The following is a 144,179-nucleotide window of genomic DNA, read 5'->3' on the forward strand; positions in this document are numbered from 1 at the left end:
AACAAATACACAAATAAATACACAAGTAAAGTTCTTGGTTTTAATGCATATTGTATACAGATGTGACCTACACAGATAATGTGATTACGATCACGCATTCCCAATAAAACTGAAAAACATTGACCTCTGCTGGAGACCAACAATAACTGCTGAAATAATAAATACTAATTAACAAACCATAGAGATTTGTCCTAACACACACACACACACACACACACACACACACACACACACACACACACACACACACACACACACACACACACACACACACACACACACACACACACACACACACACACACACACACACACACACACACACACACACACACACACACACACACACACACACACACACACACACACACACACACACACACACACACACACACACACACACACACACACACACACACACACACACACACACACACACACACACACACACAGCTTGTTCTCATATACCAAAAAGAAAAACAAATTATAAACAACCATGGTGGCATGGTTTCTGCACATTTTTTAAAGTTACAGTATGAAATAAAAAAGAATACTGTACATTAAGAGGTGTGCAATACTGACAAAAACATGTATCTCGATATTTTCAAAGATTTTGTTGATAACAAGATAAGATGATATTTTGCGGATTGTGTTTTTGTGCTGGTGGTACCATGGCTGGTTTAGACAGCTGACTTACAAAGGCATTCATATTATTCATATTCAGTGCTTGCAAAAATGTAAATGTTCATTTAACTGTTGTATAACAAATATCACATTTGCAATCATGCTGATATTTGGGGGAAATGGCACTCTTGCTTGTGTGATATTGTAATATATACCTACATCATATGATATACATAAAAGACAAAAACTCATCTGGGCAAAAACGCCTGTGTATCTTGAATTTTGGGGGCATATAACTGCATACATCACAAAGTGAAAGTACGAGTGAAATACTTGATGTCACCTCACATATTGTTAAAACAATAATTACGATATAATATGCGTTACATATCGCACACCCATAAAGAATAATCTTACATTTGGACTAACATTTACCAATTTTCTTCTCCTTCTATCTTCCTTTCACACGTGCAAGAGACAGTAGGCTATAATATAAATTATAAGGCTATAATTGTCAAGTGAACAAGTAAAAATCCAGAATAATAAAAATCACATAACGGTAATTTTTCATTTGGTAAAAGTATTTAGATACATCTAAGTCAAAGTGTCATCTAAAATGTAAGACCTATCAAAAGTAAAAATAAGACTTAAGACTTCTTATGGCCTTAAAAAAAAAAATAAATAATCTAATTAAAGACTTTTTAAGGATCTGCGGGAACCCCGGGTGGTCCTCGGAAATGCTCAGTAATTACAGGTCATCTACAAAGCAATAAATATATTTTTATATATTTCTCTTAATTTAGCTAACAACTAAATTGTCTTTGTGAAATATATCGTTGCAAATATTGTAAAACAAACATGTAACATATGTAAAGAGACCTTAAGTTGTCTTCAGTAAAGCTGAGGGCATGTACCTGTTCAAGTACCTAAACAGCAATAAATCATTCAAAGTCAGTAAGTTATATTTATATTTGCCAGAGCAGGGCCACTGCCTTGCAGAGGCCAACATCATGGTAATTGAAATAGCAGAGACCAAAGAATGTGGCTGTAGAGAGCATAAAAACACCAGCTTTAGCCAGCTTGACCTTAGCATCACCATGGACATAGTCGGTAAGAACTTGACCAATCCCCCTGCAGAAGGAGAAACGTATTGGAGAGTGTAACGTATGTTTACATCATTTAAATACATGACCTCACTGATGAATGAGGTGCCTCATTATAGTTCACTTTCAATAAAACACCTGATACAACAAGCATAATAGAGCAGGACTCTTCAGACACACGAGTGTGACACGCACTTACCAGTGTCCGTGCAGTGTGAGAGCTGCAGCAACAGAGTAATCCACTACCGGACCAGGACACAGGTATGCGGCTGGAACCATGCCTAGCAGAACTATACTCAAAACCCGCTCACCCGTCCAGTGCTTGGAGGCTGCCTTTGAACTTAAGACACCTAAAAAATTATTTGAAAATTTCATTTCATCTGTTAACGTCCAATTGTGTATGCAAAGTAAGAGAGTTCAAGAAACAGTGTCTTCATTTTTACACAAAAGGAAATTAACTTGTAATTTTTATAATACAACTAAGTTTGAAATGTTAATGTCCTTATTTCAAAAATATAACAGCAACAGTTTCAAATTCAAAGTTTCAAAACAGCCTATAAAAACTACACTATACATTAAAAATGTAAGTTATGTTGCTGCTTTAAATTAAGTACAATCAAATTGGCTGTACAAGTCATTTCAATTTTAAAACTGACTTAAAAATCCAGTTGAGTCTCGTATAACTTATTAAAGTTTAAATTGCATAAAGTAATGTAACATATTAATTATTGATCAATATTATTTTTACAGTGCATAAAAAATACAATAAATGGCTCTTCTATCAAGTATGTCATTACAAACATTAAATTAATTAATGTTTATATTTTCTTTTTAAACTATAAACAGTGAGAAAGTGTTTGTACTTACCTTTACACGTCTTCCAGCAGTATGGATGAACTCATCATAATCGAGTGTCTCTGTCAGTTCTTGCAGCAGTCAGTATGGATCGAGATATTGAATTTAGGCTTACTTTTAACTGATCGATATTTGCTTTGTCCTTTTCAAATTCAACTCCTCAAACGAGCAAATCACTATTACACGTTTTACAACCTTGCATCGTAAAGATAACATTGCGGACGCGACTAACAGAAACTGAGGAATCATTGTTAATGTTTAATTTTGTCAAGCGTTATATACACCTGTCCTGTATGGGGAGAGGGACTACGGAATCGCCTGTAATTGACCATGGAAACGTGCATTTAATCATTCTTAACTAAATATATAAAGTTATATAGTGTGATAAGACGTTTATTTGAATTATTATTGTTTAATAAATTATGTCGTAGGCTTTGGAAAATGTCCAACTTTTGACTGGGTGGGACACATTTCGAAGTGGGTGGCCCACCTGGACCCACTCGTAGCTTCGCCAATGGGTAAGAAAATGACTTAAATGAATGCATTTAATAATCAGTTATCATTGCTCACTTGAGTGTGATGAAGCTGCGTGTGCGTGGATCCTCCCAGCAGGCAATGGGAAAGGCTCTACATCTCGATTCTTCTGATTGGCAACCAGCCCACGAGACAGGTGTGTGTTGCAGAGAAGTACAGCTGCATGTATTTTACGTTTGAAAATTTATATATTACAGTAGACTAGACTAGAACAAATATCAACAACTTGAAAGACAAAAAATAATAATAATGCTCCGTGACTAATTTATGTGATGCTAAATCTGTCAACATGGCAACAAACAGCATTTATGTGCATTATATCGTATAACATTATATAACTCGCATATTAATTAATCCGGATAAAATGTTAAAATGGTGACTTACGTCTTATTCCTCTTTGGCAGACAGTGCTCAAACAAATCAAGCTCGCCATGATTGTTTAACTAAGGTCAGATCAGTGATTTTAAGGACGAGCGGTTTCTTTAACAGCTGGTAATTTTCTCATGAGTCCGTTGTTTCACTAAAACTACTCCCTTACGCCGTCTATCGCCCTGGGGGACAGTAGTCAAACAACACGCACACACACTTTGCGGGGACTCTCCATAGGCGTGATGATTTTTGTAAAAATGTTTTATTCCCTAACCCTATCACTATCACAAAAAGCTTTCTGGATTTTTACATTTAAAAAACAAACAAACAAAAAAACACCATCATTTAGTGCTATGTTTATTATTTCCCTCGTGAGGACCGCTGGCTGCCTGGTCCCCATGTAGGTGATGGTTTTACTATTCTAGTGGAGACATTTGGTCCCCACAATGTAATATAAACCTGTACACACACATAATATAAAAATGAAAATAGAGCTAATTAGAAATAGATGGAAAATTTTTCTTTAAAATAAAAAGGTACTGTATTTTCTTTTAAAAGTGTATATAGTGTAAAATTAAGAAATAGTGAGATATTAACTTACTATGAAAAGTGTCTCTTTTCAAAGAGTCACCATACACATTTAAATGAAATTGAGCAAAAATCTAAATTACATTTATAGTATTCTTTCATTTTATTTGAGGGGATATTAGAAAAAACAAATATAATGTTTCCTAAACACAAAGAAAAAGTGGGGTCAGTGTTATCAGTTCTAAATCGTCAAATCTTTCCAAAATGTCCTTACATGAGCACAATGACAAAATAACCGAAACAAGGTTTCAGCCAACGTATTGCAAAAAGAACAGGTCAAATCAATATCCTTTTTAAATTTAACAAGAAAATGATTTAGCCTACATCTGTGTAAGGTTTTGAAAGTTCTTTGCTGAACTTTATTTACTAATAAATATTAGTTTGGTATTAGTTTGGCCTTCCATAAAGTCTATTCCAATAAACAATATTGGCATGGTGACAATGGACCAAATTATTATTATTATTATTTTTTTTTAAGTAAGGAGCAGATTTTATTAACATTAACATTTTATTAACATAAAACTATGGGGGCAAAACAAAGTTTCCCAATTGCAGTATCAAATCAATCAAAAGCAGAAGGAGGCGCAAAATACTGTTTCAGGTATTAGCTCTGATTAGACCCTGTGGGAATCGCATCCATAACAATAGAAAACTCCCTTGGTGTCACTGGAAATAAAGATTTACTTAAAAATAATATAGGCTAATTGTTCCAAATTATCTATGGGCCGGGGTGAAAAGTTATGCTTAGATAACAAAGACCAAGGACCAAGCAACATTCGTTTTTGAAAGCAAGGTAAGTTCAGAGCGGGATTTTGAAAATGTTGTAATTGCGAAGAAGAAGCCAAAAATCTTTCAATTTCAACCTTGTCGTGACGTCATATTTCTGCGGCGGAAGTAGTTCCCTTTACGTCCATGCTTGTCAGCGAGCGCAGTATCTTTGCTTTGTCCTTCACACATGTCCCTGTGTATATTAATCTGTTAGTAAAGTTTTGCCATGGCTGATTTTAATTCTAGCTTTGACATGCCGTCGGCTAGTTTATCTGAAAACGCGGAATCTGCGGAGCTCCAGCGTCTGATTGCGGTGGAGCAGCAGAAGGCTCAGTTTCAAGCCCAGGTACCTTTTCAGTACCGCTTTTCTGTCATTCAGCACCAGTATTAGCAAGTCTGGTGTCTTTAACAGTGTTTAACGCTCTTTTCATAGGTTCACAACTTTACAGATGTTTGCTGGGATAAGTGCATGGAAAAACCGAGCTCTAAGTTGGATTCACGAACTGAGACTTGTCTCGTTAGCTGCGTGGAGCGTTTCATCGACACGACGCTCGCAATCACCAACCGCTTCACGCAGATGGTGCAGAAGGGCGCGCACTGAGTGAAGCACACCGTCCTCAAGGACAATTGGCACATATTCTTTATGTTTCTGGTGTGCGTCCTGGAGACTGTTTTACTGCGTTTTAAGGGTCTGATGAACCCTTTTTCTCTGTCGGAAAAAAATGTTCCAGAGCCCTTCCTCATAATGTTTATGATATGTGTATAGCGGGTCTATTAATACAGCCTGCAGTGAACGATTACTTTAGCTAGAAATGATCAATAGCCTACTACCCACTTCTGTAAATCTGACTGGTTTGATTGTGAATAAAAAAAATATATACTTTTCAAATTAATGAGGTGAATCATCTTTTTTGCAAATGGACAAAAATATTTGTGAGAAGGGCTTTGAAATTGGGAATCACTATTGGCACCTCATCAGTATCCAACATTGGGCATTTATCTTCTAATACTTACTGTTTAGTGATTTAGATCATGCAGTAACTTAAATGGATGGTGATAGATGGAATCAAAACTGACCATTCATATTTTGTTATAGAATATGCAGCATTTATTATAAATGATTTAACTGTGAATGTCATTTGCACTTATTTATAATCAAAATAACATCCCCTACTACTTGCAGCTATATTATCTGATGAAGTGTTTACTGGTGTTAGGGTGGGACAACCTGTCAATCACAGTGATAATAAATACAACAATCCAATCAATTCCCCATGGACAAAATCAAGTCATTCCCTACATCTTTTCTTGTTCAAGCAGCTGTTTTCTTGGAAATAAGTCACAATATGGAAGAAAAGACTTGTAACTTCATGGTGACTTTGGATACATTTAATTGTAGCATGAAAGTTATAGTGGTTAATCTTTCTTTATTTTTTTCTTACAAAATTAATAATACATTTATTGGTTATCGACCATAACATGAAGCATACTTAATTATCAGCTTATTGGTATTGGCCAGAGTTTTAAAGTTAGTGTATGCAATGAATGATTTTTTGCAAAACATCTATTGTCTATTGTTTATATTTTTGATGTTAAGCAAAACTGATGATAATGACAACCTGTTCAAGTATTATTTTTATTTTTTTCATCTGGCACAAGGTTGATTCCCATGGAATCTAGAATTGATGATTGATGTTATAGTTTCATAATACTAATGTGTGATAGAAAAGTTCAAGATCCTCATTGCAGCATGACTTTGTTGGTCAATACATTCCTACATAAATTGTCTCTTGGATTTTCAACAGCAGTCAATTAGACAGACAATGGCATGAGATAATAAAAAAGCTCATAATTACACACTAACTCTTCCAAATCTTAAATCAGTTTAATCAGATTCTGGTCTACTCTAAAACCCCAAATCTGGTTTTGCCTTCTAATCCAAAACAATACCATTTTGTAAGAGGACTCCATACAGCAGGATTAATCTTAGGGCAGCAGAGGTCTGCTTCTTGGCTTTGAGGCGATACCCTTCTTTGTTGTTTAGTGTGCTCAGTACAAAGTGGCCTTTGATAGAGCTGTGTGTGTAAATCTTGCAGGCAGGGCTGCTTTCAGCCGTTCTAATTAAAGTCAGGAAGCAGATAGGTTAGCTTAGTGCTCTAAATTGATTATCAGAGCATACAGGAAGCCTTCAGGATCCTCAAACAGAGCCTTTGATGCTTTGAAGGAAATGGACTGGACACTGTACCACAAACTCTTGGAACAAAAAAATCTTAATATTATAACGGCAAAAAAATATATTCTAAAATCGATAAATTATATGGGATCAGATTTATAATTTGGTTTTATCATTTTGATTATTTAGTTGGTAACATAGTGTAACACCATACACTGTAAAAATAAAATAAAATAAAAGTTGACTTAAATTTTTAAGTACAATCAACTTGGATGTTTAAGTTATTTCAACTTAAATTACATTAAACTGACTTTAAAAAAGGAGCTGAATCTTGTATGACTTTTTTTTTTTGCTTAACTTATTTTAATGAGTTAAAGCATTGTAAAAAAGTGTTGTCATAACTTATTGATCATGTTTTTTTACAGTGTAGTTTTTAATATTAGATGGACCATTGTTTAAATTATCTTTACTCAACCAGGAAAAATATAGGGCAACAGAAAATATTTTGCTGAGATTATTGTTCAGACTTCCTTTAAACGTACAGTATGGCATTTTTCGCCACTAGGGGTCGCTAACCTATTTACAATAACAAAGGCGTAGATTGATGACGCAACAGTTGCTAAGAATTATGGATCTTGTTGTCAACATCAAGCCGTACATCTAATAATGTTTATGGATGACTGAATACATCGATGCTTTTATCATGACTGTGATATGAAGCAGTTCGGGATTGCTAAGGGACAGCTATCAGCTCCAAACGCGACGCGAGTCCCGCGGATATAAAAGGAATATGGACATTTCATTCTACCGAACTACACGCAGAATTACAACTCACAGGTCAGTTTATTAGACAAATTAAACTTGTGAGGTAACGCAGCGCTGTTTCACTTGGTCTAACATTACACTAGCACACTAAACTGCATTTGAATGTGTTGAAATGTATCGTATGTGTTAGTCTGTCTGTATGAGACTAGCAGTAAGCTAGATCAACATTAGAATAACATTCAGATCATATTCTGACATTTTATCATTGTTGAACTATAAAACATTGATTAGTTTTATGTAAATGTGCTCACCTGTTTAATAAAGTACATGTAGGAGCGGTCGAAGTCTCAGACGTGGAGATCTCGTTTATATACTGTCTATGGGAGCTCTCGGCATCTCGAAAACACCGCGCTGATATTGATTCTCGTTTTAGTTATCCTTTTTTTATCCAAAGTCTGCTTGCCATGGTCCATAATGTTTGAACGAAATAACAACAGCGTGCAAATAGCTTTGGTTACTATCAGACGGCTCTGGTTCATAGCTCTGGTAACCATGGCAGCACGAGCGGAAACCAGGGACAACGCGGATATGACGGCATTGGCGGCGACAAATTACAAATTTCTCCTGGTTTGAAAGTTGTTGGAAACAGTCGGGATAATGTAAGTACACAACTAAAAAAAATATATAACATAGATATAGTGATTTTTGCTATTTTTAAAGCAAAAAAAGAACATATTGTGCCTTTAAAAAAACAAAACACTCAAAATCGCTGAATTCATAGGCATTTTTTTTATTATTTAGATTATTATTTATTGAACTACTTCATTATTATGTCTATTTTATTTGTATTATTGTTATTGTTAGCATTCAAACATAAGCTAATAAAGCAAATCAAATAAGAACAGAAATGTCAAATACAAAAACACTATACTTTTTAATGTCCTGATCATTAAGATGCATTGTGATGAGTGTAACAAGAGCGGGATCAGAAAATTCAAACTCGTGTTTCTGATATCATTATCATTTTAGTTAGTAGTAGTTTTTGTTATTATTAAAGGTGTCTTTCATTATTTAAAGTGTATACGACCAAATATTAACCATGTAAAAGATCAATATTCGTGTTTAATCATTCATTTGAACATACAAATAAAAGCCAGCACTTCTGTGTGAGTCAGTGTGAGACAGAAGCAAGATGAGTTTGTTAGCTTTGATGGCTCAATCTTCAGATACTCTAGTTATGTTCTGATGAAAGATTTGACTGTGCAGCGGGAACACAGTCTTGTGATGTAGGATTCAGTCTCAGTCTTATCAAGGATGCCCACTATGCCTCAGTTCTCTCTTCAAACACTTTCTTCAAAAGAGAACCCTTTGAAAGAAAAATACCAAAGACATTGTGGCAAGATATGCAGAAGAGTGATCAAAGAGTATTTTCAGAATGGTTGACATGTAAAATCCTTACCCCCTTTTCCATTTTTCTGCCTCTGCATATGGCCACTTAGTGTCCTTTTGTGATAATGAATCTACTTAAAAAAAAAAAAAAAAAACACCCGGATATAATAGGTTGATGTAGGAAACAGTATCTGATACTGCAACAATCCGCATATCTTTTTTAATTATATGGAGAAAATAAATCCCTGTCCCTAACCTTCACAAAGACCCACTGTAAAATTATGCCAGGCTGAAGCTTCAAGATCAACAACTTCTTAATTAAAACTTGTGTATAATAGGATCTAAATCTGGCATGATCTGCCATCGCTCTTCCTGTGTCAGTCTGACAGAGTCTGAAAGAGCCCTAGTGTCTGAAGCTTCACTGTACACGTTGAGCCTGACACCTCAGGGACAGTGGGACCTGTGTTTGCTTTGGACAGCAAAGGGGCCGCCTGGGATATCCATCCTGGTTTGGCCGTGCTCCATTCTCTGTCAGAGTGCTGCTGTCAGTGATACATTCATTATTTCCTCTGAAATCTGCGGTACTTAAAGGGATTAGGAACTCTGTGTCAATGAGGTCACATAGCCATCAGTGCTTCACACAGCTAACAAAATAACACAGCTAAAAATATCAAGTAAATGTTGTGATTATGTCACACAAAGTTTCCCAGTTGATTCAACCTTACACCTCAACCTCATATAAACAACCAATAATATTTGTGCAAAATATTTGAATGATTTTTTTTTTAAATACCACAATTCACAACAAAAAACTGAATATGTAGCTTATGCTGCCTTCATGTGCTATGGAAAAGATGATATTTTCCACTTGTGAACTGGTATTTACCAGTGTGTTGTGTTCAAGTGCTTTTGTTGTCGTAATGTAGTACCCGCAAGGTCTGTGTCAGTAGAGTATCTTTTTTATCTTTACAAAAAAAAAAAAAAAACGTAAATGTGGTGCTTTCTGATGATTAAAACATAATTAATAATTAAAAAAAATAAAACATGACATAAAATGATTACATGAACCAAGGAAATTGCGGCAAAGTTGAAAATTGAGTGTTAAGGCATTATATTACAATCGTTAATGACACAACATTGTATAGCCTACAAAAACTATCCGCTAACAGTGTTCACGACTCTTGCGTTGCTCTCCGCCATTTTGAAAAGGTCAAAGGTTATCTCATCTCGGCAACTCGTGCATCAAAATATTCTACGAGTTGCCCAGTGGAAAATACCACATGAGGGGGTGTTCATGTGCATTTTCCATGTCGGATTTTGGTATTTACCATAATTACCATAGCACGTGAAGGCACCATTATAGTGCCCTCCACTAATATTGGCACCCTTGGTAAATATGAGCAAAGGCAGCTGTGAAAATTAATCTGGTTTGTCCTTTTGATCTTTCATTAAAAAACTCACAAAATTCTAACCTTTCATTGAAGCAAAAACAATTGAAAGTGTGTGGAAAATTTACATTATGAAATTAATGTTTTTCTCCAATGCATGTTGACCACAATTATTGGCACCCCTAGAAATTCTTATGAGTAAAATATCTCTGAAGTATATTCCCATTCATATTTAGATTTTTTTTTTTAGCACACCAGGGTGAATAGGAGAATGAAATTGTCCAGCCATAAATTCCTGTTCTACAGGAGTATAAATATGAGGAAACACAAAAGGGACCTGCTTCTAGATGAAACAAACAAGCAAAAAAACAGCTTTTTGGTAACAAAGCCACCAGATGGGTTTGGTGCAGAGGGATAAAAAGTACCCCATGTGTCACGATACACACACACCAACGGGTAGATCCAAAAGCAGTATTTATTAGGGTAATCCGTCCTCACAATCCATTCCAGGCAAAGGGTCAAAATCCACACAAGTCAATCCGAAAACAAGAAACAAACAAGAAATAGGCAAAAACAGACTTCAAGAAGTGGTGTGACAAAACAAGGACTCCGTGACAAACACTGAAACAACCAGGGTATATACACACAGATACTAACAAGGTGACGGGAAACAGCTGTGTGTACTGATGATGGGAAATGTAGTTATGAGTGAATGACACTGTGGGGGAAGAGGACCTCTAGTGATACCCAGGGAACAAAAACCAGACACTGTGACAAACCCCCCCCCCTCTACGGAGCGGCTACCAGACGCTCCAAGACATAACTACAAAACAAAACAAGAGTCCAGGAGGGAGTTGGAACGGTGGAGGATCAGGGGGAGGGATGGAGGGCCAGGTCCATGAAAGGGAACAGGAACAGGGGGTGACGGCTTAGCCGGCGACCAGGGCGAAACAGACAGTCCATCGGGCGGCCAGGGCGAAGCAGACAGCCCATCGGGCGACCAGGGCGGAGACAACAGTCCATTGGGCGGCCAGGGCAGAGACTTCCCCTCGGGCGGCCAGGGCGGAGACTTCCCCTCGGGCGACCAGGACGGATCAGGTGGTCCATCGGGCGGCCAGGGCGGAGACGACCCCTCGGGCGGCCACGGCGGAGACGACCCCTCGGGCGGCCATGGCACAGGAACCGACACCGGCTCAGAAACAGGAACAGACACCGGAACAGGAACAGACACCGGCTCAGGAACAGACACCGGCTCAGGAACAGGCACCGGCTCAGGAACAGACACCGGCTCAGGAACAGACACCGGCTCAGGAACAGACACATGCTCGTCGGCGGCCATCTTGTCCGGAGACACAGGCTCGGCGGAAGATGGCCGCCGCCGGCCATCTTGTCCAGAGACACAGGCTCGGCGGCGGCCATCTTGTCTGGAGACATAGGCTTGGCGGCGGCCATCTTGTCCGAAAACATTGGCTCGGCGGCGGCCATCTTGTCCGAAAACATTGGCTCGGCGGCGGCCATCTTGTCCGGAGACACTGGCTCAGCAGACGTGACGTGAACAGTCTCTGGCTCGGCAGACGTGACGTGAACCGTCTCTGGATCGGCAGACGTGACGTGAACCGTCTCTGGATCGGCAGATGTGACGTGAACAGTCTCTGGATCGGCAGATGTGACGTGAACAGTCTCTGGATCGGCAGACGTGACGTGAACAGTCTCTGGATCGGCAGATGTGACGTGAACAGTCTCTGGACTGGCAGTGGGTCCTTGGCCTTCAGGGATGGAGGAACCCCTCCTCCTTCTCTTCCTCCGTTTGGAGGGGTGAGGCGGTGGAATGGCGGTAGGAAGCTCTGGTGTGGAAGCCATCTGGTCTGGTGAAGTCAGCCACTCTTTCTGGAAATCTAAGTCCAACTGATACATCCCTCCTGCTGCGGAAATGAAGGAATCTAACAAACCTGTCAAAGTCCAATATTTCCAGTCCCCTCATCTCCCAAGCTGGCAAGGGATCATCAAGGCAGCGATTAAAAAAGTCTTTCAAAGCTGCATCATTAAATCCCATGCCTCTTGAGAGAGTAAAAAAATGTCTGATATAGGCAACCCACCGTCCTGCTGACGTAAGGTTGCTATATTGCAGAGCCGTTCCTTCCTCTCCTTCTCGGTAGTTGATACGAAACCCCGTACCACTGGATCCATGCATCATGACGGAGTCCTTCTGTCACGATACACACACACCAACGGGTAGTTCCAAAAGCAGTATTATTAGGGTAATCCGTACTCACAATCCATTCCAGGCAAAGGGTCAAAATCCTTTTGAATGAAAATGAAAACATTTTTTGAATGAAAGATAAAAAGGATAAACAAAGCAGATTTATTTCCGATGTGTAGCTTATCTCTGATATCATGATTGTAGGCTATGTGTATGAATATTCACAAACACTGATGGGTAATTGTAGACTGGGTAAACCCAGCCTGATCTGCCAGTGATTTGATTTCGCCCTGCAGCTCAGCCTGGAAACTGGAATCTCTGCTGCTTCCTTTACAAATTTGCGGGAACCAATCACAAACTGGCTTATTTACCTGGCGCGCTATTGGCGGGTTTAATTCAATCCAATTCCAGGGCCGTTACGGCTCGGTCCAATTTCTTTTAACCTCTCGACGATGCTCAATGGCTTCTTTTTAGCAAACAAATCACTCGAGTGGGTGTAAATACCTCTAACTTTCATGTTTTTTTTTTTTTTTTGCTCAACCTGCAAAAATTGCTTGATTCCATTGCTGCTTCTGCAAACCGCTGATCAACACGTTTGGTTACACATTTCCTGCCTGGAGTTTTCACGTTACTCTGCAAAGTACGTCACCCGGATCGTTGGTCTGATTGGTTGAAGGACTATCCAATTGCGTACAGAGTCATTTGAACTATGCCCGTTGATCACGCCTCTTGTGCAGTATAAAATACATAGCAGATTCCCCAGACCAATGTTCAATCTTAAAGGGGTGGTTTAATGCCCTTTTCACAAGATGTAAAATAAATCTTTGATGTCCCTAGAGTGTGTATGTGAAGTTTTAGCTCAAAATACACCACAGATATTTTTATACAGCACAGATATTTTTATACAGCATATTAAAATTGTCACTTTTTGAGGGTGAGCAAAAACGCACCGTTTTTTGTCTGTTCCTTTAAATGCAAATGAGCTGCTGCTCGTGGCACAGAGGGCGGAGCTTCAAGAGCTTGCACTCACACACACATGCAATGAACATTTCAAAAACTTTTAGCCTTTTATGTTCAAACCGGATTCAGACAATGATGGAGAGACTCAAGAAGAGGTGACAACATGTAGAATGCAACAGGGCATTTCTGAATGGTTAGTTGATGAATTTATGTTGCTTATGTGTAGTTATCTTCTAGTCATTGATTAGCATATTCTGTCTTGATAATCTATAAATCGTTTTCAGGGGGCGGGATTTATGTAAATTCTAGGGTTGGTGATGTCACTGACCCTGGAGGAATGTGGTGTAGTCCCTACCAGCCATTTGTTGATAGCCAGACTAGGGTAATTGTTGAAATTTCACCAATACTAAAAATGGATGGAGAACACGTTTTTTTGGGTTAATTAAATTAAATTACCATAACTTTGAATGTCTAGTTCATTATATATTTTGTAAACTTATTTCATAAAAAGCAACAGAATTTATATTACAACCAGTTTATTAGCAACAAAGCACATGAGCGTGAATCACGATCTAAGGAGCCTGATGATGACAAGCACTTCTGTGAACTCAGTAACGACTCCTATCGATTCACTGAGTGTGTCTGATTCAAACCGCTAACCCAACAGCGGGCCATTTGACGTTTATTTTCTGACTCGTTAAAGCAACACTAAGGAACTTTTCCTCTTCGGTCGCCCTACAGGTTGGAAGCGGAATTGTCCATTCCCGCTGTCGTAAATCCTTTCGCCGCCCGCAGCCTACTGTCGCACGCACGCTCGCTGTTTATCCAGCACCGGCACTGGAATGAACGATGTCCACAGACAAGGTAGAGCAGGGATGGGCAACTTATTCGGTCCTGGAGGGCCAATGTCCTACAGAGTTTAGCTCCAACCCTAATCAAACACACCTGAACAAGCTAATCAAGGTCCTCAGGATTACTAGAAAGTTAGAGGCAGGTGATTTTTTTCAGGGTTGGAGCTAAACTCTGTAGGACAGTGGCCCTCCAGGACCGAAGTTGCCCATCCCTGAGGTAGAGTATGTTGCATGATTTCATGAAAGTATGATCTATTGCGACATCAGAAACGAAGAAAAACTAAATAATGACTATTGTAACGCTAGACGTAAAGCAAGTCAAATTTGTAGTTTTCTTATGTCTCATTCGAACTACAGAAACACGACCCGGTTTGGCAAACTTGCATAGTGTGGTTATATCAGATATAGGGCTGCAAAGCGAATCCAGAAGTGCCTTTCACCCTGTTACAACTTGATGAACCACTGATATGATTTTGGAGACATTATTTAAGGTAAAAAAATTTCCTTAGTGTTGCTTTAAGAAGAACCGGTTCATAACCGGTTTGTGCGCAAATTGGACATTGTGGCTCGCGCTGTGTTCCCTGTTGCGTGCTGGAAACACTAATATGACATGAGAAGATCCATTTATGGACGCACAACAAAACGTTAATGACTAAATTTCAAGTTATTGTCGCATTTGCGAGTGTTTTAGTCGCAGCTTGGAGTCCTGGTGAAAAAAAGAAAAAAAAAAACAGCAACTGCAGCGATTTCTTTTCTACACAGTCATTCTCCTAAAGAAGACAGGCTACAGGATTTATACTGCCGTCATTTCAACATTAATCTCCTCATGTAGGCCTACTTTCTGACAGCAAATGACAGACGGATTCCCATGATATATGGCAACATTTTCCTTACAGAAACAGACGCCGTGGACCCTGAGGGCATGCTTCAAACATGCTGGCAAGATCCTACAGTAGACAAAACCAAGCAATGACGCTAATGTTGTACTAGTCTAGAGGTCAGACTATACGGCTTGTGTTTACCTAAGGCTCATATCCTCGACTCATATCCTCGCCTCCTTTCATTGATATGTTTTTGCCGCAGGTGTCTATTGTGAATGACCTCACCTGAGTACATTAAGGGGATGAAGTCATTATTAAATTAGTTAGTTGCTGCAGGGCCTCTCCACCCAGCAGGTGAGCAGGTTTTGTTTGACTTTGTTTTGTGTATCTATGTGTTGTAATGCCTCTCAACAGTATGAATGTCTTGAAGGTACTGACTCAGGACTTCTGTTCTCCAGGGAATTGTTTATGTAATACCTCTGAATATGTGCAGTATGTGTAATTTTCTATGTTACCACTAGGAGACACTGTTCCTGCAACAATCTGTGTCCTGCTAGGTTGTAGAAAACCACCTCTGACAGTTGTGTTGACAATATAATCCACTTAAGTTATGGATATTTAGACTACAGACACTGTTCAGATGGGACAGCCATGTGGACTATATAAGGAGCAGCATGAATAACTTCATCATTAATCCCAACAGTGCAAAAAGTGTTTTTTCCTCACTTCTTTTCTCTGCATATGGCTCTGTTTTATTTCATTAGTTTATTTTCGTTCAAATAGTTTAGCATAACAGTATGGAAAGGATTGATGGCTCAGCCTTGGTGGCTTATATAATGTGTTTTTCTCGTTAAGAAACAAGCATTAAAAATTAATGACATGGTGCTTTATGATGCAGTTATCATGGTCAACCAAGTACTTACAGTTTAGAGTTTAACAACATTCCTTTCATTCCTCAGAATAGATATAAACGTGTATGACATGCGTAGAACACTTGATGGTTTTACCATCTTTACTTGCAAACATGTTGGAACCTCTAAATGGTCAATCTGAGAGTAGAGGATGCCTGAAAACAGATGTCTATGGTTATTTCAAGTCTTTATTTACCATAATATGAAAGAACATCAGCACACCCCTGGGAAAAAAGGAAGTGTGGGCAAAGAGGTGTGCCATACTGCAGTATATAGCAAAACAGAGTGAAGTGCTTTGCTCAGGGACACACGCTCAGAAGACATGGAGGAATGAGAACTTGCTGCCTTGTGCTACAAAGTCTCTTAAGCCTTTTTTAAGTCCACACGGTTTCTTTTAACCATCATATTTTATTGTCATAAGCAGTGTCACACACATGGTACTGTGATGAGAAACAAAGATCCATGGCAGTTTAAGTGCGTGTTTGTGTGAGAGAGAGGGATGGTTTTTGAGGATGTCTGAACTCACTGTTCTCTTGTTACAGTTCACTGCACTCTGCTGTGTTTTGCAGAGTGTGGGTGATTGAGGATTGGTGTCCAGATGTGAACTATTTAAGTAGAACATTGTCCAGCATGCATAAACGTGTCTGTGTGTGTTAGATCCAGTAGCACATTCCTCATCTCTTCGATTTTTATGCAACCTCAAAAAAATCTTACCCATAAGAATCTCTTTTTCCATCTGTTTATGTGTATGTTTATGTGTCTGTATTCAAGTATTTTGAAAGAACAGCTTGTGAATAGCCTATCTTTCCCTCCGTTTATAGCCTGGTAATACCAAACTCTGCTACTTCGCTTTGCTTCGTAGACAGAGTCTGCAATGGCATAATATAGAAGTGTTTTCTCTCTCGCGAGGGTCGCTTATCTGAAGTTTAAAATCATTGGTTAACCGTAAGCCAATCACATAACGTTTGGTTATGGCGTGTGTTATGCGCATGCCCAGCCGCATCTAACTTCCACTGTAAACACATGTATGATGCGAAAACAAAAACCATCAAGCGAAATACCGGAGTAAACATGGCTGTGAACGACTTTTGCAGATTATGTGAAGTAAATCTATGCATCCACGAAACAATCAGCGTCTACGTCAGTGCTCTCAGCCCGCCCTCTGTTCGTTGATTGGCCCGGCTGTTTTCAGGCCGGAGGAAAACGGAAAGCTATGACACTGTCTCAGACTGAGTACAGAAGCGAAATGAAATTGAGCGGAAGTACGAAGTCTGACGTAGTCAGGCTATCCTGTTTAATCCTTAAAGACCAAAGCATTGATATTGAAGATGTATTATTATTATTATTATTATTATTATTATCATTTTATCACTAAACATAGAGAATTGTGGGAATTGACAATCGTGTCCAAATTACTTAATTCAATCACGTGGAACCACTGTTCATGATTGAATAATGTTCAACCAAAGAGCCATTTTTTTGATAACAAGCAAGATGTGGGAATGCATTTAAAGTGAAAATGGGGGATGCTGAAGTTTGTAAATGATGGTAAATTGTCTCCGTTTATGTCATCTTGCACATATATTTGTATTTAACTTCTATTCTACTCCATTGTTCTGTATCCTGACACGTTTCCCCTTGTGCTTAAGAGAGTAAAAGTGAGGTTTCCTCCCACAGCTAAGCTTATATAAAGGTCAGACAGTCGGTGGGTGGACTAAGGCTGGGTTCTGCTGTCTGTGAAAGCAATCACAATGGCTTTAGGCAACTGGGAAGGAAGTGAACACATGCTAGTGTCATCAGTCGCTCCTCCTGATGGCTTTAGTTAGGCCTGTCCTTCTCCTCAAATGTTTTTCTTATTTATGATGGGAAGGACCACACTTGGCTGGACACTGTTTCTGTCTTTTTTTCACCTTTTTTTGAGGGGCAGGCTGATTCACTTCCTAGCGTGACGTCATTGGGTTTTGCTCCAGACACATGGGCCAGTGATGGTTATCACAGGGCAATAGTGGAAAGCTGAGCCCGTTTGCAAAGACAGAAGAGGTCTGATGGATTTTGTTACTGAGAGAATCATTTGTTAGCAATAAAGTCAGAGTTCTAAGTTTTACCACAAAACAATCAGAATTATGACACTACCTTCAAAATATCACCCATATGACTTAGTTTACTGAATGACATATTTCTGTCTGCTGGGACCCATTTCAGATGGGAGAGAAATGCCAGAGTTGTTGTTGTCTCCTCATCGTGAAATGAAGAATGCTCATCCAACTGTCTCAGAGCAGCATTTGGCTGCCGTGATAACAAACATATCTTTGGAAGGGAGGAGAGATTCCCGGTTTGCGTCAAACCTACTGGATCACATTGAACAGAAAAATATCTGCTCTTATTAAAGTGACTCAGCATATGTGCTGGAATTGTTAATGTGCAGTCTATTCTGCAAATTTACTTTATTACAACTACGGGAGCTTTAAAACTTTTTCTGGACATTGTGTAGAGAAACTGGTTTTTGAATTTCTTTGGAAAATTGGGGTTTGGGAAGTGACAGTGGAAACGCGACTGGTCCTGGAATGCACTAGCACGCTCACTTTTGGCCCGACAGTGGAAACACGGCTATTGTTTCATAAAACTCTTCTTGTAAAACTGTGACCTCATAAGAAATGATCATACAGCACGCAGTTTAGTGTGTCAGAAGTGTGCTTTTGACGTGTAATTTGTGGCACCATGGAATTGCAATCTGAGCAACATCATAATATTAGATCCACCAATGGTATGAGTTTGGGCCGGGGTTACTTCTTTATCCAAGACGTGGCGGCACATGTATAAAAAAGTGAAACACTTTATAACTTGCTGAACCAAAACTACTGTAAGCTCCCCAAGTGAGGAAATGTGCACTACTGTATATTGGTACAAAGTAAAAAGAAAACCAAAACAAATAAGTATCAATCACAGAAGCCAAATGTTTTGTGTCAGCTAAGCTTTAGGCTTGGTTTCCCCAATGACATCTGTAAAACCTGAGCTACAGTATTGCAGTTTTGAACTTGTTTTGTCAGTTTGAGTTTGGCACATCTATGCAGGATTAGCTCAGTATATCTGAATGACGACAGAATGAGCTCATCATTTGTGACAGGTAGCGCTCTTCATCATTTCATCTGTGGGCTGCTGCTGCTTCATTGACATGAAGGAGATGAACTCTTGCTTCCAGACTCTTTCCACTCACTCCAAAGCAGAGCTACGTGGACCGTTTCCTAGGAAACAGCACCAAACATCAGATGACAGTATGTCTGAGTGTATATTACAGTTTAGTGACGTGCCAAGAAACTGCTCTGTTAAAGCAAAAACATTCTTGGGCTCAGAATGAAAAATGAGTCAGGGGAAACGTTATCTCTGTATGCCAGTTCATTGGAATGTTAATTTCATTTCATACAAAGGAGGAGAAAAGAAAATCGAACATTTCTCTGTCACTTAATGTGTTTAATATTAGCTACAGTACCTTTGTTAGTATAGGTCATCAGGGTTTTTCTTAGAAATCCAGACTCGACAGGGCTAATAGCTCAACAGGGCTCTGTGTGATCATGACGTACCTTACATTACACAATCTGTTTGTATAACACGTCATTCATTTTCAGGTCATCCCTAATTGCTCCTAAAGAGTTATATCAATTTTTTGGCTTCATAAAAAGCTGCAGCCTGCCTGGTCTTGACGTTTGATATGTTGTACATGGCAGTGATCTCAATAGCATAGCATTATACTCCCTGACAGTTCGGATTTACCTTTCTAGCCACGCAGATTCTATTACTTAAAAGTGCACTCAAACATTACATCGTAAAGTACCGTACTTTACTTGAATGTTAGTTTTATTTCCGCTCTAGTACATTTCAGTGGTAAGTATTGTATTTGACTTAAAACGTAAAACTAATAAAACATGCTTGAACTTGTACAACTTGTACTTTGTTCATTGAGCGAACAACAAAATTTGTTCAGTAAGAATTGCAGACGTTTTTTCCCTGAGTCAGTGTTGATGTCAAGAGTAACTGCCACCAGAAACGTTTGATACAATTGAACAACACCAAGCATTCAAACACATAAGGATTAACTGAAATAACTAAAAGGGAAAATCAAATTAAATTTAACTTTGTATTTTATTTGAATAGTGTAAATGTCAGCTCATGAATTGCTTGTTACTGTTTTAACTTGATAAAATCTACTGTACCTTCCATAAGTACTAGTAGTCAGCTACAAAAGTGTAAATTCAACATCTGTTGTTTGAGTTGCATTTTGCTTTTTGAGCATAATCTTTCATTTGCAAAGTATTTATTTCTTTTCCTCTCTCTACCACTAGTTGTTGAAAAAACATAAAGGTTTCCACTGCACTGCATTTGATGAGTTACAAAAGAGTGTTTGTTTTGAAAATGAAGCTGAAACATTTGTCAAACATTTTGGATAAACATATTGTGGCCTCAGTTTCTTTCCCATTTTAGTTATGCAAGAAGTTACTGGTAAATTTCAGTGTGTCTAACAGTTACACACAAAATTATAATTCTGGATATTTGATAACCCTTACAAAAAAAGAAGCTTATTCTAGTGTGCTATTGGTATACTTCTTTTAAACAAAAAAATAAGAAAGTATACTTTCAGTGTACTTTTTAGGTGCTTTTTAGAAATATAGCCTACTTTACTTACTTATACTGACATAAAAGTCTAAGTTTATTTGGCCTATACTTGTGCTCAATTATACTTTTAAGTATATCTCGATCAAAAGATTGAGTACAAGTATAAGCCAAATAAACTTAGACTTTTCTGTGAGTATAAGTCAAGCATACTTAGGTGTAAAGTAGGCTATATTTCTAAGCAGCACATAAAAAGTATTTTTTTTAGTTTATGATAGTACACTTTGATAAATACTCTCAGAAAACTAGTATTTTAGTAGATACGTGTAGCTCTTATGTGTAAAAATTCTCATACTCAGCATTATATCTGTTTTCTTTAGAAAAATATTTTAGAAAAATATTTAATAGCCTACTCAATCAAAAGATTAAACACAACTACAAGCCAAGAATACTTAATTATACTTTTAAGTATATCTGGATCAAAAGATTAATTCTTGTATAATTAAGTATTCTTGGCTTGTAGTTGTGTTTACTCTTTTGATTGAGTAGCCTATTAAATATTTGTCTCACATAGTTTCACAAACTGTCTTATAAACTAACATTGTCTGAAAATATTGATTTATAAAGAAAACATATAATTCTGAGTATGAGAATTTTTACACATGAGAGCTACACGTATATATAAGAATTTACTTAAAATCTAATTTAAGTACAGTTAAAGGTATTTCAAGTATAAATAATAATTCTTAAATAGGAAAATAGTAGTATAATTAAAGTAGTGCATTAATATATTTGCAGTACAAATGAAAAACATAGAAATACATAAAGTATACTTAAAAGTATACTTTTATATACTAAAAAGTGGGCTAATTTAGTACCAAGTGGTATTGAAATAGTACACTTACAAGTAAGTACATTGATATTACATTAGTATACTTACTACTGTACACAAAGTTTACTTACTTGAACAGTGAACTTTACTTGAAGTAAATAAAAGGAACATGAATAAAATTAACTTCAACTTTTATGACCCATCTGTTTTAGAATCTGTTTCCATCAATGTTACTGCACAATTTGAGGCTTCCTTGTTGTTTTGAGAACAGCCTCATCCAACACAGGTAGACACTGACAAAATCACCTCCAGATAGACATACGATCATAGACTAGACTGTGGCAGACATTAGAGAGAAAAATGGGAGGGTACAGTGTTACAATATTCATTTGGGTTAAGCTCAGTCAGTATACATTTTCAAGGCTGTGTTTTTATTTATTAAATGAATACAGCCTCCACAATCTGAAAAGAAATCCAATCTATCTGGAGGTAAATCAAACTCGCAGAGGCATCACAGTTCTGATTATGAAGTGCTGTCCACATCTGAAAGACTAATGGTACTTGCTAATGGTCCTGGTCAGTGGTCTTCTGCTGTGCTAACCACATCAGTGCCAGATGTTTCAACGGACTCATGTTTATACATTATGCGAACGCTCCGCATCTCAGATGCTTTTATATCATATTTAGACAACCTCAGCTGCATCTGGAGAACATTTTGCATAGGCTATATCTACTTTGTTTTATTTGGGGATCCTGTTAGATAAATATGATTTTACTGGTGCTGGAACTATTCTTAAATGTTTCTACTTGACTAAGAGGCTTTGGCAAACAAGAGAAGAAAATTGATTAAGGTGTTTATATAAAAAAGGAGGCATTATTTGAAATAGCAGTCACTGGAACAAGAATCATGTTGAAACACTTTCCAGTTATTCTCTTAGGATTGGCCATTACATAACAGTGGTGGCGGTGGAGCTCTCCATGCGATCACTGACCAGCGTGGAACAATTTTTTCTTTTCAAGCCTCTACACAAAATTCGTTTGAAATATAATTAGCAATGAAAACAAAGGTGCTGTAACTATTTTTTGGAATACCACACATAAAATGTCCCTACTTGACAGATGATCATCCTGAGAAATTAGAGGACAATCTCAAGCTCAGCAGCAAAAAAGGAGCAGCCTGCTCAAACAAAAAAAGCAGCAGACATTGGAGCAGCCTGCTCTTTTTCAGCCGGTCAGAAGCAGTCTCTTGCTTGTGGATAATTGTGTGCATATGCATTTGATGTATCTTTGAAAGTGCAGGATTTTGGAAAGAAATGTTGTTGAAATTTGCAAAGTAGCAGAAATAAGTAATGTCTGAAATCATTTTTAAGATAATCATTTTCAATAAATCTACTCATAATATACTTTGTAACTTGATATACTGATATACTGTAATCTGATGTTATGTCGAATATCTACACTGAAATGTCGAATTGTAGTGAGCGAAATGATACATTACATGTTTGTGTTCAGAACCTGGACAAAGTTTTCACAGAAATACAATAGTCTATATTCGATATTGATGTGTTTTGGTATAAAATGAAAAGGATTGTGGGGCCATATTGGAAAAAAATCCAATCCATCACCACAAAATAGCATCTAGGCTTTGCAGATAAAAGGCAGACAAAAGGTGGTTGTAATATAACTCTATTTGACTAATGTTTGCAGGTGTAGGAGTCAAAAGGTTTGGCACAAGATGTGCCCTTAGATTGATGAGGTCTTGCAGAGGGATAAACGTGCTCGGTGGAGACTTACCGTGGAAATACACATGTGGGGGCTGCCCAAGCGGGGAACCATGCACATGGAAGCACCTAGCCAATCACGAGGGCTGACCAACTGGGCATGTACTCTGGTGACGGCATCGGCAGTGCAGGAGGAACTCAGGGTCTAAGGAGAACTCATCTGAGTGAAATAGTGCATGTATCCAGTCCGTGGAGTGGAATGGCACAGCAAGCGATGACACCGAGCAGGTCCTACTTACTGGCTAGTGGAAGCAGTAGAGGACACTGGCTCTACCCGGAGATTATAGAATCTCGTGAAAGTGTTGGGTGTCGCCCAGCCTGTAGCACTACAGATGTCTGTTAGCAAGGCGCCATGCGCTAAAGCCCAGGAGGAAGCCACACTCCGGGTGGAGTGAGCCCTCACTCCTAGGGGGCATGGTCAACCCTGCGTCTGTTAAGCCAAGACAATGGCATCCACTATCCAGTGAGACAACCTTTGCTTGGAGAGAGCCTTTCCCTTCAGCTTCCCACCAAAACAGACAAAGAGCCTGGTCTGAGGTCCTGAAACACTGCGTTCTGTCTACGTAAGCACGGAGGGCTCGTACTGGACAGAGCAGTGCCAAGGCTGGGTCTGCCTCCTCTGAGGGCAGCACTTGCAGGTTCACCACCTGATCCCTGAAAGGAGTAGTGGAAACCTTGGGCACGTATCCAGGCCGGGGTCTCAAGATCACACTTCGTCAACCGAAAATGCCTGCAGGTCCCCTACCCTCTTGATGGAGGCCAATGCAACCAGGAGCGCTGTCTTCATAGAAAGGAACTTAAGCTCAACTGATCGCAATGGCTCAAAGGGAACTCTCTGCAGGGCAGATAAGACCACTGCGAGGTCCCAAGAGGGTATAAGAGGTCGTGGTGGTCGTGGTGCGCACCACAAGGTCGTGGTGCGCAGAGATCGCAGCCACGTAAACCTTCAGGGTGGAAGGAGACAGCCTTTGTTCCAACCCTTCTTGGAGGAAGGAGAGCACAGACCTGATCGGGCATTTCCTGGGATCTTATTGGCGAGAAGAACAACAGGTGACGAAGAGGTTCCACTTCAGAGCATAGGCGTGTCTCGTGGACAAGGCCCTAGCTGAGGTTATGGTAGCCATAACCTTGCAAGAAGGCTCACTGGGGGAAACACATACTTGCAGAGGCCCTGCGGCCAGCTGTGCGCTAGTGCATCCGAGCCGAGGGTCCCCTCGGTCAGGGAATATAACCAGTGGCAATGGGAAATGTCTGGGGAGGCAAACAGATCTACCTGTGCATCGCTGAACTGTTCCCAAATCAGCTGAACCGTCTGGGGATGGAGTCTCCATTCCCTGGGATGTGGCCGAAATCGTGAGAGCTCGTCGGCTGCACGATTCAGCTCTCCCGGAATGAAAATGGCTTGAAGCGACCTCAGATGCTTCTGACTCCATAGGAGGAGATGGCATTGGCAGGCGAGTTGCGACATACGGCGGGAGCGCAGACCACCTTGTCGGTTGATGAACGCTACTGTTGCCATGCTGTCTTAACGGACTAGTACGTGTTGGTCCTTGAGCAACGTTTGAAAACGGCGCAGAGCCAAACGTACTGCCAGCAACTCGACATGCAATTGACATGCCAAAGGCGCTGGGGTTCTGTCCAGGAGCCCGTGGCAGCATGTCCATTGCACATGGCACCCCAGCCCATGACAACAGCATGCCTGGACACTCGTTCTAAGGGCACTCTGGCCTGTAGAAAGGAGAGGTTCGACCACGGGGTGAAGGTCTGACGGCAGGCCAGAGTCACTGGTACTCGGAGCGTGCCCTGTTACCATGCCCATCTTGGTACTCGATCGTGAAGCCAGTGCTGAGGCGGTCTCATATGAAGCAGCCCGAGCGGCGTAGCTGCCATATGCCCCAGGAGACTCTGAAAAAACTTCAGTGGAACTGCACTCTTGGCCTCGAATTGACGAATTGGCAATTCAGCAGTGACTGCGCGCGCTCGCAAGCTGCGCGCACATGGTGACCGAATCGATTTCCATACTGAGAAAAGAGATCCTCTGCACGGGGGAGAGTTTGCTCTTTTCCCAGTTGACCCGAAGGTCTAGACGGTCGAGGTGCCTGAGCACCAGGTCCCTGTGTTCGCAAACCTCGCCACAGAGCGCTCCACCGGGAGGACCCCAGTGTACCCTTTAGCCGCAGCCCTGTCGAGGGTGTCAGCACTCGCCGTCCCCAAAAACCAATCGTCCAGCCTTGAGCACTCGGGACAGGGCGGAGGGTTCCACTCAAGCTCGATGCTCGCAGCTGCCCGGGAAAGCATGGCAGTCAATCAGACTCGGGCAGTGCTGGCACACCCGAAGGAGGTAGCACAGCTGAGTCTTCATCTCCAGAAGACTCTAGCCCACCTTGTGATGTGCCGATAGACATCTTGTCATCTTCTGGAGCGCCGAATGAAACACGGGGCGCGTCCGAAGACGGGCCCACGACCTCATCCGGCAACCTCATGGGTTGCAATGTGCAAGAGGGGGGTGTGTTCAGAGGAAGAATCGTCGGGGCTTTGTTCCACACCGTGACCCTCAGATCACCCTGGTCACCAGCCAAAGTATCCCTTCTCGTGGAGGAAACAGATTGGGGTGTGGCGGAGGGGACTCTACCTCTACGAAGGTCATTGAGTGTCAATCGCAACATTGCGATGGTCATGTTCCCGCAATGAGAACATGACTCATCCGCGAACGCTGCCTGAGCGTGATTATGCCCAAACACACCAGGCAGCGATCGTGCCCATCAAAAGACAACACCTGTCTACTGCACCCAGAAATACACAGGCGAGACATCTTTAAAAAGACGTGCCACGTGCAGCTCTTTTAGGAGAGGAGAGAAAAAAAGCTTGACAGTGTGTTGAAGCACCCAGGGATAAATACACTCACTGCTGGCAGATCACTGCACAGACCAGCAGCAGGTAACGTGATCTCGCTGGAACACGCCGTAACACCAACAACACTGAGGAGTTGCTCGTCTCGTAGAACTCAGAAAAGGCTTGCAGAGAAGTGAAGAAACTATTGGCCACGAAGCAAAAACATGATGCAAGATTGTTAGCAACATGTTGCTCCTTTTTATACCCACGCGGTGGGGTGGAGTTGCACTATGCAAATTCCACAGACCCATGGCATTGTTTTGCCATTGGCTTGTTTTCTAGTACTCAAAGGTGATAGGCTTCTAAGCGAAACCCCCATTTCATCATTCACAGACGTAACTCGTGGTGACTGAACGAAAGGGAACTAAAAGTGGTCAATGTTACGGACATGATTATAAAATAGATTCTGGACCAATTTTTGACATTTAGAAGTTAGATAGTAGTTAATTTGCAATGAATCAAAACCATTTATTTTGTGAACATTATATGACTTGACCCATTTTGAGGGCTTTCTTTAACCACCCCTCCAGAGCTGATGTGGGTCAGACAGCCGGAGGACACCAAATCACAAGCAGGTGCTTGGAGTCTGCAAATACTGTGCTGTGTCACAAAACTTCATCTAGGAGGCCAAGGCAAAATTAAAAGCCTCTAGTTGTTTCTTTTAGCATATGTTTGTGCACCTGGTTGCCAAGAATTTCCTTATTAGAGTCCCTTCACACACCAGAGCTTGTTCTGAGCTAGAAAACCATCATACCATCAAACCATTCTATAAAATGTCATATCAAAATGTCATTCAATAGCCCTGCAAATAACTTTCTCAGCAGTTGACGAACATGATGTCATGTACATACACAGTAAGAATCTGATTTAATCTACTTTGTTTAGAAATCATAATATGCTGATTTGGTGCTTGAGAGACATTTATTATTATCAATATTGAAAACAGGTGTTCTGCTTAATGTTTTGGGGAACCTTTGATACATTTTATTCAGTATTCCTTGAAAGTAAAAAAAAAGCATTTATGTGAATTTTTCCCCAGTTTTAATCAATTTAATGTATCCTAGCTGAATAAGACTATTATTTGTTTTCAAAAAATCTTTGAATGGTAGTGTACATGTGTGTAGGATAATTTTAAGAACATAAACCCGAATGACTATTTAGCAATAAAAATGGAAGCAATGAATTTAGGCACACTTGGAGTCGTCTCAGGCTGTAATCATTTACTGTAAATCTTAATGTACATAATGTTTTTACAAAACATCATTCAATAAATCTGAATTGGCACAGAAACAGATGATAAGAACCACTGAAAGGATACAAAATGACTAATACATTTTTCTTTATGAAAATAAACAAAAAACATACAGTTTAAACCGTGTCGAATAGCACTTCAAAAATATTTTTAGTTTCAAGCTACATTTGAAGTCTACCAGCATTCTGTCTACAAAACATTATGAATTCATATCAATGCATGTTTATGCTAATTAAAATACAATACAGATCCAATATCCAAAGGCACAAGATACGACTAAAACAATAGGCTTTAAAAAAAGAATATAGAGTATATACCATTAAGACATGGTCACAAAAGCGAACACTACAAGGCTCAAGTCAAATAACTACTCACACTTACATTGATATTACAAATGTACAAATTGACACTTTACAAGGTAACCGTCATCGATGCAGATTTTGGAAAAAAGCATTATGACTACTGAAATATCACGTTTTCTTTCTGCTCAAACAATTGAACACCAAATATTGAATATTGTATACAAAATGGTAGTTGCACATATCTGAAACGACATCCAACAAACGAATCAACCCATGCTATATTGATTCCCCCCCATATTTCTATTTGCACGGAAAACATGCAAGTAGCACAAAGAGCAATCTGGGACAGACAGCCAATATTGTCTTATGGATAAATGCGTCACTACAAACTCTCAGACTATGAAGTAATTGAGTTTGAGCAACAGCCCGTGGTTGCAAAAATGGAGAGAGTGAGATAAGCGGGAGACCATCTCGAGGGAAATTACATCAGAGAATGATATTGCAACCTAGTTTTTGTAACACAATATGATTTCTTTTGCTCCTTGTATTTCTTATGAACCGTTTATCAAAGGGTACATGCTTTAGCTTATTCCCTCGACTAACCCCCTCCCGTAGTTCATTATCTTCACTCATTCAGCTCATTGTCCACTGCAGTATAAAATGTTTTAATTCACATCATTTCATTTTGGAACATGTGAATCATCCGAAACAATATTGCACAAAGCCTATTAAAATGTTTGTTCCCTACAAAATGTTGGAATGGAGCAGCTTCGAGACTGATTGCCAGGTGCAATATCACATGGAGGAAGCGGATTTGTACGCAAGATACACGATAATTACAATCACCAAACAAAATAAATGCTACATATCTTCAATCAAGGCTCATGCCATAGTCACAAGATGTTCATAAACTTTGTTTTGGAGACTGTTAGGCACATACAACTATGGCATCAAGTTATGGAGAAAAATTCCATAGAATAATTCCAACAGCAATAAAATGGGAAAGGCTATGGAAATATCACCTTCCACTATTAAAACGTGACCCTTTTCATCCATATGTCACAATCAAAAGAACAATGTTAAACTAAAATAATTCACATACAGCTCTTTAGATCGAATTGACGAGTGGTTCGGAGAGCTGGGCAAGAGGCACAGTTTACAAAATTTAGCAGCATTACACACACAGCAGAAAAGAGGGCTAGGAAAACAGGGCTACTCTTCACATATACACTCATTAGATTAGTCACCATCCACGCACAACAGCCCATTAATAAGGTTTCATGGTTGTTTTGTGCCAGTCAGGTTCAGTGTTTTGTTTCTGCTCTGAACACACATGGAAGTAGTAACACAGACTTTCACATTTTTTTTAAGAACGGTCCTCAGGGGGTCGAAGCTTCCCAGTTTATAACAGGTTTGTTTACAGTCAGAAGGGGCAGTTTGCTATAGTTCAGGCGCAGACATTAAATAGGAGAAAAAGAAGAAAAATAATCAAAATAGATCAGTTATAGTTCAATGTTATGCAAAAAACATCACATTTGTACAATTAGATTCTTTTCGACGCTGCCACAAATTGGTTAAAAATTTATATAATAAAAAATAATAATATGTTCAATGGAACAAATTCATTATAGTCACAGATAGTAATGGGTTACTAATAAATAAAAAAGTCAACTTTTTTATTTCAAGTTTGTTTTTAAATTTAGAATTGTGATGTTCTTTCAGAAAGATTTGCATGTAAATCCAAATCAAATGTGATATTACAACAATTGGAACAAACAAATGACTGTTTACTATTGTCTTTTTAGAGCTGCTTCACAGCAGAATTGAATTCTGTTTATCACTGAATCACTATTTTCCTGTTATCACTGTAAAGCTGATTTGAAACAATCTATTGTATGAAGCGCTATATAAATAAAGGTGACTTGACTTGAATTTTAAAGTAACCCCAACAAATCAGAATGAACAACTATCAAAAGGCATTACACTTTTTGATAATGGAACACATCAGATTTGTAATCTGTAACGAGACGTCAACAACAGAAGTACTGAGTGTGCAACAGGACTGTTATTATACATGTTTACATGTATGGAACGTTTTCACTCAATTGTAATTGACACAAGTCTTTTCTTCTTTCTCCCCCCTCTCTCCTTCTCTCCCTCATCTTCCTCTGGATCTTGTAGAGAGGTAACAGCAGCGGTGGACTTGGGATGGTCCCCTGGTGTGCCCTCCCCTTCCTGCCCTGATCTGGGGTTTGGGGTTTGGGAAGGAGGTGCAGAAGTGTGGGTGTCATAGTTCATGGTAGAGGAAACTTGAGAGATAACTGGTGTTTGGACTGAGGAAGAGGAGGAAGAAGCTTCAAAGGTGTGCTCACTCATCTCAAAGTGTCCTAGACCCTCTTCCTCTTGCATGTGACTCAGGTAGTCTGGGAGGAGGAACTCACTAGGGCAACAAAAGGGAGAGAAGCGCCAATGTTCAGAAAATCATCACTGCCATCAATACTAACTTAACATGAGATAAAACTGATAAGTTTAATGATCTTTACGATGATATTTCACAGTCTTAGTATCTTCATTGGCTTTTTAGCATAACAGCTCAAACTTCTTTATGCAAAATTATGGGACTAAAACACAAAAATAGGTTGTTAAAATTTAAAAGTTTTTGCTTTCAATCTCCTCTGTGAAGCCACAATCAGAGGATGTCAAACCACTCAGGCGCAAGTTTGTCAAAAAACAAAACAGTAATTTCTTATGATTAACCCAAGATTGTGTTCCAAGTTTGGTATACGAGTCTAAGATTCTTTGGATTTTTTTTTCCACGAACAGCCAGTCCTTGCATGTTCATGTCTAGCTATAAACTTTGGCAAAATGTCCTCTGGCAAAACACTTCAGCTATCTAAACTAAAAGTCAAAATTGAAGCTTCAAAATTAGATTGAGGATTGTGGCTTGGCAGAAAAAGTGATATAGCAAGAAATTACAATTCAAACACTGATAGCTTAATCCATGAATAGGATTTAGATTCTAATGACATAATTTCCTATTTCTTTTCAGTAAGTCGCTGCAGTCTCAACATTGATTTCCGAATTTAAAGTCCTTATTGACAGGAATTAATTTTTTTTTTTAAATGTCATGCGAGATGCCTAATTAACCCAGTTAGCACTTTTCAATTTGTACTTGTTTGTTCATCTTAAAATTACAATTAAACATTAAGTCCATCAAAGATCTCAGAAAAGTCTGGCTGCAGTGCCGACCGTTTCTTGTAATCACAATAATAAAACTTCATCAGGATACACTACATGGCCGCTCCCTCTCTTAAGAAGCACACGGCAGAGCCAAACTATTGCCTCAGCACTGTAGCTTTCATTGACACTGTTTATTTGTGCCTGACAAAGATGAATAGACCACAAAGATCCCAAGAGCGAGAGGGCTTAAATCAAATAAACAGTTGGATGAAATAAGGGAGTCTACGTGTAGCAGGAGCTCAATGCATAAATGCACCTGACTCCCTTCCCTCTGCTTTAATGAAGGGCTAGCGACATGAAGATTACCTCAGACGAATGTCTCTTACAGTCTCCTCAAAAATATAGACAGTGATTCCACTAAGCTTTTTTGAGAACTTCACTTAAAAAACCTATTCAGGATAGGATTGATTTACCTGCCCGCTCCAACTGTTTACATCACAAAGCTTCTTTTTCTAATACACAGTCCAACTCTCACTACTTCCAAAATGGAATCAAAGCCATGATTATTTCATTTAGAAAATACTTGTTTTCAAACAGGAAAGTCACTTAGTTTTTTTTTTTTTTTTTCTGAAGAACACATCTAAGAGAAATACACGTGCAATTTTAAGAATAGAATGCAAGAAAAACTGAAGGGTGTGCAGTGTGCACGTGTGTTAAATCTATTCAGGAACAGATAAACATAAGCATAATACGGATCAGGACAGTCAATAGAGGAGATTTCAGTGATTTCCTGAAAGCTCTATTCAGTAATTAACGGTCTTCCAAATAAAACACAATGGAACTGGGCGTTAGCCTGTACTGGGGTAAACCTGTTAAAACTCAGCAGGAAAGACATTTCATCTGATAGAAGAATTTTGTCAGTCACACCTCAACGAGAAAAACCTGTCATCTTCAGTCTTTAAAAATACATCTGTAACACTTTATAATAAGGTTATATTAGTTAACATTAGTTCATGCACTAGGTATCATGAATCAACTAACAATGAGCAATAATTATTACAGAATTCATTAATAGGTTATTGTTAATTTATAAATATACTATTGGTCATTGTTAATTAATGTATGTTCATAGTGTATTGAAGTTACATAAATTAACATTAGTTTATGTATTAAGAACATACATTAATACTGTTCAAAAGTTTGGGGTACAGTAAGATTTTTTTTTTATCAAGATAGAAAAAAAAACAATTATGCAGCAAGGATGCATTAAGTTGATCAAAAGTTACAGTAAAAACTTTTACATTGTTACCAAAAAATGTATGATAAAATTTTTTTTTTTTTGACTGACTTATTAAGGTTTCCACAAAAAATATTAACTGTTTTCAACATTGATAATAATAAGAAAGTATTCATTCTTGAGCACCAAATCCGCATATTAGAATGATTTCTGAAGGATCATGTGACATTGAAGAATAGATTACAAGAATAAATTACATTTTAAAATATTTTCAAATAGAAAAGTTATTTTAAATTGTAATAATTTTTCACAATATAATACTTTTTTTTTTTACTGTATTTAATCAAATAAATGCATCCTTGTTGAGCACAACAGACTTCTTTTAAATTAATAAAAATACATTAATAAATTATTTAAAGGTAATGATCTTTGTTAATTCATGACACCCAATACATTAACTAATGTCAACGAACTGAACCTTACTGTAAAGTGTTTCACCTTATACACATATTCTTCAATACAGTTAAATAATCCCCCCCCCCATTTCAAAAACGCATCTGCTACCTCCTCAACATGAGATGAACGGCCGACCGTACAAAACTAAATTTGTACTTCTACATATTTTCTTAGAATGTTCAGCTCCTCCTCACCTGGTCTGGAAGTAGTTTGCTAGTTCTGACGCCTCATGGTTGAGACTCCTCAGGTGTACGATTAAATTGCCGGAGTTGGTAAACATGGCGCCGCACGTTTTGCACTCGTAAATCCGAGGCTTGCGGATGATGTGGCGAGACACCCTCATGTGGTGCTTATATTCACCGAAGGAAGTGAAAGTGGCGCTACAGATCTGGCACCGGAAACAGCGTTTACCTTCGTGCTTCAGCCGGTGCATCTTCAAGGAGTAAGCCCGCGTAAACTTTTTCCCGCAGCGGTCACACTGGAATGGCTTAATACCTGTAGAGGAAACCCATGAAAGATTACTGTCTACCATATCCATATCAGAAAACAGGAGATAATTAGCAAATAAAGATGATAATGAAGTTGAATGAGACTGAAATGAACATAACAAGAATGTCTTTGTTTGAGTTTATTGTGTGCTAACTGTTAAATAAAAGACAAAATAACAGAAAACATCATCCTACTCATACAAATAAGTCAGGATGTTTATTGTGAAGGTTCACTCCAGCAATGTGTCACAATAGGCATGCTGGTCACATAACCCACAACTAAACCAATTGCATACAATCGCTTTCACCAGTCCATAACTAATCGCTGTGATGAGTTCTATTTGGACAATCAACAGCAAACAAAACACCACCTCTGTATAAACTAACAAGTCCATTAGGGTGAATCTTGTTGTACTCTTCTGCAAACAAGAAGTTTATGTAATACAGAGCCCGACATTAAGTCTTTCCTGGATCCTGTCTAAAAGCTTACCACCTGTCTTCAGCAGTCCTAAAACATTTTAACAATAAAGCTTCAGTACATTAATCATTAGAAAAATGGGATGAGGCCAGTGCTTAAAGTGCTTGTAAATAAATATTTGCCGGATCCAAAACAACAATTAAAAGGCGCTGTGGCCGACACCGACCTTACAACTTCAGCTTTCCTTGAACATACAATGACGTCAATAAATGGTGATAGCACAACTAAGAGCATCATTCACAAGTGTCTGCATGGCCCTAACTACAGCCTAGTGTATTATTCTGTATCGTCTCTACGTTGAGACCAAATATCATTCAGTTGATCAGTGATATTCTCTCTCACCGATATTACACCGATTCTGACTGATCTAGCTCCCGGTGCTCATGTCTCCTGCTATCCTGATTAGTATTAGCAGAATTGTCAAGAGGTGCAGTTTCATTTTCTCAGGATTTTTTTTTTTTAAATCAGAAACACCATCAGCTTTACTCGCGGATATAAAAAAAAATTTTATTTGATTGTCTTTTTGACATTTTTTCATATTTTTAATAAAATAATCCGTCAGGTATATACACTCTCCATACTTTGCGCTGCTCACTGTGTGCAAAACAAACCCGCACATGCTCTGTCTCATGCAGACACGCACTATCACTATGCAATGCACTTGTTAATTCCAGATCGTTTATTTTCCAGGATCGGGCAGGACATGGCTTAAATCAAGCACTGGGTGAGGCATCAGGAATATAAAGTTAATATAATATAGGGTTTGAAGAAAGAAAGAAAAAATTCTTAGCATTCACATCATGCACTGTCACGGTCAGTGTGGAGTCCTGTAATAGCAGAGGCTCTCTCACCAGAGTGGATGAGCATGTGCTGTTTGAGATTCTGTATTCGAGTGAAGCGGACGCCACATGTAGGACACTGGAAGGGCCGTTCAGGACCGTTGAGTCCTGGGCGGGTGGAGGGACTGATGTACAGGTGGTATGGGTACTGGACATTCTCCAGCCTGGAGAAAAGCGACAAGAAAAAAAGAAAAGAGACTAATTAGACGATCCAATTAGCCTACACACTGACTCTTAGTAGTCACTAATGAAGAGACTTGTAGAACTTTTCTATTAAAAAAATCTGTCTTGTCTCAAGTAATTATTTTAAGTTGAAAAACTCTTAATAGAAATCTAAATGACTCAAAAGGAAACGGTGGCACATGTGCCTCCATATTCCCAAAGTTTTGGGATCAGTAAGAATTTGTTTTGAATTTGAATTAGTAAGGATGTTGAAAAAGAAATTTCTACTTCTAATAAATGTTCTTTAGAACTTTGCACTCATCAAACAATCCTGAAAAACAAAAAAAATTCAGCATGTTTTTTTCTACAAAAACATTAATAGCACAACAACTTTCAAGTGACACTGAAGACTGGAGTAATGCTGCTGAAAATCCAGCTTTGGATCACAGGAATAAATTACATTTGAAAATATACTAAAACAGAAAACATTTATTTTAAATTGGAATAATATTTCACAATGTACAGAATGATACAGTTACTGGATTACAGCCTTGGTGAAAATAAGAGACTTCTTTAAAAATTGTAATTGTAATTCTTCTTCAAATTGTACCGACCCCAAACTTTTGAATGGTAGTGTACCTAATCACTATCTTCTTTAATCTTAGTGCAACAGATCGATTTATGGATGTCCTGTTTGTCTTCACAAGACATAAATTTAAAAATCTGTTAAAGGGGTGCATTTTCAAATCTTTATATTATGTTTTTATATTTTTATTACCAAAAATAAATTATTTAGTCAAATTAATTAATTCATGCTCATTTTCACTTTCACTCTCTGTTACAAGGGGGGTTACCTCTTTCAGAAATGCAAGTAAATGCCCACTAATTTGATTGGTGAACTTAATCGCACTGTATCTAGGGCTATGTCCTCACTCGCAGCATGTGTGATGTGTTTTTTGTTGCTCAAAATGGCCAGTGCCGTAACAGAGCCGTATAGGTTTGAGCCTGAGTCAGAAGAAAATCAACCAAGGCAACTAAAACGATTCCAACAGTCTGTTTCAGCATGCTAATTGTAGTATGTTTTTATTGTAGAGTAACCTCTTAAATGTGTAAATATCAAGAACATTTTGATTTACCATTTCATGACCCCTTGAAAGGAATACATGTAAATTTGGGTAGGAATTTAAAGAAAGTGCCACGAAAGTAAGTGTATTTGCAGTACTGCTACAATTTCCTCTGTCCACAGATATCACCCCAAAAAGATTTAAGGCTAACATATAACACATTTAGTCAGGCATATCAAGTTGTCATATAAAAGCAGACTCCTACTCCTGAGATGGACAGCAGTGTCTTTTTTTCGATCCCATTTGTTTTGCATCATACCATTTCCCTTCTCTTCCAGTATTCCAAAAGGCAAATTCATGTCCAAGAAGTTTCCAGAAAGCCTGCCAACTAGCTTCTCTGGCCTCTTGGCAAGAAATCTTCATCCTAATAGCCACTACAATATCACAGAAGTCTCTACTGCATATAAATAAGTATACATGAGGAAAGACGAAGATGAGAAGTCTAAAAAATGATGTCCCTCCTCAGAGGGGCCCTTTAGTTCAATCATAAAAGTGAGACACTGTAAAAGGATACTCTGTAAAAACAACCCAGACACTCAAAGGGGTCTTACCTCTCATCCTCCTCCATGTGACCAGTAGTGTTTGGAGTGCCCTGCATGGACTGGAGACCCTCCGTCACCCCCTCATCCATGGAGCCTGAAGAGAGAGCAAAACATTGTTTTTGAACCTCTTCTCCAATAAAACTGTCTCAATATTGTGTTGTTTATTTTAAACAGATACTGCCTCTGTAGTTCTCAAAAGTGCACAAAATAATCAAAGTTCTGATAAATATGAGGTAAATATGTCATTTTCTATTAATGACTTAAAGGGTTAGTTCACCCAAAATTGAAAATTCTGCCAGTATTTACTCATCCTCATGCTGTTCCAACCCCATAAGACTTTTGTTCATCTACAGAACACAAATTAAGATATTTTTGATGAAATCTGAGAGCTTGCCCACTCCTTCATAGGCTGCTATGTAATTGCATCTGCCAGCCCAGAAAAGTTAGTAAAGACATTGTTAAAATAGTCCAAGTGACTACAGTGGCTCAACCTTAAGTTTATCAAGTGACGAGAATACTTTTTGTGCGAAAAAAACAACAAAAATAACGACTTTATTCAACTATTCATTTTATTCCGTGTGGGCCTCTGATGTGAGTTCATGAGAGCGTCACGACGCATGTGCAAGAACTGAGAAGATGAAAGCACGATCATTTGATGGGAAAGTGTGAAAGGTAAGCCATTAATTTTGCGGCATTGGTAAGGCACTTTTACGTTTTCTCGTTGGTTTCTCACGATTCGGACATCAAGGAAATGCACACTTTAGAACCATTTTAAACACTAAATTGAGACCCATCTGCATCTTCTTCTCAGTTCTCGCGCATGCGTCGTGGCGCTCTCGTGAACTCACATCAGAGGCCCACAAAGAAGAATATGAATAGTTGAATAAAGTCGTTATTTTGGGGGGTTTTTTGCACACAAAAAGTATTCTTGTCGCTTGATAAACTTAAGGTTGAGCCACTGTAGTCACTTGGACTATTTTAACAATGTTTTTACTAACTTTTCTGGTCCGGCAGATGCAATTACATAGCAGCCTATGAAGGAGTGAGCTCTCAGATTTCATCAAAAATATCTTAATTTGTATTCCGAAGATGAACAAAAGTCTTACGGGGTTGGAACAGCATAATGGTGAGTAAATACTGACAGAATTTTCATTTTTGGGTGAACTAACCCGTTTAACTGTCATGTGCAATTATAAAGAAAAAAAATTATAAACAGTTTCATAATTAACATCATAACATAATTTTCCAAAATGTTTTTAAATGAAGTCTCTTATGCTCACCAAAACTGCATTTATTTGATCAAAACACAGTAAAGCAGTTGCATTTTTCATGATTCTTTGATCAATAGAAAGTAAAAAAAAAAAACAAAAAAAAAAAACATTTATTTAAAATTGAAATCTTTTGTAATGTTATTTCTGACATGACAACTCTCGGAGTGTTTGGCATGGTAATGGATATTACAATGTTGATATGTTTGGTCTTGGCAGAATAGATCTGCTATGCTGCTGCTGCAGAGCAAGTACGGGACATACACAACACACTGCTGAGAGCAAGTAAGGCGGCAGTGCCAGAGACAAACGTTTGGAATACCAACTACTTAAATCAATCAGAATACTATAAAGACTGTTACCAATAAAATTGTATCATTAAATACATGCTCATCACAGAATAAGTGTCATCCAGAAATTGTATGCATGAATGTAAGGAGTCTTACCAATGGATGAGGACTGGGGGCTGATGAGTAGATCTTCTTGGGTGTGTTCATTGCCAGGAACCGTCTGCTGGTCACTCAGAGAACTGTGTGGAGCACTGACCGGCTGAGAAGCCTCTTCATGCACTTCTTCATCACTCAGCCTCTCCACCTTCACCTGCACATCATCTTCTTCCTCCTCCTCTACCCCTGCCGCACCCCCAACCCCCAGGCTGCGCGGGCCCTCGCAGGCGAGATACTCCACCAGTGCCCGTCCACTAGAATCCTGCCCCGACGCTCCGGATGCTTCCAGGAGACCTTCAGGTAGTTTTGACTTCTCTGGCGTGAACCGCCGGTCCACACCAAAGGGGTATGTCCAGGAGAAGGCCAGAGATGGTTCCAGAGCCTGCGCTGAACTCTCTGGGAAGGAGGAAGAGGAGGGAGAGGGGTTGGGGACTTGTGGAGAGGTAGAGGATGCTGGTTGTGGGCTCGCAAAGCCTTTGCGCTTGCGCCTAGATTCGCGGCACACAGGGATGGGCCGCTCCGGTACACTGCACTCGGATGAGACCGGAGATGGTGAGAGGGCATCTACAGGGGCGAGGGTGCAGCTCGCATGGCCTTCAGGTGGCTCTTGGGGCCTGTGTAAACCAGGGGGGAGGGTGCTACCAGGGCCTCCTGCTCCCGAGGATGCAGAGTTCCACAGGATACTGGACTTCATGAACTCAGAGCAAGTGTTGGCTACAGCAAACATCTGCATGTAGCTAGCCGCCGCGAGTACATCGATTATATTCTCCGTACTAATGGACAGGGTGGACGTGTAAGCGTATTCCAGAAGAGGGGCGAAACCAGCGACAGTCACGTGTTGAAGATCCAGCACATGTTTGTTATCTTCACCTACAATCACAGTGTCTTCTTCAGCCGGCTTCCCAGACAGCTTCGCTCGAAGGAAGTCACTACAGCAGGCTAGTACTACTTTGTGGGCTGAGAACAGCTGGCCCTGTACACGAATGGTAACGTCACAGAAGTGGCCCTCACTGCGCAGGGTGTTAAGCTTATCCAAAAGCTCCTGGCTGTGGCTGGGGGAGTTGTGAGTGAAGGTTTTCACACCCATCCTTCACAGTAGGACGTCTGGGCTGCCTGGACATAATAAGATACATTAGTTTCACAAAATGGCTAACATTTATATGCAAACTACAACAGGTTTTTGAGGTAATCAAATTGTAATTGAATATTTGAAGTAGGGATGTAAGTTTGCAGGAATATACATAATTGACTGCCATTAAAGTATCATTAAAAACATGAAAAGAACTCCAAATACCATGCACACATAGCCTATTTTTAAATTATAATTTAATATAATATTTATTATAAATTTAAATAATATTATATTTGATATATTTTAAATAAATGTTAAATACATACTGCATCATTACAGAATACATTTGTGCTAAAGTTGATTTAATGAAAATGGATATGGTTAAAAATACAATTATTTATGTTATTATTCTAAAAAAAAATCCCCTAAAAGTTCTCCCAAGTAATAGTTTATCAATCTCACTGTCATTGGCAAGGAATATCCTTCCTCACTGCTGATCTAGCAGAGCTAGATATACAGACAGAAGACACAAGGCTTTACACCTTCAGCACTTTTTCATTTCCAGTGGTCCTTATGACACAAAGCACAAGCACATACTTAGAATGATTCAGAGCTAAAGAATCCTGATTTTGTAACATTTCCAAGCCCAAATAAACTCCCTCAAATAACATCTGCCGAAAATTGGTTTAGAATTGCTTGGATCCAGCTGACAGCTAACAGAGTGATGGCAGATATGTCTAAACTACACAGATGTCCAAATGAGTCTGTCTCAGTTTAAAAAGAAAGAGTTCATCTTTGGTCCTTGACTCACAATGTTAAACATTTACAACTGCAGTGTCTAATCAAACAAGGAGATGAAGTAAGCTAAGAAACATCTAAGAAATTCACTTAATTCTTAGAAAGATTATACTTTGAGTTCTTAGAACGGTAAGCTGCATTCCACGCAGTGACAGAGACTTTACAAGATTTTTGGGACAAATGAAAGCGTAGAGCTATAAAATAGCCATACAAAAAAAACCTTTGCCTCTGCAGATTTCTGATTTATTGCTCCAGCAGTAACTGGACGCCACGGTTGAAATACTGATAAAAACCCTACCACCGCTTTTAAAGGTGTCAGTGCTCTATGCCAGTTTTTTTTTTTTTAACTGTGGTCTAGGTACCCACAAGAGTTATTGGGGGGGCTGTGGGAAAAAAAAAAAAAAAAAAAAAAAAAAAAAAAAGATTATTTTAACAATGTGGTAACTTATAACTTAAAAGTAAAAATTAGAATCCATGAAATCAGATTATTTTAAAGGTTTATAGACTACATCTAACATTATAATATATATATATACATTTAAAAAAAATGAGTTAAAAATATTTATATGTTCAACAAAGAAAGTTATGGAAGTTAATTTCTTTGCCAGAGCAATGGCGCGAAACACAACGGTAAAGAACTGTTATGTTATTATGAGAAGTTTAATCGGTTCATTATGAAACAGGACAGATTCTCTAGTTAATGAATGGGAAACATTGAATTATGAATTAGTATCTAATTTTTTTTTTATTATCATTTATGACAATTCCCCAAATATTTTAATAATAATAATGAACGAATCACACAGTATAAAATTGTATACATGAAAAAACAAAGCAACCGTTAGAAGGCATCGCTTGCACTAATATTCTTTCATTCAAAGTTAATATCTCTGTGTTCCCCAGAAGAAAATGAGTCGTAGTGATTTGGGAAAACATGAGGGTGAATAAGAAACAATTTTAATTTTGTGGTGAAGGCCTCCCAAAACAAATATAAAGATGCCAGTTTCGAAATGTATAACGATTAAAAGTTTAATTATCCGTGGATTGTCCATGTAAAATATTTTAGCTCGGAGAAAATGTAGCAAAAAAAAGTAGATACAATGAAATCTTAGTCAATATAAAATGCAGAATTTCAGACATAATTCATCCATAAGTAATGAATGGAGACTGGAGAGGAAGTTGCAGGAGACAATGACATCTTGTTGATGGCTGTTAAACTTATCCTCGGGGAACGTTAAAGGGGCGTGGCTTTACACACGAGTTGCTTTTGTTTGAGAAACACAAGCATGCATTCTATCCACAACTTTCCTGCGAGTCTTAATGGGCGTCGCCATGACACTCGATACTTCCTGTTGCCGGTATCTCAGTTCCGGTTTAGCGTAACGCTCAATGAAGCTTGCACACAAGGGATACTCGCGTCGCGGTAAAATCGGGTGAAACTGATAACTGACAAGTAGTAATGCTGACAGATAAGCAATGGCTCCTTGTGGCTCAACGTGTACCGTTGTCAGGTGCACAAACAACACGCGAAAACTGAAGGATTTTATGAATGGAATGGGAGTTGTTTCCAACATAAACGGACCTCGATCTACGCAGAAAGAGTGTTTCTTGTAACGCTACTTAGAAAAAACTGCAGTAGCCTACAACCGTATATATATTTTTAAGTGGTATGTTTATTGTTTTCAATAATGTGAAAATTAATTCGAGAATTAACTTGAATGTGCAGCAATTTGTACAAATAGAGAGTATGTAGGCCTACTATATTTGTTGTAGCCATTAAATAAGAGCATTTACATATTTGTTCAAATATGAACACCATGATCATCTTCATCTTTGCAGCAGACACTGACAGAAAACACTAGTTTATTAATAAAAATCAATGCACGCGTGTCACCGGATTTACAAATGCAGATCTTGCTTATTGCACGCACACTCGGCACACATTTGATGTCGAAATAACGAGATATTGTGTTGAAATAACATTATTAATAATAAATCTTTAATAATATTTGATTGAATGCCGAATGTTGTGCTTGTTCAATTTAATCAAATTAATACTTTAATTGTGATCATTAAAATAATTGAATATTAAATATTAAGTGGCCAATTTTTGCTCATTTATTAAAAGTATTTATATATATAATATATATAGCACCCCCTCAGCACACATTAAAAAATTATCTGGCACCGCCCCTGGTTATAACAGCCCACGTATTAAAAATGATTGGGTCTAAATTGGGCTCGGCTCATAATTACAGTTAATGTGTCGGGCCGGGCTCGGACACAACGGGCTCAGGTAGGGTCGGGCTTGATTTTTTGGGCCCGATCTAAGCTCTACTCCTCATTATCCAAGCAAATTGTTTGGGCTTGTTGAGGCTCTCTGTTAGCAGTATCTTCAGATTAACGTAAACCGGAAGTTCGTTACCGGCTTGTTCTACGTTGCCATAGCGATCACGGGAAAGGTCAGAGTTCGGGAAAGTCGTGGATAGCAGCCGTGACAATATCATTCACAACCCCCATATAAAATGTTTAGATTCACGCATTTAGTGCACACTTAATTCCTGATCTCCAAAAGCTGCGTATTTTGACAGGTTGAATGTGGCCTGCTATTGTGCGGTGTGTAAAGTAAATTAGAGAGTAAGGTTACAATGTTTATATGAAAAATCAAATTAACAATGAGACATTACCAGAAACTTGTGCAGAAAATGTACTCAAGAAGAATAGTAAAACTTGTGCTTTACCGTTTACAGCCAAAAAAACAACGTCCAGCTAACCTGCAGCATTCATTGGCTAGCTCGCTAATCTCTGACGATGACTACAACAGTGTCGTCAGTGTCAACACAGTGTACAAAACATTACTCGAGTTGGATGAATGTCTTTCAAGCTCACCGGTAACAAAGAAGAACGGTCGAATCCGGTGAAATGTTATACAACTATGATGAGCGCATGAATGTGAGCCAGCAGCGAGCTAACTAGCTGCTAGCATTCTGACACTTGCACAGAAGTAGCCTACTGTCGCTTGTTGAAAGCAGAGTCACATCCCGATAAATCACGAAGTCGAGGGCCCCCCGTTTGTATTAAAGGGCAAAGTCATACAAAAAGAAGCCCGCTCAAAATTGCATTATGTATAAAATGCATTAGTATCTCCTGACAGGTTTGAGGCTGATGTTTACATACTGTATCCCAGAATGCTTTTCACGGGGCTTGTGCGACTGACCTTTCATTTTTAGTGATGACCTCAAAAGCGCTATGATGACGCAGTAACACAAAATAAAAGCATGATTTAAATTTTACTAAACCATTTGTAAAGTATTTAAGAGTTTCGTTTCAGACTACAGCATTATATGTTACTGGTTCTAGAAAGCTCTCCTGTTAAGTGTTGTGTATATGTCCTTTTTTTTTTTTTTTTTTTTTTTTTTAGAAAAAGTCAACACTGACTGACTGCTGTTTTATGTTACTTGTGGCAAGGTACTAGTCTGTTCTTATTAAAATAAGATTTAAAGTAGAAAACTTACCTTCCTCCCTGACAAAACCAACTGAAATAACCAGACTGCACACAGCCTCTAACAGAGTCCTTATAGTTTACTACATTTGCATCTCTCTGAGTTTTCATTGGTGCTCTGCAGTTTAATCTTAGTTCCTAGCCTTTTATTAGTATGGACATACAACTTTCCATCCATGTTTTATGTATGTATACAGCTTTTTGTTCATTGCCGAAACGTTTTATGAATCATTTGTATAATTAGGTAACATTGTCTCTATAATTGACTCTTCAATGTGTTGATGTGGAAGCCTTACCAATGAATCAGGAATAATTTTATTGTAGACATATTTAATTGATTTAAATTCATACATCAATCATGTATAAGACAGACAGACAGCAGCATCAAGGAAAAACATTAGGTGTTGAAGGTAGAAAAAATAAATAGTTTGTAAAAGGAAGCTATAACAATAGCATTGTGCAGACCTTCATTGAAGGGATAGAATGCTTTAGTTTCAAATATGCACCATTCAAAAACTTGCATACTTTTGACTCAAACGGAATGCAAATCTTTTCTCTCATTTTTTCTTTACAGGTCCTATTCAGTTAAATTATAGGCAAGGTAATTTTGCAAATTTAATCTCATTTTACCACATGTGAAACAACTCTTGCACTTATTGAAAAATATCAGTGTTCTTCTGGTTAAAGGGAAACTTTCAGAAAAATCAGGCTTGTCTACTCAGTAGTACCACTGCGTTTAAACAAACACTTGACCAATTGTTGTCTCATTACATACATACACATATACATATATATATATATATATATATATATATACGTATAAACATTCTAATTATTTTCTCTTCATTCTTATGATGGGTGAGAGGGTGATGTATGATAAATACAGTGTCAACTAAAGCTTGGAAGAGTAAAGACAAATAAACCTAATAGATTGCAAAAAATGCATGCAATCTCAAAGTGTCTTTCACAGGAAATGTATTTTCTTTTTTTTGGTAATAAATGCAATTATCTTGAGGGGACATGTGTGTCCAATAATATACAGTAATTATCCACTTCTAAATGAACATTTAGCAATAAATTATTTTCTCCTGTAAACTCACATATGCCAGTATCGATTATATTATGATCCCCTTTTAAGTAATGTGCATCGGTGGATGCAAATTTTTTTTTTTTTAAGGCACTCTTTGCAGTCTTTACACTGTTGCTGTCAGACCCGGGTAGCTTATTACCTAATGGCTGAATAACAACAGTGTGTGAGAGAAGGCAGTTCCACTTTGATTCTACATTACAAACTAAAATCATTCATCCAAATTAACAGTCGTAACCTGGTAACATTTTAAAAGCAAAATTAGCATATTTGTATCTATTCCAACAGCTCTTATCTCTGTGTATGTTGTTCAAATACAGCTATTGTGTGGCCAGTAAAGGACTGTACTTCCAAATACTGTTTCTTCCAGTGTTGTAATATGAAAAATCTGAAAGCCTTCATGGGTAATACCAGTATTAAGTAGTAGATATAATTACAAAACAGACTCAATGCTTCAAAGCTGGCAATTAAAATAAATGTGTGAAATCAATTTGTCTAGCATGTATGAAGACATAAAATGCAGTCAATTCTGACGTTTTTTAAGAAAGTAGACGCTCTGACTTGAATAATTTATGTGACCACCTTCAGGTATATCATTAAATTTGGACTTGTTTCATATGTGGAGTAAACTATACTGCATTATGGAGGTATCTGACAGATGTTTGAATAAAATTTCAGCAGGTTTGTTCAAAGGTTTAGCTGTTTTCAAAAGGATTCCTCTCTAAACAATTGTGAACATTATGAAGCTTGTATTGACTGAGGTAGATCTCCGTGGGAGGTTACCTTTGTGGTTAAAATTAAACAAAATAAGACACAGAGAATTAGATTAAACCATGATATAGGTAATAATTCATAACAAATGCCCTTGTTATGTCTAAGAGCTCCTTTGATTGTTTGTGAAGCTTGGTAGGGCTTTCTCAGTCACTACAGACACAACGGATCCCACCACCTCCTCATTCTCTAACACTGTTCACTGTCAGCTTTAGCAGTCCTGGTAAAAACATTCTCCTACAACTACCTCTGGCCTCTTATCTGGGTTGCACTTCTCATGCCCTTGAACCTTGCCCATGTAGTCCATGCAGACTACGGTACGGTGGCGCTCTCCGGGTCCGCAAGTCCGTGAGCATGCTGACCACGGCCCCATTTGCCAAATGGGACAGGGCAGATCCCCGCAGGGCCGGATGTCTGCCGGTCGCAGGTCGGCATCGCAGAAGTAAGACAGGGATCCCTGCCCATCTCTACACTCAACGCTTCTCCGAGACCATCCAGCACCACAGCTCTTGGAGCACTCAGACCACTCACCTAAGACCCAGTCAGCTCCACCAAAAGGCAAGATAACATGTGCCGAAATCCTGCTCTCTGTGCCAGGTTTGCTAAAAGGCACATCCCTCGGCAAAAAGAAAGTATATTTTATCCTAGGTGGTGAGGTGTCCCCAGCAGTGGACAGCAGCTGGACAGTGATGGGCTCCCGAAGTGTGTGAAAGCTGAGTAGTCGCTCCAAGGTGGTGGAAGAGCCACTGTAGCGAAGCATGGCACCAGGCACTGGGATATCCTGCTCTGCCATAGACACTGAGAAATTCCCATTCAGGATGTAGGTTCCGCCTTCTGCCTTTACCGCCAAGTAGTTACCATCGTGTGCGATGCCTCGATGGCTGCGTTGCTTTATGTCAATATTAGTAGCCCCAGCCGGGATGGTAACAATATCAATGTAGCCAATACTGTGGAGATATTATAAACAAACAGTATATCATAAACTAGGATGATATGCATGATATATCCGTACCATATTGGTTACTGGCTGACATTACACTCTTAAAAATAAAGGTTCTTTATTGGCATCTATTGAAAACTTTTAACATCCATGGAAGCTTCCCACAGCATAAAAGGTTCTTGATAGTGGAAAAAAGGTTCTTTAGATTATTAAAATGTTCTTTACTCAAAGCGTCACGGTTATGGTCAATTATTTTGATATTCTGTTTTGTTTCCTTCAGTTCCTGTTTCCCCGCTCTGTTTAGTTTTGGATTCCTTGGTTACTGTTTATATCTTAATTGGTTCTTATGGTTACATATGATTTCCACCTGTCTGTCATTATGTTTGCCTGGTATTTATACTCCCTGTTATGTTCAGTTCACTTGTCAGTTCTCATGCTAAATTTACGTGTGTAGTTTCCTATATTCTCCCGAGTGTTCTCCTGTGTTATTCTCCGTGTTCAATGAAGACTTTTTTGTTATCTCTGCAGCCTGCATTTTGGAGTACTACACAACATTACAATAAGACAAAAAAATGTTATTTTAAGAACTGTTGACTGAAAGGCTCTTTGGGCAACACAAAATTGTTCTTCTATTGTACTGCTATGAAAACCCACTTTTGGAGCTTAGACTTTTGTCAGTATATAGTGACTTGTATTGGATACTTATTTGTACATGCTCATTTCCCCTACTTTTACACACCTTAGACTACCTTAGATATTTAAAGAAGATTCTTTCATTTAATAACACTGTTAAATTAAAAATCTTTGGCAAATCTCAAAATTAATGTCTATTTTTCATTCTATACATTATAATGTTGTGATACCTAAATTCACTTGTAGCACTGATTTAAGTGTTTTATTTTTCATTTATTTAGACAAAATAGTGTAGAATTGTAATATTGATCATACAGTAACATGAAATCACTTTTGGATAGAATATTAATTTCAGTGCATCCTTATCAAAAACTAAATATGCTCAGTTATATCAACAGCTCACTCTGTCCTTTCCCAGAGTTTATTTTACAGTTTTCTAACATTTTAATAATGCTTAAATATACTTTTTTCTTTGTTTTTTACTTACGTAGCTTTGTTTAGTGAGCCACTTATTTTCCTACAGGTCGTACTGTTGCCTCCGCAGATACCACACTTATCCAGCTTTTCATTTGAGCCTATGACCTGGTCACAACCGGCTTTTATGCACTGGCCCTGAACACAGATAGATGTGGTGTCTGGCCCGCAGGTGGTGCCATCCACAACCTGCCCAGAACATATAAAAGATCAGCATTAGAATAGACAGAAACACTAAACAAATGCTTAAAGAAACAATGTGCATTTACTGTATATTGCAGTGGCAGCCTAAGTGCTAAGTACAGTGTATTCTTTTCTCACATAATGGCTATTCCATGTAAAGCGGAATGGCCAAAACTCTGGGCTGATGACGCAAAACCAACTACATTTCAGCTGTATCTGAAATATCAGTTACAGAGGTGCACTCAAGAGCTTAAGGAAGTAGCTGGACTGTAGGATTCGGGTGCTCAGGTTTCACATTTTACAACAAGGAAAATATTTCATGCATGAGAGTTTAGTGGGAGTGTAAAGATATCAATGGGCCTGTGGCAAGAGGGAAGTCTAAGAAAGAGATCATCTGACATCTTAGTAAAGCTTTAGAGCAGGCAGTTACACAGAAGAGACTAACATTTCTTTCACATATTGTCATTATTGCTGATCAAATTAGATTAAAAAGAAAGCGTTTTCAACGGATCTGCACCTTGGCTTCAAAAACCTTGAATTCATTGCTCCATTTGGCTCGGCAGACGAGTTTGCAGCGGTCACGTGGAGAGACACCAGAATATTTGGGGATCCACTGCTTTATGTTCCCTTGAATGTCCAAGTAACGATCACTGTTATGCTTCTCACACTGCTCCTCTCTGAAGCTTTTGCCTGTGAATAAAAAATCAGTGGTGTCACTGTTGCACCACTAAGAATAATGCGATCATTACAAATGCATGGGTTTTTGACCTCTTGACTTCATTCATGTGACATTATGCTACCCAAAGAGGTTTATTTATAAAATGTTACCATGGTCTTCTGGGCAAGTCTGAGTATTGCAGGACTGGTATTTGACCCTCTGTCCCACACAGTACGATCCCCCATTCTGTGGCACTGGAGCAGTGCACTCACGGTGAGAAAACTCCACACCCCCACCACATGTTCGTGAGCACGGCCCCCAAGGGCCCCACTCTCCCCAACCACCATAGACTGGCACCTGGAGGACAAATAGAGGCTGTTTATTCATCTCACTGTAATATGTTGCACCTAGTAGAAAATAATCCAAAAGAACACAGTAAAATACAAAAATACAGTAAAAACAGTAAATTTGTTTTCTTTTATAATACATTTTAAAATGTAATTTATTACTTTGATGGCAAAGCTAATTTTTCAGCAGCCTTTACTCCAATTTCAGTGTCACATGATCCTACAGAAATCATTACTGTATATGCATATTATATTAATATGCTGATTTTATGCTCAAGAAACATTTCTTATTATTATCAATGTTGACAACAGCTGTGCTGCCTAATATTTTTGTGGAAATCGTGATGCATTTTTTCAGGATTATTTGATGATGAATAGTATGTTCAAAAGAACAGCATTTATTTGAAACAGAAATCTAACAGTAACATTATAAATGCCTTTACTGTTATTTTTGATCAATTTAATGTGTACTTCCTGAATAAAAGTATTAATTTGTGTCCTTGCTGAATAAAAGTATTAATTTCTTAAAACACTGAAACAAAATTATATAAATAAATAGTAGAAAGCAATTATTATTATATAATTATATTCATTTTTTATTTCATTTTATTATACACTGTATGTAAAATCACTATATTTGTTCTATGTAAACATTTATAAACTTCAAATATCTCTATAACTCTATAACTGTATTATCTGAGTCAATCACAGTGCTCATCTTGACCCCTGATGTAGCCTTGCAAAGTCCTAAACATCACTTCCAGTAAGCGTAGTGCTGACAGAATGTGAGCATACCACACTGCATTTCTGTCAGGGTTTTTTATGAGTTGGCTGAAGGATGCCTTCTCACAGCCAGGCCGTCTGGGATCACAAGTTTTTTTTTTTTTTTTTTTTTACACTACACCAAATATAATCACACTTTTTAAGAGGCTTTGCTGAATACATGCATCTGAAAATGGAAGGCTCAAAAATAATTGAGTTTTTTTAAAGGCTCCCTCTATATAAACTCTCCTTCTGGCATTTAGAAGCTGGATTTAAAGTAGATTGATTATTTTAAGCTGCTCAGAGACAGGGCCTGGTTGGGATCCAAGAGGAGGAATACGTTTTATTTATGAGTCTAACTCTTTCTTTTTCAAACATGTAAACAGTATGGTGAAAAGAATGTGTCGTCTTTGATGTAAAACGAAGGGGAATACGTAAAAGTTTTGAATAATCAAAAGAGAAAATTGGGACAGTATGTTCTAATGTTTACAATTTTTAAAAGGGAGTATAGGGTGATGCACAAGGGCCCATAAGCAAGGCGTCACCTAAAATGTCAGATATTTTTTAATAGCGGTGCCCATAAATCTGTACAGAGGTGTTTCCAGTCGTCGTCCCCCCCGCACTTTAGATTCATACGTGCTGACAGGTGAAGTGTGATAAAACTGGATGACGCACATACACATCCAGGCCATGCATACCTTCCCCTCTCCCGCCTCCTCCAGTGCACTCGACACACATAAACCCTCACGACATCGCCTGTCCTCCCCACAGGGAGTACCGTCGGCCCAGGGGAGGCTTCCATTCCGGGTAGTGCACTGTCTCTTTCCTTCCTCTTGACACCACAGCTGTGCACATGCGTGCTCTGCAGGAGCATTAGGACACTGGATGTATTTGTCCCCGAACGTCTGCTGGCACTGACGTTGTAGACCAAACGTATGGCCGGGGAGCTCAGCGGGTAAAGGGATGGTCATCTCAGGTGGATCCAGCAAACAGTCACCTGAGGAATACATATGCAGGGTCTTATTCAGCTATATGTATTTAGAGATATTCAACTGCTAGCTCCTGTAATGATGCTTGTGAGGTGGTTTGGACTCTTTTTTTTTTTAAGCCTGTTGCCATTGACCGAGTGTTTACTTCAAATAAAACAATCTCTTACATTCAGCGAGTCTAAAACAGGTGTGCACCTTAGCTTGAGGGAACTATTTTCATAGCAGAGAGATCTCACTGTACCTCCTCTAATCCCAATGTGCGTAAGACCTAATAGTCTCCCATCTGGAGATTTCCATTATGTAACCTATTATTGTGGAGTTAGCTCACTCTAGAACAAAAAAATCGAATCAGTAACAAAAGAAAGTATAATTTTACTGTAAGGAATGTCTACCCTGAGTCCTTCCTAAACACAGTTTTATCCATATGGATAAAGATATGGAGACAGTATAACACCATGAAACAATAATGCAGACTTCTTGACTCCCTTTGTGTTTTTCCAAGACTGATACTGTGAAATCTAATTAGGCTTAAAGTATTGAGGACACATTAAGAAATTGGACAAGTTTCAATACAGCTTTGCACACCTAAATGAATGTTATGAATGCTTAGTAATGAAAGGCTTTTGTTGAAACGGATACAGGCATAACAACAATAGAAAATAACAGCCTTGAAGTCGAATCAGTTCATAGTCTACCTGTGGCAACAGTACAACCGGTAAAGACGGCATGTGCTTGGCTACGCATAGTGTTTCTGTGAGGGAAAACAGTTGTTAAACCTGGAATGTGTGAGTCACTGAAGATGAGTCAATGGAAGACTGAGAACGAGAGCGTGTAGACTGAGACATCGGCGGAGATAAATCAAAACCTGGAGAAAATATGTCTACCGTATTTCCTGAGTTGTCACTTTTCTTATCTGAGCTCATCTTTATTGTGAATTGTTCTATTTAATTTGAACAACAGTTAACCCCAGGTATCCCTATAGGCAGTCTGGACATGTCCCCTCGGTGTGTCAGAAATCTAAAGTCCCTTTTGAAAGATCTTTTACTTCATGAAGCTACATCACAACTTCACAGCTTCATAGATATGAAACTAACATTCAAAATTTTGGGGTCAGATTATTTGAGAGTGATACTTTTATTCAGCAAGGGCATATTAAATTGATCAAAAGTGACAGTAAATACATTTATAACGTTGCAAAAGTTTTCTACTGTTCTTTTCAACTCTCTATTCATCAAAGAATCCTGAAAATATCATTGTTTACACCAAAATATTACGCCTCACAACGGCTTTCAACGTTGATAATAAGGAATGTTTTTTGAGTATTAAAGGTAGTGTAGGCAAATTCGGAGAGGCTAGCAAGATCCCACCCTCCCCATTTAGAGCGCTCTCCAAAGCCACATCTCCTTCAAAACACATGAACACACACAGTGCCTGCAAAGAGTCAGGAGACGGTGTTAAATTACCTCATCTCTCAAAGCACATAACATTACAATAATAATGAACGTAAACAACTTACAGAGCTCTTACTTGTACCACCTGACTGCGGCAGATTCATTTCGTTGTTGATAGTGTTGACATAGAAACGCAAAAATCCGAGTCTGAGGATGTGAACAGCTGCAGGTAGAAGGTCAAGGGTTGCCATCTCGTAATTACGGTTACGACATGGTGTGAACGTAGCATAAGTGCGTTGTTTTGGTTCAGGAGAAACTGTAAAAGGTGGCTGCTGTTTGTTTGTGGCACTCAGTGACTGTCCACAACTCTGCATAGCCTTGCGGAACGCACTGATTACATGTGATGTCTGCGCGAGCAGGGTGCGCGGAAATATTTTTTGGTCCTGAGACTTCGACAGAAGATATGTAAAAAAAAATTAATTAGACCACCTCTATTATTGATTGCTCTCAGGATGTGAAGAAAGTTTAAACCAGTATAACAAAAAGTGTTTATAAGAAATCACCTACCCTACCTTTAAATCAGCATTATAAGAATGATTTCATCATGGATCAATGGCTGTTGAAAATTCAGCTTTGCCATCACAATAATAAAACACATTTTAAAATATGTTAAAATAGAAAACAGTGATTTAAAATGTTAATACTATTTCACTATATTACTGTTTTACTGTATGTTTGATCAAACAAATACAGCCTGGGTGAGCATAAGAAACATTAAAAATCAGGGGTCTTACAGATCTCAAACTTTTGAACAGTATTGAATATATTCATACAAAGCATGAGTAGATGAAGTGAGTGAGAGTGAGCTTGCTCTGCAAATACTGTTAGTTTTGACACTCTCAGCAAAATTACACAGTGTGGTCCAACCAGCCCGTTATTAGTGGTTAGGGAGTAAGTTCAGACAGAAGAGGCATTTAAACAAGAAACGTGCAAAACACTGGAAGAAAGTAAATTCATAAAACACAGGCATCTACATTATAGAGATTTTTCACCGCACATTAAGATCAAAATTATACAGTAGATTCTCTGTGACATGTTTCCATTAACTTTAGAATGACAGATTTACAATTTAAGCCAAATGTCTCAAAAACTTCACTGAATGTTATTGTATTTTTTTCCCCTCTGGGTCTCTGGGAAATATGCACCATTATGTTCTATGGCCAAAACCAAACAAAAACTGAAAACCTAATGTTAACCGAGAGAAAACCAGCGGTTAATAAAAGATACACTCAGAAAGACAAGAGAAAAACAAATGGTACTCCTTTTCTGTGAGTACTTTTTCACTGACATAAATGATTAACACAGTATCCTGACAAACAGAGAAGGATCATACCGTGGCCATTGTCGAAGAACTCTGTGATGTATAGAGCACTACATGGAGACCAGGGAAGAGTTTTGTTGAGGTGAATGAAGAAAGGAGCCATCATATGATGTCCATTGAGATGCCCAAACCATTTCTCACAATTTCTTGAATCATCATGTGGCATGCTGAGTACATGGCCTGAAAAAAGGAGAGGAAAACAAAAAGATGTACATGTACAGTGTAATAACTTTCACACATTGCTGTGCTCCTCAATATGACTGTGCTCTATATGTCTTTCATTGATGTTTATCACTGCTGCTCACTGTGAAGTGTTTGACTTTTCTAGAGGGTGTCACTTACAACCAAACATTTAAAGAGACAACAATACTGCAGCTACTACTGCAACTTGGTGCTTAATAATTGAACGTAAATGTCCATAATGTAAGTCCATAAATGTACCTGTATTTTGAACACCTATTTGTGTGTGCATACTCTGTATGGGTTGTTTAAGCTCACTCCTGAAAATATGATTCAAGAAAATAGCACAGATGGAATATAAGAACTTGTCCTTGGACGGACTGACAACTCGATTTATAGAAATAGAAATCAGCAATACAGTGACTTCTAAAGCCACTGCAATATGTAAGTATATTCAATAATTTACTAGTCAACTACAATAATACAATGTCTTTGAATCTTAATTTTGTCTACAAAAATATTGACATGTGATTCAGCATTTTAGAACCAAATTCTAACTTTAATCACTTAAAATTCAATTAAAATTTGAAATCGTTCTACAGCCCTAATATTCACACAAAGCTCTCAGTGTACTTTAGCTGCTGAAAACAGCTGGTTTACATTAATTAATGACTAAGTCTGGAACACATGCTCTTGTCCAGACAGTCAGTTAGGGTGAGATGTCCAACTATAGACATGGAGTCTGTTCATGTGTGTGAACATACCGAGTTCATGCGACACAGTAAATGCTGCCTGAAGGCCATTGTCCTCTATAACTGAGCAGCTTCTTTTGGGGTCACACATAGTGCCAACATCAGCTACACCCAGAGTGTCACAATCCTTATATCCACAAATATCCTGAGGTCAAAAAGAGAGAGAGAGAGACAAGTGGGCAAATGAGAAAGAGAGATGTGAGACAAAAAAAAGAAAAGCGAGAGGAGAGGAGAGTAGAGGGGGACACATCTGAGACACTGATATCCAGCCATCGCTCCATTAGTTCCAGACAGCCTTTTTTCCCCCAAGCAGGCTCTTGCCAGCAAAACATATTTGTCAGTGTTTCCATCGTAAAATGAAGCAAATACATGGCAGACTGCGTACTAAAAAAAAAAAAAAGAAAAAAAGGGGGAAAATTAACTGTGAGATAGCTGGACCACACAGCACAGGCAGACCAATAGGTCTGTCCAGCACTTCCCTGTCAGACAGGGATAACCTTGACTGTGGAAGACATCTCAGTGAAGCCATGTGAGACGACCAGAGACACACAGACCTCCTCCACTAAATAAAAACCACCTGTTTCTCCATCTAGCGACAGAAGGACTGAGACCTCCATGAGTTCTGTTGTATTGCTCTCAGCTGGATGTCCAGCCAAATTTTTGTTTCTCCTACATCTACTTTATGCTGTGCTAACCCTCTGGATTTGGCAGTGCTACAATCTCATGTGTGCTGTCTTGAAGATTGAACAAGGGGCCCCCTGTTGAGCATTGTGATCATGACCCTGTCATTGCCTCCATGAAATGATGTCTTGTTTTGGAAAAGTGCTGCCAAGTGAGTTAATCAAAAGCCGTAAAATGTGTGTGGACTGAAAATGTTGGGGAGAAAGTTGCCATCTTTCCTGATGAAAAAAATTACTTAACCAACATATTTCTGATTTTAAAAGTAAATCTGCTATTACACGTCCAGTTGTTTCATCATTTTTTTTTATTGCAACCGTTGTAGGATACTGACGTTGGTGCACAACATGATGAGATCTCAATTACTGTTGCCGTTCGATTCAAATTTGGATTATTTTGTTATGAAAAAAATGCTTTGTGTTTCTCACCTCTCTAGTGAACAAGATGGCAGTATCATAGTGTTCAGGATGCCTCTGGCTGCCTGGGTTGAAATGTTGTTGCCACATGCAGAAGTTGCGCAGGGCAACACCGCCATTGTTTGAAAGCTCAGGTCCCACCTCCTCATCCTCAACAACGACCATCTTTACTACCACCAGACTAACAGCATTTTTCAGACTTGGATGTGCATAGATCTGTGCTGCCATGGACATCACCACCAAGAGGTAGTGCTGTAGAAATAAAGAGAGAAAATATAAATTTAGTAATGAAACAAAAATGGTCTGTGGATACACTGCATAAACAAATCTCAAAGATACTTAAAAAAAAATACACCCCTGGATATATAGTACCAAAAATATCTCTTGGCATTAAAATTAGATGATTGTCTGATCGACTGTTTTCAGTTTCATACTTTTGGAGACTATGACTTGATAAAAGTTTTAAAAACAGGCATAAGTTTCCATGTTAGACATATTAATGCAGATGATACACAAACATCACAGTAGACTTAATAAAGACATATGTTAAGTTTTTGCTTCATTAAACTTATATAAATAAAGGGGTAACAAAAGGGGTATATTTACATAAAGGGGTAGCAAAAATCTGAAGGTTTGTGGGACCAAAATATATAAAAAATATGTTCTTCTTTATATCAATAATATGGGACAAAAACAACCCCTGTCTGTACTTCTTTTCCAGATGGTCCTTTCACCCCCCTCTGTATTTATGATTCATATTTTGCTACAATCAGTATAACCAACCCCACAGTCACCCTCAAACCACAAGTTTGAGTGGTTTGCCTGATTTATGTTATTTTTCAATTTTAAACCATAGAGCATTAAGAGCTACATCGTTTTAGAAATTGTACTTCAATCGACTTGTGAATGCAGCTGAAAATTATGTTTTAATAACAAAGTTCGGGAGGAACACGTTCAAATGATCTACCCAATCAGCACAAGAGGAAGCCTATATAGTATATACAGACGACACACCATGTTTCTCGACAGTTTTTCTGCATCTACCCTCCGCCACCCCGACTCCTCACTCTTGGTTCCTATTCCAGCCAGGGATATGGGGGGAGTAGGCCCTATAGCCTACTCTGGGTTTGGGCCAAATTCAGAGCTCCCTTCGGACAGCACGGCAAATACGCATAACTTTACTCTGATTATTTGTACGTGTGAATTTTAGAATAAAGACTGCAAAGGAAATGTGTCCCTGAATGATAGTTTTACCCTGAAATCCTTGATAATGTGAAACAGCACATATGACAGCTGTTTTGAGTGCACTCATATTTAGTTCGTGGCACATCGATCAGCTATAATGGATAAACACATTCCCTACTTTCAGTGTTTACTTCAGTACAGACCTTGAGGGTAACAGTGTGTGTTACAAAATGTGTTTTTCATATAGTTCTATAAGTATGTAATATCCAAAAACTTGCATCTTGGACAAACACGAACAGTTAGTTTGCACATTTATTTGTACAAACTCGCTCCAAAAGACGCCACCAATCAGTGACGTAGAGGACGGGAACGCGATTTCTACCAAGGGATGGTCACGGAGTTGCGGTTCGGGGAACACGCGGATTTGAACCACTGCCCGGTTCGCATTTCTCCTAGAAACGCAAGTGGGGCAAACTGCAGAGCCAAATGACGTCTAGCACCACCTCTCTGGACGTCATGGGCTGAGCTTGACCTAGTCTAGCTCCACCTCTATGCAACATGCAGACTGAAACCCGCACTATGCAGGTAGAGCGGAGTGACAGATTTCGCTCAGAGATTTCTGAAACGCCAATCTACTCCGGGTTTTCTATTTCAATGACTCGCTGCGAGCGACCATGGAGAAAAAGAAGACACTGACGCTTTAAATTTCCAAAACACATCCCTTGGTACAGGCAAAATTATGCTAATCCGCTATCTTTCACAAGAGAAACCATGCCTCGACTTTCAAAAAGCCTGTTCTTCGCTCCAGGATCCATGCTCCCTACAACACTGCAGTATACTGACCGAAAATGTCATCAGAAGTGTAGCCTACACTTTCGTGCGACCTGCACATGCTCAGAGATGTAGCCCTACCCTTACGAAAAATAACAATGGTTTTATTGAAAAAAAAAAGAAAAAAAAAAAGAAAAAGAAAACTTGGTTATTGTAGTTGCACCATGGTAACCGCAAATTAAGCACGGTTTTGCTACACTAAAGGCTCGTTTGACCATGGTATTTGTAGTAAAACTGTGGTAGGCTATCTTATACAAATGGTAATCAATCCGCCAAAAAAATAAAAAAATAAAACATGGTTAGCCTACACACGTTTACTACAATACAACCATGGTTAATTTTCGTAAGGGTATTAAATGTCACCTGGAAAACGTATTAAAGGCGGGTGCAAATAAGTTAGCCTACAGTTAAAAGTATTTCTTCAAATATTCCATAAATAGGCATACTATATTGCAGTCACAGTTTTCCGCATTGCTAAGGATAATAATTGGGGTAGCCTATATTATTTAAAGATATTAGTTTGTAAAACGCAAAAAAAAAAAATTAAAGAAAGAGAGAGAGAGAGAGAGAGAGAGAGAGAGAGAGAGAGAGAGAGAGAGAGAGAGAGAGAGAGAGAGAATGATACCTTTCTTCCGTGAAAGCTTAACTGTAGCTAGCTACATTGTGTACAATGAATTAGTTGACTGAAACGTTGTTTATGCACCCGATGGGCAGATCTAATAGCCTATTAACCACTGCTAAATTTGTAAATTAAAAATGTTAAATGAGCAAATTGCGATAAAAGATACAGTTTTCTAACCTTTATCTCATCTCCATAGAAACGTGCCATTGAAGCGTCGGCCACTACCAGAGTCTCGATGTATCTCGCAGCAGACACAAATCTTTTTGCGCGTCTCATTTTGCCGTCTTCGTCTTCACTGGAGTTCAGGTTGCTCTCTTTCACAAAACGGTCCACTTTTAGTTGATCAAAGACCATATTTGACGCTCCCCGGTGGTTGGAAAAGACTCGCCTTTTAACTACGTGCACCTGCGTAAAAGATTTCCCGGTGGTCTTGACACTTGCTTTAGGCTGAATATAGTACTCGTCCCCTTGCGTTATGAAAGTACCCTGGATGCCATGACATAAACTAACAGCAACTACAGATTCCTTTTCGGAGTTGACCGATCCGGTGTAGAGACAGTCTCTGAGGTCCGCACCGCTGTCTCCGCGCTGGGTGAGAGAACCCCTGAGAGAACCTCCGCTCTTGGAGGCGTCCAGAACCGCGGGGAGATTCTTCGCTTTAATGCGCTGGACGCTTAATGCTGGAGACACGAACTTGCTGTCCGGCGTCAGGTCAAGCACAAAAAGTTGGCCAAAGGCACTGATCTTAAAACGCGCTCTCTCTTCATTCCTCCAAAAAACACCTTTTCTGAATGCAAGGTTTATTGGCACAGTTTCCTCTTCCTCGTTCAGCTCACACAGAGCAAACTGAGACATAAGATTTGATAAGAAAAATATATAACAAACTATTGTGGATACCATTTTAATAGTGAATTCGGAAATATTCAAAAATGTAGGCTAGCCTATGTTGTAAAATAGGTAAGCGGCACTGGACGCACAGATAGTTATATTTTAAAACAAAGATGCAGATGAAGATTATGAAAAACCTAATATAAATATTGACTTAATAAGAATTAAAATTAGGCTAAGTCTCGAGAGTTCATAAAAACAGTCTTATAAGATAATTCTCATCCGACTAACTGTAAGCGAAGAATGTTCGCGTTGCTGGTATTTATACTGTCTTGTGCTTCTCCAGCGTACGCGGTTTATTTTTGATATTCATTCTCTCTCCTCCCCCTCGTGCGCCAAAGCAAGAGAAAAAAACACACCCAGTTTCATCCAATGGGGCTACCGACACGCCCCCTTTTTCACTACAGCGGGTCTTACTTTCAGCTATTATTATATATAACAGCCGGCTGGAATGCTGCAGGACTCTCAAAGTATGTGTTGAGTGTCAACCATGTAGATGCTAGAGAGCGTGTTAAACCAGAGAAAATCTGTTTACGCGGTGTACACACGAGCAAGGTGACATCTGAATATCATGGCTAGGTGAACTCAAAATGAATGATTTTGAAAAGTTCCCAAATACGTTTCGGAGTGCATATCAGTTTGAAATATATTACGTTATTTAAAAAAAAAAAAAAAAAAAAAAGTTCAAACGCAAAACCCCGAGTTTCTCTCTCTATCTGTGGCACTGATTTAGGCTAGTTAAATCCTGCATACTTTAAACTCATAAAACCTCTAAAAAACAAAACAAAGACAAATCTAAAAAAAAAAAAAAAAACAATTATCGGAGGAGGGACATCTAATAGGTTATTCACAACACACACAGAGAGTTTTTCATGGAGGTCTTCATTATCATAGCGCAGCGTACAGTGGCTGATGTCAGGTTGATTTCAAAACCACCGCTAAGGGGCAACATTGTATCATTTGGAGCATAAAGTTGGAAACTGGAGGTAATAATTTAACAAGAGATCCTTTAACATCCTACGGTACAAAATATTGTCCAGAACTAAAAAATAAATAAATATATAGGCTATATAGTTTTGTGGATGCTTGGAATGGAAAGAGGTTATTCTGAAATTATTGGTTGCAGTTTAAAGCTTTTTAATATTTACTAAACTGTGTTGAAATTGTTTCATCACAAGATGTCGCTCTTACACCTGTGCATAACTGAATGGGTTCACTGAACAAGTACTTCAAATTGACAATTTTTAGATTCAGCAGTCATGACAGATGCTGAATTCAGAACCGTATTTAGCTTAACTACCCTTAATATTTCTGCCATAGAAAGATAAGGTAAAATTAGTACAATAGGCTATATACAAGTATGCGGTTCTGCAACTGACACAATTAAGAAATTTTACAATGCAGCTGTAAGTATAGGCCTATGCATCCTAGTGATAGGAGTACCTTTAAGGGTAGGCCTACTGCCCCACTGACAAGTTGTTGTACCCCTAATTTTCCGTTTTTTTTTTTTTGTTTTTTTTGTTTTGTATTATACCAAAAATGGTTGGAAACGGCCAAGCACACAACAATTATGGAAAAATAATATAAAATTATGGGAAAATAATATAAATGTTAGGTACCTTTAGCTACGTAACCTATCCTTAAATTATGGTTATATCACTCCCTGGTGTTTGATGGCTTTAGAAAAGGGAAGAGATATAAAAAATAAATGTAGCCATAACAGATAAAGCTAAGACTAAAAAATAAATTAAGATCATAATAGAATATATTTAGAACTTTGCAGTACTATATGACTATATGTCTATAGTCCATGCGCTGTCCTCCCCTTGCGAACTTCATATCATAAGAGACTGTTTGGATGCTGTAAATGAAGTGGGAGGGAAACCCGGCTCTTGGAACGCTGCAGGCTGATGATGCGAATGCTCACACAGCCACAAGTAGTTGCAGGCTTAACCTTAAATCGAGAAGCATACACAGTGAGCGCACTCGAGCACCTCCCCAAAAACTTCTGATGACAAGCGCTAGATGTTTGCACATGACGCGCGCACATAAAGACGACAGATGAGTAGAGCCGCTTCAGTTTACAGGTACAAGAAAGGGATGGACCACAGACCGGCGGATTTCACACTTTATGGACGCGCAAAAGCAACATTTTAGTGCAACCGCATCCTGGAATATTGTTGCATCCACATCTCACTCTATCTCAATTTGCGCTTTATCAATCAATTTTCTCGCGCACAAACATGTTTTTGTTGCTAAGGTCAGTTCTTCTTGTTAACGTGTTCTATGCTCAATTGGAAAATGTGAATGCAATGCAGAGTCAGTTTTGCGTGCCCGTAAGACTGAATCATGTCAAGAACAGTTTAGTCGGTGCAGAAGACAACACGTTGGAGCAAAAAGTTGTATTTAAAATAAGTGCATTTGAACAAGATTTTGTACTCGAATTACAGTCGGACTCCAGCTTCATTGCTCCCGGTTTCTCGACGCGCGCCGACCCAACTGCTCAAAATTCCGCGCACAGTGAAGATCTGAGCCGGTGTTTTTATGCCGGTGAGGTGAATTCTGATCCATATTCCTATGCAGCGCTCAGCTTGTGCAAGGGGCTGCAAGGCGCATTCGGTTACGATGGCTGGGAATATTTCGTCAAGCCGGCTTTTAACGACACCAGCCGGGGAAATGTGGACGCGCATGTCATCAGACGCAGATCTAACGCCAATATGAGTGGAAACTCAACGTCAAGGTGCGGCGTGGACAGCGATGTGACCCACACCGTTGCGCAGTATTTGGCGAAGTTTAAGCACATGAAGGAACACATGAGTAACATCACCATGTCAGTTCTGAAAAACCGCTCGAAAAGATTCGTCTCCATTCCGCGTTATGTAGAGACATTAGTGGTGGCCGATGAATCTATGGCCAAATTCCACGGTGATGACCTCAAGCATTACGTGCTGACCTTAATGTCTGTGGCGGCTAAGCTTTACAAACACCCCACCATTCTCAACTCAATCAACATCGTGGTTGTCAAGTTTATGGTGATTAACGAGGAAGAGAAAGGACCCAAGGTTTCCGAGAACGCGGCGATGACCCTGCGTAATTTCTGCACCTGGCAGAAGAAGTTGAACAAAAACAATGACAAGCATGAGGAGTATTGGGATACGGCAATCCTATTCACAAAACAGGTAAGGGGTAATGCGCGTTTCGTCAATAGGGGGCAGTATGAGAATCAGTGAATATAATGATCCGGCTAATGTATCTTCTGGTAATTATATCAAGATGGCTTGCAACATGAAACAAAACTGAACACCACTCAGGCGGCTGGAATTTACTTACCCAATAATCAGCCCAATTTAGACATGATTTATGATAACACTGTAATCACGTCTTTTAAGTCCAAATGTGCACTGCATAAGTATAAATATGGTGTTTTAATCATGCATTGTTTGTAAAAAAACAAACAAACAAAAAAACACATGCTTGAATGAGTTTTTATTCTAACCTAAAAAACTTTTTTTATATCTGAACACATATTGGTGTACATAGCTTTTTTAACTTTGAAATATATTTTGTGTCTCAAAGAGTAATGGGCAGGCTGCAACAAGAGCGGCCTCTCCAGTTAACCTGCAGTTGCCTCATGTTTATAAGTGTTCTTAAGGTCATGGGTCAGGCCTGCCTTTGAGCTACTGCCCTGTATCGCACTGTGAGTAAGAATGTGTGCTATGAATCACCAGAGATACAATCCACATATGCATAATTAGCAGAGAGATGAAATAATTTGCTCATTCATCTCATTGTGCTTTTGGAGCATTATTTTTCATTGAAAGCATTTAGAGCAGGATTAGCAATGATAACTGATTTGAGACTGGACATACAATGTCTAAATAAATCAAAAGTGCAATGTCTTCAAATTAGCATTGACATTATGTCAGAGCTAAAAGTCTTTTAAACTCTTGGCAGGTCTGAGAAGATTATTTTGGGAGAAAACAGAAAGAGTGTGATCATTTGGAGGTAAAGGGATAGTTCACACAAAGATAAAAGTTCTGTTATCATTTACTCACCCGCATGTCGTTCCAAACCCCTATGACTCTTTTTCTTTCATGGAACCCAAAAGGTGACGGATATCTAGGCCACTCTTTTTCATACCGTTAAAATTAATGTGGAAATGTGCTGTCAAACTCCAAAATGACACTATATAAGGTGACCTTACTCATGCACTATATTTTAAGTGTTCTAAAGCCATAGGATTTTTTCCTTTAAATGTCCGTTTGTTTTGCATCCAAAACTACCACATGGCTCCAGAAGATTTGGAATATAGTGCGCTAGTCATACTGACCAATTTAATTATCCTTTTATAGTTTATTGTTTTTTGTCAATTTTCAACATAGGCTCACTCTACCTACATTGTCGCAAAATTCCAAAACTGTACCTACCTGTACATGCAATTCACTGCTGTTTCCATCTGAAATGAACACTAGTGGCAATGAAACACCAACAAACTTTATTCCGTAACATAAATTGCGATGACGTGTAAATTAAAAGATAATAATCTTTATTGGTTACCTAACCTGTATGAAATTCTGCTTGTTAGTGTCTGTAACATCAACTTCCTTCAACTTCACATCTTCCTGCCCTTATTTAACCCCACTGCAGAAAAGTTTCTCCTCACAAATAGTGCATTGTTTCCATTCATTCCAGCTGTTATCAACTGTTCTAAATGACACTGACCAGGGCAACATTGAGGAATGGCTAAGCTTTGCATTCAGTCTCCAGTCTGTCAAATTATGCTTTTACTCACACAGAAACTCCTTCTTTGCACCGACTCACCCTTACTAACCCACATGAACTCATTTTAGGCTGTCAGCTGTTTTTTAGGAACACGTGTATGTGTGAAAACAGCTCCAAATATGCCAGATGAGTGCAACCACTGTATCCTCTGGTAATCTGCTGCAGTTACACATGACCTGAGCTGGACATCCAGACCAGTTATGTCTGCCTAGTCTGGATGACAGCTGTAGTGAATCATTTTAAGAGGAGTAAATGTTTTATTGTTTCTTCTCCAAAGGGAACTTATGAAGCATTTTAGCAAGAGAGCACAGCTACTCCCTACATTCTTCCACTCATTATGTTCATTACTCCCTGTGGACAGAAAGATTGTCGGGTTTCTCCATGGTCTTGGATGAGTCAAGATGATTTGGAGAGGGGCTAGACTTGTACATCTGCTAACCTACATAAATGAAAAAGTTTCCAACCTGAGAAGGTTGTGATTATGCAAGTCTCCATAAATAATACAGAGAGAAATATGAATGAAATGACAAATATTGATTGATAGACAGATGAATGAAGGGATGTATGATAGATGAACACTATAGCGGGTATGTGTTGAACATGAAGACATACTGCATCTATAAAAATTTAGCTTTCCCTGACATTTAATTGGAGATTAGATCTTAATGCATTGGCAATCCATCGCATTAAAGAGCTAAAATCGGGAGATTAGCAAACCCAGACATTTTTGTGCTAGTTGCTATTTTCCATTCCGTTAAAACGAATGGGGACTGGAGCTTTCAAGCTTCAAAACGGACCAGAAAAGGATCATAAAAGTAGTTCATATATTTCTTATAAGTCTTCTGAAGCTATTCACTTTTAGCTTATTCACTTTTCTGCTCTGAAAGAGTTCATGCGAGAAGTAGCACCATCTAATTTGTGAATGAATCATACTTTTGAGTCAGATCTTTTCAATGAATCAGTTGGATCGTGTTTACAGAGCAGGTTTTCAATTGATTTGATCAAGAACCAGCCTGATCCAGATCTTGAATTAATGGAGATAAGAACTTACATTTTGGACTTTTCCTCCCACAAAACTATAATAACTTCAGGAGACTTGGAATGTACTTTATGGTTCTTTTGCATCATTTTTGAAGTTTTAAAGTGCATTTGCTTGAATGGATAAATGTTATCAGTACATTATTTACGTGTGTGTGTGTGTGTGTGTGTGTGCAATAGACAAAAGAAAGTCAAATTGGTTTGGAACAACATGAGGGTGAGTAAATGATGACAGAACTATTTATTTAAGTTGTTTATTTCAACAAGGCCAATGTATACAAAAGAGTTAAAGGGAGTTTCATACATGACTTTGGGAGATATGGGAAGTGTCCCGTTTCGAGGGGAGCTTCCCTTAACCACAGTCGCAGCTGTGAGTGATCTTTACCCCTCTTTCTTCTCCCACCCTCTTTCAGTCTGTTCCTTATTACTAACATTTAATGAGGAGAATCTGAGAAGAGAGAAAACCTATGTGGACACTGCATCTAGGGTGCTGCAGAGCTCCAATACCAGCTGCAGCCTGGAAATCAAATGAAAATGACATAGGCCTATATTTTTATCCATCTGGTTCTGTTGTGACCTAATTTTCTGTCAAGTCACCTTTAAGTCACATTTATTTATATAGCACTTTTTACAATACAGATTGTTTCAAAGCAGCTTTACAGTGATAAAAGGAAATTCATGCACCAAAGATTGTTTTGGCTGTACAGCAGTGTCATTGTTCAGCGTTGATTACACGACAACAGCGTTTTGGTGGCTTGAGAACACAAACTTTGAAATAGGCTTCAAAGGGCAAGTTTTGAAAAGTATAATGTTATCATCTCTGTGTAAACTTCAAAAACGTGAATCTGTGAAAACAGCGACGGCATGCACATGCGTATTGTGTTTAGTCTAGGCACGCGCGTTTGAATGGATATGTGTGTTGACGGCCAAGAGGGCCAAAAACTCATGAATTTTAACGTCAACAACGCGTATTTAACACGTGAAATATGCTAAATATGAAAGACTTAAAGTATTTAAATATGGTATTTAAGACTTTCAGGATTAGAATGAGAGCTTGTGTTCAGGTCAAGACAGGTATAAAAACTTATGCTGGTTTTCCTGACAGCAGAAGTATTCTACTGTACTAAAGTCCTAGGCCACCCTGATAATTGGTATTAAAGCAATTTATCTGTAAAAATGATTAGGGCAATTTGTTAAAGCACTTTATAAAATTTAAGTAAACATACAGTATGTGATGTGATCTGGGAAACCCTGTTGGATGTCGCGCTGGTACGTTTTCAGTAAGGTCTAAAAATAGGTTGAATGTCAGTTTTTTTTTTTTTTGTCAAAATTGGGTTTTCATTGAATTATTATTCTATAACATCTTGTCTATGATCTCTGAATATATATTGGCAAAATTCTGCACAAAAAGAAAAATAGCGATTTATAGTGGCAAGCTGAAAAGACTGCGTCTTTCTCTTTAAGAACACGCACGGCGGAAGTGCAAAAAATAAATAAAAAATGGCCCATAGCTCTCTTTCTCTTAACACTACAAAGACAGTTCATCTATCAAAATAGACCACATAACATCTAGAATAAAGGTATATCCCGCCAGTCCTGTGTAAAATACAATGGCACGCAAGGTTTTTTTTCTTTTTTTTTTAATCCAACGTTATCGTGAGATGCAGAGAGCATAAAAGAACAACGGAGTCAAGTAGCTGCTCGCTTAAAAGATCTTGCTCGCCTCTCAATCGTCCAATTTCAAAACATTTTTCACACGATGAATTTTGAGTTTGTAAGCTTTCGAATGATACCTAATCTATGATGATTACTAAAATATGTGATATGAAAAAAAAGGCAATAAAAAAAAGAGCACCAATAGTCCCGCTAGCAGGACGTGACAATTTAAAATATTAAAAGGCAAGGAGAAGACTAATTGTACTGCACACTGCTCAAGGACCTATACCATGAAGGTAGCTGAACAAACTCAGGGTTAAAGGATTAGTTTTGAGTTGACAAAACCAAACCAAAGCAATCAGGCTTTGTTGATGCCATGAAGCAGCTCATGAATTTCTCTGTCAACTTTGATCTTGAAGCTATGAACCAAACCCCTGCAACAACTCAGTGTTATTGGCACCAGATCAAGAGAAAATATAATTCAAAGTTGTAAGTATATGTCACAGCCTTTTTTGATTCATTTTGGGGAAAGTCACCTGCTTTATTCTATGTTTCACTACTGTATGTGACCCTGCTAAGGCCATAGTTCATTGTCTAAATGCTCATTTTTGAGATATTCTTAAGAACATGTCCAGACAGAGCAATTTAAATATATTATTTCTATAGGCTATACAAAAAAGGACGAAATAAATAGGCTGAATAAGCTATAGCATGTTAAATGGTGGTAGCCTAGTCTATGAAAGGTACACCCCCCTAAGCTCACAGAAATGGTTAGACCCAAGTCTTCAGTAGCTAATGACATTGACCCGTTCAAAATGATTTTCAATGTGTATTTCACACATATTTTATGTGTAGTTAACGCGTATTTCACATGTTAAATACGGCTGAATACGCGCTGATTTGCGCAAAAAACACATATTTAATGCGTATTTCATGCGTGAAATATGTGTTAAATACGCGTTGTTGATGTGTTAAAATTCATGTGTTTTTGGCCCTCTCGGCTTTCCATACATTGCCAACTACTTGCCTGGCATACATAAAACAGCATTTTTAGTATTTTTCACAGATCCGTGTGAACAAGAATGATTTCGATAACGTTGTCATCTGTACAGACGGAAAAAAAACGTTTCCGTTTTCAGTACATCGTTCTGTCAAATAATGTATTGGCATCAAAACCAGCAGTGGATTATTGTAGGTATTTTTATTCACCAATTAAATATTATGGCAGTGAGTATGTTTTTTTTTAAGAAGTACATTTGTTGCAAGAAACAAGAAAAGTCTCAAAATGAGTCATTGTTGGCCAGCCATGCAAAATTACAACAGTTCATGTTTAATAAAAACCAGAGCAAGAATTGTAACTAGGCCACTGTTGCAAGAGAGACTGAGAGTCATGCTATGGCAACATGAAATGTAACCATTACAATAGTGACATAAGATGGATTTACAAAACTTTACATGCAACTTCAGCACATGAACTACAGTTTACAGTGTACACGTGTTGTTAAGAAGGCAGTTACAGTTATAGGACCTTGAGGCAACTAGTATACTGTCAGCTAGTCTAATAGCATTAAGTACAGCGTCACAAGTTTGAGACTTGTTTCAAAGAATCATATGATTATTGTTAGCCTCGTAGAAAATATGAAGTCCTCCGATGCAAAAGCCTCTAAAAGCCACCTATGTCAAAAATAATATAATAATATTGAGTGAATGCTCTCCGCAAATAATATACGTTCATCAAATACTTTCACTTCAAACTCACTAAATCCCAGCCTCAGCCCATTCAGAAATGTCACTACTTAGGTAGAAACTTATACATAGGAGCCTGATAAAAATGTTAATATTAAAGAAAATTTTTAATATAGACAGGCTTAGAGGCTTTTGCATCTGAAGTCTTCATATGTTTACCTGAGTGTTGAACAAGGTGATGTAATTCAATCTACTTTACATCATAATGTTTGCTTTTTGTGTACATCTATGCAAACTGCACACCTTGCTGAAGGAATTATTCTTGTTTGTACATACATCTTCATACTCATATAGCCTACTTGACATTTCATGTAGAGCATAACTGTTATTTTATAATAGATCCTTGTGTTATGTATAATTTGGGGAATTGGTAACAGCAAACCAGTTGAAAAGTTTGACTCAACAGTTCATCATGGAGACAGAAAGGCGCATCTGAAGTTTATTTGCATTTAAATGCAGCCCCCGTCAAAGGCATTTGTCCACTATGTGTGGCACTAATGGAAAGTGAAGGATTTGAGCTTATAGCCAATGCATTATACTTTTTAAATAACTTTGGATTTTTTTCTAAAAGGGTAGCATATAACATATATACATATAACATTTTTTTCCAAATATTTTTTCCAAAATTACAAGAGTAGTACTGGATTGCAGAAATACTACACCGAACAAACTGTCACATAACATGTTAGGGAAAAGTAAATGGAATAATTCCTGTGCTTCAAGTGCTTTTGATTTAATTTCAGGTTATTTGAGAATGTGCTGTATGATTACTTAGGCTTGCAGTTTAACACTTAAAGGCCCCCTGAAATCAAAATGTAAGTTTTTTAGCTTTTAGTATGAATATGTTAGCCTTAATGTTATGAATAAGATGGTGTGTTCCAAAACAATGACTACATTCTCATTTAGAAGATATAAGCATTCAAAACTTACAGTCTCTCACTTCCACTAAAATGGACCACGGATTTTTATGACATCACCGCAGACTTCAGCTTCTCATTTTCTTCTTGATTTGTCCAATCAAATGCTCTCTAGAATCTAAAGCATCCCACTCCCTATGCTATAAATACCACCTGGCTAAAGTGACCGTTGACACGTGATGGAGCAATATGTGCTGGAGATGTGTGTTTGGTTGCTCAAACGCTTGAGTTTTATTCCGTTTTCCAACTGGCTGGTTAAGAATGAAATGGCTAGAATTTATTCACACCTCTACTATTGAATCCAATGTATCAGCAGCGCTCGGATTCGCTTCCATGGTGCTGTCGACTGTGTCGAGGACAACTTGTAGTCTATCAGGTAAACTAAATGCTATTGGCTAATTTGAAAAGGGGGAGGAGCCATTCGATATGTCCTGCCTTAGCATCCTGTTTCAGTAGAAATTATGCCAATGCATCATACAAAGCTGCGTGACAAGGCACTTCACTGGGCCTTTAAGTGTTTTAATCATATCTACCAACTTGAAAAACAAAATGCTTTAGTGGGGTCTATAAAAGTTAAACATGTAGGCCTGGTTTCACAGACAGGGTTTATATTAAGCCAGGATTAGGCCTTAGCTCAATTAGTACATTTAAATAGCTTTTATAAACGTGTCTTAAAAAAGAACAATACTGGTGTGCATCTTAAAACAAAACAATGGCACTGACATATTTTAAGATGCAAATGTACAAGATCTATGCATTTGATATAAACTTTTTATATCTTTTAAGGCTTAAAAGATTTATTATCCTGTGGCTCCTTTTAGTGGGCAACATTAATATCACAGCTTAGAATTTGCCACCTCCAGAGCATCATAAATTCATGAAACTCATGAAATTCAGCTTGTTTGCTCAAATTTGTTCTCTGCGTCATTTAACACTAAAGAAAAGATTGAATGTTTATCAAATGTCTAATATAAGGTATAATTAAGTTTTTTTTATATATATTGAACTCACAAGAAAACAACTATGTTAAAGGTCATGAGAAAATTAAGTTGAGATCATGAGAATACTTTTGTTGTCAAGGTCACAAGAAAATTAGGTCGAGATCATGAGAAAACAACTTTTGTTATGTTGAGATCATGAGAAAACAAGAAATAAAAAATAATAATGCATGGCCTCTTAAGGCTTCCATTGCTAATGTAACCAGCATCAAACATTTGCACAATCCTACATCTGCCTTTGCAGCTATGTTCCTTAGTTGGCAAACTAAAAGTCACCAACAGCCTTGGGCTACATAGGCCTCCTATTTTTATATAACAACATATTTGGTTTGAAAATGATCACTAGCTTGGAGCTTGTTGACTGCCATGTGAGCTTGTTTTTTGCAGTCTGTGTGGTTCTCAAGTTCGTCACATGGTACGATTGAAGAGAAACTCTTTTATTGAGCTTTTTGGGCAGTAGAGAATTTGGAACAAAATGAAACAACAACAAAATGGCGAAAACTAAATCTCAAATAATAATTGGGAAATACACTGTTGCAATCATTAGAAAAATCATCTCAATTTTGTAATTTTGAAGCACTACAATTTGATTGCTATGTGGCCTGCATTTAATTATGCGCTTGTTTGCACAGACACTCTGTTGGAAGTGTACATCTGCTTGGGTTGCTAACCATATAACCACTATTGCCCTGCAGGGGTAGAGTTAAATAGTTTATCAGAGAAAGTACAACAATGAACTAGATAGAAAGTGCGAAGGAAGGCAAGAGTTAGTGAGAGAGGGAAAAAAGAGAGAAATGCACATATGGAACAGTTTGGATTTTATAAAGGCATAATGAAAGTCGTATGTTTGCAATGTTGGATGCCAATTGGGTCAGCACTGCTTGTGGAGAGTATGGGCAATACTCCCCCCCTCCTCCTCCACCCTTCCTCCTCCCTGTTTTGCTGAGGATAAAGAGATTTCTGGCCAAGAGGATGGATAAAAAACAGTGGATAGATAAGTTACTTGAAATGACTTGGAAGTCTCTGCTCTCACTGCTTATCTAACATTGTGAGAACACTGGACCAGTAGCTTAACCAGGACCTGAAAAATATTTTGTTTCCTCCACCTGGCACAGGCAGATGGCTAGAATCAAAGGCCCATACCTTAATTTATATTATCGGGCACTTGGAGTCTGAACTGAGGGTATAACTTGATTTAACATGAAACTGATCAGATAATATATTAAATGGTTTCTGACAAATATTGCATGAAAAAAAAAACTAAACCTTTCACCTCATTTACTCTTTTCTTCATATTTCAACCAGCAGTCCAAACAGATTTTAGATCCAACTCACACAAGTACAAGTTTTTCAGAACAGGGATCCGGCCTACAGTGTTTCTAATTTTTAATCAGATGTTTCATATTTCCACTGAACTTAAACGTATTTTTCCCTGAATGTTTGTTTGTAATAGATTGTGTATAGCAGTCTACTTTGTGGACTACATATGACAAAAGTAATGAACTTAACACCATAATTGTGAACAACTACAATTGTTCGTGTTCTTTAGTAATCCAATCAGCAAGCCGTCTGCTTTCAGATTGTTTGTGTATACTTGTAACTAGAGCAGAGTGGCTAATTTAATCACTAATGTGAAGTTAAAAACCCTTGTGCATAGAACAGCTGGTGTTGAGGTAGTGGAGAATGGAATGATTTAGAAAAAGAGGTCACACCTTTCCTGTTACATGCATTTGTGGGAAGAGGCCATGTTGCCTTCATGTAAAAATAGGCTGCATTTTTTTTCCAACTTTGCTGTATTTTCATCCTGAGTGTATAGTCAGGTCATGCAGAAAGGTAGGGGGCATGCCGAAAGGTTTTTACAATTGGTCGTGAAAGCAGCCTGTTAGAGTGTGGGGTAGGGTTAGGGTTTAGTTTCTGTTGTAGCATTGTGTACCTTTTTGCACGCCCATTATGACCTGCAGCTATCCCTGTCTCTCTGTCTCACAGATTAGTTGTTACACAACATTTTGACTGAAGAATACACTCCCAACCACTTTATTTCTGGCAGATGCCTGACTACAGGGAAGTTCTTTGACCTGTTGAATGTTTGAGTGAAGCAGCTATCGTCAGAAGGTCTAAAAACATTCAGGGGACTTTGTTTATGATTAGCCCCATGATGATCATTGGGAGTTAGCAGCTGGATTCTCATATATCAAGATGTAGAGATGATGTGAGAACTAGGTCAAATAAAAAAATGAGAGAGACCAGAAGAAACCCCCTGTCCTTATAAGCTGTATTGGACTTTAACTAAATGACTAACAATTTTATGTTTATGTATAAATATATGAGTTGTTGCTCACACTTATTTGTGACTTCAGCTTAGACAATGCAATTTAATTTGTGGTCAAAACTATCAGATCAAAAGTTGAGTGTTAAAGGAGTTGAATAAACTGTCTCTTTTGAATGTGGTGAAGCTTCTGTTCCCTTTAAACATGTTGTAGCCAGAAAGAAACTCTACTTTTACTGCTAAGGTTACGACCGCAGTCAGTAGTCCTTTTTTGGGAGTTGGTATAGGGTGTTGCACCATGGGATAAGGTTGACCAGCAAACCTGCTATTATGATGTTTAGTCAGTAGGCCTCAACAGATATTTTGAGAAAATTCATATAACACAATATAGGTCAGCTGGAAATCCCTTTGGACTGAGATATTGTATTTTACAACAATAAAAATAAGAGATATTTGGGGTATCTGAAATATTTCCATGTCCATCAAAAGCACATTCCTCTAGCTAACTATTTCTTATTTTTCACTCACGTTCCTTTTCATTATGCTATTGTGATTCTTCAGTCACATTTACCTTCATATCAGTGCTGCCCGAAAGTTTTTTTATTATTTTTATTATCACTAATATTATAACTTTATGCCAGGATTTATGCACCAACAATTGAAACCCAGCCTGATCTCATGAAATGCGTCTCTATAGAACACATTGTACGCGCAAATGAGTTTTAAACTAATACACACATACCCCACAGCACTAATCCCACCCAAGTGTATAATACGCACGTACCCCACACCACTAATCCTACCCAAGGGGTTTACAGTGCGTATCATATGCACATAAAAAAATTATTTCTGCGTATAAATTGCATGATAAATACAATGCGTGCTATAGAGATGCATTTCATGAGATTGGGTTGTTGAAACCACTTGCCATTGGGTGACACTGCAGCATTATCACCCATTTGTATATTTACTGAAGGCTAAATGTAGCCTATTTAAAAAATAATTTTAAATTACACTTACCCTTGTATGGGTTAAATATGTGAAAATGTAATTTGTACTCAATTTGACTTGTAATTACAAATAAAAATAGCATTTACAATGTGTTAAAAAATTTAGATAAGGATAATGACCACAATTTGTTATTGTTTTGCTGATCTAGGACCTGTGTGGCGCTTCAACATGTGACACACTGGGTATGGCAGATGTTGGCACCATGTGTGATCCCAAGAGAAGTTGTTCTGTGATTGAAGATGATGGGTTGCCATCTGCCTTCACTACTGCCCATGAGCTTGGTAAGTGTAAACAGATGTATAAAGAGCAACAGTAGGGTTGTGGCATTTAAAATCCCATTCATTTTCTCCATTGAGCGCTCGAGTTTCATTCCATTTTCCAACTGTACGTTGGTTAAGAATGAAATGGCTAGAATTTATTCACACCAGTATTAAATAGAAAAATGGTCTATGAAAAAACTACATTACCCATAATCCCTGCCTCTCCTATAACTATTTGACTTATTAGCAGTTTGCCCCTGCTGGCAGATATTGTAACTACAACATTTGCTGGCAAAAAGCTTGTTTCCCTTTCTAGGGAACAGCACACTGTATCTGATGTCGACGCTATGGGAAACGCCTCAGCGTGACTGCATCTGAAGCATGTGTGATTGGCACAACGTGTGACGGTGTTCTGCGGAAGCTAATAAGAATACTCAGAACAATGCAGCATTAGCTTCTGTGTCTTCAGCAAGAAGTAGGTGGATCTTGTGACCATAGAGGCAGGGGATTTAGAGGATTCACCACCTCTATCCCCTGCTTATGAGGAGCTGGTGGAGGTTGTTACAAGTGCAGTGGCCAAGTTAAACCGATTGGCTGGCTGAGAAACAAGAATCGTATCGTAAGAGCAAGCTGGATGAGCGTTTCCTGCCCAGTAAAATGCATCCTCCATGTCGTGCCTGCCTCTCTGTCTAGACCTCCACACCAAGGTGTTGAGGTCCAGGGAAAAGCCCTTCTCCTCATGTATATCCAGCCTCACTATCTCTAACTACGCTCTGTTTGTGGGGATGAGGGAGCACGGCTATGGAGCGATGCCCAGGATTGAAGAGACGCTGGCATGCTATCTCTCCGCTGAGGCTGCATCGTCCCTCAAGACCCCGACCCTGTCCACCAAACCCTGTAGAACAACATTATTTCTGGTAGGCAAGGCTTACATGGCAGCAGGTCAGGCTAGTGAATGCCTTTACACAATCGCCATCCTTCAGGCATACCAGGCCGACCTGCTAAAGGACCTTGATGAAGGTGAGGGGGTTGGGTATGACACGATTAAAGGGGTCACCAAGGGGATGGCCCACATCATCGGGTGCTCCATGTCAGCTCTAGTGGTTATGGAGAGACATCTATGATTAAATCTCTTGGGCATCAAGATAAAAGTTCCTCCTTGATGACCCGCTGTCTTCTCCTGGCATAAATGATGCCATTACACTACACACACAGCAGCCCTCAGGAAATCAATCTGCTAACCACGCCACCATCGACGTCATGGGTTTCCATAGGTTTTCCACGAGCAGCGGTTTCCAGTGAACGCATGTCTCAGAATGCGCCCGGTATCATTGTGGTCACTCCCTGCAGGTGAGCCCCTTATGGGCATCGGACCTATCCCGTCAAAATGCACTGGAGTTCAGTCTCGTGAGCTGGGCATCGCTCCATAGCCGTGCTCCCTCATCCCCACAAACAGAGTGTAGTTAGAGATAGTGAGGGTGGATATACATGAGGAGAAGGGCTTTTCCCTGGACCTCAACACCTTGGTGTGGAGGTCTAGACAGAGAGGCAGGCACGACATGGAGGATGCATTTTACTGGGCAGGAAACACTCATCCAGCTTGCTCTTACGATCCGATTCTTGTTTCTCAGCCAGCCAATCGGTTTAACTTGGTCACTGCACTTGTAACAACCTCCACCAGCTCCTCATAAGCAGGGGATAGAGGTGGTGAATCCAGTTTGGTTCTCACCCTCCAAGATTCAACAGGGTGTTATCTATGGTAGTGGGCCCCGAGCAGGCTCAGGTACTGGAACAGGGAGTTCAGTCTCTGTTGGCGAAGGAGGCCATTGAATGTATTCCTCGTCTTGAGAGGGATTCCAGGTTCTTCAGCCCGTACTTCGAAGTTCAACCCCCTTCAAGGATGGGGGTTGCATCTCATCATAGATTTGCATCAGTTACACCATACTCTGAGGAGATACAGGTTCAAAATGTTGACTATTTCTCTTATCATGACTCAAATCAGATCTGAGGACTGGTTTTTCACGATAGATAAAAAAACACGTACTTCCATATTTCCATTCTTCAACATAGGAAGTTCCTAAGGTTCGCTTTTGGGGGGGAAGCTTACCAGTATCGGATACTTTCTTTCAGCTTAGCATTATCCCCTCACACCTTTACAAAGTGCATGGTTGCAGCTCTGGCTCCTCTCAGACTCCAGGGCATCTGTGTGTTCAGTCACATCAACGGCAGGCTAATCTTAGCTCAGTCTCAAGAGATGCCGGTTCAGCATTGAGATGTCACCCTCACCCACATAAGGCACTTGGGGTTAAGTCTAAACTCCAAGAAGAGCTTAAAGGTCAACTTTTTTGAGACCATCCTAAACTCTAGAGCTTCCTAAAGTGGAGAGTCTTCACATTATGGTGCAGAGAATGTCAGTTTGACAGTTAACTGCCCAGTGGATTCAGTGGCAGAGTTCCTTTAGGATTGTTTTTCCACTTGGCAGCTATAGCTGCCTTCCACACACGTTAGGCAATGGGTCTTTAGCGAGACACCAATTAATAACCCATTTCCTTCATGGCAAGGTCTGCAGTTCATGTTAGAGTTCCGGCCTGGGATTTGACCGTTGCTCTGGAAGGGTTGCCCCAGGCACCCTTCGAGCCCCTGGACTCAATTTCAGAGAAATTCCTAGCACTAAAAATGGCATTTTTGTTGGCTATTACATCCCTTAAGAGGGTAGGAGATTTGCAGGCCCTGTCAGTTGCCTCCCCCTGCCTAAAATTTGCTGCGGGTAGGATTAAAGCCATCTTACACCCAAGATCGGGCTACGTGCCCAATGTACCCACGAATATAACAGATTATATGATCTTGCTGGCCTTTCATCCTCCTCCTTTCGTGTTGGTGGACCAAGAGAAGCTCAATCTGCTTTGCCCATTTAAGGGCCTTGAGATTTACGTCCATTGACTGCCCAGGGGCGTAACACTTGACCAGCTGCTGGTTTGATTTGGTTCACCCAGACAGGGTTCCCCAGCTAAAATATTGATTTAATACATTGTGCACAATATCACTGACTCACACTCAAAACAGTTTTTCCTTAACTGGTATTCAGATTATATCTCCCAGCACAAACATAATGCTTCAATAACAAGCCTATTGCATTGTCACTTATTTTAATTTGAGGTGCTAAAATCACTTATCTGAATGCTTGCCAATGCCAACCCTGCAAAACATGTGGGACTAGAACCAGTCATTTCAGTATCCAAAATCTTTTGGAGGATCTACACAACATTGTCCCAGAGATATGATGTTCATTCAGTTCAGATTAGCTCAGTGGAACAGTAAAACAAGATAAGCTCTATTGAAGTGGCTTGTTTCCCTGTAGGAAGCCTCATAGGCGGTTTTGTTAAGTTTCCTCTCAAGGCCAGAGAGGAAATGTGGGGAGCTGTTGGAGGTATTGTAGAAGTGACTCAGCATAGCTTTGGTCTGATTGCTGACAGGAAAATTGTGTGAACGTTATTGGAATTATTGGTGATTTAAAAGGCAAAAATCTAAACTTACATTTGTATAGTTTCCAGGGATGGTTCATTTACATCAACATGGAGTGCTGGCACACATTGCATTTTATGTCTATTTTTTTTCTCTCCTCTTCTGTGTTTTCATAATTTCTCACTCTTTCCTTCGCCCCTTTATTCCTTCTCCGCTGCAGGACATGTATTCAATATGCCACATGATAATGTTAAGGCATGTGAGGAGGTTTTTGGCAAGCTGCAGGACAATCACATGATGTCTCCCACTCTTATCCGAATCAACCGCACCAGTCCTTGGTCCCCATGCAGTGCTGCCATTATCACCGACTACCTGGACGGTGGACATGGTAAGTCAAAGAAAGTGAAACATAGCAGGATGAGACTTTGTGAATCTGAGAAAGTGCTCATGAATTTTTAAGCAAACTGAGGTGGCCTGAATATGGTTTGCTTGTAACGTGAATTACAAATGCGACTGTGTGTGCACTTTTGCATAATGCCTAATCCTGTAGATTTGGACTTTAAAGGGTTACCGTACATAGGTAAAGCCATGTGAAAGTGAAGAAATTACAACACAATTGAAATATAACACTATTTTTTGACAAAGGATCACAAACTAAATGTTGAAATTTGCCTTTACAAATATATGTTTATATCAAAATGTAGTGTGTTCAGTCTAAAAAAACATATAATTTTGTCATTTAAGCTATAGATTTTTTTTTTTTTTTGCTAAAGATGTTTTATTTATTGATTGCGTTATTGTCTAATGAAGTTACGTGTTTAACATGAGGGTTGGAGCAGCTATGTACCCAACTGTTAAGGGTCAGTAATGGCTTGTTTCCACCGAGTGGTACGGTACAGTACGGTACAGTACAGTCCAGTACAATTTGGGATGGTAAACCCTGATCTGGCTTGCGTTTCCACCGCCAACAGTACCCTTACTTGGTACTGTAGGCGTGGTGTTTGCCGGAAAGATGCGATCGACGTCAGATCTTGTTCTTGCTTCTCGGCGTGTGGCTGTTTGTCACAAGAAGACACGCTCCGACATTAGGCATTTCTTAATTCCAAGTACGCAAAGTTCGGACTTACCAAGTCCAACTCAGAAGAACTCCCGAGGACGCAAGTCCGTTAATTCTGCAAATGGAACAGCCGTTCTTGAAAGCGTCACTCAGCTCGTTCTGCTACTCCGGTTATCTCTGTATGTACATTTTAGGCCACAATAAAACAAAATATGTTATGAAACACCACTCGGCCTCTTTTCGTTTTCATTTAAAGACATTTGAAACATTATAGGCACACAAATGTGGTTCAGGCAACGCGTATTGATTATATTCACCCCATGCATATCGTTAGCCTATTTATAACAAAACAAATATAAAACACAACCCTGCGTCTTTTCGTTTAAATTTTAAAAAATGTTAAACATATTCCAGGCAATTGTGCTTTTGTACTAAACAACAAATGTTGCAATAAACAACATTACAGTGATCATCTTGTAATAAAATTAAAAATGACAAAACTTAACCCTATCTCTTTTTGTTAAATTTCAGTTTTATCAATAATAGCCATTATAAAAGTATAAGTAAAAGGTACAAGAAGCTATACAATAAGAAATAAAGTGAACAGTTCAGTCAAATATACAAATTCAGCGCTCTAGTCTAACATTACAACGGTAAAGTTAAATAGCCTAAATATATGAAACTTCACTTAGCCCTTTAGCCCTTAAACGATTGGCCAGGGAACAAATTATAGATTCACGAGACCAAAGATCGCCTGTTAGGTCTACACAAGACGAATTATATCTCATGTTTAACCACTACAGAGACGTCAGAGTCAGCGGCAAACATCAGAATGACTGGAAAGGCTGTTCCAAGCGGGGTACATGAGCGCAGAGCGCCCGGTGATCGCCTGGAATGGATATCATAACCTGGATAAAATTTTCATAAATCTTTATAAATAAACCACAGATTTGAGCTTTAAACAACTACATTCTCAACTGAAAAACTCTTAAAACTACATTTCGTAACAATAACAGTAGTATTATATTTCAACTGTGAAAAATGGCGCTTCTTATGTTGTCATTCCTCCTGTAGCACGTGCAAGTGACGATTCTCTGTCAACCAATCAACGTTCTGCAGTGAGTCTAACTCCACCCTTTAGGTACCATACCACTGTGCTAGGTACCCCAACGGAAGGGTACCGAAAAAGTGGTATGGTATGGTCCAGCATTTTGGTACCATTCACAACTTTTGGACAGTGGAAACGGAAATAATTGCGTACCGTACTGTACTGTACCGTACCGCTCGGTGGAAACGAGCCATACGATTTTTTTTAAAGAAACTAATAATTTAATTCAGCAAGGAAGCGTTAAATTGATCAAAAGTGACAGTAAAGACATTAACTAGAGGTTAAGTTTGTAAACAAATTTTGATGTTGGCTTGAGAAAGCCTGAATGGGCAGCCTGACTCAAAGCACATGTCTGTATTTTTTTATTTTTTTTTATTCTAACAAATAAGCTTATTATTACAGCAAAATGATTCATACAAGTTAAAGTTCACTATGAGCAAAGCACAAGCAATAGCACAAATAAATCAGGTTTCAGGTTCGTAGGTGTTCAGGTACACCAATTGAATAATCAAATATTTAAATAACATTGCACACTCTTTACTAAATACTACAGAAGTTATTCAGTCAATGCCAGGGAGTGATTTTTTTTTTCTTTGTCTGTTTTTTTGTTGGATTAACATTAAAGACAGCAGTTGGTAAATGCAGGCGCTTTAAGACATAATGCACGAATTCAATGATACACAGCCGCTTTCTTTCTCAACTGTTTTCACCTTATTCCGCCCCACCCACATTTAATACTTCACTCTTCCGCATTTTGACATCCGACTTCCGCTAAACTGACACAGCACATCCGGTAGATAGTTCAGTAGTTAGAAGATTGTTTATAGCTATCCAGAACTTTAGCGAAATTACAAATAATGTTAATACCGTAAATGTTTTAAATTGGGAGCACGGAGAAAACTTTGTATGACGATCAGATGGTCTCTTATTGTCCCATCCATCGTCATTGTTAACGTGGGTAGACGATATAAAGAAGTGGCCAGAGGTAACCTATGGGGACATATTTAACTACTTCGTCCTGTCAGAAAGAGTTGATGGAGCAGCAATGAAAAATTATAATTATGTTGCTTTCCTCAAGATACTTGCAGCTTTGTAAATAAGCAGGAATGAGAATAATTAGGGTTAAGGATAGGATATTAGGTAATTGTGGTGGGATGCATTTTAAATTGGTTGTGTTAAACAAGAGATACATTTGTGATTTTGTGTTTTAGAAAAATATAAATGATTTAATACGTTGTATAAAATCAGTTGTAAGAAGTGTTTGATGTTTTCATGAAGCTAGAGACACCTTCTACTGACCTTCATGTAGAGGTAATATTTCACCATTTAATTTAAAGTATATTTGAAAAGTAATAAACTAAGATGGAATTAATTTAAGTCAAGTCAAGTCAACTTTATTTATATAGCGCTTTTCACAATACAGATTGTATCAAAGCAGCTTCACAGTATTAAATAAAATAGTACATCAGTGTTTGTTTCTGGTGTAAAACATCCACGTTTGATAATGCAGATCAATAGCACTGGTGAATCGATTAATCAATTTAAGCATCCCCAACTGAGCAAGCCAAGGGCAACAGTGGCAAGGAACCGAAAAACTCCATTAGGTGACCTAATGGAGAAAAAAAACCTTGGGAGAACCCAGGCTCAGTCGGGGGCCAGTTCTCCTCTGGCGTTTATGAAGTAGAGACCGGATTTAACTGTAAGATTAAAGTATTATATGAATGCCTGGCTGAAGAGATGCGTCTTTAATCTAGTTTTAAACTGGGAGAGCAAGTCTGAGCAACGAACAGTATCCGGAAGACTATTCCAGAGTTTTGGTGCTAGATGTGAAAATGCTCTCCCTCCTTTGGTGGACCTAGATATCCTAGGTATGACCAAAAGCCTCGAATTTAGTGATCTTAAAGAGCGCGATGGATTATAGGGCGATAGAAGATCCGTTAAATAAACTGGAGCTAAGCCGTTTAGGGCTTTATAAGTCAGTAGCAATACCTTGTAATTAATACGGAACTTTATAGGTAACCAATGTAGTGATGATAAAATTGGTGTTATATGGTCAAACTTTCTTGATCTAGTAAGAACTCTAGCGGCGGCATTTTGGACTAACTGTAGCTTGTTTATTGAGGATGCAGGACAACCAGCTAATAAAGCATTACAGTAATCTAGTCTCGAGGTCATGAATGCATGAACTAGCTTTTCTGCATCAGAAACAGATAGCATGTTACGTAATTTAGCAATATTTCTAAGGTGAAAAAATGCTGTTTTTGTAACATATGAAATATGATTTTCAAAAGACAAGTTACAATCTAATATAACACCCAGGTCTTTTACTGTAGAGGATAAAGTAACAGGACACCCTACTATGTTAAAGTTGTATTGTAAGAGGTTTTGTGGGTGGTTTTTTGAACCGATAAGTATTACCTCTGTCTTATCTGGATTTAATAAAAGAAAATTGTGCGTCATCCAATCTTTTATATCTTTAACACACTCTGTCAATTTGGATAATTTAGCGTTTTCATCCGGCCGTGATGAAATATATAGTTGAGTGTCATCAGCATAACAATGGAAACTAATTCCATGTTTCCTTATAATATTTCCAAGTGGCAGCATTGGCTAACCCATTTACAAACTTGACATGACTTATTCCTTCTAACCAGAAGACTTTAACTTAAGTTTTAAGGGGAATCTACAGAGCTCACATTATATGGTTTTATAATAAATTACTGACAGGTAACATCTGGTCATATAAAAATAACTATTCACAACAGGTAACATCTGGTCACATTGTAAAGTTTTATAAAAATAACTACTTACACAAATACACTGATTAGTTAAAGCAAAACCAAAGCAGAAAGTATAGACAGACATGGAACGCACCTACAAATCAACATTTATTCATCCTATACATCAGAAATTATTTCGCTTCAAAGGTTGCACAGGGCTGCACAAATTCTCAGAATTGTATCAATTTTAGGGGTGAAGTTAATTGAAAATGTTTGAGACAGGACTTTGAAGTTTTTAAGTCGGCATATGACCCGCTCAACGTGGACATGTACATTGGCGATTCGCCTAGTGTTAGTGGTGTCTTCTTCAGAGAGTTGCATGCCTCTCTTGGTGAATGCTGGAAGGACAAGTTTCACCTTCCTTTCATAGAGGAGATCGGTAATGGTGAAGCCTCTGTCTGTCATTACTTCATTGCCTGGACGAAGGTATTCCAGGAACCCTGAATTTGCAGTTATGAATTTATCACTGCACCTTCTTCCATACGCTGGTGAGATGAACATGATCAGTCCACACGGTGCAATGGAGACCAGGTATTTGATGGTGTTCTGGCAGTAGTAATGGCTGTAGGACTCACCTCTTGAGTCAAGGTTGCGTGGCTTTTGAAGGGGTGTCTGAACAGTCGATCACACATCAAAATTGTTCTCTGAAACACTGAGGCATTGTTGCCTGGATTGTCTCCCTGGGAAGGTGTATGAATTGGTAAGGTGTTCGGCAACTGAATGGAATGCATCCAATGTCGACCCTGTGTAGAGCTGACAAAGGTGGCCGTTTCTCAGCAGAGTTATGTACAATGGTGTCGGCTCAACGTATTGTGTTCCCATTTCAGATGTAGGTGGCTTCAGGTTGAGTTGAGATTTTGAAGCGTAGTTGGGGTCAGAGACAGATGGATCCTCCCATTGTGTTTCTGCATCACAGGTCTGGGGCATATGGATGTGATCATCCTCACAGTTGTCCACTGCATCACTGACGCTCATCGATGCATCTGTGGAAATAATATAACCATAAACATTTTTACATTAATTCTCATGATCTATTTTAAGTACTAATATATGATGGCACCCATACTTACACAGAACAGTGTGTGAGAGAGAGAGGCATTAAAAACGAGACAGTATACAAACAATCTCCTAACTCTACGTAGGTCAATATCAATCAATATCAATATCTGAATGAGAGATGTAGCTAGCTGGCCTGCTAGCATCGTCAATCTCTGTAACTTACAGGAATAATGTGAGCTATTGTAAGACTGTAATGTACCATAATAGCCTATCTTGTACTATCGTGAATATTCATTCATTCATTATTTCAGACCCTTAGGTCCATATCACAAAGTAAAAGAAATATAAGAAATATGACATATATTGGTGGGCAATGGTAATCATGCAAGATTCATTGTATTTTGTTAACGACTCGTTACTGATCTGAAATGTATTCATAGAACGGACTTCACGAATCTAACAATAGGCTAACAAGCACATAGCTAACAGTTAGGTAACGTTAAAGGAGAACTTGGTAGCTTTTTTAACTTAATAAAACTGTCTAGAAATCATTTGGATGGTTAAACAACCTGTTCTGGTGATATTGGTGACTTTCCCCACTCCCCCCAGCGTTCAACTTGTTCACTACCGTCCCGGCAAGATAGAAATTGGAAGTCTCGTGAGAAGCGAGAACTAGAACGAGAACGAGCGCGAAACACAAATTGCTTTATGGCAATTCGACATAAACACACACGCATGTATGATGTATTACCAGATTACCCACCTCGGTAGACAAAGCTCCACACGATACAGTTGGCTTGCTCCGATCAAAACAAACGCACATAAGCAGCGGTAGAGAGGGGGAGGAGGCCGCCGCAAGTGAGTTTTTTACGACTGTGTTGTGAAATATACGCCCCCCCACAGCTGTAGGGGGAGCTCGTGGGGAAAACATGCGACAACAAAAGGGAAAATCAGCGAAGAAGTGACTAGAGTTCGCTAGAGTTGCCGAGTTCTCCTTTAAGTTAGCTTACCTGAATCTGACAACCTGTTCAGCACCCGACTTCTTTACCGGAACATTGTAGCCAAGCCATTTCTCGGGGTAAGGGTGTTCGTCAGTTGGCTTCCCGTCCATGAAATGGTTCGAACACACATAAGGGTGCTTGGGTGGGTACTTCAAGTTTAGCGCCTTCCGCCATTGCCTCAGGTGCTCCTCGTCTTTAGGTGGTGGCTGTAAACTGTAAAGTTCACCACAACACTCCGACCGCTTCACATTGTGTTCGTAACACCATTGGTTCAATTGTTCTCTCCTCTTAATCCAATTGTTATGGCAGCCCTTAACTGAGTATATAATACTTTTACCGTTATATTTTACCGTTACAGCTATATAATTACGTCTAGCAACTTGGGTAGGTCCCTTTCAGCCGTAAGTTGAAGTCCCTCTCAGCCAGAAGTAAGAAGACAAAACGAACACAATGGCATCACCCTTGTTGTCGTGGAAAATAAGGTGAACTTCAGACTAGGCCCAAGGTCTGTGGTGAGTTTGGTGCTTAGAGAATTAAAGTTCCCTTATCGAGTCGGTCTCTCGACATTACGTATGGGGAAATCCATTTTCCTCGAATTATGAAGTCTGATTTGAATAACTCTTTTGCTTGCAAATAGCCAATGGCGATCCCGCCTTCACCTGATTGGCTGACAACTCCCAATATAGGTGACGGCGGGCGCCAAAAACCTCAGAATCTTTTTCTTCACTCGAAGTCTGGTTTCACCGTTGATGTACGCATTAGAGCGGAATATAGTAAGGAATAATATCCCCTCTCGCGTTCCGGTGGATTATCATCATGTCTCTTTGCCGCATGTGTGGTGGACCCATCGAATTCCCAGACGCACACGAGCAGTGTGTGCAGTGCCTGGGTCGGGCCCACGCGGAGGCGGCATTCGGAGAATCGGGATGTCCTGCCTGTGAGGAGCTTCCCGTTAAGATCCTTCGTGCAAGGCTGGCCGTTACACGTAACGACGGTCTTGTTTCTCCTGCCTCTCCCCAGTCTGCCGCCCCCGAGCCGCGGACCGGGAGACGGCAGAGAACTCCATCTGTGGATTCTGTCGAGGCGCTGGCGTCGGCCCAACACCCACGCCATCCTCACGTGGCAGAGCCCTTATCTTACTCTGAGGCCAGTTTCCGCCCTCCCGAAGAAGCGCGGGAGATGGTCTCGTTTGGATACGACAGTGACGACGCCATGTCTACCAGTGCCTCCGACCCGGGAGCGTGGTCTGAGTCTCCATCTGAAGGCGCCCCTGCCTCGTTGGACGCAGAGCTTATGGCCATTCTCACAGAGGCTGTGGCGGATTTGGAGCTGGAGTGGACAGCTCCCAAGGAGCTGCCGTCTAAGAGATGGATGGACGGTTCCTTCCTCGGCGCGGGCCGTCAGGCTGAAAGCCCGCGGAGACCCGCGCCCTTTTTCGCGGAGGTCCACGAGGAGCTCACCAGGTCATGGCGCTCCCCTTTTTCAGCCCGAGCCCATGCACAAGGTACCCAACTGCTCACGACAGTAGAAGGAGCGGAGAAATTGGGGTACGCGCGACTGCCTCCCGTTGAGGATGCCATCGCGGCCCATCTGGCGTCTGCTCCCGGCTGGAAGACCGCCCAGCTGCCTTCTAGGCCATGTCGGGCTACTGCCCACATCGCCGAGAAAGCGTACACCTCAGCTGGACATGCAGCATCTGCCCTCCACACGATGGCGATCTTGCAAGTTTTCCAAACAAGACTCCTAGGGTCCCTGGATGAGGGAAGCCCGGACCCGGAGCTGCTCAGGAAACTGCGCACGGCGGCGGATCTCTCTCTGGCGGCGTCTAAAAAGATCGCCCAGGGAATCGGCCGCAATATGGGCAGTCTGGTGGCCCTACATCGCCATCTGTGGCTGACGCTGTCAGGGATGCGCAACGCGGATAAAAGGCAGTTCCTGGACGCGCCGGTGAGCCCTACGGGTCTTTTCGGTGTTGCGGTGGAGTCACTATCTGACAAGTACGCCGAGACCGTCAAGCAATCTAAGATGATGCCTCATCTCCTGCCGAAACGGTCTCAAGCCCCCCCCGCAGCGAGGTCCAGGTCTTCATCAGCACAGCGCCCGGCGGGACACACCAGGCGCGCGTCCCCGAGTGCGGCAGAGCGTCGCGAGCCGGAGCCTCCCTTCCGCCAGAGGCAGTTTAGAAAGCCCCGTTTTGGTGCGAAGCCGGCCTCTAGCAGCCAAGGGCGCCCGGCGGGCAAGAAGGGGCAGCGTTCCTGATGTGCGTGTCGGGGGGAAGAGAGCACGGGACGTGTTCGTCGGACCCGTTGCAAAGAGGGCGTGTTCCCGCCCAGAGTTCGACGTGAATGTCTTGATTTTGAAACCGCTGTGTTCTGTTTCAATAAACAAAGTGCATTACATGTCTCAGCAAAAGAGCTTTCTTCCTCCCTACACTATTACCCGCGTCATAAGCGAAACCTCTCCCCCGGGGGACGTTTCGCAGAGCGGAAGCTCGGGGGAACCCGAGGAGGTGGCTGTTTATGTCCCCGTACGAAAAGCCGCGGACGAGTCACCTGTCATTCATGTAGCGGTCAATGCTTCCCCGGTGGCTGGCGCTCAGCCCCCGCCGCAGCATGCATTAAAACCCCCCTTATCGAGCCACCTGGGCGCGTGGTCGACGCTCCCGACGGCATCATATTGGGTGTTAAACACAATAAAACGCGGCTATACACTCCAATTCGCTCGCAGACCACCCCGCTTTGGCGGTGTGATTATGACAGAGGTGTCGGAACAGAGCGCCCCGCTACTTCGGGCAGAAATCTCTTCTCTCCTGGCCAAACAAGCAGTAGAGATAGTACCCGAAGAGCGGAGAAATTCCGGTTTCTACAGCCGTTATTTTCTAGTACCGAAGAAGGACGGAGGTATGCGCCCCATCTTAGATCTGAGATTACTGAACAAAGCGCTCGCGAAACGCGCGTTCAAAATGATAACTGTGAAGCAGATCCTCGCGCACATTCAGCCCGACGATTACTTCATTGCAGTGGATCTGAAGGATGCATACTTCCACATTCAGATAGCCCCGCATCACAGGCGCTTCCTCCGTTTTGCATTCGAAGGTGTGGCATACCAGTTCAAAGTGTTGCCGTTCGGGCTGGCTCTCGCCCCCCGTGTATTTACAATGTGCATGAATGCAGCGCTTGCTCCCCTGAAGCTCAGTGGAATGCGCATTCTGAACTATCTCGACGACTGGTTAGTCATCGCGCGGTCGGAGTGTGTTCTCGAGGAACACAAACGCAGACTCCTCGCCCACCTGACGGGTTTGGGACTGTCTGTGAACATGCAGAAGAGCGCCCTTCAACCGTGCCAGTCTATCACATTCCTCGGTATGGTGCTGGACTCGCGCGCTATGATCGCGAAGCTGTCAGAGTCGAGAATCCAGTCGATTCGCAATGCATTAGCCCTATTCGTTCAAGGCAGAGCCATTCCCCTAAAAACGTTTCAGAGGCTACTCGGTCTGATGGCAGCTGCAGCCTCCGTCTGCAGACTGGGCTTGTTGCACATGAGACCGCTTCAACACTGGTTACAGAGCCGAGTACAGCCGCGGGCGTGGAGAGCAGGAACGGAACGCCTTGTTATAACGCGTTCATGTCTGGAGACTCTAGCGCCTTGGTTCGATTCGACCATGTTAGAGCAGGGTACTGCTTTGGGCAGAGTGGTCAGACGAGTAGTGGTCACTACGGATGCGTCACTGTCAGGCTGGGGAGCCCTCTGCGATGGCAGACCGGCATTCGGTACGTGGACAGGGGACCAGACGCGCTGGCATATAAACTGCTTGGAGATGGAAGCGGTTCATCTAGCGCTGCGGGGTTTCCTCCCGTTTGTGAAAGACCGTCATGTTCTCATCAGAACGGACAACACGGCAGTGGTGGCGTACATCAGTCGCCAGGGAGGTTTACGTTCGCGATCCCTGCAGGGGCTAGCAAGACGGCTGCTATTATGGACGGACAGAGTTCTCCTGTCGATTCGAGCAGTGCACGTGCCGGGCAGTTTGAATTGCGGCGCGGACATGCTGTCCAGGGACGGCATTGTGCACGGAGAGTGGAGGCTTCACCCGCAGACGATAAACATGATCTGGAATCTGTTTGGCAAAGCGGAGATCGACCTCTTTGCATCGCAGGAGAACGCACACTGCCCGCTGTACTTCGCATTGACAACAGCCCCCCTAGAGGGAGACGCACTGTCGAGCCACTGGCCGAAGGGACAGAAGTATGCTTTCCCTCCGATCAAGTTAATGCCGCTGGTGCTGCAAAAGATCAGAGAGGAGAGATGTGCGTTAATTTTGGTAGCGCCCAAATGGCCCAACCAGCCGTGGTTCCCGGAGCTGGTGAACATGTCGCGGTTTCCCCCGTGGCGGATACCACCGAGAAGGGACCTCCTATCTCAGGCGAAGGGCACCATATGGCACCCCAACCCGGAGCTATGGGACCTGCATGTGTGGCAGGTCAGCGCGGAGTATCACAGCGAGTGCTGCAGACAATAGCAGAGTCTAGAGCCCCTTCGACGAGGCGCTTATACACTCTGAAGTGGAAAGTTTTTGCTAACTGGTGTGTTGTCAAAAAGGAGGACCCCAGGAATTGCGATATTTCCGTTATTCTGACCTTCCTACAGGAACGTCTGGATATTGGTAGTGCGCCATCTACACTGAAAGTCTACGTGGCCGCTATTGCCGTTTTTCGTGATACGCTAGATGGCCATTCAGTGGGGAAACACCCCTTGATAACAAGTTTTCTGCGAGGGGCTAGGCGGCTTAATCCCCCCCGCCTTCGTCAGATGCCGGTCTGGGACCTGTCGTTAGTACTTAGTGCACTGTCCGACCCACCTTTTGAACCAGCTGAGTCTAGCGACATTAAAGTGCTCTCATTTAAGACGGCGCTTCTGCTCGCGCTAGCCTGCGGGAAACGGGTGGGGGACTTACATGCCCTGTCAGTAAACAGCGCATGTATGCAGTTTGGACCGGACGATTGCATGGTCAGACTTTTACCCAAGCGAGGTTATTCGCCTAAGGTGCTCTCAACGCCGTTCAGAGCACAGGTGGTTACAATTCGAGCTTTTTCCGATGACGACAGTGATTCAGTGTCTCAGAAGTACGCTTTGTGCCCCGTGCGTGCCCTACGTGCTTATGTGAACAGAACTAGCCATTTTCGAACTTCAGAGCAGCTCTTCGTCTGCTACGCGGGTGCCAAGAAAGGCGGCACGCTGTCGAAACAGAGGTTAGCGCACTGGATAGTGGAGGCTGTGCGACTGGCTTATGCTGCCCGGGGAGCCGCTTGCCCTATAGGGGTGCACGCCCACTCCACGAGGAGTTTGGCGTCATCGTGGGCATGGGCGAAGGGCATGTCTATTCAAGACATTTGTTTCGCAGCAGGCTGGTCCTCTCGCAACACGTTTGCGAGATTCTATAACTTGGATATTCCTTCGTTCGCACCACATGTACTGTCAGTGCAGGGAGAGGGAGCTGAGTTCTCATTGGATTAGACTACAGACACGCCCCGTCGGCGCGCGCTCTAGTCATGGTTTCGACCAGGTCGTGTAAGCAGTGCGAGCCATTTGCAATAGTTGCATTATGTTCACTATATCTATGTCCCCTTATTATGCCCGCATTTTTGCCGGCAGTGTATTCCTAAGCACCAATCACATTGCTGCAATCCCCCATTCACTTCAGTTCAGTGTTGCTTAACTAGGTGAGCGGGGCTACGTTGGTGCGGGCGCCGACTTGGCTCTGTGCCAGTAGGTGTTTCAACCAGGTCCGGTGCCTGAACCTGAGCTGTGTGAGGTAGGGATTATGCTTGTGCTCTACTTGAGCTCGTGCGAGCTGGGCCGTGCTTTTCCCACACGGCGGGGGTTTTATTGTTCCCCATACGTAATGTCGAGAGACCGACTCGATAAGGGAACGTCTCTGGTTACTCACGTAACCTTAGTTCCCTGAGAGGAGGGAACGAGACATTACGTAACATGCCGTGTGGGAAAGACTTCTGTCTCCTTACTCTCGTTCAGCTAAGATTCTGAGGTTTTTGGCGCCCGCCGTCACCTATATTGGGAGTTGTCAGCCAATCAGGTGAAGGCGGGATCGCCATTGGCTATTTGCAAGCAAAAGAGTTATTCAAATCAGACTTCATAATTCGAGGAAAATGGATTTCCCCATACGTAATGTCTCGTTCCCTCCTCTCAGGGAACTAAGGTTACGTGAGTAACCAGAGACGTTCTATGAGTCAGAAAATTTAGTCTCAGAAGAATAATATTAAGTTTAAATAGCATTTCAGTATGCTGGCTTTCTCAAACCAACATTATAATGTTACAAAAAATATGTTTCAAATAAATGCTTTTCTTCTGAACTTTCTATTCACCAAAGAATCCTGAAAAATCACGTTTCCCCAAAAAAATATTAAGCAGCACAACCATATAATATAAAATCTGTAATATTAAGAAATGTTTATTGAGCACCAACTCAAGTATATTAGAATGATTTCTGAAGGATCATGTGACACTGAATAACTGCAGTAATTTTATTTTTTAAAATATTATAAAAAAGTCATTTGAAATTGTAATAATATTTCTAAATTGTACTGTTTTACTGTATTTTTTAATAAATGTAGCCTTGGTGAGCACAAAATATTTTTTTTTTAAAAACATTTTAAAAATCGAACCGTACCCTTTTGAATGGTAGTGTATATGAGTCAGCTTAGTGCTAAATAGAGTGATTTAGACTTTAGACAGTCTGGGTTTAACACCTCAGTGCTGGTGCTTTCTAAAAAGCTGTCTTCAAAGCAATAGATGTCTCAAGGTCAGCTTAAGTTACAGCTTGCAAAAATTCTGTGATCTAAATTTTTGTTTAAACAGTGTGGCAACTGATGTAACTGTTTGACTGGAGTGTTTCTGTGAAGGTTTACAGTGGGGTCCCTGTGGGATTCAAACCCCTCTCAGGGTTGGTATTTGCCCTCTGTAGACTTAGACGTGTATGTACACTACATCTGTGATAAACATAAAAATCTAAAACAAATATGTCATGCCCACATTTTAGTCATTAAACTTTAGTTCCTTACTGTTAAAAACAATACTTTTTGTATTTTAACCCTCATCCTCTCCTTGCATTCTGTAACAAATCCTTCCCTCACGGGTCAAAATGACCCAAAGCCCTAAAATTATACTTTTTTCACCCCAGTTTTTTTGTTTTGTAAAATAATTGTATATTTTAATAAAATAATAAGAAAAACAGATAAAATTAGAGCAAGCATAAATATCTAAAGTGCTGTAAATACAATTTCATACAACTGCATATATGTAACTTTCTGTTATTGTTTGATATCGTTGCAGGTGATTGTCTGCTGGATCAACCTCAGAAACCGTTAGCTCTTCCAGACGTGCTTCCTGGTGCATCGTATGGTTTAGAGCGGCAGTGTGAGCTTGCCTTCGGTGCCGGCTCAAAGCCGTGCCCATTCATGCAGGCACCATGTCAGCGCTTATGGTGCACAGGGAAGACCCGTGGGCAACTGGTGTGCCAGACAAGACACTTTCCGTGGGCAGATGGAACCAGCTGCGGGGACGGACAGCTTTGCATGCGGGGCACATGCATGGAGAAACAGGAGATAACTAAAACTAAGGTACCTTCACACACTGCCCGGCCAAAAAAAAAGTTGCTGTTTGGATTTAAATTGTCATGGGATGTTTAATGTTTAAAGGTCAAGTGAGCTCTGACATCCCCCTCTTCCTGTTCCTCTCTGTTAGGTGGATGGCAGATGGGGTAAATGGGGGCCATTTGGTACCTGCTCCAGAACTTGTGGAGGTGGTGTGCAGCTGTCTAAGAGAGAGTGTGACAACCCTGTGCCAGAGAACGAAGGCAAATACTGTCAGGGAGTGAGGGTCAAATACCGGTCTTGCAACCTATCCCCATGCACTGACACAGGTTTAAAAACCATTTCAAATTGTTTTTTATCCCCAAAAAATCAGCATCAATGGATACATTAAGTAAACAAAAATCATTTGGAATAATTTTTGTTTTTTGTATGACTTGCATATGGAATCAAATATTTCAAGAATGTGCTCTTCTTTCATCTGCCCCCTTTTTTTTAGGCAAGAGCTATCGTGAGGAGCAGTGTGAAGCTTACAATGGGTTTAGTCTGAACACTAACCGGCTCACCCCTTCTGTGGTGTGGGTGCCCAAATATTCTGGTGTGTCGGCCAAAGATATGTGCAAGCTGATCTGCAGGGCAAATGGAACAGGATACTTCTATGTTCTTGCACCAAAGGTGAGCAATAATTGTTAAGAACCATCTACCACATTTAGAAATGACTTGTAAAAAATATATAACGAAGTTGGGTTCAAAAGCATCAAAAATATATAAATACAAAAATATTATTTTAATATTTAATTTTAATATGAATATCATGCATTCAGGGGAAATATATGAGTTAACATAATATAATAACATTAATAATATCATATTTTAGTCATATATATAGTCTTAGGTAATATACAACCTATTTTGTGTCTCATGAAAAAGAGCTTCTCTCACTGGAGATAATGGAGCTTGAGGCTTTATGGGGGATGCGGAAAACACATTAATTTATAGGGTCTCCTACAGTTTACATCCTGTAAGCGAGTACAAGAGATTATGATATAAAGTGAACCTAAGACACCTTAACACCATAAAATACATTTGCAATAGTTTGGTACATGAAAGGCTACACATGCAATATCAGAACAGTTATGAGTTAGTGGACATTCATCTAAGAATTTATTGAAATGTAAAGAATCATTCATTTAAAAACATTACTATACGCATGAGAAGAAAGTACGTGGTGAGCTTAGTCACTTCAGACAGGGCCGAGAGGTCAGGAAGAGGAAAGATAACCAAGGTGAAAGGGCCTATCTTTTGTGAGATAGTGTTGTGTGGAGTGAAACTGTACAGATGCAACAGTTATGTCATGACTAGTGCATGGCTAAAGGTATGTTTATGAAACTGACATGCTGTTCTACTCAAGTCATGTTTTGCCAAAGGCAAAAAAATGTTATACATACATTTATATATTTATGTAAATACCCATTTATAATATAAATACCCTGCAATTGTACTTTTGGTGTACTAAATTGGTATACTTAAAGTCTGCTAAATTGGAACAACTAATTTTGTACTTAAGGCACTTTAGTTGTCCGGAAATAGTGCTGAGGTCCAACTAAAGATATACTTGAGTATATTTGATTATGCTAAAGTGGAACTATTGCAAGTATTCTTTAGGTATACTTTAAATATTTAGCATTTAAAGAATGATATTATACAGAGATCATACTATCCTTACTAATAGTCATATTAAAACGCATTTTAGGCTTAATATTAAAAAATGTGCATTGTGCAATAAAGAAGTACTCCAAATAAAGTTTAATTATATTATTTATATCAGTAAGTCTCAAGCGATATATCAGTAAATATGTTAATGGATTTGTAGTATACTTACATTTATTTCATGCTATTTTAAATCCATTTTGGTATAGGTTTTTTTTCACTAGGTAGACATACTGGACTAATTTCTTTCACTTTCAGCTGGCAGCCTTTTGTTGGAGCCGATAGCCTCGTAGGCAGCGTGTAGCATGTAACATGAAGCGTGATTGCACTTGGGGCGACCCACATTCGAGTCCTGATCCTGTCCCTTTCTCTCCCAGTTCACAATAAAGGCAAAAACGCCACAAAAAAAAAAAAAAAAAGAAAGAAAATGAAATCAGTTTTGCAAAGCTGCTCTGACACTGAGCACTTTATCTAATGTAAAGGATTTATCTAATGTAATCCTCTAATGCATACATCTTCTGTATATCTTTATTTTAATATCTATTATTTCACTCAATTACAAAAAATAAATAAAAAATGTATTCATCTAAATCATCAATACATGAATCATTGTTTTTTAAAGAAAAAAATTGTTGTAAAAGAATTGCCCTTGTAGTCACCATAAAATGCTGCAATTACGTTTAAATTTTAAATAATTTAAATAATTTTTCTCTGCTTTTTATAGGTTGTTGATGGTACACCATGTTCTCCTGACTCCTCATCAGTCTGTGTCCAAGGCAAATGCATCAAGGCAGGCTGTGATGGAAAACTGGGATCTAACAAAAAGTTTGACAAGTGTGGTGTCTGTGGAGGAGATAACAAGAACTGCAAGAAGGTCTCAGGCCTTTTTACCAAGCCCATGTAAGTGAAGTTAAATAAGAAGATAAATAATCTTAAAGGGTCATGAAATTAAGCATATAGCATCAGTTCTGGCAGGTAAATTAGTCAAGCTCGCATCAGCTAACTCTCAGCTGATCCACGTCTACCTATATGATTACGTATCACTGTATACATAAGCTCCATCAGTATTATCAGCATGCAGCTATCACGTTCTCAGGAGCTAATTACCCTCCTCCATCCCAAGCTCCTCCTCTCGTCCAGTCAGTATTTGGCCTTCTGAGTGCCCTTTGAATCAGAATAAATTCTCGAATGATGTTGTACTTTAAAATCTTGAATTAATGATATCTGCAGTACATTCATGTTGGTTCTGTTCTGTTTACCCAAAGGGGGGGTTATTGCTGCTCTCCCTGCTCTTATCCATGCTAGGCTGCATGGATGCGCTGGGAGTTCTTGCCCAGAACAGAACCATACCGCTAATCCTAACTGTATGCAATTGCCAATCGTATTTGACGATAGTGGTCCTGACAGAACGGCATTTTTTTGTTCTCTAAGGTCCTCTTATAATGATAAAAAAAATACATCAAAAATATCCTAATTTACAAGTAATAATAAGGTATTTTCAATCCTGTTTTGACCCTCTCTTTCAAACACTTTTAATGGGCGTGCCGCATTCAAGACTTTGAAGTAAACGGCCAATGCAACAGTTTTGCATATTAAAATAATTTTCAAAGTTCCCGCCATTACACATGTGGAACTTCCAATGTTGAAAAATATCTCGTAACATAGTTGAAACATTTGCCAACAATATAACGTGTTATAATAATAATAATGTGACAAAATCCAAAACTAGTCTTTTCTGAGCTTGGTTTTAATAAAAGCTGTTTTTGGACTAACAAGGAAGTTTTGAGCTCTGAAACTTACAGGATATTTCAGTTCAGTGACCTCTTACATGCCAAAGATCAAGGAAAGATCTTTGGATCAAGGAAAATTTTATTTCCCAATTCATGACCCCTTTAAATGAATTCATGCATTGTTTATAAATTTGATTCTAAATTTGATTAGATTTCACTAGATTCTGTTATAGGGTATATTTCAATTATAATATATTTTATACCTACATTATACAGGATAGTTTCTTGCCATTCTTTTTTTTTTTTTTTATGTGGTCACATTCAATACAGACTGCAAACTCACATTCTCATTATTTTTGATGCATGCAGACTGGTCAACTGATATACAGTACTAGGAAAGAAAAGATTATGTAAAAAACATTCTAATATTTTTTCTTTTCTCAGGCATGGTTACAATTTTGTGGTCATGCTTCCCATGGGAGCCTCCAACGTTGACATCAGGCAGCGTGGCTACAAGGGCATCATGAGTGATGACAACTATCTTGCTGTCAAGAACAACCAGGGCAAGTACCTGCTGAATGGAAACTATGTGGTTTCAGCCATGGAGAAGGATATTCTGGTGAAAGGGAGTCTACTCCGCTACAGTGGAACGGTTGGGTCCTCAGAGACTCTACAGGCTGTGAAGCCTCTGGGTGAAGCCCTGATAATTGAAGTGCTGTCTGTGGGCCAGATGACACCTCCACGCATACGCTATTCTTTCTACTTGCCACGGGAGAGCAAAGATAACAAGGTGCAAAAGAAAGAAGAAAAGGCACGTGCTGAAAACAGTGTTCTTAGGGAAGATGGAGGAATCAAGAAAGGTGGAAAGGAGGCAGATCTTCTCAAGGACAAAATCTCACCCATGTACGTCAAAGATATCGCACTAAAACCAGGGAAGTGGGTGGTGGCAGGGTGGGATGTTTGCTCAGTTACTTGCGGTAATGGACTCCAGAGGAGGATGGTGCAATGTCTTGGGGTAGATGGTGGGCCTGGGGTGGACTGTGACCCTAACCAAAAGCCAAGTGCTATTCGGGCATGTGGAGAACCTTGCCCCATGTGGGAGGTGGGTGACTGGTCCCCCTGCTCCAAGACTTGTGGGAAGGGTTTCAAACGGCGCCTGCTCCACTGCGTTACAAAAGTGGGAGCGTTGCTTTCCAGGGAGAAGTGTGCAGACAAGAAGAAGCCACAGGAGCTGGACTTCTGTTCATTAGCCCCTTGTAAATAATCAGTATCTCGCTTTATTATTGCTCTACATGGACCTTCTATTTTTGCCGAATTGCATATTCAAAAGAGAAAAGAACAAAGAAAAAAGAAAAAAGACTATGTTCTGGATCATAGTTTATATTTTCTCATCTGCCTGACAAAGGGACAAAAAATGACAACAAAAAAAATGACAAAAGACAGACAACTGAGGTCATGAGATAAACAGGCTTGAACAAAAATGCAAATAGTACTCTACCTCCAATTGTAACAATTATTAAATAATCCATCACCTGTAAATCATCCAGATGAGACCAAATTCATAATAATGAATAGCATTATAGCCTGATGTCATTACAATTCATAGGTATTCGTACATAATATCTTCATATATATTTTTGACATATATATGACATATATATTTTTTGTTGTTAACATCTCAGTAATGTACGTGTCTATGCAAACATGAAAATAATGTGATAGAACCACACTTTATACGAATACCTGTGATTACAAATGAGATGACATTGGGCACTGCAATGCGAGGCCAATACAACAGTGTAGTTTTAAAGGCTAATCTGCACAAATACAATGCTTTTAACTGAACGGATTTTTTTTTTCTGCAGACATCAGTGTAAACATCTCTATTTGTGTGAGCTAATTGATGTTTGAAATGGCCATTGATGAATGCCTACAGTGGAGAGAAGCCAACAAGCACTGATATAGTCCATCTGGGTTAACCGAAAACATTCCACAGGGCATATAATAAACTTACTCATTAATGCCCTTGCACTGCATGGAACTGGCTGCAATCTACCATTTGATCTACCCTTTTTTTTCCTGGGGAGCAAATAATTATTAACCAAAAATGAAGATCAACATCAAAGAGATATCTATCCATGAGACTGGAGTATTTGTAGAGGAGGTTAATATTTTCAACAACAACAAAAAAAGAGTAACTGTTCACTAGTTTTCAATTTTTCACATTGCTTAAGGGCTGAGAGGAAGCACAGGCTACGTTTCTATCAGCACGTCCTTCGTATCAACAAACAGGCTTAAATATTAGCATTTTTTCACAAACAGAGCGACAAAGCCGGTTATCCCAATGCTTTACGTCATGCAAATAAATGAAGTCATCTGTGTTGTAATGTAACTGGAAAACGTCTAACTACTTTCCACAAGGCTTTTCGTGCAATCCAATGATCCACCTTTACTGCTGCAAGATGACGTGCAGTAACTCAGAGGGTCCATTTTGACAAAGTACAGATCATGGAAATGTTTAAGTCTTCACCGATGTATTAGCCCCCTAAAACAAAAACAGCAATGAGAAAGCCTTGTGTACACAAGGCCTGTGTTTTATCAGTACACGTGTGTTAGCATGTTAGCCGACAGACTCTTTTTGAATGTCCATTCATCTCCTTAAAGTCACTGTTATTTAGCTCAGCAGACCCAATTTTTTACTGGCCAGCATATTTCCTGCTGTCAGCCATGTTCTGTACTGCCATACTCATTCTCTCCCCGTCCAGCTTTCAACCAGAACTTTTTTGTTTGTTCGTTGTAATGCTGTTTATCTCCTTTCCTGTCCTCTACCTACCACTGAGCCAGAGGTGCAGCTGCTATAATCATGCCCTGTCTGGTACAGTTGACATTTTAACTAAGTTATTATTACTATTAAAATGAATTTTAAGAACTGGTGACTGGTGGCACAAGGTTGTACAGTGTTGTGCCCTGTGCTTCAGTGGCAAGTTGTTCTTTGTACACAGAAAGTGAAAATCCCTGTAATACACAAAAACACATTACGTTTGTGATCAAGGTTCTTCAGAGTGACCATATCATCCATCTAAAAGATGGTTTCTGTATTACTTTAATGCATATTTTCTTTTGCGCATTCTTACAGCAAAAGATTTCAATGTCCTGCATGGGCTTGTATACCATGTATACATCCATTTGGCTGTGCACAAACAAGTCATGTAAATACCTATTATGTCTTGTTATACATATTTTTTTTTTCTCGTCATGCTTCAAGGTATTTATTCCAAATAAAACATTTAGAAATATTTTGTGGTGCAGTCTCTGTCATTTTTCCTTATTTTCTCAATTAACGGCACAGTATGTAATTTTCGCCGCTAGAGGTTGCATATTCAAAGCAATAACAAAGGTGTAGAGCTTGATGACACTGTGAAGGAGCATCGAATGATGGGAGTTATCGTCTTTACCTCCACTGCAGATGGAAATCAATCTACGGGACTCATGGTCATGGATAACCGTTACATTTCATCACATGATTATATTTAATTTTAATGAATTAACTGCAAGTAATGTAATGTTTAAATTACTATGCATCCATGTCACTTTATTTGTCAAATTAAATGGTGGGGTAACGCAGCGCAGTTTTGTGTGTTCAAAACAATCATACTAAAAGTATATTTAAAAGTACCCACAGCATTTGCAAAAAGGCTGACTTACTATTTATGTATAACACATACTGTATTTAGTTACACTGCCATAGACTTGTTCACCAGACTTGTTAAACAGTGTTAAGAAATACCACACATAAATTGATCCTTGTTTTATTTCTCCTCTTGTGCAAAACTCTTCTTGGGTCATTTGATTCACCCATCAGTTTATGTATCTTGGAGTTATCTTTGGTGACAGAACCTGCTGCAAACCAAAATGAATAATTGTGGTCCATGACGACTGGAGTATTAGATGCTACAATGATTACTTCTGTATTTTATTCATGAGACTTCTGCCATAGACAATTGCCATGGTTTCTACCATTGATAGGCAACACAATGAGAAGGGATGTTACACTGGTTAAAATTGTGAATTTCTCTGGATTTAAACATTGTTGGTAACATTTGAGATAAGTACACAACTGAACAAGTTACATAACACTGAGCTAGTGGTTTCTAAAATCTTACATATTGCGCCTTTAATAACGGTCTTAAAAGTCTTGTCTGACCCAACTGCTATCCTAGTTTGACAATATAAATGTCTACACGCAGGAATTTTTTTTTTTATATATATGTTTAAACTCCTGAGACAACGAAAGGAGAGAATAATGGAAAAAAGGGGTAATATTTCAAGCTGTTGAATGTAACAGCTGCACGCTCACCGTCTCTGGCCTTTTAAGGCAGTCTGACCTTGATCGGATGAGTATATTACTTGGAAAGCGGTATCAGGGCTGTGCATTGTGGGTAGTGAGACAGACTAGTGTTATTACATCAAGCAGAAAGCATTGTTCTGTCAGTGGCCAAAACAGTCTGATTTTAACTGACCTATAAAGACCAGCATGGACTATAAAATAAGAACAACAATGAAAGATGATTTACCCTCTTCTTCCTTGCTCCAAGTCTTTCCTCCTTTTACCTTTTTTGAATCCTGATATGAAACACTTTTGATCCTTAAAAAAGTATGCTGGTATCAAAGGCTCTATGAATGCTTTGTTCACCTTTTAACACCAGAATAACATGTTTTGGAGTTCATAACTTCTGGGGAATGATGGAGAATATGAGGTATTATTTTTTTAATCGCTGTTTGTCAATATTCCCTCACCACCATCTTTTGCTCCCTGATCTTATGGATTATTAACAAACAAGAAAAGGAAATATAGTATTGACTGTAAAACTGTCTTAATATCCTGTCTAAAACCAAAAACTGTTGACCATAAACTAATCTTAGGGGTTCTCATTCTCACCCACATGTTAGATGAGACAGGAGAACATAGGAAAGTTCTCTGTGGGAGCTATGGTAGAAATTCATATTTCAACTGGAAGAACTTATGTTTTCCTAGTAACGGCCATGATTAAAACCACAACCAAAACTATTTGAAAAAATCATATGTACTCAGGAATTTCTGTGCTAGAACAACCACAAACACCTCAACAAAACTGTCTGATGAAATTATTGATTTAATCATTTAACAGACGCTTTTATCCAAAGTGACTACAAATTAGAAAAATTTAAAACCAGCAATTTAAAAGAGCTAATATTATAAGTAGTATCCCAATAGTGAGTTTCCACAAAACAGTAAACCATGAAGACGTTTGAGCAGAGAAAAGAGAGAAATTAGCCTATGTTAAGAGAAGTATAATTTATAGGCAGTGCTCTTGTTTTTTGGTTATGGAAGTATTGTGTTCTTCAGGTCATTTTGAAAGGCTGTGATGGCACGAGAAGATCAGTAAAGCAGATACTTTCTTTTTTGTTGTTGTTGAGGAAAACAGTAGAAAAAGTATTCTGTTAATGTGTCTCAACATTTTTTTTATAAAGCTCTGAAATCATTTTTTTTTTTTTTTGTCCTGTTACAACAAACTAAATGCCAAATGTGTTCTCAGCCAGATCCCCTATGGTGAGTCAGTCTGCTGTATGAGGTGAGAGTATTGAACAGTTGGAGTCTATTTCACTGTTATCATATGCTTGCTAAATGTTTGCACCAAATTCACTGTACAAACGAATTTGTTCTGGAGACTTTCTTACTACTGTGGTTCAATAGTGGTGTGATTGCGGAGTGTGCGTCGGTTAGAATGCAAAGGAATAGGCTGGATGGATCTTTATGGTTGTTTATTTTCAGATGGGAGAGTATAGAATGACTAGTTACATATGCGTGTGTGGTTCTGTAACAAAACAGACAATAAAAGGAATATTAATAACTATTTACATTGACTTACTATGATGACACAAATAATAACAAAAATAGTAGTGTAAATATAACCTGGGGAAATCTGAATTTAACCAAAAGAAGATAATAGGTAGAATTCACCATATATTCACTGTAATAATGCAGTCACATGCTATCACGTAGGCCCAAAAGCCTTCACCACTACGCAGAACTAGGCTACTGCTATTACACATAAATAGGCACTACTACACTACTAATCAACAGAACTGACATACAGGTGACTGCTCTAGTATAATGGGATGCTATCAACCAACTGAACGTAAAATAGAATGAGCATTAAGTGTGCAGGAAAAACATGACTTGTCTTAACATCTTAGCTCAAGTGCTAACAACGATGAACGTGTAAAAATAATGTCAAACATACTCTAGTAACACTCTTATACACTTTTACATTACAGACATTGCACAGCCAAACACCCGCCTGTCTCATGGACGCACACAGTGAAGAAAGAAAAAGAACGAGGGAACATGCAACTATCGCCGATGCTCAGGGCCGACTAACTAAACACAGAAGCTTTCCTTATTCACAAAATGGCTGCGCCCCTAGTGATTGGCCTGGGAACTGCATGCAAACTAAAAATACTGTATATAAACAGTCTTGTCTTTTTAACATATACTGTGTTCCTTCTTTCAGTCTGTTGGAGAGAAACAACAATACAACTTGACTGAATGCCAGCTATTATCAGCCCAGTAGAGTCTTAAGCCGCTTTCCGACCGGAGGAACCTTTTCATAATTCCTAGAACTATTGGCTAAAGTACCCGGATGTCGGCGTGTTCAAACCGCAGGAACTAGGAACGATTTTAGTTCTAGGAACTCCATTTGGAGGAACTAATTTAGCTCCTATTTCAGAGTAGGGTCTAAACCAGCACTATAGGAACTACCCGTAACGTTAGTGTACGCTGATGACCAAACGCACGCGGAACACCAGCACCCGCCATTTTTGAAACAGCTATAATGTAAACACACAGATTATAGCCTATATATTTACTCCAGAAACTAACTATACAAACATGGAAAACAGTGATAGATGGGTCTCTAAACCTTTATGCTGAAGAGAAAATCCAACGCAACTTTGAGGGGACCAAGCCAAACATGATTATGTTTATCTGCCCAGCTAGCAACACTGGACATCAACCACACGGCAGAGGCTAATAACCTTTTTTTCATATACTGTCTACTTTCTATAACAGTTCTATCTAATAACATATTAAACAGTACTGTTAGACAGATCGCTAACTAATAAACACAGAGAATGCGAGCATTGTTTGCTCTGGGGTTCTCAGCGCCGCCAAAATAAAGGTCCGTCGCGCCGTCAAAATAAAAGTTGCCGTGCTTGCGTCACTCCCTTACCCCTCCTACCAGTTCTTATAGAGCTGGTAAGTCCCGCCCATCCGTAAAACCCCAAGTGGACCTCTAGGTGGAAAAATCGTCAATGCAAGTGAATGGGAGAAAATAATTATTTTCTGGTCTCGTTTGAATTGTGCCATGAATTGAACATATGTTGTCTGTGAATTTTTTATATAACTTTTCATGTTACGAGTTTGACAGTATATGGTATGATTTTTCGGCTAGCAGTTGTGGAAAAGACATAACGAGAAAGACTACACGTCGCCTATGTGACGTCACCCCATAAAGTTGACTTACCCGTGGTTTTCGCCAACCTCAACGATTTTGTCCTCTCCCTGAAAGAAGGCGGTGAAGTGCACCAAAGACACAGTCTTGTTTAGCGGGATCCGTGAGCTAGTGTCCGTGTGCTAGTGGTGTTGACGTTTCAAACGCGTCGAAAGCAGCGAGAGTTGTAGCCCACAAAGTGCTCTCACACAAAGTCTAACCGTATCAAACTTCTACCCGCTAAATTCTAGCATTCTTTACACGAAAAGTTATATAAAAAATTCACAGACAACATATGTTCACATTCATGGCAAAATTCAAACGGGACCAGAAAATAATTATTTTCTCCCATTCACTTGCATTGACGATTTTTCAACCTAGAGGTCCAGCGGGGTTAGCGGAAGGGGCGGGACTTACCAGCTCTACAGCCACTTGGCCAGTGCGAACGCAAACAGCAAAACCGAGTTTGGGGGAGAGTAGTTCATAGAACTGTTTAGAAGTGGACAGTTCCTATAACTAAGTTCCTGTAACTACTTGGTCGGAAAGCGGCTTTAGGCTCAATCCCAACTCACCCCTTGCCCAACCCCTCCGTTTTGCGCGTTCCCGTGAAGGGGTAGGGTTGTCTCGATTCTCTTTTGGTTGTAGGGGTAGGGGTAGGGGTAGGGGGAGGGGGAAGGGGAAGGGCCAGATAGCCCTTGAAACGAAGATTTTTCGGGACCACACTTCAAACGAAGGGGTATGAGAAATGTACCTGCATACACTGGCTACAGAGGCAACATGACTGCCAGTAATCATTTTCTTTATGTCACATTCAATCTTGTTCATATTTACGGTCATGTTCTTCAAAGCAACGGTTGCAAAAAAAAACACTTAAGTTCGTTAACAATATGACGCATGTAAAAAGCAAAAGTTTGAAGCGAAGTGGACGGGCGAATGAGGCGAATCCGCGTCCACCGCGCCGCGCTAAACGCCTCATTCGCGGCGCAAGACCTGCAGACGCGCGTAAACGCATCTTTACATTGACTTAACATTGAAATCACTCGTGCCAGACGCTCTATTCGCGTTTAGTGTGAACGCAGCATTAGGCGTCGAAGATATCGCCATCTCCGTTGTTTTCTGCGAACTTCAGAAGAAAAATGCAAAAAAAAAAATAGCTGTAACTCACGCAATTGAGATGACTACAGCTGACGACGGCATCTTGGAAGTTTGTGACAAACATTGGCGCATCTCCTGTGACGTAGGCGCTAGCGACGACGTGTAACGGTGTAGTAGTGGTGTCCCATTTCTTAGGGGAATCTTTTCACCCCAACGCCTTGCCACTCTGTTTCAAGGGGCAAGGGTAAGGGGTAGGCGAAGGGTTAGGGGTAGGCAAAGGGGTATAAAATAGAATTGGGATTGAGCTTTATCATCATCTTTCTTAAAGTAAGAACAGCTCTCAACTAAAGGCTGGAATACATTACACAACTTTTTTGCTCCGATTTTTCCACGTCTTGCAGTCTGGACAAGTCGACAATAGTTGTGGCAAGTCTGCGCCAGAATGCAGATTTTGGGCAGTCGGAGTTGGCAGAATTCACTGAAATAGTGCATAGTTTACAGTATGATGGGCACAGGGTTTGATTCCATCTAGTCGGAGGATATCAAAATGTTTATTTTAGAAAGCAAATGTATGACGCATTGCTACTGAATACAGCACATAAGGCTACAGTACAATCAAATACGCTGACCAGCCAATGGAAATCAAGGATGCAAAGTCACAAAGCAACCACATAAAACTGTATTGTTAGTTTTGTCTTGACATAGTTAAATATTGATTCATTCATTTTTATGTTAATATTCATCAGTAGCCAGGCTTGACATTAAAGCTTGACCGGGATAAGAGGATAAATAGCCTGAACATCAATAGCTGCGAATGAAATTATATTGCATTAAATGTAAACAGTGACTGATAATAGATTCATATCCATTGACAACATAGATAAAACAACTTACTATGTCACCTCTTGTAATCACCCAAGACCGTTTTATTCAACTACTACGGCCATCTCCTGCGAATCTGTCATGCGTCTCCTAGAAACAAGGCCCAGTTTTTCACTGTAACCATTTACAAAGTCGACAAGTGTATGATGCCTATAGTGTTTTAAAATCTGTTCAGTGAGTGGACAGGAGAAATCAAAATAGAGCTTCAGGTTTATAACATCAATCTCTGTATATAAGCTCTTTAACTTGGGAGCAAAATTTTGAGAGTATTAAGACGGCCAATTCACACCCACTTAGTGTTTGTGAGTCTCATGATGTTGCAGAAGTTTGTCATAGATCTATAATAGAATAATATTCTATGATATACACTAGCATTAGAGTAACAATGGAGAGATGAATTCATACGTTGGTACTATAATGCAGATGTTTTAGTTGTGTGAGGTACTTTGGTCAAAAGTTGAGGAAAGTTAAAAAAGAAAGTTATTGCATCATGTTACAAAGTGGAATGTCAGAGAGAGTGTTTTTGTATGTGGTGTAGTAGTAGTGCATTTCATGACTATCATCTCTGCATTGTCAATCAACTTCAGTCATGTAACAAACAGATGGTTTAGAGCAAAAAGTTTCTGAATCCAAGAGCAGCTCTTTATTAAAAAATGACAAAATTACACATATATCCAAGAGCAAGGGAAACAACAAGGAGGAAAAAATGGAAGGCCTGAAAACAGACCACAACATGGAAACCATCTAACAAGTATATATTGGACAAAGGATTGGAACAAACACATGGCTATATATATCATGCTAATCAGGTTAAACAAGACACAGGTGCTAATCATTACAATTGGGAAAAAAAGGACACACAAGAAACAGGAAGACCGGGCAGAAGAAACATGATAACGCTTCAGAATATGAGTCCCCCTAAAAAAACAGATACAAAGACCCCTACTGGTCTTTTTGAACTACCAAAAAACTAAACATATTATGGCATATGTGTGTCTCATACACACTCTGGACTCTGCCCTGCTCACACTCACAAGGTGTGTTTGACTTAAAGCAGCGCTGCACAGACCGATCGGTGTATGAAATCGAAGTACCGCGAGAGTGATTATGAGCAGACGGCTGCGTAAAGGCTCATTTGAGATGTGAAAAAAGCACAGGCAAGCCGGACAGTTCTCTCTTCTCGTAGTGGATCAGACACCTATCAGATCAGAGGCAGATATCGCCGGATTCACATGCACGGTGTTGATAATAAACTGGATGTAATTTAAGTTATGTTGCTTATATTTGAAAATAAATATAATGAACAAGACACCAAAAGTACTTGATATTTAATTCCATTCGAAAGACGAGTTTATCATTCATTATTACTTAATGCAGACATGTTTTTATATATATATTTTTATAAATATGACAACAATTACATACCCCACAGAGAGATTACACTGTCAGAGGGTTTAGGAATATACACACATCATTTATACACATAAAAACATGACATCAGAGTTTTAAAATCAAACATGTTAAAAGAGATCAACACATCACAGTTGTTTAAACCAATAAGCATTAAGCTGTGTCGTCAGCAAGTTGTTTCCCATCGTGCTTTTGATCAGTGCAGTCGGTGGAGAGCAACTGCGTCTGAATGCAGAATCCGACACGGCCGCCACTCGGACACATTCTAATTGGCATGCATCTTGCAGTGATAGCCAGTGATCGGTTCTGCACAGATTTTGCTAATCTCAAACGAGCCTTATGCTTTAGAGTCACTCTCGCGGTACTTTGATGTATTACACCGATCGTTCTGCACACCCGCTCTCACTCTGATCACACACACCTGCAGTTATTCACCTTCTTGTTTAGATTTGTATTTAAACTGTTCACTTGTACTCAGTCACTGGCATTGTTGTTTGTTACTTGGACTCACCTTTGTGCTATTGTTGGCTGGAAAAGACTTACCGCAGTTTTTTGTTACAGGTTTATGGACTGTCCTTACTGAATTGCTTACCTGTGAGTTGTTTTTTGGATTTCGAAGACCTGGGGTCTATCTCTCCCTCCAAATTAAAGGTCACTATAGTAAAACATTTTTAAATACAAAACTGTCTGGCTTTTAGCAATGCTTATTTATTATTATTTTATATGTATTAATTATATAATTATTATACACTTAATCCATTACACATGAGCAATTTTAGTTTAACAATTATTATCAAAGTTTAAATGAACATAAATATATACAGATAATATGTAAGTCTCTGTATATCTATATATATTGTAAACTATATAAACACTATAAAAACTAAATTTACAACTTTCACTTGTACTGATACAGCAAGATATTTTCTTTTTGCTGTGAAAAGAAAAAAAATCATACTACTCTCAAGAGAAGTGAAACGCAGTTTCTCTATGTTTCAAGGCATGTGATTGGCTATTTGCTACTGATGTTACACTTTGTGCACTCGCTCCATGAACTAAGGATCAGAGCCTGAGTTGATAGAGAAAGTTGATAATAAGCATCATGGTACCAACAAAGCCTGGTTTAATTGGTTTGCTTTTGTCAACTTTAAACTAATCCTGTAACCCTGAGTTTGTTCCATCATGGTATACTGTTTCCTGTGGATCAGGTGTTGTTGAAGATGAAGAACCTGGTAGCTGTGAATACTTACCTGTGTTCCTTGAAGGACTGTTTAAAAGACTTGCTATACTTGCATACTTTCCTTACGCTACTCAACTGTTTTATCACCTTGCTTTGCAATAAACTCCCGCAACTGGGTTCTTCATCTTCTGTGTTGGTGTGTCATTATTGTGTACATTTGCATTGTCTAAATGACACTAAATCTACACTGAAGCCAACCTTAAACTGTAGCTATAAACTGCATATATTGTCTAGATTTAGTCACTGATTAGAAAGTGACCCGTGTTCATGAAACTACATGTGGAACTTTATTAAGCCCAACATATTTCAATGTGTTCAGATACATTCACTATGAATGGCAAATATAGTCAGTATTACATAGCAACTTTGTTTAATCTCCCTAAATACTGTGCAGTTTGAAGTTTGACATATTACTGCACATTGCTGCCTTGGGATAGAGAACAATGTGGAAAAAGAAAAAGAACAATAGAAGAATCAGAGGATCAGATGGATGATGAAGATTCATAAAGATCTGAGAAGTGAATAAATAATGAGAAGGGTAAGAAGAGATTTCTTCATAAAAGCATAGCAGCCATAAAAGTGAGCAGCCAGGTGATGACGACAGAGATGATGATGACGAATCTGACAACTAGACCTAAACAATCATATTAACCCATCTCAAGAGAGACTTGAGATCATAGAGATACACTGAAATCATCTAAAACATATCCATAACGTCCTGCTGTTTCTATGGTTGAAGTACTTTTTTGTTTACTTTTTAGTTTACTGACCCTTTGAAAGAAATGTGAACTGATACTATACTGTCATTTAAATGTTCATTTTGTGCTCAGGGTTTTACTCATTGCTTGGCTTTCTTTGGCTTGCAGTTTGAGAGCAGTTGGGCTCTGGCCAGGTCAATTTGCCGTGCCAGACCTTGAAGACTGGCTTGATGGCTCACAATGCAGGACATCTTAGGGGAAGCATACCACAAAATAAAGAGCGGGGAGGGAATGGATGAAGTCATATGTGCTATAAATCCCTACAAGTAGAGCTCTCTGCAGGAGTGTGGTTCATTTTCAAACTGACACAGTAAGGGGATTCCTGCTTTCTCATTTTCTCTCAGATGGAAATCTGGACTCTAAACACAGACATGGAGTTTTCATTTTGAGGCTCTTTGTTATGCACTTTTATGGTGAACAAACAACAACCAGCTAGACTTAATAAACCTGGGCCTGGGGGCTGCACTAATAAAGTTAATGATTTTTACACTGATTGGAGGTTGACTGATAAAGGTCCAAAAGCTCCAGAACTTTAATATAATTAGATGCTAAAACATAGACTATAAAAGAATGACAGATATTTAATGAAAGGTACAAACACTAAAGAAAAATAGAGGGCAGTCATGGCCTAATGGTTAGAGGTTTGATTCTCAATACCGGCAGGAAATGACTGAGGTGCCCTTGAGCAAGGCACCTAACCCCCAATCGCTCAGTGGGCGTCACAGTAAAATGGCTGCCCACTGCTCCGTGTGTGTGTGTCCATGGTTTGCAGTGAGTTCACTAGGGCTATCACTAAAAGTTATTTTGGTAATCGAGTAATCAGGTGATTTTTTTGACAATTAATCAAGTAATCAGATTTTTTTGTGGTAATAAAAATAGACCTAAGCCTTTAAAATGACTTAAAATACATGTATAATAACGAGGCAATAATATTTGGTCCAAACAAAGTATCAAAAGCAAGTAATCATATGGTTTTACAGAACAAAACTGTTAAGTTACATAATAGCCTATGAACAATCATCTAATGTACATTTTGTATTATAACATTATAGAAAACAGTCTAAAAATGTTTTTCATGGATTCTCGTCAGTTGAATGCGAGCGACACTTCCAGTAACTTTGCCGGTATACTTGACACATGGTAATTGCAATTGAAGATTTTATTTTTTAAATGCGTACTCTAATTTAATCGAGGAATCGTGACAGCTCTAGTGTTCACTACTCCTAATGTGTGTGCAACTAACTTGGATGGGTTAAAGGCAGAGGACAAATTCCGAGTATGGAAAAGTGTACCACACTTGGAATTCACGTGTCACTTTCACCTTAAAGAAAAATAATTAAATAATAGAATATAGTGGATACACACTTACATGGTTATAGAGAAAGTAACAATCTACAAAATATATTACAAAGACAACACTTTAAGAATGCTCAATTCTGATTGGTCAATCAGCACATTCAATGGTCAGATATTGCCTAATATTTGCAGTTGTCCATGTTAACACTGTATTTCAATTGGCTCATTCGGAGAACTGAAAATGGCGCTATATTTGTAATATATATGAATATGTAATATTGTTTTGGCGTCTTTAGCATGTTTTGAACATTGCATAGAGCATTCTTAGAGAGTTGTCTTTATAGCACATTTTGTGGACTGTTAATTTCTCTATAAACATGTATTGGACTTTTTTTCTTAGAGGAAGATTTAAGAAAATAGAGGTAAAATTGTAAAATAATTTTAATGTTTTATATCCATGCATTTAATTTATTTAATTGGTGGTTAATAAGCCAGACAATGTACAGTCAGCCAGTCGTTATTGCAAAATAAACCCCTTCAGGGCAAGACACCTCAGCTTATTTTCTCATGCTGTATAATGGGAGATATTATTCTAAAAGGGGGTTAAAGAAACTATATTTTCAGTAACAAATCCATGATCAAAAAATGCCTCAACTGCGTTGTGACTCTAAACAAATGACCTAAAACATCTGGTTTAATAAACTTAGAGGGGTAAAAATCTCAATTTAATAAGTCTTGATAGAATAGGGATGGATTTCATATTTCATTTCAGGATTTTGTTTATGAAAGTTAAAAGTCATAAACCATCAGGAAATCCCCCATTTTGGGATGAAATAAAAGAGAGGAGCAGGATATGTACAGTCATTAATTAAGTGCAGGGATGCTGACACAGACGATCAGGGAGGTCTCAGTCAATGAACTCACTGGGCCTCATCAGTATTTACACAAAGTTTCTTGCCTCAAAAGTTTATTTGTTCCAGACATACATGCAAATAAGCCACTTGACTAATCTTGGAGAGAATGGTGTGGCTTACACAAGATCAACCAAAAAGCAAATGCAAACAACATCAATTAACTCATGTCTCGTCACACGAGAGACTGGCTCAGTGGCGCGAAGGAATTAATTTCTCTCAGGTTGAAGTGCGTTCTCACATCGGCTCTTAATGGTGAGTAAAAACCCTGAGCAGAGTCAAATAAAGTATCAGCTTTGTCTTCATAACTTTGGCCAGAGCAGGGATACATTACTTTTTCTTACTGAAGAATAACACTGACTCAAAGAGTCTCTGCTAAGGGAGCCAGAATGGAATTCAGTCCAAACAGTAAAGGTGTAGCAGTTTGGTGTCGTAGAACACACACGAAATAGGAATATATTTAAAATCGACTTTAATCACAAACGCAGAAGATAAACGCATTACAATAACAGACAAAGGACTGATCTGAACAGGGAGTATACATGTAGAAAATAACAATATTATTTAAGAAAAGCTTTAGGCAGGTTTCAGTCCAGTGCTAAACAGAGAAATTAAAACAAAATATATAATCTGCCATTTCAGTTTATGAATTGTATTGTAAAATCATACATGCAGCCTAATTTGTTTCGTCTAAAAAGTCAAATATATTATTCCTATAATTTCATTTATACATTTTTAATAAATTATTATTTGTGCACAAAACAAACTGACATAAACCAGTCCGTAGATCAAAAAACAAAAACATCAAACGCAGAACGTCTTACATTCAGTCTCTTAAATATTTTCACAATTCCTACATGATATAATTTTACATTTAAATAAAACTGTTGATAAGATCGATAGAAATACTGTTATATGACAGATTTTATTTATACAATCACATAATGTCTACAGTGACGACATTATTAATTTGCAGGTTTCACAAGTGCTTTAAATGACATCTAGTGAAAGCTTGTTTCAACTTGAACTGGGTTCCTGTTTTCTTTTCTATGAAAAAAAGGCATCAACCCAACAAAACCACTGCACCTGCTCTGACCCATTTCAAATGATCTCACCACATTTTGCTCAACTGACAAGACTTTGGCAGATATGTGTTGTTGATGTGGTCTGGTCCTGGAGGTAAAGAAAGTAAGGAATTTGCTTATTTTTTCAGTTTTATGTTGTTTACCTAAATCCAGCCATATGCCAATGAGTATGTAGATCCAATGTTAACATTATTTTCACCTTAATTTGAGATTTTGTAAACATTACATTTGTGATGTATAAACTAAGACATAAGCTGACACCGGACGAATTTCAGAAGGTGAAATTGATTTTAAGCAGGCTATTCTGATAGATTTGGGGTTTTTACATTAAACTGGTTAACTAAAGGCTACAATTTAAAGGCTTAAATAAAAGAATATCCTCCAAGAGTTTAGAGAGAACAAATCAAATTAAGAATGAGACCCACCCCGCTGTTTAACCTTAAAGAACCTTTCTCTCCCACTCCCAGCATCTGCAGCTAAACAGTTTTAAACCCAAGTGACCTCCTCTAGGCCGTCCCACCCTTGACTGTAACCATTAAAAGCCTTCAGTTTTATAGTTTTCCCCCTAAGCAAATCTTACCCCAAAATACTAACAGCAGGCGCATATAGCAGGCCCACATCCTCCCAGCGCACTATGTTTGCAAGCTTAAATATTACTACGAATATAAATTGGGAAAGTATGCAGACAAACTTTAAGTTTGAACTGTTCAATTATGACACCCCAAATAGCATGGAATTGAAGTCAGATAGGCCTGTGTTCACTGATCTACTTGCACCTCAATCTTATGCAGGTGATAAGCCTTCACCAAAGCCACATTTAAAATCATTCTCTGCAACAAAAACTGTGACTATAACCCAAACTTTTACTGCTCAACGGAACAATACGTTTCATTGGCTTGAGTAGAGCATAATATTTTTGCAAGGAATGTTGTCATATTACAACAACAGGTGGAGAGATTTTGAGCCTTTAAAAGACAGGCAACATATTTCAATATTTTTTTTCAAAACATGAGGAAAGTGAGCAACAAGATTTAGCACAGACACAAACTGAAGTACTCAAAGAGAGACACAAGCAAAGAAGATTAGGACATAATTAACCAGCAAAAAAGGACACTGCTAACCACTGATTTCCCTGTGTGCTCCGGAGCACTGGTGAGAGTCCCATTTCCTGAAAGAACAACACGGGAGCGTTTGCGTCCTTTTCAAGATCAAAGATTGTCATTCCTTTTCAAAGATTGTCATTCCACCCATGCGTTTCTGGAAGCAGTCATTCCCTGTCCCCATCTGATGGTCACAATAGTTGCATCATGTGTTTGGGCATTCAGCACGCGGAAGCAGCTTTTGTGGACAGTTAATGTTCCCATTGCAGGAACATGACTATCGTGGTGCTAAGATCGAGACTTGCCTGCTCTAGGGCGCCGTGTGGGATGGGTGATCTGAGGATCATAGTGACAGCTTCCCCACCCGGTAACCAATCCCTGTGGGATTGGGACCAGCCGATTGTCGGATGTCAATTGCAACATCGGAGGGTGAGCTGAGCTCTGGAGATGATGACTTGGCTGCGTTACCCCCTTCGGGGAGAGTAACGTTGCCCGAGCCAGATCCAGAGATGTCAGCTATGCTGAAACGGGCTGTCAAGGCGGTCGGGTTCGCATGGAATGCTCCACCGTGTCCCGAACCATCTCGGTTGGATGATTGGTTTCTCGGGGCGGGCCGGTCTGGTTCTCAGCCCGCCGCCCCAGTGCCTTTCTTTCTCGAAGTGCATGAAGAGCTTACCAGGTCGTGGACGGTACCTTTCCCTGCCAGAAACTGCCTGAGTAGCTCCTCCTGCCTCACTACTCTTGATGGAGGAGCGGTCTGTTGCATTGCACCTGTGTCCGGCGACCGCTACCTCTTGGAAGGGGGATCCTTGTCTCCCCTCTAAGGCCTGTGAGATCTCGTCCATTCTCACGGGCAAGGCTTACAAAGCCTCTGTGCAAGCCACTTCCTCCCTGCATGCCATGGCTGCTAACAGTTCTCTGCCACCCAGATGCAGACGGAGGCCATCCAGCACATCCTGCCCTTGCAGCCCACTGCTGCCTCCACCCCTCCGCCGGTGGCAGATCTATCCTCCGCCTGCATGTCGCAGAGGGCGTTCTCATGCCGCCGCCTCCGCTCCCGCTAGGCCACCGCAGCAGCCTCCAACCAGGCCTCAGCGTGGAGCCGGCCGCAGGCAGGCCGCCCAGCCCGTCTCATGCTCTGCCAAGCCAGGTGGCAAGCGTAAGACCAAGTGTCCCTGAGACAGGCCACCCAGGGATGGGGGAACGAGCTCTTCAGATGGTTACCGTTCCGCCACTGGCTCTCTGGAGTCCCAAGAGGGCCAGAATGGTGGTGTGCGACCCTGTAAAGCCTTGCACCCCTCAGCCCCCTCTTGTATCGCCAGCCGGCAGCTGGGTGCGACTCTTGAATCGGGCCCTTCACAAGCTTCCGTTCAAGTTGCTAACACAGAAACGCATCCGTCCCCGAGATTGGTTTGCAACGATCAACCTGAAGGAGCTCTTTTCTCGGTATGGAGCTGGACTCGGCCCAACAGTCGATCACGCCTCACAGAGGAACGTGTTCGGTCAGTGCTGAACTGCTTGAATACTGTCAAGAGCAGAACAGTGGTCCACTGAAACTTTTTCAGAGGCTCCTGGGGCATATGGCAGCTGCAGCCACAGTAACGCCGCTCGGCTTGCTCCATATGAGACCGCTTCAGCACTGGCTTTATGGCCGAGACCCGAGTTGGCCGTGGAAGAGCGGCACACTCCGTGTGACAATCACCCCTGCCTGCCACCAAGCCCTCAGCCTCTGATCAGACCTTCGTTTCTCCGGGCCAGTGTGCCCCTAGAACAAGTGTCCACCAACACCACGTATAACGGGCATGCAGTAATGAGGACCTGGACGGGCCCCCAACTGCATTGGCACATCAACTGCCTCGAGTTGCTAGCAGTTCACCTTGCTTTGAGACGCCTCAAAATGCCGCTGCTCGGCAAGCATGTACTGGTCCGTACAGACAACACTGCGACCACTGCGCTACGTTTCCCTTGCATGTCGCAACTCGCCCGCCACCTCCTCCTATGGAGTCAGAAGCTTCTGAGGTCGCTTCAGGCCACTTATATTTCCGGCCTGCTCAATCGTGCCGCCGACGAGCCCTCACAACAGCCTGTGGCCCAGGGAGAGTGGAGACTCCATCCCCAGGCGTTCCAGCTGGTCTGGGACCGCGTCGGGGAGGCACAGATAGATCTGTTTGCCTCTCCAGACTTGTCCCATTGCCAGTTGTTTTACTCCCTGACCGAGGAGACCCTTGGCATGGAGGCACTGGCACACAGCTGGCCTCCGCAAGAATGCGTTTCCCCCAGTGAGCCTTCTTGCACAGACACTGTGCAAAGTCAGGGAGGAAGAGGAGCAGGTCTTGCTAGTTGCCCCTTATTGAACCAACCGGACCTAGTTCCTCGAACTAATGCTCTTCTCGACAGCCCCTCCCTGGCCCATTCCCCTGAGGGAGGACACCCTCTCTCAGGAACGTGGCACCGTATGGCACCCGCGTCCAGACCTCTGGAAAACTCAATGACTGGTCCCGAATGGACGGGACGCGGGAGTTCTATCTACCACACTATCACTTCTGCGAGAGCAACCTCTACGAGGCATGCTTATGCCCTGAAGTGGAACCTGTTAGTTGAGTGGTGTTCTTCTCTCTGAGAAGACCACCGAAGGTGTTCGGTCACTTCCGTGCTTTCTTTCCTGCAAGATGGGTTGGAGCGAGGGCAGTCTCCCTCCACCCTCAAAGTGCATGTTGCCTCAATTTGATGCACATCATGATGCCATGGATCGGACATCCGTGGGAAAGCATGACTTGAGCGCTAGATTCCTGAGGGGAGCGAGGAGACTGAATCCGCCCCGCGCCCCCTCTATACCCTCTTGGGACTTATCTCTGGTGCTGACCGCACTGCAGAGACCTCCCTTTGAGCCCTGCAGGCAGCTGAGTTAAAAGTCCTGTCTTTAAAAACAGTTCTCCTGCTTGCTTGGCCACTATTAAGAGGATAGGGGACCTGCACGCATTTTTGGTCGATGAATCGTGCCTGGGTTTCGGGGCAGCTAACTCTCACGCTATCCTGAGACCCCGGCCTGGATATGTGCCCAAGGTTCCTACCACTCCCTTTCGGGACCAGGTAGTGAGCCTGCAAGCGCTGCCCCCAGAGGAGGCAGACCCAGCCCTGGCTTTCTCTGTCCCATCCACTCCTTGCGGTTATATGTGGACAGAACGCAAAGCCTCTGGACATCAGACCAGCTCTTTGTCTGTTACGGAGGCCAGCAGAAGGGAAAAGCTGTCTCCAAGCAGAGGTTGGCCCACTGGATAGTGGATGCCATCATCCTGCAATGTCATTCCCAAGATGCACCATGACCCCTGGATTGCGAGCCCTGTAGCTTTGTAAAAGCATCATCTTTTCTGTAACCCTGTTGAGTTCCTCCACACCCTTCGGCAACGGACGTGGTGGAGCATCCGATGCCAGGCCTAACACTCGTATGCTCTGGTGGAACCTGTGCTAGGCTGGGTCCATATGTTGTGATCCCTACGGAAATCAGTTGCTCCCTGCAGCGAGCCCGTGTCTTTCCTTTGGCAGAGCCCGCTCTACTGTCTCTGACCAGTGTGTTTCCCCACTGTTATAGGCTGGAGCCACCTCAGTGACATTCTATATGTTGTACTGCCCGATAACGCCCAGTCCATATGCCTAACCTCCACATGTATACCTCCCTACAGGCAGGATGTGGCTTTCACAGCGTCTTCCTTTTCTCCGAAAGGCCACGCTTTCCCAGTGTTATCATAGTCTGACTGAGTGTGTCTTGTGGAACAGCAGTGACTACGTCGAACGTGACCAAACTGAAAGGGAACATTTTGGTTACGTATGTAACCCTCGTTCCCTGAAGGAGGGAACGGAGACGTAGTCCCGTCGCTACTATTGCTGGACCACGGCGGACTCCGGGCTCCACTCAGTTCCTCAGCGAAAACAACTGGTGCGTGCATCCACTTCCGTATTTATACCCGCGCAGCGGGGTGGAGCGTGATATGCAAAGCTTGCACACCAATGTGTATTGGCTCGTTTTATCAATACTCGAAGATAACAGGCTCCCTAAGCGTGATCCCAATCAGTCGGTATGTCGACTATGCCTCCATTCAGGGAACGAGGGTTGCATACGTAACCGAGACATTTTTAAAGAACTTGAAATCCTTCAACTGAACCCACAAAATAAGTAAGTCAATCTGAGTATCAAATCGATACAAATATACACTAGTGCTGCACGATTAATCATATCGCAATGGTGATGTCAAGCCTATGCAATTATATGACGCAAAATGCTGCAATTTTATGAAATAAATAAATGTGGGCTGTCAACATTAATGCGTTAAATTGATCAAATATTGATAAAATATTTGACGCAATCAACGCAGCATCAGTTAATTTTTGTCATCCTTTGGCTAGTGTTACATTATATGATCCCGCACTTATTCGTGGAAATGCTTTTAAACCATTCATGCGCGACAAGACAAAAGAGAACGTGCTGTCTGTGAATGTCCTGACTGCAGTGACACACAGAAAGACACGCGTCAGTATCGTGCGCACAGACAGCACGCCAAAATACAGTTCTCTTTTTTGCTTGAACGAATAATAACACACACAATTATACCAAAATGTCTGCTTTGTCGAGTATCTTCATAACGTAAGAGCAGTCTTCTGATGAACGTGAAGAATTGTGAGAGAATGAGTCGCGTGTAAGACCTGCTTCTCTGTCAGCAGTGGCTGGTCTTAAAGGGACAGCAGCCAATAAAGCTTTCTCTCAGTAAAGTTAATCAAAGAACAAAGGGAACAGAGAAAATTACTCACTGCTCTTGACTAAAGAACTTTTGTAGCTTTAATAAGGATCAGGCCTAGTCTATATTTAATTTATCATTTAGGCCTATGCAGTGCATGATAACTTTATTAAATTTCTGTACATGTCCTACCTGTTAGACAGTAAGGGCACAGGTAAATATGACATTTATTTTATATGTGTGTCAATAAATCTACTACTGAGACAATAACAAGTTTGCAGTAATGCAAAGATGTCACTATTTAATTTAATAAAAAAAATATTCCCTAGTTTGAGTTGAGAAATACACATTTCAGCAGTATCACTAATTTGTGTGTGCATTTTACTTGAGAACCAAGCAAGTAGACTCATGAAACCATTTGTTTATTATATCGCAATCGCAATATTGACCTCAATAATCGCAATATGACTTTTTCCCCAAATCGTGTAGCCCTAATACAGAATAAATGGGCCTGTTAATTTAATCATGGTGCATCAGACTCTGTTTTCTACATTCATGCAAATAAAATTACAATCTGTGGTTTTTATTTTAATTTTATATTTGCCTGGTCCACCCGCTTGTCTAGAGACTCACCCAAATGCAAAATCATACCTACGCCTCAGGCCTATGTTTTTTCCAGCATCTGACATCACATGTAATAAAATAGCACTTGGCAAATGGTTAAAATAAATAACAAATATAAAAGCTAATGTTTATTCTACTCAAATTCAATAAACAAAATTACTGTTATCTGGATTCCCAAGCCAAGCCAAGCCACTCAACTGCCATGTGATTCTGACTCTCTGCCAGCCTCAAATAGGAAAGAGTTGTAGAGCAGACTGGGAAAATGAATTCTAAATTAATTAATTTCAAAATAATAATAATAATCATTATCATCAAACATTAAATTAAAATGTTACAATGTGAAAAACAGCTAGGAGGCCCCTTGAGCAGTTATGGCTTGGATAAATGAAAAATAGTCCAAAATGATTTAGGTTTTATTAGAAACATCTGAGCCCAATGAAAGTGCTCATAAAATCTTCATCTCCCTGATTGTAACCTCTGATTACTGTCTGCCATTTCTGAATTATTGCTCTTATGAACTATAGTAACCTGTTGGTTACATGATGGAGTTCAGATATTTTACTAGCCATGCTCACTTTCTTCTTAGAAGCTACACACTACAGTATATACTTAGAATAACTGAATCCTTGAAGAACTCTGAGCATTAATAGCTGCTCTCAGACAGCAGTATCATGTTTTATAAACAAATTATAGAGCATTGCATGTTCAGTGATCTCTCTCAGCTGAGACATTTGTCATTATCTTAAACACTGCTTGTGTACTGAGGGAGGATAGCAAATGGGATGGCTATATAAGAAAAAAACTGAGCAGCGTTCACAGTGACTATAGATTGCCGTGTAGAATATATGCATTTTGTTGTATGCTATTGCAAATTGTAACTGTTAATACAGTTATTGATTCTATACAGGTTTTGATACTGTTAACTCCATAAAAGTGAAATAAAATTTTGTACTGTCTTGAATAACAAAAATATTTCCTGAAAAATATGGAATAAAAAGTGTGGGATAGTTGAGGTCATTCCTTTTTACCGGTTAGTTTTACTATGCTGCTTGTTTGCTTTTAGGTTCTAACTCAAACCAGACTCCTCATACAACAGTCATCATACAAGACACAAATGAGAACACTAGTAAAAGCCAGATTGGCCTTTTAGTTGTTTTGGACATTTAAGAAGTCCTACTAATATGGACTTGAGTGCTGGATTACCCTCCAGAGAAATCACTAAATGCAGTTGCTTTCTTTTCAACTTATATGTTTTGAAGGCCTGATTTATGACTGATCAACAAGTTTAAATTAGGTCACGACCAGGGAAAAGTCTCCAGGGTCAATGTCACAACCCCTCAATCAAGCACAGAGGAAAGCTAGAATTCCAACATTCAGCATTCCTACATTTCACAGATGAGACTAGATTTAACCACCGAATGCAATGAGTTCATAAAAAGCTGTCAGACACTATTCAGATACATTTACTGTGGATGCGGTGCATCAATGATGTAAGCTCAATTTTAGCTATACCACACACATTTATGTAATCTACAAGGACATGGAATGTCCAAGCTCTAGAGGGCCTAAGCTGAACAATAAAGCACTAATGGAAGGATGTAATCGAAATGGCCTGCTTAATCACAAGGGCAAAGAGTTGTCATGAAACTAACAACATGATCATAATTGATTTCTTTTTAACTATGAGTATAACAAGAAATAAAGTCTAAGCTAGAGAACACAAAGTCAAAATAAAAAATTATCCTTAAAGTCTACTCCATGTACCGTATAACTTGCCTTGTACAGTTTGTCTACAGCAGTAGCTTTGATCAAAATATCAACACACCGTGACAGCAAATCAATAGACTGACAAATGGAAACTCTAAATAAAATAGACAAAGAGCAATGATTTATAGTTGAAATAATAGGAAATATCACTTTGAATACAACAGTAAAATAACAAACAAAAAATTAAAGCTGCAAGCAGCATTTATCGGGGTTCAAGCAGTTAAGGCCTTTAAGGCCTTTAAGCACACAAGCATCAAAAGACATTACGTTTTATTTAGCAAGCATTTAACAACTGCCATCATAGATTAAAAAAGTAAATTTACAGCCAATACAGGCAGTTTACCATAGGAAATATATGGTTTTAGAGCGTTTTTACAGTTATAGCACCTTTTGGCCTGAGTCTTCTTACAGTCTTGCCTGATCTCCACCACTTTTATTAGTAGTACTCAAAGTGTGCCCATATATATGTGTCAAATTTGTTGTAAATATGTAATTTTGATAAGGAGTTTAGACAATTATATTCAGTGGCGTAACGAGCCAAAACCGGGCCCTTAAATAGGATTATCAAGGCGGGCCCCTTGATGAAGCAATTGATGACATTGATGACGCAATGTCCGCAAGTAGGCTACCATGAATAGGGCAGGATATGATCATACACAGCATATAAGAGATGAGATGACTAACAAAATCAGGAGGAGCTTACGCTCACCAAAAAAACAAAACAAAAAAAAAAAACACTGGTGACAGTGCACCATAACACATTGTTAGGCCTAGGTCCAAATACATAAAAAAGATGCTCTCTTACATTATAGCAGGATTTTCCGGGCTTACCTATGTGCAACTGCAAAGTTGTCGATTAGATCAGGATTGTGCGCACGGGCATTCTCAATTGACCCTTCGCAGGGAGTTTGATTGACAGGTGATCTGACCAATCATAATCCGCCATTTTGTGCCACAACGCAGTCAGGAGAGTTAGTAGATTAACTTTGGGGATTTAAATTTGAAAAACAAAGTGTACTGACGTCTTAGCAAAAACATTAAGTTCGCCAATTTTCAACCAGCTTTGATTTTTTAGTGCTGTAGTAGATGTAATTAAAAAGTAAATATGTCCCAACCCTCAGTCATCACCTCTTCTGTAACAGAGGGTCGGCCTGTCTCCATCTCAGCAGCACTAACATAAAGTTTGTGGTTCTTTGATTAAGATGTTCCTATATAAAGATCACTGTAGCCCCCAGGCTCTTTAAGCAATTGCCCAGCCAAGGAACAATGCAGTTAAAAGCAAGAGCAAAACTGATGTGGCTGATGAAAACAAAAGAATCAAAAAATGCAAAAAAGGTGTGCACATCCTTAAAACTTAAAGGGATACTCCACTTTTTTTTGGAAATAGGCTCATTTTACAACTCCCCCAGAGTTAAACAGTTGAGTTTTACTGTTTTTGAATCCATTCAGCCAATCTCCGGTTCTGGCAGTACCACTTTTAGCATAGCTTAGCATACATCATTGAAGTGGACAAGACCATTAGCATTTCTCTCAAAAAAATGACCAAAGAGTTTCGATATTTGTCCTATTTAAAACTTGACTCTTCTGTAGTTACATCATGCACTAACTAGAAACTATACTCTCATTCCTGCGTAATAATCAAGAAACGTTAATGCCGTACCATGAGTGCAGCAGGCGTAATGATATGACGCAGCGCCTGAAAATAGTCCCCAGCTCAGTAACTTCCAACGCTCCGTGTGCAAGCAGGTTGTCACGTTGGTTATGTTGACGGAAGGTAGCCTATTTTCAGGCGCTGCGTCATATCATTACGCCTGCTGCACTCATGGTACGGCAGTAAAGTTTCTTGATTATTACGCAGGAAAGAGAGTATAGTTCCTAGTCATATCAGCCTAGAAAATCACAACTTTACATTTTCCGTCGGTCTTAGTGCATATTGTTACTACAGAAGAGTCAAGTTTTAAATAGGAAAAATATCAAAACTCTTTGGTCATTTTTTTGAGAGAAATGCTAATGGTCTTGTCCACTTCAATTATGTATGCTAAGCTATGCTAAAAGTGGTACGTCATATCATTACGCCTGCTGCACTCATGGTACGGCAGTAAAGTTTCTTGATTATTACGCAGGAATGAGAGTATAGTTCCTAGTCATATCAGCCTAGAAAATCACAACTTTACATTTTCCGTCGGTCTTAGTGCACATTGTAACTACAGAAGAGTCAAGTTTTAAATAGGAAAAATATCAAAACTCTTTGGTCATTTTTTTGAGAGAAATGCTAATGGTCTTGTCCACTTCAATTATGTATGCTAAGCTATGCTAAAAGTGGTACCGCCAGAACCGTAGATCGGCTGAATGGATTCAAAAACGCTAAAACTCAACTGTTTAACTCTGGGGGAGTTGTAAAATGAGCCTATTTCCAAAAAAAGTGGAGTATCCCTTTAATTGGGCTCAGGTGCTGGACAAAAAAGATGACAACCATAAAAGTAAGAAAAGTAATGTCCGCACACTGAGTTTACAGCTCCAAAAACATTTATTAATATACAGCACAACGTTTCGACCATCAGGTCTTCATCAGGCACAATTGAGAGAAATTATTATTTAGAGAATAGGTCAGCGTACACAGGCTAATCCTAGCATATGCATTTAGGCTAGTGAGTCTAGTCCTTGCAGAGCATCCAACTATCAACACCAAACAGATAGGCTATAAGCTAACAAGAAAGCAAATCAGGAAGAAGTTGAATGAATGAATGAGTTATTTGTAAGGCTGGAAGCTTACGCTGCTATTTTGAACCAATAATTGGAACAAAAGGCAGTTGAAGGATGACGTATATAATTCAAATATTTATCTGACTCCAATGTAATTAATCTGATTAAAGTTGTTGTTATTCTTTAACCTGAACGTTTAGATAACAAAAGTTATAATCACTTTAGCTTTCAACATAATCAGTGATAAAAGGAAATATTCTCAAAGCCTTTAAAGCAGGCAAAGTTATTTATTAAGTTACATGTTTAAATATACAGACAGTAGAATGGAACAACGTACTGTACAGAAAACTTAGCTGTAACAAATAATGCACTGTTGGCAGAAGAGGCCGTAAAAGCCTTTCTTGTAGTATGGGGTTACGCACCGGTGTGCAGGAGTGGGGGGTTAAAGCCTTTCTCCTAGATCAACAGTTACCTTTCCTTTTTATACCCTGAGCAAAGCATTGTTAAACATGTGGAATACCAACACCGAAACCGACCAACAGGAAACCAAAAGATGAGGCAAATGAGTAAGGCCATTGTGCCACGTTTAATTCACATGTATAGGCTACCTTTAAAAGGATTTTTGAAGTACTAGGGCAGTAAAGAGTTCTGCCCATATTTGCTCAGCCCTACATATTTTTATAGTGCATTTCTATGTACTGCTGTACATCCACAGCGCTTTACAATTAAAGGGATAGTTCACCCAAAAGTGAAAATTAGCCCATGATTTACTCACCCCAAAGTCATCCTAGGTGTATATGACATTCTTCTTTCAAATGAATACAATCGGAGTTATATTAAAAAATGAAAAAAAAAAAAAAAAAAAATATATATATATATATATATATATATATATATATATATCCATATTTAAAACTTTATCGACTAAAATAACTAGCTTCAGGCAGACGGCCGTACGCAAGTCGATTTACGCCAAAAGAGTAACAATTGACATGTATGACGTAGGAGTAGCGGAAGCTTTGACGCCTCTCGCAGTTCAAACAAACAGGGCTGGTCAACCGCGTTCGTCATTATGTCGTGCGTCAAGTTCAAGGGTTACTCTTTTGGCGCAAGTCGATGAGCACGGCCATCTGCCGGAAGCTAGTTATTTTAGTTTATATTAGAACTCCAAATGTATTAATCTGAAAGAAGAAAGTCATATACACCTAGGATGGCTTCAGGGTGAGTAAATCATGGGCTAATTTAAATTTTTGGGTGAACTATCCCTTTAATGTCAGGGGTCTCCCTTCAACAACCACCACCAGTGTGCAGCATCCACTTGGATGATGTGATGGCAACCACAGTTCACAGCGCCAGTGCGCTCACAACACACCAGCTATAGGTGGAGAGGAGAGAGAGTGATCGAGCCAGTTCAGTTGTGGGGATTATTAGGAAGTCATGATTGATAAGGGCCAATGGAGGAAATGTGGCCAGGACACCGGGGTTACACCCCTACTCTTTACGAGAAGTGCAATGGGATTTTTAATGACCACAGAAGAGTCAGGACCTCGGTTTAACGTCTCATCCGAAGGACAGAGTTAGGTGCTATGCTAGCAAGCTTTTTTTTACCCACATTGTTTTCTCCAAACTGTCATTATAATAAAGACGTTTCATAATTTTGCTAGGCTTTTGTGCAACACAACCTCAGCAAAAACGTTATTTCAGCTAACAGGAATGCTAACAGCATGATTCCAGGCAAGCACCGCCAGTTCTGGTATCCAGAGCCTGAGGCAGTTTGTTGCCAGGAGTATTGATAAGACATTCTGACATGGAAAGATACAAATAATGCAACACATTTACACACTTTTAAAACAATGAGAAGAAAAAGTATGTTTCATTAGAGCGAAAAATGTTAATGTTCTACCACAAATAATGTTGTTCAGAGTAAATCCCTTTGGGTTGTTTTTGGCAAATGCACTTGGATCTGCACACCAACTTCCCCCATTTAGTTAGTTTGGATTAATATGGATAAGAAAACATGAGAAACAAGCCAATCTCCTGCTCTTAAGAAAGGTATAACTTTCAATGATTTACAGTATTTTAAGGGAAAGCTGAGGGTCATGATTACATGTATATATGATGCCTTTTAAGTAATGTTTTTAATTTAAGAGCATTTTGCAGTTTCCCCCCATTAACAAACTTATTGGTTGATACAGAGAGCAAGGACTGCCAAGCTAAAGAAAAAAAAACAATATCACTTCTGCACACACTTATCCATTTGTTATCTTTGTGTGAAAAACAGACCAAATTTTGAACTTAAATTGTAGTCAAGTCATTCAGAAGACTTGCACTATAGTGCATAAATCAATCGAACTGCTTTTGCATTGTTTTATGCTAACTGCACTTTTATGCTAAAAGCTAACTTCTTTTGCATTAACTTTCCTGTAGCTCAAACAGGAGAGTGTTGGCGCTTGCAACGCTAAGGTTATTGGTTCGATTCCCAGGCAAAGCAAGAACTGAAAAGAATGTAAATGTGTACCTTGAAATGCAGTGTAAGTCACTTTGGATAAAAGCATCTGCCAAATGCATAAATGTAAATGTATCCTAATCGTGAAGAATAGCTGAGAGCCCAAATGCTGCCACAGATGTTTCTACTTGTGCTGAAGATGCAGAACATGATTAATCTCCACAGATGGGAAATCACTGTTTGTTGTGTATGCTAACTTATAAAAACAGGCATTAAGAAAAAAATTACTTGATTACTTCTTTGTATACGGCTGTCACGAAATCAAATATTTCACACCACGTTTCTCGTGGCCAAAATAATTCACGGTAACGATATACCAATAGAAATCTTTTAAAAAAAAATGTTGTCAGTCAAATTCATCTTTGCTGTGTTTATTTTGTGTTTTGCTTTCTTTTGTTGGCCAATGAATCACATCATTGCATTCAACAATTACAACAATTGATGTTGTTGATTTGACACCGAAATGCAAGAATTGGCATACCCAAATTAAAATACAGTTCATGAAGCCTTTGGACTTCAAACTTTGTAAACTCATTTGAAAGAAAAAAATTGGCAGCTTGTTGTCATATCAGAATTAATTAAATCAATGATAAATTCTGAGATTTATGTAAGATTTTAAAGATTATGTGATTGTGATTTCATTGAGGAAACAAATGCTATTTTTAGCTAAGCACAGCATCATATCTTCATTCTGTGAACTGATGTGGCTTATCACAGAATGAGGCAGAAATTATATTATTTTAAAGTATTCTATACAGGGATAAAGGCTATGTCGATTAGCATTGCATTATAAATGTATATTGTTATGAAAATAACCAAGATGGCTTAAAGAACACAGATAAACCATATGCTGTCACAATGGTGTGTTAATTCTCTTTGTTTAATCAGTCAAACTCTATCTGCATTTTATTTAGCTGCAGCAATAGCTGGATGTCTTTGTCCATATTAGGGATTTCCTGGAATGTCAAAAGATTAATACTTCTATGGGTCTCACTTGTGGACTTTCCGCGCGAGAATGGTGTCAAGTATGAATGAAACAAATTACATGTGGGAGTTTAGCGTTCCATAATGCTCATATTGGCCTGTTTTGGGTAAAAATACAACAAAATATTCCTCTCTAAAGATATATAAAGTTTTTATCCAAATGAGCACACTTTTGGATTAAACGCCTCAAGGGATGTAAATATAACAAAACACAGAAAGGCATCATCAGTTAACAGGTTAATGTAACATTTCCCGTTTCAAAACTAGCAATGTAACTGCAACTTACTATCTGTATAGTGACGAAATCCGCAGAATGATGGACGCGGAGGTGGGTGAACAGGTTGCTATTTGCTAGTATTGCCTACTTTTGCACTCACTGTTGATCGGCAAGTCCTGTAGACTGGGGTGATTTTCTCTGAATCCAAAAAACTCCCATAGCTTACTTTTCTGGAGTGTGGGTAGAGACTCTCCTCTGTCTTATCAACATGATTTTGCACGGCAGTAGTAACTGTGTAGTGTGCATGCTGCGTCTTTTGCTTTATGACACAGATGGCAGTGTTAAGGTGCAATACCACTACCTATTGTACTTTGAGATGTCAACCAGGTACTGAATTATTTATGTGTCAGATTATCATATGTGTACTATTCATTCTAATGATTATTATTGCAGATTATTACGGTTATCACCAATAACAGTATATTGTCACACCCTTAATTAACACGATATCAATATTTCATGCTTTGAATACCACGGTTATCGTCAATACCGGTATATCGCGACAACCCTACTTCTTTGTATCCCAAAACATTCGCATTTAGCTCTCTTGGTGAGATGATTTTCACAGGAGACAATCAATATATTCTAGAAAAGGAACGTCCAGTACTCATACATGCTTAATTGAATATGTTAAACTATTACTATATTGATATATTACTGCTTTTGTGAAGCGTCCTTGAGCTTGGGAAAGGCACTATATAACTTATTTATTGATATTTACGCCACTACAAAAGACCAATTAAAGCAGATTTGGTGGAGCTTTTAAAGAGATCCGCTACCTCCGTCTCTCTCCTTCTCCAACTTATTGGAGCATGAACTGCCTTGCTTCACCTGCTTAAGTCATTAATGACCTGTAGATTAGTTCCACATGTAAAATTGCTCCGGTGCACAATGTCAGGTCCCATAAAAGTAGAACGTTGGGCAAGAAACCATGTGAGAAAGTGATGTAATATTTAAAGGCTTTGGGTTACAGTGCATTTGAAAGCATGAAAGTGATGACCCATTTTAAATAAATAAAGCATTGGATAAAAAGAAATATTTTGCAGATGGCCACAAGCAAGTGTTTACATGCATGTGTTCATTTATATCCAATAGTAAGAAACGGACTGTTTCTTTTAGGAGCATTTTGGCACATGATTTATAAAGACCCACTCACAAATAAATCATTTGGACCAGTGTATCAGCTATAGCACTATGGGCTGGACCCTGAATAGTTGCATATGCACTTGATAGTCATGGTTGGATGGTGGGTCCAACTATGCATGCTCATGCAGGCCCCCTCTGTGCACATACACACACACACACACACTGGATCAGCTCCAGCAGGATGAGTCATGGCCTGGTGTGTGGGTGTCCAATGTGGAGTCAGCGCGACTATACCGGGAACTCAGTTTAGGGTCTGAAACCACAGCCACCCCAAACTCCCTTGGATCCACCCCTAAACCTCCTAAAATGCAACATATTCACAGACACAAACATTATGAAACTGCTAGGCTATTGAAGAGTGGCTTCAAATCCACTAAATTTGTGTTAGCTCAAAAGGATACCAGTTCATCAAACAGAATGAACTGGAAAAACCAGACAAAAACAGAGTTTATCATAGAGTTCTCATACATGCTGTATTTCAGATAAATTACTTTTGGAGAGTTGATTCAGACCTTCGCTTGCCAGCAGGCCAACATCCAATTAACTCCATGAAACTATTAGATGTGTCTCTGTTCAGACCCGATGGACACAATAGCACTGATGTCCTTAGTTAACATTACAGAAATACCATCACTGGCACCAGCTCAAACAATTTAAGAATAAAACCAACAATGGTTTTGTGTAGCATTTTACACTAAAATTCAATTACGTAATATTATTATAAGGCAATATGTATTCTGAACTAACAATAAACAACAATTTTTGCAGCATTTATTATTTTAGGTTAATGTTAATTTATAAATATATGATGCACTATTAATTTATGAAATTTGAAACGTTAAATATGTACAGTATACAGGTATGTAGAAATTAGCATTAACCAAAATTAATAAATGCTTTAAAAGTATTGTTCATTGTTACTTCATGATACCAAATGCATTAACTAATGTTATGAATTATGAATGAATTGAGTCTTATTGTAGAATGTTACCTAAAGTGTTACTTTTGGTATTCTGGTGAAAAGATCAAACAGTTGTAACACTCAACTTGATGCCATCAATTGAATTTCTTTTTTTATTTTGGCATGCTGAGGTTTAGAAAATGTGGTCTTGCTTTTACAAACATTTCCTCCTGTAGCCTGCAGAAATAATCAGCAAGAGACAGGAATATTATCTCAACATAAACATCAAACAATTTCCTTAAGCTGGAACTTACTGAGATTGTATGTACAGTACAGACTAAGACAGGGGTCTTCAACAGGAGGTCCGCGTCACTACACACCACCAATTATGTGGACCCCTTGATGTCAAACTAATTTCAATCATGACAACTCTCTGAATAGTTTTAGCATGTTATTGAATATGGCAATCTAATCTTGGCGGACTAGATCTGCTATGTTGCTGCTGCTGCTGATGATTATTGCAACTGCTACAGCAGAGCAAGTATGGACTTGCTACAGCTAATAGATACACAGACGCACTGCTATTAGCATGTTAGATATGCTGCTGCTGTATAAATAGAAAGACATAAATCCCCTAGCAGATCTAAGCAGGTGGAGCTGGGGGAGGTGGAGGGTTTCAGAGGTACTCTGATAGCATGCTAGCAGACTAGTGTTGTCAAAAATATTGATATTTCGATAAATATTGATACTGAAATATCTGAACGGTACCAATACTAATTTCCCGAAGTATCGATACTAGCCGAGCTGTCACTTTCACTTATCTCCAAAGGCTCGTTGACAAACACCACACGCGCACTTGTCTCATTCGCTCTGGTTAAATAGCAAAAGTGAAGTGAATGGGGCCGATCACACCTGACGCGTTTTTTGCAGTGAGAGGCGGCGGCGCCTATTTTCAATTAGTTTCCAGCGAGCGTTCTGCGCGCTGTTTATGCGCTTGCTGCGCCTCGAGGGCCTTCCGTTTTAGTGATGAAAGCTAGTTGCTTGAACGCCCGGAGAGTGCGATGATGGAGGATAAACTTGTGGTGCTCTCGCAGGGCACCAGGAGCTTAACAACTTAACAAACCGTAACTACCACAATGTTAACAGAAAGTAAATAAAGTTAATAAAAGGCTGATTTGACGTTTACTTGACTGACAGGACAGCTGTTTCAGTGGTTGCCTAGCAGCATAAAAAACGCAGCGCACTGCTCGTTCTGTGTGATGGTAAGTGCTGCGTGCCTCGCGTTTTCGAACCTGAAAAACGCGTTAGTGTGATCGGGGCCTAATATAGCAAAGCACCTAAAAGACCGACACCCGGATCTATATAAAAAAATTCGAGAGGTTGGTAATTCTTCTCATTTTTAAAGCTGCCGTCGGCAACATTTTTTTGATCATATTCAGTGAAATCGACACAATAATCCGACAGAACAACATAAATAAGGTGGTTTTAGAAAAAAACCCGAGCTTCTAACTCCACCTGGAGCGTGTTATTTGTTTTGCAAAAATCCACCGCTCCCGGATCATCGGGTCCAATCAGCGCAGGGGGGTGTGAGATCTGACTGTCAATCACAGGTCGTGCACGCGCCACAGATCCCCCCTCCCTCGCGCACGTTACAATATCACATGCACACGACACGCCTGAAGATTGCACGAAGCGTGATGGCGGAGAGAAAATCTACTAACAAGCTTCCATTTCCTCGGTTATTGCTATCTATGGATAGATTGGCCAGGGCAGCCTACCTCCGAGTCCATGGTGTTGATCGATGCTGAAGAGACGGACGCGTTCACAGAATCTGGTGCACATGCACTGACGAGCACGACCTCGATGGGAGGGTGCTCGCTGGTAGTGGGGGAGGGGCAAGAGAGTTGTAAACATTAAAAATTTTGGCTAAATCGACCCAATCTGCCAGACTTGCCGACTGCAGCTTTAACATTTCTGAAACATTAACCAAGATGGCCTAGTATTGTTGTTGATATGTGTTGTCTCGTTTTTTCACCGTAATTCTTAAAGTTAATATAATCTGACTGAGGAATCTTAGACAAGTAAATATTTTAACTGTGGTCAAATGTAAATTAACTTGCTTATTTAACTTTATTCAAAAAAATATTATTTAATTCTGCAATTTGCCTTCATTAGCGATTATCATCAATTTGATTACACAGATAGGCCTAACGTTACTAATTAAACTAAACTGAGCTAGACAATGACATCTCTGAATTCAATCATGAAATGCCTTTAACTGAAAATTGAATGTTTAATCTTATTATACATTACTGACACTCTATCCTCCAATTTGATACTGTTAAGTGCTTTGACACAATCTGTATGGTTAAAAGCACTATATAAATTAAGGTGCTTGACTTCATGTCAATCCAGTGAGCATTGTTTTCACGTGTGATGCACGCACGTTTGCGTTTAAATCTGTTCATCAAATAAGTAACGTTAATGTATTAACCAGCATTTAGCCTATATGCTTTTGAACAAGAGCACTACCTCAGGACATTTTTTTTCATGTAAAATATACCTCATTGTCATGTTCTAGACTTGTTATATTTAGCTTTAAATTCAAAAAATTATAATATTGTGGCAGTTTTGTGGTATCGAAAATGGTATTGAATATCGATATTTTTCAAGGTATCGTATCGAAGTTAGAAATTCTAGTATTGTGACAACACTATAGCAGACTAGCTGGGACTAGTTTAAAGCAAACAATGAACCAGATTATTTAAATGTTGATCAAGTAATCTTGTTGGCTGCATGATTATCAGAGGCCAATCAGTTTGTGCCATGTGGTAATGTGATTGCTTGCAGATTGCATGTAAAGGACCAGTCAGCTAGCCTGACTACGTCAGACTTCCTACTTCCGCTCAATTTCATTTCGCTTCTGTAGTCAGTCTGAGATAGCAGCTTATCTTTCAGTTTTCCAGCGGCCTTCGGACGGCCGGGCCAATCAACGAACAGAGGGCGGGCTGAGAGCCGTGACGTAGACACTGATTGTACCGTGGATGCGTAGATTTACTTCACATAATCTGCAAAAGTCGTTCACAGCCATGTTTACTCCGGTATTTCGCTCGATGGTTTTGTTTTCGCATCATACATGTGTTTACAGTGGAAGTTAGATGCGGCTGAGCATGCGCATAACACACGCCATAACCAAATGTCATGTGATTGGCTTACGGGTAACCAATGATTTTAAACTTCAGACAAGCGCCCCCTAGCAAGAGAGAAAACACTTCTCTATTATGCCATTCCAGACTCTGTCTACGAAGCAAAGTGAAGTAGCAGAGTCTGGTATTACCAGGCTACCAGTCAGCCTGCATCCCTAGAGTTTCATGACTGATCTAGATTTGCTTTGTTCTTAAATTAAAAAAAAAAAAAAAAAAATTTTAAAATTTAAAATAAGAGAAGTATACGAGACTGAACATCAATAATTATAACTTTAATGGCTTTGCAATGTACTTTACAGTTTCAAAAGCTGGGGCCAGTAAGATTTTTTTTAAAGATGCATTAAAGTGATCACAAGTAAAGACTTAATTATTTCAAATAAATGCTGTTCTTTTGAACTTTTCATTCATCAAAAATTTAACTTTGCCATTATAGGAATAAAATACATTTTAAAATATTTTAAAATAGCAAAAACATATTTCAAATTATAATAATATTTTCACAATATTAGTGTTTTTAAAGTATTTTTGAATGGGAGTTTAAACATCATAATAAAATATGCAAATACATTAATATGGCACCATACACATGCTATTATAACCCAGGCTTGAAATGCATCGCTTGCATGTTACATGTTTTTCTTATGATCAGTCTCTCTATCCACCCAGGGGTTCTAAGATATTGAGCCCTGTAGAGGTTTCTTGAGTAGCGTGATGTGAGGGTTTTGAATGTTTCTCTGTTAATTTGACAGAGGAAATAGAACCCCACCCATGCAGTGTTTTATAGAGAGCCAAACTGGCTTTTGCTGGAATAAATTTCTCGGCTGGAACCATCTCAACAAAACCAGACTCTCTCTTTCCAAGCAGCTCCACCATCCATGTAAAATCCACCATCCCACAGAAAAGTAACATTTAATTTCAGTAAATGGGCCAAATTACCCTTCATCCTAATGTATTTGCCAAATGATACGCACAGGATATTTTGAGAAACTGTGCAAAATAATTCAAGACTGTATGTAATATATGTATATGCAATTTCATGTATGTAATTTCAAATACTGTTTTGTATGATGCATAGGTTTCTTTGGCTTCTTGGCTTTAGCTTTAAGATCATTAAACTTTAGTCTGTCTAAATATACCTGTACTTCCTGTTATTCTGTGTACAATGCCAGAAAAACCAACAGTAACAAATACAATCTATAGTACCATAGAAAAAGAGCACACATGATCAAGGAACGTGACCCAATAACAAAGCAGTGCGGTCTGTTGGTGATTAGCGTCCCTGTGTCAACTGCAGGGGCCGGTCAGTCTAAAGGCATGATTAGATCCCTATTGTCAAGCCAGCTGTATTCTGCCAAGGGCCAGGCTTTTTTGAGGGGCATGGCTACAAAACTGATAAAAGTTATGGCTGTAGGAGCTCTAAAATCAGAAAAATGAGAAACTGCAATTTATCCCATCTATTGGATACAGTGATGCACTAATCAAAACAAGAGACGGAAAAGCAAAAGATAGAGAGTCATAACAATCATTCAGACTTATATCTGAATATGCTTAAGTGTGTGTATTGTAAATGTCAAAACAGTCCTGTAACAGTCAGACCTCACAAGATATGTTTTTGGACAGGTTCTTGAGCCTGTGTCTTGTCTGGACAGCATCAAAGTAGTCACTGGCTCTCTTTATCTAGCAATAATTCTCGACCATCTAAGACTTGCTGCAGGGTCTCATTGTGCAGTTTGAATGAATTCCAAAAAAAAAAAAAAAAAAAAAAAATTGCACTTGTGTTATATGAACAGAAAGATACGGAACAGCATTTCTGGACTAAAGTAAATTGCCACAATAGCTTTAATGTAGCTGAAATTTAGCTGAAAATTTGTGGTCAGTAAGATAAAAAAATTCAGCAATGCTGTTCTTTTTAACTTTCTATTCATCAAAGAATCCTGAAAAAAATGTATCAGTTTCCACAAAAATATTAAAAGAAAAATAAGCTACTCAACTGTTTTATACATTGATAATAATAATTAGCACCAAATCAGCATATTAGAATGATTTCTGAAGTGTGACACTGAAGACTGGAGTAATGATGCTGAAAATGCAGCTTTTCTATACAGGAATAAAATACATTTTATATTAAATATTATATTAAAATAAAAATAAAAAAACAGTTGTTTTAAATTGTGATAATTTCACAATAATTCTATTTCATATATTTACATTAAGTATTTTTTTTTATTGAATAAATGCAGCCTTGGTGAAATGCAGCCTCATAGAAGACTTACCAACCTCAAACATTTTTCATAGAGATTCGCGTTTTTGATGTTTACACAGGTGTAACGGTTTATAACGTATCGCTTTCAAAACTCTTTTTTTTATTTTTTATTTACACATTGAAAGTTTGCGTTCTCAGGCCACCAAAAAGCCATTGCCGTGTAAATGAACAGCCAGAACCCATTAAAAGTTTTCTGTTTTCAGTTGAAAACGGTGTCGTGTAAGCAGGCCCAAAGGTAATAACTAATGATTTTTACAACGGAAATGAATCAATTAAAAACTTAAGCTAGACAACGACTTTATTCTAGAGCTGCTGTACAGCCATTAAATGAATGTTTGTAGAGACTTTTTAAAGCAGAGAAGAGATAAGTGTATTTACACTGGGATCACAATCTCAGGAGACAATGTATCATGTGCTCAAATGTTTATTACAACTGGCTCACAAGGTGCTCCCTATGACCAGTCCATCCATCTGACACTGTTGTTTTAAATAAGATCTTTGTGTTACTCATGGGAACCGCAGTCTTAACTTCAGTGGTTGCACAATAATAAACATAAGAAAGTGACAGGTTTAAAGGGTAGGTGCACATGTAAAGCATTTAAAAACCCAAATGCACTAGGTAGCATTTAAACTCTATAATTACAAAAAGTTAAAGGATTTTATGAACTACCACACAGCCAAACAATAAAAAAATAGGCCTACTGAAAAGAATCTGTAATGCAAACTTGACTCTGACTAACAGTGGATTCTGGAATATTTTAAACTTTAAGTACGCACACAAGGCGCATTGGTGCCATGTCGGAATTACAATCATTATGAGATTCTGACTTGGAAAAAAGCATTTATGTCCTTGTAAACTTAATTTTCTTGTACCACCTGAAAGTTGTATCATCATTGTGGAAACACTCAATGTCAAATTCAGCAGTAAAATTCAGTTAAATACAAAGTTCTGTCATGAAACTCTAGATGGTGCAGGCTAATAGGTCTTTAGCTCAACCTGCTTGCTTGCAATCACATCGTTATCTGGGCACAGCTGATTGGATCCTGCTGTATCAGTAGCCAATGAGCTCACATACTCAACCTTCAAATCCTCGGTTGGCAGCATTTGCCTTGTGTGCTTTCAGAAACCCTCCACCTTCCCCAACTACAACTGTATAGATCTGCTACAGGTAATTCATGTACGCTTTATTGTACAGCAGCAGCATGTCTTACTTGCTCTCAGCAGTGTGTTGTGTATGTATTGGCAGTAACAAGTCCTGTATACTTGCTCTGCAGCAGCAGCAACAGCAATAACAGCAGCAGTGTAGCAGATCTAGTCATGACAGAACTGCAGTTTTGTTTTATTAAATCCTATAATTTACTATTTTATGTCTAAATAATGCAAGATTAAAACAAAGCATCGCGAAGGCCCGCGGCGGGTGTTGACGCGATGTGATTTCTGCCCAGTGCTCTGAATGTCAAAGTGAAGAAATTCAATGAAGCGCGGGTAAACGGCGGGAGTAACTATGACTCTCTTAATCTGAAAACAAATGACAGACATAAAATACAGTTTAAAGTACCTATATTTAAATAACTAATGTGTAATGTCCTGTTAATTAGGCAAAATAAATTAAATATAAGTTTATTAATAAAGCACTTGCATAAAAACTTGTTTACTTGTTGTATTGTTTTTTTTCTAATGATTACTCAAATTACACATTCATTTTGCACTTATTAGTGTTGCCACAGAAATGCATAATTTCAAGACCAAGGACATGAACACCTCAGAGAAGAACGACCAGATTGTCATCTACTAATTACAACATGACATAAATGCTGTCACATATCTACACCATCCTCTGCACTTCATTTCCCAGCATCCCTTCTGGTCCCCACCTGAACGTCATCTCCAAACACACACACCTGCACGTCATCATCACCCTCATCACTGCCACTACAAATGCACACTCCTCATCACAGTTCATTGTCTGATCTTGTTTGTTCACCGTCTCCAGTGTCTTCCTTTCTGTGTCTCCACCAAGATCACCCTTTGGACTCTCCCTTACTTGCTCATCTTATCACTTCACCTTTATTCAATAAATATCACTATTCACCATCATTCTTCCTCTCCTGTGTCTCCATACTGTAACAAACGCACCTACAATTCCTGCCACTTGTACGCATACTTTTTCGATGAAGCTTAAGCAAAGTTTAACACACAAATCCTCTAGAATTACCTTTTATGACTTGGATGGATTTGATCTAAATCTCAAATTTAAAAAAAGACCTTGCAAAAATTGTATTCTTCCTAAAAACTTTAATTCGTTGAGGTGAGGACAGTACAAGGTGTTCCTTTGTGTTTTGTAAATTAGAGTGAGGTAGCTGAAGAGATGGTTAAGAGACCAGCTGTGACAGTGGACATTGAAGAATGTATGTTTGTTTGTTTTTTGTTTCCATTGAGTGTCAAGAACTGCATGAGATGATGTGGTGAGTCTGGACAATGACGTGTTCGAAGGTCTGACCAGCTGGAAATGGGTATGTAAGACACAAAGATAGACACACAACGGATAAACACACACTAACCACACACCTCTGTGTCTGATCTTTCCATGGCAGAGAACAGGCTTTGAAAGGCTATCCAGTGTCACTGAGAATTTAACAAAAGTAAGAGGGAGTGTGCAAGAATGATGCAACAGAAGACTCAGAACAACTCAGCTCACAACGCATCTAATCAGTCTGAGTTTCTCTTCAAAGTGCCAAACGCACTAGGAACTGCTTTAAAGTTTGCCTGGAGTACAAAAGGTGCTGGGGCAAACCCCCCAGGAGATTGGAAGTCAGCACACACCCTCAGCTCAACTTAATATTCATGGACATCATGCATTCAGCTTTCCAACAGATCGAGCAAACTCAAGTCTTATGGCCATTCATAAGGTGTACAATTTGGCATTTACCATTGCTCGCTCAAAGTTTAATTGGCGAAATCCAGTCATTCTAATAGGAATCCATGCAATCAGGAATTCTGCATGAGGGCAAAAAAGTTCTCAGGCACGCAGATTTCGCTCATGTTCAAGTTGGTCACGGAAATTCACTACACTAACCAAAAGAAAGCTGCTTCGTTTGAAAGAGACATCAGTGTAAGTGCTTCAAAAAGACTGGGCCTGTTTTTGGGTGCAATTAAAAAAAAAAAAAAAAAATTTTTCACTAATGCGTCCGCATGTTTAACCACTTAAATAACTTGTGGAGCGCTCTTGGAGTATGCCTTTATTTGTCATTTTGAAAGGATGGAAATATATAGCACCAAATATAGAATAACCCCTTAATGGAATACATCAATAAAAATTAAAGAGAATACATTACAGTCTGTCTGTTCTTTGTACCGAAAACTGAGCATTAAAAATCTGAGATCTCGCATGAAATTGGGATTTCTATTCCCAAAAATGTCATATTGAGATCACAAGAAAAACATTGAATCTAAGGACTTCTGTTGCAGTGTATTGCAAAGAAAAAAACAGTGGAATATATAAATACTAATGGTTACATCATTTGCAAATGTATTTCATATGAGATTCCTGTTGTAAATTCATCAATTTACTGTGCGGCATTGTCTGGTAGAGGAAAGTTTCAAGTGTCCGACACATCAATTTCAAGGTTGCTGTTAGTTTTGAACTGGGCCAAGGACTGACATCTGTCTCAAAAACTATTTATTCATTTGAGAAAGAAAAGTGAATGACCCTGGTAATATCGTTTATTATCAATGTGGGTGTGTTTGAATTGTGTCAGTGGGTAACCTACAGACAGCCAAATCACGTACCGCTTGCGCACATAGCCCATGCAGTAATACACAAGGCCATAACAGCTGCCAAAAGGCACATGGTTAGTGTTTCAAGAAAGCACATTTGATTCATTTTTCCACTCTTTTTCTGTCATGTGACCTTCAGGCAGCTCTTGTTGACTCCCTTATTCTCATGCACATGCTCGCATGCACACTCAAACGCTCTCCTCCTCTCTTTCTTTATCTCGCTCTTGAGCAACATTGCCACTTCAACTCCGACCTTTCTGATGATGTCATCTTCTCAATCATTACCAGATTGCTCTTTGGCTGGGCTGAAGCAGACACTCAAAGGGAAAGGGTCTTTCATATGTGATGGGCTGTTACTTTCTTCTTGTCAACTTAAGTTTGATGAGTCCGCCGGGGATTCACAACACATATATCCACAACCTTCGACCCTAAACTCTATATACGTACCATCTACAACAGACTCTTGCAGTTCTAATGCACAATCACACAAACATATACACAAACCTGGATACAGAAAGTATTTTGTCTTATGTTGCAGAAAAAGACTAATTTATTTGATTAATTTATATATTCTACCATTTAAAAATTTAGTTCTTGAAAAAAGTGTCTTAAGCTCGCCAAGGCTGCATTTATTTGAACAAATATATTGTGAAATATTACAATAAAAAATAACTATTAAAATGTCTTTACTGTCACTTTTGATGTATTATTAATATTAAAATTCTATATTAGTTTAAAAATTCTTATCTTTTTAAAGTCTTATGATTTTAAAAAACGTTATCTTGAATTTAAATTATTGAATTTAAATTGAATTTATTATAAATTATTATAAACTAATCTCATAGATGTTTGTGCTTAAAACAATAATAAAAAAGAGAGAAAATAAATAAACTTAATTCAAAACATTATTTAAAACAAAAATGCCTTATACTCAATTTTGCATCTTTCTGATAAAACAAGTGATAGATAGATAGATAGATAGATAGATAGATAGATAGATAGATAGATAGATAGATAGATAGATAGATAGATAGATAGATAGATAGATAGATAGATAGATAGATAGATTTTTTTATATATACTTTTACCAACACGCAATATTCATGTAATAGCTCCATGTAGCTTACACCAACTTATGTTGGTGCAACATCTGAGCTAAATCGACTCAAATATTACCCAAAGCCAGTATTCAACATGTCCAAGATGGTCTCCATCAAATCCAAAATACACCCTTCTGATCATACCCATATGTCTGTCCAAAGCCTTAGGGCACCAAGAAGCTTCTTCAGATCCACTACACAGTGCATGTCTGCCTTGGTCTTCCTTTATTTTCTCTTTATGTTCTCTTTCACCACATCCACTTTAATTTGAGATCAGTCATTCTCTCTCTCTCTCTCTCTCTCTCTCTCTCTCTCTCTCTCTCTCTCTCTCTCTCTCTCTCTCTCTCTCTCTCTCTCTCTCTCTCTCTCTCACCCTTTCCCTTCTCACGTCCATCCACATTCTGTAAAGTTGTGTGAGAGAGTCATGGGAAGGAAAAGCATCTGGATCTTCTCAAGTACTCCTTCAGCGTCCTCTCACTAATCAAAGCTATTAAAACAAAGACTATATGGCTTAAGTAAAGCGGAGGATTTGGGATATTGGGGTTGTTTGAATCAACAGTGATATATGTGTACAAAACAGAGTAATGCTCTGTGGCAATTTATTAGATACATGTTACATGATCAACAAGGGAATATGAGCCATGACAATTGTATTAGGAGGATGGAGCTAGTTTCTCACATACATTATATGTACATCTGTTGGCATTTTTAGACATTAGACGTACATAAAGATTTAAAGCGATAGTTCACTTTACATCATTCTAAACCTGTATGAATATTCTCTGAGGAACAAAGAATACATTTTTGAAATTTCCAAAACAAGAAATTGGACCCCACTGACTTTTAATGTTTGGAACGACATGTGGGTGAGTACATGACTATTTTTTTTGGTGAACTACTTAAAACCTTTGGCATGAAGATTTGCAGCTGTTCATGTGAGAAATATTATTTTCCCAGTCAAAATGGAATCAGATACTGTCTCAGCAGCTGTCAGAAAACCCTGTTAAATAGATTCTGACCTACTGACAAGCTCATTTGTGACAAAATTTGAACTAGCAGATACAAGTAAACAAAAGAATCATGAAAATGTAGATTTCTAAAATTCAAACAACTCATTTGTTCATCGGACTGGCAAGTGAGCTTAAAGATAAGGTAGGCGATTTTCAGAGAGGCTAGCAATAACCAGCTAGCTTTGAAAGCTAAGATCCCATCCTCCCTTCAGAGCGTCTCCAAAGCCACGCCTCCTTCAAAACACAAGCCAAGAGGGCCAAAAACGTGAATTTTAACACATCAACAACGCGTTAAATACGCGTGAAATACGCGTTAAATGCGCGTTGAATACGTGTGACAAATCAGCGCATTAAATATGCCTATTCAACACATATTTAACATATGAAATACGCGTTAAATACACGTTAAAAAACCGTTTGAACGGGTCAGTGTCATTGGCTGCTGAAGACTTGGGTCTAACCATTTCTGTGAGCTTAGTGGGGGTGTACCGTTCATAGACTAGGCTACCAGCTGAATAAGCTGATCTACCTAGATCAGCTTATTCAGCCTATTTATTTTGTCCTTTTTTGTCTTTTTTCGTATAACCTATAGAAATAATCTATTTATATTGCAGTTTTATGAAAATGTAGCCCTGGAGAGTTCATCTTAATTTATTTTTTTAAATGTTGCCCTATTCCAGCTTTGTAGCTGTAAAAGCAACAGAGGATAATTCACCTCAGATCTTGAAATTAAATAAAATGGGAACAAGAACGTTCAAACTGTGAACAAACAAGTGTATTATTTGACAAAGTTTGTTTTAGTAACTCAGTAGCCTATGTATTTGAATAATGTTTAAATGGTGTAATATTTGTGAATTTGATTATGTAGCTACTTATCCATTTTCCATCATGATTACTCTCTGGTGTTGTGCACTTGCCGCGAGACTCCGCCCACACGCTGTTCTGATTGGCTGTGGGTTTTGATTGATTTTTACTCATCTCACAGTCATGTCGCGTCTAGTATGGACAGACAAATTATTTGTCGCTGGAATCTTATCGCATCACATCTGGTTAGGACACGTTGTTAAAGGAACACGCCGAATTTTTGGGACTTTAGCTTATTCACTGTATCCAGTTAGATAAGTCCATGCATACCCTTTTCATCTCTGTGCGTGCCGTAACTCTTTCTGAAGCACTGCTACTTCTGCAAATTCTCTGCTCCTCACCACGGGGCTTCTCAGGTGCTGCGAGCAAATCACTGATGGTAATTACTGATGGCTCTGTCTCATGTGACCTTGTTATTCGTACATGCTGTGACTATACAAATCACAACATGTAAATAGGAAAATGTTGGCGTTATTTTATCACTTACTGGGAGCAGTATGCTAGCTGGAGCCGTTGACCTCCAGTCTTTGTGCCAAGCTAGGCTAGCGGTGGGTGCGTCAGACAGAGTTACGGCACGCACAGAGATGAAAAGGGAATGTATGGACTTATCTAACTCTGGGGGATACGGTGAATAAGCTAAAGTCCCAAAAAGTCAGCATGTTGCTTTAAACTATCTCATGTCTCTAAGCACATAACATTACAATAATAATGAACAAACAACTTAAAGAGCACTGACCTGTATCACCCGACTGCTGCAGATTCATTTCAGCGCTGGTAGTGTTGCCATTGAAATTAGTGACATGACATTTTAGCACATTATGTAGACTCCATTTTGCGACACTTTTGACAACTTTTATTCAGAGCTAAAGCAGGAATGTCTCAAGCCTGCCTCTGGTTTTAATAATGTTGTTCTGCTTTTAGAGGTAAAGAAATAAAACTCCTCATGATAACCAATTCTCCGGCCTTAATTGTGGTCATGGTCCATTATGGTTGATATAACATTTATAAAAGAAGAACACTGTTTATAAGAGGCTTATTATTCTAATTAACAAATACAGCAGCCTGAGGACAGAGTTGGGAACATTGAAATTAGATAAAAGCTTCAAATTGCCTTCTTAATAAGGAGACTACTTAAACCTGTTTAGATAAAAAAAATATATATTCATATTTTAATCCTCACTATAATGCATATTTTGATTAGATAATAATCAAATGTTCCAAGTTGAATAGAGAGCATTGTATGTAATATGTGAGTACTGTACATGGAAACAGGCCCCTTCAGCACAGTCTCCATGTTCATCTGGCAAATAGACAATTAATATGGGATGTTACTAAAAAGACAAAAAAAAAAAAAAAAAAAAAAACAGTGTATTTATATAACTATTATTAATTATAGATGCTCATGTTGACTTTGACTTAGTGTCCCAAGAGAAAATTAAAACAGGATGACAATATTTACTTTATAATGTTTACATTATAATATGTTCTAACAATTGAAAGAGTGTTTCACAGCCAGCGGGAGCTCAGACATTAAAAAATGTCAGGCATGTTTATAGTAAAAGTTTTTTCTCAGTGTGACATCTCAAGTGTCTGGTTATTCTTGTTTTTTGTTTGTTTGTTTGTTTGTTTTATTTTATTTTATTTGGTTGCATAAAAAACTGCACCTGGGATTTCATACAATTGCAGCATCACATGCTAAAGAAAGAAGTATTTGTAACATTCAATATTAACTAAAATAATTAGCTGATTTATCAGAAATATTCTCACACACATTATGAATCCAACAAATGCTTCTTTCACCAGTTAAGATGCTTCCCAAAATGAATGTACCGCTTACTCTTGCTGTGTAAAACAGACCTAATACCCTAATGCTTTACATAGCCTACATTTTTTAAAATATGCTAAATATTTTCTGTGAATTCAATTTCAAATAGAATGCAAAACTTCAATTAATCTCGATGTTCATTTACTAGGCTTAAACTGTCCCTTCTTCCACTTCTATAACTGCCTCCAATGCAAGTGTTCATCACAGAAACAGCTTCATCGCTTCACCCCAGAGTGAGGATAATCGGGAAAGCTTCCAAATTCTATGGTGGAAGAGCTTGGCAGATAGGCCTGAGGCATCATGTTTAATACAGAACCCTTAGTCCTCCATTACTACTCTCGGTTCGTAATGAAAACTACAATGTGGTGGTGTTTTTGCTCAGACTCCACTGCCAAGAATGTACACACTTTTCCAGGTTATAATAGGCTCAGAGAGACTGTAGCTACACAGTGCTATTTGTCAAAAGGCATGGACTTGTGTTGTTTGCTTTATTGGAAACACGGAACAGACTATCTGGCTCTAACATATAGCTGTTTTTTGTTTTCTTTAAAGGAAGAAAGAGATAGGAAAATCTGAGAAATTTCACAATGACTCTCTTTGCCCCTTGGTAGGAAAGTGAGTTAGTGAGTTATTTCTCCACAACAGGACTGATGCTCTGAGGACAGGCTAATCTAGTATGAAAAATCTCCACCAAAAAAAAAAGGTGGTTGTGAAAGTATCTGGTGTGTGAAAACATTAGTTTGTTGTCCATGCCAGCAAAACTTGACACATCATTCCATCCCACCCAGCTGCCCACCTCCCACATCCTATTCAGAGTTATTGCAGTTGCTAAGTCTTTTGCACCGCAGCTGTTTTTCTCAACAATGCTGTTGACCTAAATGTGGAGAGAGAGAAAATTATCAAGAAGAATGTGACAGAGAACCCTGGGATTTTTCAACAAGTTGCACCATCTCAGACAAAGAGCTGTTGAGTGTCATGCACTTCTTTCAGCAGTTTATCCAGTGCATGGAGATCTACTACTGTGGTTTATTAAATGGATAGTTCTATGGCAAGCTGTTTTAACATTTAATCCTTAAAACCTACTAGTATCTATTGTCATGCTACTAGCACTTATTTTTTTAGATACTAGTATCTATTCCATTAAGTACTAGTGCTTATTATTTAGGTACTAGAGCCTATTGTTTAGATACTAGTATACCTTTTTAAAAGATACAAGTAGTTATTCATTAGATACTAGTTTTTTTTTTTTTTTGTTTTTTTTTTTTTTAGACTGGTACTCATTCATTAGATACTAGTACCTATTAAATAGACACTAGTACTTATTTATTAGCTACTGGTACTTATTCAATAGATACTAGTACTTATTTATTAGATACTACTTATTCATTAGATACTAGTTCCTATTAAATTGATACTAGTACTTAGAATAGTTCTTATCCATTAGATACTAGTACTTATTTCGATAGTGACTTGCAACTATTCTTTTGTTACTAGTAACACATTTTACATTTTTGCCATTGACATGGGGATCTGTCATTCTGATATCAACTATGCAGTTCTGACTAGTATGTTTTCCAATTGTGACTACGTATTTATTAGATACTAGTAGTTATTTATTAGGTACCAATACTTATTTTTAGATACTAGTAGCTATTACTAGCTACTACTTGTTCAATAGATAATAGTACTTAGTCATTAGATACTAGTACCTATTAAGTACATACTAGTACTTATTCATTAGCTACTAGTACTTATTCAATAGATACTAGTACTTATTCATTAGATACTACTTATTCATTAGATACTAGTTTCTATTAAATTGATACTAGTACTTAGAATAGTTCTTATCCATTAGATACTAGTACTTATTTCGATAGTGACTTGCAACTATTCTTTTGTTACTAGTAACACATTTTACATTTTTGCCATTGACATGGGGATCTGTCATTCTGATATCAACTATGCAGTTCTGACTAGTATGTTTTCCAATTGTGACTACGTATTTATTAGATACTAGTAGTTATTTATTAGGTACTAATACTTATTTTTAGATACTAGTAGCTATTACTAGCTACTACTTGTTCAATAGATAATAGTACTTAGTCATTAGATACTAGTACCTATTAAGTACATACTAGTACTTATTCATTAGCTACTAGTACTTATTCAATAGATACTAGTACTTATTCATTAGATACTACTTATTCATTAGATACTAGTTTCTATTAAATTAATACTAGTACTTATTAATTAGCTACTAGTACTTATTCAATAGATACTAGTACCTATTTATTAGATATTTATTCTAAATGTTACTAATACGATTTATTAAATAA

The 144,179-nt window shown here is 39.3% G+C and overlaps 5 protein-coding genes across 8 annotated transcripts in view; 2 read left to right on the forward strand and 3 right to left on the reverse strand.

Annotated features, from left to right (window-relative positions):
* Nucleotides 1-3,647, reverse strand: part of bco2a (beta-carotene oxygenase 2a) — a 13,207-nt gene extending 9,560 nt beyond the window's left edge. The window contains exons 1-2 of the mRNA XM_081366599.1: nucleotides 3,500-3,647; nucleotides 3,152-3,274 (exon numbers count right to left, since the gene is read on the reverse strand). Of these exons, the coding sequence (XP_081222725.1) occupies nucleotides 3,152-3,274; nucleotides 3,500-3,548 (172 nt within the window). The 5' untranslated portion in view covers nucleotides 3,549-3,647. The remainder of the gene's footprint in view (nucleotides 1-3,151; nucleotides 3,275-3,499) is intronic.
* Nucleotides 3,648-4,957: 1,310 nt separating this feature from the next.
* Nucleotides 4,958-6,698, forward strand: timm8b (translocase of inner mitochondrial membrane 8 homolog B (yeast)). The gene is made up of 2 exons (XM_081366601.1): nucleotides 4,958-5,186; nucleotides 5,274-6,698. Exons 1-2 carry the CDS (start codon nucleotides 5,067-5,069, stop codon nucleotides 5,439-5,441), a joined length of 288 nt encoding a protein of 95 aa, XP_081222727.1. The 5' UTR covers nucleotides 4,958-5,066; the 3' UTR covers nucleotides 5,442-6,698.
* Nucleotides 6,699-27,613: 20,915 nt separating this feature from the next.
* Nucleotides 27,614-43,266, reverse strand: zbtb44 (zinc finger and BTB domain containing 44). Of its 4 annotated transcripts, none has more exons than XM_081366381.1 (6): nucleotides 42,942-43,266; nucleotides 38,183-39,295; nucleotides 36,478-36,562; nucleotides 34,653-34,804; nucleotides 33,030-33,330; nucleotides 27,614-30,402 (listed from the first exon to the last, which is right to left on the reverse strand). In XM_081366381.1, exons 2-6 carry the CDS (start codon nucleotides 39,267-39,269, stop codon nucleotides 30,060-30,062), a joined length of 1,968 nt encoding a protein of 655 aa, XP_081222507.1. In that variant the 5' UTR covers nucleotides 39,270-39,295; nucleotides 42,942-43,266; the 3' UTR covers nucleotides 27,614-30,059. The 4 variants fall into 4 exon arrangements, with proteins under 4 accessions (XP_081222507.1, XP_081222510.1, XP_081222509.1 ...); XM_081366384.1 differs by having other exon boundaries at nucleotides 33,247-33,330; nucleotides 42,942-43,265; XM_081366383.1 differs by having other exon boundaries at nucleotides 43,066-43,225.
* A 1,730-nt stretch (nucleotides 43,267-44,996) lies between these two features.
* adamts8a (ADAM metallopeptidase with thrombospondin type 1 motif, 8a) lies at nucleotides 44,997-58,960 on the reverse strand. Its single transcript, XM_081366373.1, has 9 exons — nucleotides 58,012-58,960; nucleotides 55,209-55,448; nucleotides 54,115-54,247; nucleotides 53,183-53,350; nucleotides 50,108-50,406; nucleotides 48,471-48,657; nucleotides 48,160-48,332; nucleotides 47,473-47,648; nucleotides 44,997-46,359 (listed from the first exon to the last, which is right to left on the reverse strand). The coding sequence occupies exons 1-9, from the start codon at nucleotides 58,732-58,734 to the stop codon at nucleotides 45,624-45,626; spliced, it is 2,835 nt and encodes a 944-aa protein (XP_081222499.1). The 5' UTR covers nucleotides 58,735-58,960; the 3' UTR covers nucleotides 44,997-45,623.
* A 1,713-nt stretch (nucleotides 58,961-60,673) lies between these two features.
* Nucleotides 60,674-98,141, forward strand: adamts15a (ADAM metallopeptidase with thrombospondin type 1 motif, 15a). The gene is made up of 8 exons (XM_081366020.1): nucleotides 60,674-61,901; nucleotides 73,285-73,417; nucleotides 77,079-77,246; nucleotides 91,154-91,440; nucleotides 91,565-91,742; nucleotides 91,910-92,085; nucleotides 93,845-94,020; nucleotides 95,295-98,141. The coding sequence occupies exons 1-8, from the start codon at nucleotides 60,966-60,968 to the stop codon at nucleotides 96,112-96,114; spliced, it is 2,874 nt and encodes a 957-aa protein (XP_081222146.1). The 5' UTR covers nucleotides 60,674-60,965; the 3' UTR covers nucleotides 96,115-98,141.
* Nucleotides 98,142-144,179: the final 46,038 nt, after the last annotated feature.

This window comes from Scardinius erythrophthalmus, assembly GCF_964197995.2.
Source record: "Scardinius erythrophthalmus genome assembly, chromosome: 5".
NCBI classification, from domain to species: domain Eukaryota; kingdom Metazoa; phylum Chordata; class Actinopteri; order Cypriniformes; family Leuciscidae; genus Scardinius; species Scardinius erythrophthalmus.

Excerpts from the sequence above, each read along its gene's own strand:
- timm8b (XM_081366601.1), top strand. The coding sequence starts at position 5,067 with ATGGCTGATTTTAATTCTAGCTTTGACATGCCGTCGGCTAGTTTATCT. Across the intron at positions 5,187-5,273 it reads AGGCTCAGTTTCAAGCCCAG|GTTCACAACTTTACAGATGT; the intron begins GTACCTTTTCAG and ends CTCTTTTCATAG.
- zbtb44 (XM_081366381.1), bottom strand. The coding sequence starts at position 39,269 with ATGGGTGTGAAAACCTTCACTCACAACTCCCCCAGCCACAGCCAGGAG. Across the intron at positions 36,563-38,182 it reads CCCCCAGTCCTCATCCATTG|GCTCCATGGATGAGGGGGTG; the intron begins GTAAGACTCCTT and ends CTCTCTCTTCAG. Across the intron at positions 34,805-36,477 it reads CACATGGAGGAGGATGAGAG|GCTGGAGAATGTCCAGTACC; the intron begins GTAAGACCCCTT and ends GCTTTTCTCCAG.
- adamts8a (XM_081366373.1), bottom strand. The coding sequence starts at position 58,734 with ATGGTATCCACAATAGTTTGTTATATATTTTTCTTATCAAATCTTATG. Across the intron at positions 48,333-48,470 it reads GACTTGCCCAGAAGACCATG|GCAAAAGCTTCAGAGAGGAG; the intron begins GTAACATTTTAT and ends TTTTATTCACAG. Across the intron at positions 46,360-47,472 it reads GGCTCACTAAACAAAGCTAC|TATTGGCTACATTGATATTG; the intron begins GTAAGTAAAAAA and ends ATATCTCCACAG.
- adamts15a (XM_081366020.1), top strand. The coding sequence starts at position 60,966 with ATGTTTTTGTTGCTAAGGTCAGTTCTTCTTGTTAACGTGTTCTATGCT. Across the intron at positions 92,086-93,844 it reads TCTATGTTCTTGCACCAAAG|GTTGTTGATGGTACACCATG; the intron begins GTGAGCAATAAT and ends TGCTTTTTATAG. Across the intron at positions 94,021-95,294 it reads GGCCTTTTTACCAAGCCCAT|GCATGGTTACAATTTTGTGG; the intron begins GTAAGTGAAGTT and ends TTCTTTTCTCAG.